The sequence below is a fragment of the Trachinotus anak genome, unplaced genomic scaffold, assembly GCF_046630095.1.
Source record: "Trachinotus anak isolate AG129_WGS33_773 ecotype Australia unplaced genomic scaffold, CSIRO_AGI_Tana_v1 ptg000015l, whole genome shotgun sequence".
In the NCBI taxonomy this organism is placed as follows: Eukaryota; Metazoa; Chordata; class Actinopteri; order Carangiformes; family Carangidae; genus Trachinotus; species Trachinotus anak.
Genome location: NW_027273866.1, coordinates 7,894,114 through 8,038,292, shown reverse-complemented (window position 1 = coordinate 8,038,292; position 144,179 = coordinate 7,894,114). Strand labels below are relative to the sequence as shown.

Below are 144,179 nucleotides of genomic sequence, written 5' to 3'. Positions count from 1 at the left end.
CATTTTGTGTTTTGGCGTCTTTTCCCGATAGAATCCATCATATGTCCCACAGACAGCTAAGGCCAGACAACTGCCAGATGGCATATCTATTTGCTCCTCTTTAGCTCTAGTCTGTACACCAGATAGATAGATGCAGGCCGGCGGAGAGAGGAGCTTTGGCACAGCACGGAAAGGGCTGTGCAGTGAATTTGCTCTCTGCGTTTTATGCACTTGAGAACAGAGGAAAGGGGGCTTGATTCAGGCCCATGCTGACAGGTGGGACCATGTCAAAGGTGATCTCAGGGCAGACTGACGTATGGTTCTCTCTCTTCCACTATTCTTTTCCCTGTTGGACTGTGCTGCTGTTCTCTCCCTCCCATCTTGCTCTCTTGTTTCTTCTTCTGTGTGCCAGTGCACCTGTGCTCAGCGGGGGGAGGTTCAGAAACGAAAGGCATTAACACAGACTTCCAGAAAGTCTGCTTTCATGATTGATCTTTCAACCAAGTCATTTGTAAAACTTGTACAGAGTACGGTGTGTAAGTGTGTGTGTGTGTGTGTGTGTGTGTGTGTGTGTGTGTGTATCAGGGTGTACAAATATGCACTCTTGGTGTTTATTTGCTCCTGTGTGTGTGTGTGTGTGAATGTGTGCACCTGTGTAAGTGTATAAGACAGAGTTGCTCTGTGGATGAGTGTGTGTCTTCTTGGCAGTGCATGTGCAAGAAGCTGGGTGCTGGAATCCATCCACTGCCAACTACCCAAACACAATAAATCAAAACAGGTGTTTCAATATGTCGACTGCTGTAACATGAAGTCCAGACACTCGCCAGGCAATTTCTTTCCTCTTCTGCCTCTAAATCAAAAAACAGAAGACCAGGATGAAGTTAAGATTTCAAAGACGATGCCTTAAATGGCAGCCTCCAGCTCTCATTCTCTCTTAAGTTTTAAATACAGAGTACAGATGCAAATATTGAATTTATAAATCAAGAGTACTCTTTGAACAAAGTAGCTACAACAAGATCTGACAATTGGCTACCCTTCTGCAAAGGCTTGAATCTCTGCAAATCTCCTCACCGCCTCCTCACCAAACTCATCGAGCAACAAAATCTGTTTGTATTTTTGTGGTCGAATGATGCACATGCGATGACTCATATGACTTTTTTCAGACCCAAAAAGCAACACTATTTTAACTGTGGACTGAGACCAATGAATAAAGGACACAAAGGTTGACCTGAAAAAGTTCGCCTCGTGGGATGACCATGGTTGTGAACTGTGACCTCCCAGCTGTGGTGTTTGGAAGTTTACTTCTTGTGTTGGATGAATAAGTATGACGCAGTCTTTTATATGGATTCATTCTGGAGTTTGGAACAAGTCCGCAGTGGGGCATGTCCATTGTGCCTCCTCTAAATCGCCTTTGATTCTGAAAATAGCACTTCCTAACTAGTCCCTTTGTCTACCTATAGCTTTCTGTACATTACCAACTCATCTCACTTATCACCTCAGAGGTATTATGATCTTAAGTCTTTGTAGAATAACAGTTTCTGTAGCTTAGTTTTAGCAATTTCAGTGCAGACAGATAGAGTTAGCAACTAGTTGGTGAACATAATGGAGCATTTAGCAGATTAAGAGCCAGATATTTACCTCAGGAGTTGGTAGAGACCAGAAACAGAGCAAAAACAGAGTGAATGTCAATGTTGTCTTCACAACTTCTGCTGCCCCAAATTAGCCCAGAAAAAAAATAAATAAATGAAAATCAGGTATTGCAGATTTAACACCTCAACTACCTGCACCCATAGGACTTTTTATACTAAGTCCACCCATAAGCCCACAGTCGGAGCCTTATCATCACATTTCAGCAAATAATTTTTCAGTGATGATTCTGGGAGGCTCAATCTCTGATATAACGTCTTATTGCAATGTAGACATGACAAGCTGTGATTTAGAAAGTGCTGCCAAACAGCTATTTGGTGCAAATGTGGCACGCTATGGCAGACTAAGAGAGGGCTATCCAGTCTGCACTATATGATCACGCATTACAGCGTGTCTGCCCACAGCCGTGGAAAAATTCAAACCTGACTGCCAGCATGCACTGCAGGTCAGTCCTGTGGATATATTTACTGGTTGTCTTGTGGAGTACTGTTATTTGCAATTCTGAACGGCGCACAACAGTTTATCAGCTTAGCCACAAGGATCCGCTCGCTCACCGTTAAACGAGACTTTCTGTTAAAACTATTTTGAGGTACCTTCCAACAAAGCCAGCAATATGTACTTCTGTTTATGTCAGCCAAACTGTGTCACTCAGGTCTTCCTTCCTCATGTCTGTCATTACTTTTACTTAATCTCAACAGTCTTTAGCCTGTATGGTACATCATGCATCTTTCTCTTCTCTTTTCCTTTTTTCCCATCCAGCTGATGAAAGCTACACAGAACCACTGCAAACACTAATTTGACATAAAGTACCGAAACCTGTCAAACTGTTGAGAGCTGGAGTCAAAACTCCAGCTGTGGCTAACATCACGGCGCTGATTCATCCTTGGTACAGTCTCACTATCCTTTTGCCGAAGCAACATCCTATCATCCATCCACCCATCTGTACATCCATCACTCCCCATCTATTCATCCATGTGCCCCCCTTCTTTTGAGATATCTGTCTTATGTTGGCCTCTCTGCTCTGCAGCTTTCCTCACTTTTTCCTAAGTCTCCCATTAACTCTCCATCCATTACATTCTTTTCCTCCCATTTTCCTTGCTGCCACATGCAACTCTTAAAATGTGTTTCATCCTGGTTTGAGTACCTGCAGCAGGGCAGTTTTTCCAAACTGATATTCAAATACTTTTCTATAAATCTGTAAAAAAAAAAAGTGCTTTTTTTTTTTTTTTTTTTTTTTTTTTTACATATAACAAGTGAGCTAAAGGAAGCTGTTACAGTTACCTGTATATATTATCTGACACAGGTATGATCATTTTTTCCCCAGTCTTTCTCTCTTAATCTTTCATTCCCTCTTTCTTCCACTCATCCCTGGTTTGATAGCAGCCTGTGCTTGTAAGAGTTACAGTACCCAGCCCATAATGCACTCCAGACGGCCTGACTTCCTAATGACTGGTTGTGCTCCAAGCCTTTCCGGGCACGGCTGTGGCCGCGAGCCTCACACAAACACACACACACATACACAGACACACAGACAGACACACAGACAGACACACTCACACACCACGTGTTGACCAGTCAAACAGAGTGCTTTAGTCAGTGTCTGTCTTTATACTGTCATTATCCCGTCCCCATGTTTTGTACCTGTCCCTTTCAGAACAAAATCACCATATCACCAAAAACCTCCATCTGTCCTCTCCACCTTCTCTTTCATATTATCAAAACATTGTGGATGGCAGGCAGGTAGCATGGAGGCTAACATGTGGCAGGGAGCTCCTGTGAATCCCAGGCAACATGTGCAGTGTGTGCATCCTCTCCCAAAAGTAAAGGACAAATTCATGCGAGTGTTTCGGAAACCCCCTCACTGTATCTTGCCTGATCTTAATTAGGGCGATATTCTTCTACCTTTTCCTCAGAATTTTGCAGGACACAGGAACCAAAACAAGACAAAAAAAAGTTTACCTCTCAGTAAAGCTCATGTCTGTCAAGTATTCCAACTCTTTTCTCTAGTGGTCCACTCTGATACCTTCTTCCAACCGTGCATGCACCACCTCAGCAGGGGCTTTGTCCATTACCAAGGCAACAGGTCTGTTTGTTTGCTGTGACTCTTCCTCTCCTCTTTTATTGCTGGCTGAAATGTTTAATTGAACATTTTCACAGTTTTTCCTCCCTTCCGTGTCTTTACCGGGGCCCAGCCAGTCACTCATGGACTAAATGGTACAAAAGAGGATCTGTGCAGGTCTGTAGAGGGCATACTTGCAAAGTTTCATGATATTGCATTGATAAGATTCATGAGTTTATGATCAAAGACAGATAGACCCAGAAAAAAAGGTTTGGATAAAGGTCATTATTGTCAAAGTCTTACATATCAGCAGAAATCCAGGCAATGGAATCTAATCATTAAAGCAACAATCAAAAGATTTGGTCGTTGGGATAGAGCCCGAAAATCCTTCTATTCTCAGGAAAAACTCCTAATAATACAAATGCGTGCTGCCTGGTTTGTTTGCCTGTCTATCGCCAGCTCAGTTTCTGGTTTAAATACTTAGTGAACAAGATTTTTCCACACAGGGAGAGGTAATAATATCTGAAGTATATGATCAGTATCCACTTACACAGCCAGGCTGTCCCCCAGGGCTCATGGCTGCAGGCTTTAACTGCCTCGGCCATATGTTAATGATCTCACTCTTGAATGCCCCGACGTCCACAGCTAAACGTATACAGTTGTGTATGTTCGTGCCAAGAGCAACAAACAGCCTCTTGACAATCACTGGCAAAGGAGGGAGTGTCAGAGTTTATTCATGCTTCGACCTAAATCTGGAGGAAAGAGCTGGCTTGTTTTCTTTCTACGCCAGCTTGGATGTGCAAATACACACAGATACACCAGTGACTGAAACAATGCCGCCCGGTTGTTTGAAAATCAGCACAGGGTTTGAAAACACCAGGTGATAATAATAGCCTCACCATCACATGTGGATCAATCTGTTCTAATGGTGACATTTTGTCTCTGACGTTAATGCTGTTATTCTTTTCTCTGCTTTCCACTCGCCTCCGCCCTCCTCCATCTCCAGGTGGCTCTGGACCCAGTGAGGGCCCTGCTCTTTCACTGAAATGAACAATGTTACTTTTGGCTGTAGCAAAAACCTCTAATTGTAATCCAGGTCTCCTATCTTAGTCAGGATATGCGAGTGATGCTGGGTGGCCCCCCACACAAACGTACAGTATTGTGCTCTCACCTGAGGAAGCATGTCGCTTTACGTCTCCAGATTAACATGTAGTCGCACAAACACCCTTTGTGTGCACATGGACACACACACAAAGGGCAGGTTGTGCTGTTGCATCCTGCCACCAGAGGGTGCAGACAATGTGCCCCCATCACCCCTGGCTTCAGCCCGAGATTCCTTTAGGGACCAAAGAAAGAGCCTCCGGATGTTGGATCGGCAAAATGAGCCAACCAGACAACAATGAGCTGTGTTAGGATACACACGTACATTTTCAACTCATACACAGTCACAAGCTCAAAGGTATGACTACGGACATCTGTTTGAAGATATGCTTTAAGATAGGAGCCTTTTCAAACAAGCCCTCCCTGTTTCTTTCTCTTTCTAATTTCCGTCTATTTTGTTCTCTTGCTATCTCACACACATGTTCACCCACCAATAACACACACACACACACACACACACACACACACACACACCTTCCCGTTGGAGATCTGGGCAAGCAAAAGCTTCACATTTTTGACAATCCTGAAGCAGCCATCCTCCAGTCACCCCAAATGAAACCCAAAAAGTCTGGCCTGGACTCCCTCTGCCTAGTTTTGCCACTTCATTCCACTTGTGTTTTATTTACATTTAATCTCGGTACATTTATCTGATTCCAATTGTACCGACGAACTAAAATGCAGCAGTGGAATAAGATGAACTTCTACCTTTAAAATAAATGTGTACTGCACAAATGAAAACAAATTTACAGAGAGGGGAATTCTCACAGTGAAGTGTGTATGACTCCAGTATGTAAATGTTAAGTATAATGTACGAGTGTTTTACCTTTTATGAGAATTGCAAGTTGTGCATCAACCTCATCAGTGCTGTTCTGTACAATTCACAACCAACTATACAACATAATTTGAAAGAATTTGTCTACACTTCTGTTCACCCCAGTATAATGTTCCTATTATCCCCCCCCCCCCCCCCCCCCCCGCGCGCCCTCCCCCCACTTGTTACTGCCCTCTCTTGTCTTCTATTCCGTGCACTGTGCACTCTTTTGCAGTATTTCTAAATTTCTAAATTACATCCTATGCTCAAACTGCTATAGCAGAAACTGCACTGTGTAAAAAAGTGACAAGAAGAATTGTGCCTTTAACTTTTTCACGCAATATCACAATTAAGACTTTTCCATTAAATCTCTACTTTCAATAAGAATTTGGATAAATCCCACTGAGCTGAACTGTTACAGGTCACTTTAAATAAATATGGAAAATTCATTACTATAGTGAATGCAGGGTCAAATGGAGGTAGGGAGGCCAGAGATATTGCACCCACTGTTCCTGATAGATCAGACCACAGGCCACTCTAGCTTGTCTTTTGTTGAATTATTTAAAGCTGCGTATAAATATCATCACTGCAGTGAATATGTTCAGGGCAAACTGGAGGTGGGGAGGCAGCAGTGTTCCCTTTGGAGAACTGAACAGTGTTTTGTCTTGTTTTTTTTCTCAACTTTATGTTCTCACTGCTCTTCACTGAAATATACTGTACAGTAATTAAAGAAAGTTAAGAGTGGCGTTAACTCAAGGCTGATGCTAACATTGGTACATAGTAATGCTGACCCTGTCTGAGTTCTTTCAGTGTTGAAATGAACTTATATAGCGACTTTTTGACATCAGTACAAGATGTATTTCATCTCCTGGGCCAACAGGCTTTATTGTTCATTGCCCACATCAGTGTTGAATCCTGTCAGGACCAAAAGACCAATAGAAAGATTGGAGTGCCCAAAGAATAGGTAGAAATATGTAACTCATGCCCATTTTCATAACATAAATAACAGAAACTTCCAAAATTTCCCAGACTCAGTTGCACTAACTAGTCAGTGATACCCAGGGGCTTTCTTGATTTTCCCCATGTCTCTGTTTTGATGTTTTTCATACTTTGTGCCCTCCTCCTGTGATAATTCCAACATTTGTTTCACATTTGACTGTCTGTGAACCATGCAAACATCTGCTGGTAGCCCGAGAGAAAGTTTGTGAGGTTGACGTGTCATCAGCTCAGGATTTTACCTCGGGTAGAGTCATACAAACACACAAACACACACACACACACACACACACACACACACACACACACACACACACACACACACACACACACAGATTCTTACACACATAGGAACACGCACACAAATGCATGCAATGACACACACACACCCTTTCTCTTTGCATCTAACATTTTAAAGCCACAAGTGGCATAGAGCACCACCACCACCAACCCTTTCCAGTGGTCTCCTCCACCATCGAATCTTGATAACCTCTGAGGCCCTTGTTAGCTCAGAGCAGAACCAGACAGCCACTTTAAAACACACACACACACACACACACACACACATGTATGCACACACCACAAATATCCCACCCCCAGCGTCCCTAACTGTGGCTGACACATCAAAGGGCCGTGTCCGAGGAGGGAAGTCAGGGAGGGTCTGGGGAATCATGGGAGACAAAGGAAGCGATTAAGAGATAAGGATCAGTCTAAGATATGACATTTCATCCTGGGCAGATCCGGTAGACACACTCCATTCAGGCAAGGGTATATAGCAACGGGAGGGAGGAGGGAGAGAAGAAGGAGGGAAGGAGCTGCAGGGTCTTGCTGCTCCAGCCCTCCTTGCACCTTTTTCCCGCTTCTGTCTCCAAATGTTGGAAAGGGTCTGCCTTTCTGAAACTGCCCCAAAATGGAGTCCATTAGCTTTTCATCCTCCAGTCTAATCCACCCCACCCAAATCCCCTCCCTGCTTATGCCCTCACTTCAAAAAAAAAAAAAAATGCAGGACAACAAGGTAGGGCAACTTCAAAGGGGAGGGCATGTGTTAGAGCAACTCCCTCAACTAATGTACAACAAGCAGCTATCATTCAGCCACAATAACTTGTACTGTTGCTTATTTGCTACCTTGTCGTAAATTTTCCTCAGTCTCTCTGCCAAAGCACCTAAGGTTCCTCATTTTATTTGCTCTTAAATAGTATTTAGCTCCACAAAAGGAGCGAATGCAAAAAAAAAAAAACGCCCTCATTGTGGGCCTAATTGCCTCAGGGTCGTGTTACATCTCCGGTTTCACGTTGTTGCTTTCAAACTGTAGCCCGCAACCCCGAGGCACAATCCACCTGCCTCTCAGAGAGCCACACAAAGGGTCAGCGTATGAACACAGAGGGAGTCTGTTAGCAAATAAACACTGAGATCTAACTTCGGCCACTCTCCAGCCAAACACCAGTTCTCCTCTCAGATAAATATGCACCTGAAAGGGAGACGCCGCCAGTAGCTGAAACTGGCTTCTGTAACTAACCAGGGCAAAACAATGAGCTTTCACCAGATGACACCATACTGTATATCAACTATTATTGTGCTGAAAGGCAAATTAGTGTTTCATAGGGGAGGGAATGAGGGAGATGGGATGGAGAAGTTGTGCATAAACAGCTTTGTCTAATTACAGGAGGCTTTTTTTTTTTTTTTTTTTTTTTTTTTTTTACAATGTCTCAGTTTGCCAGAAGCTTCAGAGCGGTGGAGATTGTTAAGTGAACTGAGTGATACTCACTCCACTCGCTGTCTCTAATTTCCTGCCATATGTGTAAATAAAGACAAGGATGTGAGAAGAATATGTGACACTTAATGTTGCCACTTGTTTTTACAGCAGGCAAGAAAACAAACTGTCTGCGGGGCAATAAGGGTTCATACGAAAAACAACAGTTCAACAATTTCAAGTTATTCTCAAATTTGTATTTTTAAGTAGGTCGCGAATGTGAACGTCACGGAAAAGCGCTTACGCAATTACACACTGACTTCAAAACAACAAATTTAATTAAATAAGATAACACTTTGACCTCAGAGGGACCTTTATCAGGTCAAAGTGTTTAAAAATAGTTACAGCATCCATGTTAATACCAGTGTGCTGAGTGTTGGTGAATCATCCAACCAGCTCAGAGTGATAAACATCTTAAAAATGGTTAACAATTCAAGTGGTATACAGTCTCTCAGAGTGGGGGCGCAAACTATAATACATCAGAAATAGCAAAAGAAATAGAAACTGAATAAATACATTTGCAACCTCCCTGAACGGTAACATTAGAATATAGTGCATGACAAAAAAAAAAGAAAAGTTAAGTGTGTAAAAGACAAAAAGTAAAAAGAAAACTAGAAAACCTCCACATATATGAATCATATTTTTCTGAGACATACACTGACATAAGTATGTTATCAACAAGAAGCTATACCATAAACATTTATTTCATATTCTTGGTTGAGACTTTCCTTCAATCTAAGAGGAAACAGAAGGAGGCACCTGTGTTGTGTAAACAAAGTTATAAAGAGAATAAAGTTTAACAGGAGTAAAGAAGTTGCTCTGTAATAAAACTAATGCTGTAAAATTAACTTGTGAAAATAATGCTCTGTAGCCTGTTAAAGAGAGGATGAGGATGAAAAGTATTTTCAGTGACTTGGAGTAGTGCTGGAGGGCCAGCCGGCACACCTGTTCAGTGGGAGATGCGAGGCAGGGGCTCTAAATACAGGCCAGAGGGGCGTCGGGGGGGCAGGGCCGTCCAGCAGCCATCTTTTCATTAGCCGTATCTAATGAAACTGCACAGGGCCTGAGGAAGAAAGGACTACTGCAGGGACACCCTGCCCTGCCCGAAATTACACCAGAGACTCGCCCACAAAAGAAGCATTCCGTCCACACAGCGACACTGGCACTTGACACCAAATTTTAAACCCGCGGGTTGTTTCTCCGACAAGTGGAAATTTCCACTGCGATCCCGTCCCAGTCGGAGAGGCTTGGTGAGAGAAACGACTGTCGAGGGGGTTTAATCACATAGTCAGTGTGTAACCCCCACTACACACACACTCACACGCTCCATGCCCCCGACCCTCCATTCCTGTACGCTTTGTTTGGGAACAGTTGTCAAGATGGAAATATCTGATACTCTTTCTAATCACTCAGGCAGCAATTACTGTTATTAAGCTTTCTTTGCGAGGCCTTCATTGTTTTTCTTCTAACACCACTGACAGACACCAGGGGTGTTAACAGCCTGAACGGAGCGAGCAACTGCAGATTTGTGACTGAGCGCATGTACTTAAATGTGCATGTGAGGGCGCACACACACACACACACACACACACACACACACACACACACACACACACACACACACATTCACACTTACACTTTAAGTTAAAGAAAGCCAAGAGAGGGTGAGAATGACCAAATCCCTAACAACTGTCACTCAAAATCACAGTTTACTTGTTTTGGCTAGCAACAACAGTGGCTTTTTTTTTCAGTCACCTGAAGAAGCAACAGAGGGCTGCAACTAAAACTTTTTTCATTATCAAAAAATCTGTTGATTATTTGTTCAATTAACTGATTAGTGACCTAGGCTATGTAAAGTCAGAAAACACTAAAAAAAAAAAAAAAAAACTCACAGTTTTGATGTCTTTAGACATATCTAAAGTCTTAAACTCACTTGTTTTGTTCGGCCAACAGTCCAACAACTAAAGATTTTCGACTCAGTTTTTTTTATACAAGTGCAAAAATGACCTGTCTAAAATAAAATGGTTTTTGTTTTCAGACCCATGTAATTACAGTCACTGTCCTGGTGTCTTCTCAATTTTCTATCTTCAGAATTTACTCTCAAAAGACTAATTAATACTGAACTAAATTTAAAGTGTCACAAACATGAAAAATGTTTGTTTGATTTGTTTTTTAAAAATGTATTTTAGTGTTGTGTTTCATCTGTTGCTGCATAGATTTCAGAATCTTAAAATGGTTTACTCCCTCAAAACCATACTGAAACACAACTGTTTCAGCACCAAAGCAACGCACTGGCTTTTCATGTTGAGTTCACCTGTGCCTGAACCCTCAAAATTAACATTCTCCTGTTCTCCGTTCTACTGTTACCTACGGCTGCCTGCACTGTAAACAGCTTTGTGTCAGTGACCCGGGGTCAAAGTGTTCCATCGATGACAGCCTTATCCCCTTAAATGCACCGTGGAGCGTCCCGGCTGCCATGTGCCGGTGCGGAGGTGTGTGTGATGAGTGGAGATGAGTCACAGACAGGGGTGAGAGGAGGTGTCACACAGATAACCCCTACAGATGGACAGCAGGAAGGGTCTAAAGTTTCAGACCTGTGTGTGAATGTGTGTGTGTGTGTGTGTGTGTGTGTGTAAAAATTATATACCCTGAAAAAAAGAGTATAAGAAAGAATGTGTGCGTGTGTCTGTGCGTGTGTGTGTGATACTATGAGTGGGAGAGTGAAACGAGAGGCCCTGACCTGGAGCAGCACTGACATGAGCCATCATCACGATAGCCCCGACTCATTCTCTACCAAAGAGAGGGGACGGAACAAGAGAGCATCGACTCACTCGTTCCACTTTGGGACTGTACGACAGCACAATTTGACACATCCTGTCCTCAAGAATTGGATCACCCAAACCACACACACAAAAAAAAATGTCTTTACCTCACCCTTTAGATAGTTTTTCTTTTATTTTCAGAGGTTTTGAGAGCTTCATTACTCAAACTTTTGCCGGCACCCCACTAAAATGAATGAAGGGATTTCGTTTGTGGTGTTTGATACTTTTAATAGTGACATTTGGAAAATTAAAGAGCAGCATGTGTTTGCAGAAACAATGCCCCAGTTACTCAGGATAATCCCAAGACCCTGCTCTGGACTTTGGAACTTCTTCTCAAAACTTTGGCAACCAACAAAGTTGTGCATTAATACCATTATCTGCCCTGAATCTGCAGTGAACGGCTAGAATAAAAAACATGCAGGATATTCAGCAGGTCTCAGCAGAGTAAACCTCCGTGCTGTTGCTTCATTTAACCTCCGTGCTTTTGTTTGTGATCGCTTCATTTTGGTTTTAATTTAGCAAAACACACGACGGGGGTTTTGCCATTTAGATATCTTTTGGCTTGTGTCGTCAGATGCGAGTATAAAATCTAATTCATGAGGTGCTGTTCAGGCAAATGACAAAAAACAAAATTATGTCAGGTAAGTACCTTTTCTAAAAAAAATTTGAAAACGTCCACAGACTACAGCATGATAGCTGTTTTATTCTAATTTAGCCACTGTTCAGCAACAAACAGGTTTTTCTAGCTCCATTTTAAAGGTCAAAAAAGATTGGAAGATGGTTTTGTTGGAATGGGAGGCCCAACTGAAGAGAAATAGAAACATTTTCCAATAAAGCTGCATTAGTCATGGAGTAATAGAAAAGTAATAGGCTGCAATGCTGATTATCGATGAATTGTTTTAAATAAGCAAATATGCCAAACATTTGCAGCTTCTCAAATGAGAGTATTTGTTGCTTGTTTTCTTCTTATATCATTTTAAAATGAATGTCTTTTGAGTGTCAGACTGCCGGTCGCACAAAATACGCTATTTAAACACTATTTAAACACCTTGGCTTTAAGAACTTTTTTCACTATTTTTTTTAACCTTTATTAAACTAAATTATTAATCAGTTGGAGTCAAAGTACAGACTGTTAACTGGTATGCAATAATGAAGCACCTTTATTACTTACCACTCTTGGCTGCTGTAGTAAAAACATGACAATGTGAACGACAAGGACTAAAGGAAGAGACGCCTGGAAGTGATGTAGCAAAACACTGTTTTTTTTCTCTGCTGTTCCGGAAAACTTGGAACTTATTTGTTGCCCAGTCGTTTATCATGCCACCGGTGAGCTCTCCAAAAAGGGAACATTCAGCCATACACCACAACACCACCTGTAACTCTGTGAAAAACTGTGAACCATCCCTTTACTGGGCCACAAAAACATGATTTTCATCGATAAATGTGATGTTGCTGAGGGTTTTTGTGTCACATGACTTCCCCAAAAACCTGAAAATACCTTCAGATCTCTAACATCTGGTAACTCTGAGGTAAAAAGGAAGATTTCAGCGACTAGGGGCAAAGAGTGCACCCACTCACACACACACATACACACACAGCAACGCGAGCGAGGATCATCTTCCTTTGTTCCTGCGGGGAGTTTTACTGTCTATAAACACTCTGCTTTTACGGTGGAGCGTCCAAATAAAAAGCTTTTTGAAGACTTCACCCAGTCAATTAGTCGAGCAGCGTCAATAGACCTGCTGCATAATGACTCACCTGTAATTGCGTGAGAACGAGCACTTACAGGAGACTGAGTGGCACGTCACATAGGCATGACAAAGCCCTCAATCTGTTTTTAAGGACTCATTCTGTAATTGACCCCCCACCCTCCCTCCCTCCCTCCCTCCTTTCACACACACTCACATTTATCTATCTGTGTCCTAAAGGTCTTAACAATCACATGGCTGCTGACACTGGTTGGAGAGTTTGAAGCATGATGCTGCTGAAGGCTCGAGCTTGTCCTCCTCCAAACGGTTCAAGGGTTCAACTTGAAGCAGGCCGGTGGTAAACTTAAATGACAGGCTCACTGGGTGTGCTGAGCTTTCATAAACGTCCCTCTCCGGGCCTTTTAATAAACATGCATCATTTCTTTCTGTAGGTTAGTGGGATAATGAACAGACAATTACCATAACTGGCTGATGTTATCTCAACTTCAGGGGGAGATCAGTAGAAATGTTGTAACTGCGCTGTCAGGCTGCTGAAAAGACATCCCCTCCCACCCCCCATTTCTTCCCCGGACACACATGCATGTGTACCTCCGACCCTCCTGCAGCTCCTTCTCCTCTGCCTTCAGCCACTTCAAAATGAAATTCTTCTCTGTCTTCTCCTCCTTTAGCAGTCACCCTTGTTTTTGACGCTGATATGCAGGCATCAAAGAGAAGCCCGAGGGCCCGCACACGCTCTAGTAGGAAAAACTAACAAACCTCACTTGTCATTAGAGGAAATCGCCTAATGTCATCACTAATTTATTTCACTCAACATACTAGTTAAATATCTTTCTACTTAAACTGACTAAAAAAGTTGTCTGTCTTTTTTCAGAGACAGACTCCAATTAAAAGTTAAGTGTATGCATAAAAAACTAGAGCATTAAACATGCTTTTAAGAGATTATATTATCATCTTTATATTTAAATAATGTCCAGTGGTCCACCCCTGAGACATGATGATGTACAGAGTGCTCTCTGTGAAACAATGCACAGCAAACGTCCCCCAGCAGTTCAAAGGAGCCGCTCTCTCCAAACATTATCATATAATTTGGGGCAGCCGTCAGCTTGTAAATAAGTGATGTAGAAGCCTTTTGTGTGATGGGGCACAGGTTGGAGACAGGCGTCTTTGCTCTGCCGGCATGAGCCGCTGAAGACAAAGGCAGGAGACAGAGCGTCTAACCTTTGATTCTTCTGAGGACTCAGCCGCCTTGTGTCAGGGCAGGACGCATCGGCCACAATCATGCCCCCAATGTGGGGACGTCAAGAACAATAGAGTCACTCTCCCACAGTCGGGCTCAACAACCCGCCCCAACTGCAATTGGATTAGTGAGTGTACAACCACCACATGTTCACCAAATTGACATAAAAGTGAAATTTGAGAACAATAAGACCTTAACCCACAGGCCTACTAGCTTTGAAATGGCATAGCATTTCTGTAACAGCTTCTGTTACTGAAAACTGAGAAAATTCCACTATTTGTCTGTCTTTGATGAAATCATTCAAAGCTGCTGAGATGTCAGATAATAAACCAAACATTCTTTTTATTTGGAAAAGCATCAGAAAGATTCCTCTGCTTTTATCTTTTAGTGAAAAGCTGATTTGAACACATTAAAAGGCCAAAAGGATAAATATCAGGTTTAGAATTTTGATCCAAATTCATCTTAAAACCATAACACAATTTACTTAGTACTTACTTATTTTTACACCCCCCTTATAGTAGATAGTTATTACATATATTCTATAGGACGGTAAAAGGAATTTTGTTTGAAGGCACTTTTTAAAATCATCAGCTTAATATTAAGATATAGTGGTTAATTGGAGTCAGTGTTTATTTCTGATTATTTCAATTGATTCCTTAAGAAAAATATGAGTTGTGACAAATTCACGCAGTGCTCTGATTTACGCAAATACACAAAGCGTGTGTCTTGTGATATGCTTGAATGTATTATTGGAAGCAATTCATGTTTTTATTTTTTTTCTCCAAAATGAATATAATATGAAAGCAATAAATATTACAAGTAAATAAACTTTACTTTTTAGATTGTTTTTACTATTTTCTCAATAAAAAAAACTTATACAATCTAATGTACATTATGAAAAGTTGTACAGCTTTTTATGTTTAAAATAAGGACTCAATTTATTTTTAATATGTAGATATAAATATATATATATTTTGTCAAAATATATGATCATATTGTCAAAGAAACAAAAAAAGTGAGACAAACATACACCTCAACATAAAAGTTATAAATAAGGGTCCAAGTGAACATTTTTGGGAGTAAAGACCTTCTGATTTGTTTGAGCGTCCATGTTGCTTTTTTCAAGTCGCCAGTCCAAGTCCAAGTTCTAGTTAGTTTGTGTGTTAGCGGCAGCCGCAGCCCTCCACTACCATTTCCTGGTAGTTTTTTAGGACCACCTTGTCATGTTCGTCTAGGTAGAGCATGGAGATGGCGCTGAGCTCTGTTGGCACGCAGCAGGCCTTGGGAATGTTGTTGTTCACAGAGTTCACCAGTGTCTGAACAATGGCATGGTTGGTTGAGTTCAGATGATCCGCCAGAGGAAAGGGGCATTCCCCGTGGCAGTAATAAGCCTGGTAACCAGGGGGCGCCACTATCCAGTCATTCCAGCCTACATCACTGAAGTCTACGTACAGTGCGTGGCGCCGGCAGTTGCGGTTGCGTTTACGGCCCCGTTGCTTGGGGCTGCGCTTGGTCCGGCGGGTCAGCGGGTGACCCTTTCCGTCATGGCCAAAGGTAACCAGGAGGGGGCGTAGCTGTTCCCAGTCCTCACCAGGCTCCTGGTGTAGTGAACGACTGATGCGGACGTGTCGGCCCTGGTGACGCGGCGTCTGGTTAAGGTGCAGAACCTCCACAGCCAGCCCATAATTCGGGAGGCGCTCTCGAGTCCAGCGCAGCACGGCAGGGCTGACGTCGAAGCTCTCCCAGCGCGACGTATTGTGGCGCACGAGCCGCGTATCCAAGAGCTGTGTGATCAGCTGCCCGGGCCGCGGGGGCTTCAACACCTCGTACACGTTTATCCGGTGAAGTCCCTGCTCACCTGAGAGGGAGTCAGCAATGGCCTCATCGATCTGATGACGGTAGAGCCTAAGTTCGGCGGAAGAGAGCAGCTCGTCCTCTGGGATGCTGCTGAGGTTGAACAGGAAGCGAAGGGGCATGGTCTCTCCATCCTCCAGCTCATGCACCCTCTCCATGTGCTCTGAAAATGAGCGAGAGGACAAATGTTTGCTCAAGTGCATAATTCCATAATGTTCAGTGTGTCTAATATCAACGAATACAATGTGTCGAAGATAAACTCACAACTTTCTCACAGCTTCAGATTTTCATCTTATAAATTTAAAAATATTCAGATAATGAGGTTTCCATGAATCTCCTGTTGATCTGTATTACAGCATTTTTTTTTTTTTCCCTCCATAGTTCTGATGGTACCAGGCAGCAGCTTTGAGTTGTGCTAACCTCACACTTTCACACTTCAATTGACACAAACGAATGGACATGCACACTTTTCAAGGCCTCTGGTGTATTCAAGAATATAAATATACATCGTCCACGCTTCCTTATCTATCTATAAGGATTACCCAGCCCTTCTCTCAATGCCTTTCTCTGAGCACTTTGCTGAAACACGCATTACAAGGAGGGTGGTGATTAACGTACCACAGCTACAGTATAAACACAGTGGAGGCTCCCTGTTCCACGCTCAGTCTGCAGATTTCTGGCAAGATCACCATTGTTGGGGAAAGGAATGTTGTGTCTACTATTTTCCTGCTCAATCCACCCCTGTTATTTCACACCCAGGCCCTAATCTTACCCAGGTGGTTCTCATTATTAAAACCTGCTGTGTTTTTGATTAGCTCTGCAGTTTGTTCACTTAAGACATTTATCATTTTCATCATGAATAATCATTAAGGAGTCAGACAGTACAGTAGAATCTCATTTATCTGAAGCCCATGGGAACGGACGTCTTGCGAGGGAACGTGGTGCATTCAAATCTTCACCCGAAGCTTATTCAAAATGTGCATTCACACACCTTCTCCTGCGCCGCCTGCTTTGTGGTTTAATTTGCAATCGGAATGATGGAAAAGCAAGGACATGTCACCTGTTACACCCAGGAAATAAAAAAAAACACATAGTTCTTGCTGAATTAATGAGGTATGGTGACATGGTTTACCTTCCTCATAAACATGCCTCCTCACCTCACCGTCCATCTGCTGCAGACTGATACCGCACCGTGTTTTGGACAGATCAGTCAACTGAATCACACTATCGCACAATGGTGCTTCCATGAAAGCAAGCACTCCCACTCAAAAGACCTCAAAGCGTATCATTAACATAGTTTAGCAGACGAGAAGGAGGGTAAATGCCTGTAGAGAGCAATAGAAACCTACACACACACACACACGCACACATGCATGCACATACACATTGCATCACAGGCAGAAGTTCCTCCTCCAGCGGCGGTGCTCTTTCTTCCCTACTAGCCTTGGTACGTTGCCGTGTTAGTGTGTGTTGGCGTGTGTTACCACTAGCAGTGTGTTTGACAAGCCCCATTAAGGCTGACTCATCCCTCCTTCCTCACTCCTCCCCCTAAGGGCGGACATGTTCTGCAGCCCTAAAGCTCCCCGGTTTTCTCAGTTCACTATCCTACGAGGTCACTCGCTAACTCTCATATATTAGCTCAGAGTCCTACTACCGATCCAGAGGACGGTTTTCAAGCATTTACCCGACACGTTTCGTTCGATCTTTCCGACCCCAACTTACATTTAACAGATCAGTCAACCTGCAGTTTCTCTGAGCCTAATTGAAACCTCTGCAGCTGTCGCTAAAACCAAGCAGGTCCAAGTCACAATAAACAGAAACCCTTCTAACGTTCCAGTCTTTCTATCACACCAGCTTCTGAGACTGTTTTTCCATCTCTCCGGAGAGCTGCAGCGTCTGCTTTCAGCACCCACATTGTTGGCAGTAGGGGCTTTATTTAGAAGGCTGCAGAGTAGCATTAAAGATAATTGCACGTTGAGGAAGGTCCTTCTAAAAGAGCCCTCCATATAAACTGGAGACATGAGAGAGGAGCACACTTCAATTCCAGGCCAAGACCGAGCTTTTTTAAGCCATGTTCTGCTGGGTGGGGTGAGAAGTGCAAGTCAGTAATATGAAGGTATGCTTTTTCTTCAGCTGCTAACCAAACACGCAGAGTTTTGTCAAACGAGGCTCTTGAGAGCTTGTCTAGCAGATTTTTTTTTTTTTGCCCCTCTTTAGACAGTGTTCGGTGACCACATCCTTGGATTCCTTGGTTATGGTGAGATGGGTGGAGCTGCCTTACAATCGTGTTTCAAGGGATGTAGGAAATGTTTTTTTCTAAATCCTGAAAATTTCACAGTCCTCAACCAAGCTAATGAAATATACGACAAAAATTATTAGAATGTCTGGCAACCGTGACCTTGATCATGGTGTAATGTTTCTGTGCTGCCCTGATGCATGTATCATCTCTTATTTCTTATTTTGTCCTTTTTTATTTCTGCCATATGACGGCAGCATTTCCTTACCTTCATGGTGGAAGCCCCTCACAGTGTTCGCTCGGCTGGCTGACCTCTCTGGGTACTCAAAAGCAATGTCATGACCTCCAGCCTCCTCAGCCTCCCCCGACTGTAGCCGATAGAGGTCCAGCAGGTAGCGGGGCACGGTGGTGGAGCGGCTGGGCCGCGGCCGCCTCTTGAGGCCGAACATGTGCAGCAGCGTGGCCTCGAAGTCCCGCAGCAGTTCATGGCTCTGAGCGGCCGAACGACCCTGCAGGCCCGGTACTTTCTTTTTCCCTTCTTCAGGTATCAGACTAGCATGGTTACTCTCTCCCAGCAGGACTTGGCATATTAAAATGACCATCAGCATTCGATTACCAGGAATCATGATGTCTCTGGGGGAACAGCAGATGGCACAGGGAGATAAAAGATTAGGAGAGAACTGGAAAGAGCAGAGGGGAAGAAAACACAAAAAAAGGAGGATAAGGAAGGGAGAGAAAGGCCTCCATTTTAACTGACATAAAAGATTTGATTTTGATTTTTCTTCCATGTCTTCACCAAAACACCTTCTTCACCCTCTTCTCTAACTGTTCCCACTGAGCGCAGCTCTAATTGGTGTTAATAGTCCAGTCTGCCTTGTTTACAGTAAAGCAGTCGCTGATCAGATAGACCACTTATAGTTTATCTTTGGCGACGTCCTCCAAAGGTAAACAGCTGGTTCAAGAAACCAACTTTTTTGAATGGAATCTGAGGGCCATTCCTCTTCGCTCCCTCCCTTCCCCCTTGTCTCCTCCCTTCTCCACTATGATTAGACAAATAAAAGAGGCAGCCCCGGGGTCAGAGCAAATTCTTAACTTGATAAGAAGCTACGGTCCCTCACAGTCTGCTCCAACAAGCCATGGGGCAAACCAAGACTATGTGCCACATATTTAACTGAAAAAGCGCTTCCTCATACAAATACATTGTCCAACACGCTACAGGGACTTTCAATTCAAGTCTGGTTGAGCCACATAAATCAGTGACTGATTAGGCAGAGAGGGAATGATGCGAGATGCGGCTATGTGTCACATGGCACAAATTGAAATGGCATGGTCCACTTACTTACCGACAGAAAATAAAGCATGGGAAAACAGTCCATGTTTGTTGGGAGGAGGCAATGGACACGTTTTTCCAGGAAATGTTAGGTGGTGTTGGGCGGCTGCAGGAGAACGTTGGAGTGACCCTGTTCCTGAAAGATACAGATAAAAACACAGGGAAATTATAAACTGAATGCACTTGCAAACACTTCAGGCTACTACCTGGTATTTACTTAAAGAGTGGTCGAGGGAGTGTGTCTGTATATCTGTGTCAGTGTGTGTGGGTAAGAGAGACCCGGTGTCTCTTTAAGGCTTATCATTTTGGCTCATGGGCTAAGCTAGCTATTTACTGTAACTGGAATGTAAGGAGGTATGTGCCACAACACAGAGAGCGGATCCCTAATGCCTTTACACTCACCTAAGACAGAAAACACATCTCATAAAATAATTACAACTGTTCCAAAAACTAAGCAGAAACCTTCAATGAGCATAAAACATTAGATAACCACCAGATTCAACTGAAAAAAAAAACAACAAACTTCCCTATCATGTTCACACACAGACCAAAGAGCTGATAACACCACTTTGATCAGGACTGGTAAAAATCTATATCCAAGAGGGCTTTCACAAGCCGTCTCCAAGTGAACTCACTCAACCTTTATCCCTCCAAACAAGTGAGATCAGCCATTTCAGACAAGGAACTAAACAGATCCAACTTAAAAGGGCCTCATCTCTTAGTAACGCTCCCCCACTTGAGGGATCAAACAGGTTGTAGTGACGCTGATGACAGGCCTTCTGCTCTTTGACATCGTCATCAGCAGGAGAGCCGTACCTTCACCACTAGAGGATAAAAATGGTGTTTTGCAGGGTATATTTGGCTCTTAAACTTAATGAAATCACACCAGTCAGGATATTTTCTTGGCTCCAGGAGACTACTTCAATTAAAAGCTTTTATGAGTAGCATCTCCAAATAAAACCTTTAAAATACTCAATTAAAAGGAAAAACAAAAAAAAACAAAAAAAAAGATTATTCACAACTTTAACAGTCTGCTTTTCCTCTGTCAGGTTTAACAAGCATAGCAGTGTAGCTCTAATGATTCAATTCTTTTACACGTCATTTAAATGTGTTAAATGCTGCTGACTCACACTAATAAAATTACTGAATTTTTGACAGAGTGACCACAACAACAACAGCACCATGGAGCAGACATTTCAACTCTGTAGCAACGTACTGTAGGTCTTTGGTCATCATTTGGAGCCTGTTCTGCTGGAGAGTACCCAAGCATTACTACACAGTGAGGATGCACATTAACAGGAACACTGTGTGTATGTTTGTGCGTGTGTAATATACAGTTTGTGTGTTTGTGCGTGTGCGACTATGCCTGGCTTCGTATCTGTGCGATTAATCTCGGCCCCTGCATGGCTCACTGTACATGCAATCAAGGATCTTTTTCCTAACAGCATTAGACTTTGACCTCCGATTGACCCCCCCTTTCTCGGTCATGACACTAGATCCAGTGTGCACGCAGAAAGGGTGATGTGCAGAGTGTGTGTGTGTGTGTGTGCATGAGCTAAATGGTGTGCGTGTCTGCACGCGTGCACGAGTGTGTGCCACTGTTTGCATGTTCGTGAGAACTGTGGCAAAGAGAGAGGAGGGTTCAGAACATGATCAGCTCTATTACCCAAGGGGTGGGGGGATAACGTGTGTGTGTGTGTGCGTGTGTGTGTGTGTATGAGTGAGTGAGTGTGTGTGTGCACATCTCTGACAACAAACGTTCATTGTACAGAGAGGGCCTCTCCCATGATTACAGGGATTCATAGTACTCAAAAACACTGACCATACAGAACATCTTGTAACTGTAACCAGCCACTGACAAAGCTGCAGGCTAAAACAGACAGACACTCAAAGTGGTGCGATGATGATGAAAGAAGATGTAAGGCAGACAGGGAGTGACTTTCAACTCTGGAAAAAGTCACCGCGTTCATGTTTGCTGGCCTGTTTTCACCAGTGGTGATTAAAAAAAAAAAAAAAAGCCAAACAAGGTTTTAAACCAAACTCTGTTCATTTTTTCAGTGACTTTCCAGCACATTTATCAGCAGTGTGGACATTTACTCCTCAAACAGCGAGAGCAAAACAAAACTTGAGGATTATACATTGTTTTAAGAAGTTTCCCACTCTGAAGACATCTGAACTGTGCGACAGACGGAGAAAGATTTTGAAACAACAAATGCAGACCAGGGAGCAATTAGGCCGGAGCAGTCAACTGCCCTTGGCTTTGCTCGGTCCCCCTTGGCCTCTCTCCCTCCCTGACAAGAGATAATGTGATCAGACTATGCACATGGCTCTTCAGATGTGTTTCCTGAGGAATTTGACAGTGATGGTGGGAGGGAGGGAAGATGAGAAATGAGGGAGGGAGGGAGGGAGGAGGGCAACAGGTTACCACGGGAACTGCCAAATGTATGGCCTGATTTTGTCATTTTAGATGCCAGAAATCGGTTTACCAACACGTTTATATAGTCATGGGAACAGTGTTTTGTAATAAGCTGCTATATTTCATGCTGGGTATCCTGGGTATACAGCTGGAGACCCTGTTTAGTTCATTGTGAGACGGTGTATTTGTGATTAAAAATAACATATCCTTCTTAACAAGGGAATTTTAATGGTTTGCTGACTCTCCTGATAACAGCTGGGTTGTGACTAAAGCTTGGAGGAGTTTAAATAATAACTAAGGCTTCCCTAGGATTCAGTGTGGCCAACAAAATGCAATATCCTCATTTCTGTTGAAAGAAATAAAACAGAGACCTGCAATGTCTGTTGTTGTTGAATAGTGGTTTGGGATTTTATTTGCTCCCAGTGAGCAGTTTAACAGTAAGAACATTCACAGTCAGTGAGATCACTGAAACCAGGTTAATGGTTTTGTTAAGCTGGAGTATACTCTGAAAGAAAACAAGTCCGATAGAAATGACGAGCTGCACGACTCTGTTCCCTTTAAGAAGAATTTAAAAAAAAAACAAAAAAAAAAAAACACTTTGGCGATGTCAGATGCTCTCAGCTGATTTGCATCACAGGTTTAAAGAGTGATAAATAACAAAAAAAAAAAAACAAAAACGTAAACCCCCCCCCCCGAAAACCTAAAATATCAAGAAGCACCAGCAACAAAAAGTCAACACCTGGACCAATATTTTCCTGAAGCAGCAAAAGAAACTGCTTCTCTTTGCCAGACGCGAAAAAAAATAAATAATATATATATATATATATATATATATATATATATATATATATATATATATATACATATATAAATATCCAAATATGAAAAGCTCTTGCATTCAAAGTTTGGCGAGTCTGTCTCCCTGCACCATGGCGGAGAAATTTGAGATGAAAAGTAAAGGTGTGTGCCAAGGACGCCATGCGCCCGCAGGCCGCAAAATGCTTTCTCTGCTGCTGCATGACTGGATTAAATGACACAATTTAACTGTATAATCGTTCGTTAAAAACAGGTGCAAACCTGTGGAACATGTGAGTCCTTGTAGGCCTATTACACTGTCGCTCGACAATTATAAACCGGATTCAAATCCACTGTAACTGAATGCCTCTGCAATGTGTTGGCACTGAGTGTTTTTGCAGAGACTTTTGTCATTGTTGGACAGAAATGGGCCGTTTTAAAACTGGCTCAATAACGCATGAGTTACTGTTGGCCTGAAGGAGAAGCGGAAGTGAATTGGAGTTTTATGAAAATAAGCTCAAGATATAAACAATGTCATTTTTTCCATCCTGGCTTCAAAGTCGGAGCTGTGTCATCTCTGTCTTCTACATTACGCACACCGGGATGACACGAAGCAGACACAGGTGTTTAATCAGGGGGGGGGGGGGGGATCTCTGCCAAACTTCGGGAAAGAGTCACAAATCTACATCGTGTAAATATTTGTACTTGTACTGGAGAAATGGGAGCGCAAAGAAACTGAAAGCTCTGTTTGGAAATGACCTCACGGTGTTGGTTTGTCACTGCTCCGCTCTCCGGCACAAAAGGCTTTAACCTGTTACGAGCTCCACCGGGATCACCGCGCTGTTCGCCCCCGAAATACACTTATCTCCGTTCATCTCAGCTCCTCCGTCCCCTTGAGGTCGACTTTTAGATTTTTAAGGGGGCTCGTACCCTTCTACATTTCTACAGGGGAAGACCGCACATGTCCCAGTGAAGTCTGTTAAACGCGCACAAACACCGAACAACCAAGACCCAAAGTCACAAACTGTCAGCGGGCTCCCTCCCTGTGTTTATTCAACAGATTCGCTCTCTGAAAGCTCCGGTTGTGTGCGAGTGTGTCAGGAGATGAGCGCTTACCATCAGTAGAGGTACAGGTATCCTCGAATGGAGTGAATGTGAAAGGGAAGGTGTCAGGGCAGTCCAGGCGTAAAGCCGAAAAACGCCGAAATGAGCCTTAAAGGAGAAGCTCGGTGCCTTCTTGGCTCATTAATCCTTTAGTGACACCTCTGAAACGGACAAGAGGGGAGTGCGTCGGAGTGAAGGCCGGCTCTCGGGCTCTGCAGCGGGGTTTCCTATCCGTCTCCAGTACGGTTCGTGAGGGCAGGCGGTGAGCGCAGGACGGGAAAACTTTCCAAATGATCCAGCATCTATGGCCCCTTGCAGTTTTTATCCCTCCCTGCCTCCTCCTCCCTCCCTCCCCGACTCCCACCTCCCTCATCTGTCTCGAACACCTTGGATAACCCCCCTTCTCTCCTCCTCCACTTAAAATAAAGAGCTCGTTGCGCGCTGCATTGTCTTTCTTTCTTTTTCTTTTTTTTTTTTTCATTATGTGAAACTTTGTCACTTTGCATTTAAATGCCGGGATCCAGACAACAAACCGCGAGGTAACGTCGCGATCCTCTGAGGGAAAAAAGTGCAGATGTAAACAGTTGGTTTCTGAAGAGTGGCATTTATTGGCCACAGAGGTAAACTACTTTTAGGAAGCCTAACTTTTAAGATTTATTGTTTGGATGAACAATCAAACCAGACCTATAAAAATGTAAAAAAAATTTTTAAAAAGGGAAAATATTTTCCCTGCTAATTATGCGCCTAAGCAATTTTTTTTTTTTTTGGGGGGGGGGGGGTCATGAATGGATTATTCTTCTGAAAAAATATTTTTTCCTTAAGCAGTTATGGGAACAGCTACTGAGAAGTCTGGCCCCTATAGAGGCCATCAGGAGAGTTAATGAGGCCCTTAATAGTTTGTCACTTGCTGTCACTGATATCAAGAGAGACACAAACTGAAGTTCTTTGTCCTTTACAACTCAACAGCTTCTTTTTTTAATTAAGTTTACATAGTTCTGATCATATATATATAGATATATCTATATATAAGATATATCTATCTATATATATATATAGAGAGAGAGAGAGAGAGAGCGAGAGAGCCGTTTTAGACTAGCTGACCTTTCAGAACATTAATGTGTAAAATAAAGGATAGAGAGGGATCCAGTGGGGGGCCCTCTTCAGGGACTCCTGGAGGTCTACCACTCAACTCTGTGAATCAGATCAAATGCTGCACACTGTCTGATGTATTCTCATATGAAGCTGTAATTTTCTTAATGGTCACTTTAAAAAATTTAAATGATTTTATCCATTATAATCCCACATATATTTACTCACTGCATTTACCAATAGTTTACCTGGAGCTGGCGACAGATGACAGACTTGGCTCGCTATTGTTTGAAGTAGAAGCAGCTTTTTGTTGTCATTGGGATGCAGTGTGGGGCAACCTTCATCGAGCTTCTATGCTCTGGGGAATTTCCGTCCTCACAGTGATCAATACTGAAGACAAAATACTGAGGTGGATTAATTATCTGATAGACTGCATATCTCTGTGATGTGTCATTGTCATAGCCCCAGGATCTACCCTCAGGTAATGACTAAATCAATCATTTGGCACAAACTTTGCCACACATTTTATGAACAGAGAGTACACCAAAAGGAAGTAAAACACAGAGTCACCCTGTATTGAAACTTGTCCAGAAAGTTTAATTTCCAAAGTAAAGTGAATTTAATCCAAACATCTGCTGCTCAAATAAGGGTTGTAGGTCTGAGATGCTGTTATTTACAACTTCTGCACAGAGATAAATTGGTCTCAGTTATTCTTTCATGTTTCGAATCTGCTCTGGATCTCTGCTTCTATTCCTGGGGTCATGTACATGCCTTGAGAAAAACTTTCCTTGTGTTGATTGGGACTCAACAGTGGTTTATACAGAACAGGAGATCTGGGAAGCAAATAAACTGGCAGAGAATCAGAGAATTTATTTTGTTAATCATTATTGATCTCCTCAGTCACCCTGACAGGCTTTGGTTGGAAAGTCTTATGCCCCATTGAGCTCTTGACTGCCGGGCCTTAAGATAAATCCCCATGCAAAAGCTGCAGATCTTTGGCATGTTGTGTGTGTGTGTGTGTGTGTGTGTGTGTGTGTGCATATGCGTGTGCATCTGTGCATTCATGTGCATGTGTGTGGCTTTATGACTCAGGCCACTTAGTATTCCTCACCTTCTAGCACATACCATCTGCATGACTCTTGAAGCTGGATCTCAAGCTGTGATTGTCTCATTTCAACACCATTACTAAAACCATTTGTGTTTTGTCTCTTTGATGGGGACCTTGTCATGCACAATTTATTTTTGGTCAGACTTGCAGCCTTTTTTGTGGGATCCATATTTCATGTTTTCACTTTCAAGTTGTAATGACTGGGACTAATCATGCTGATGACCTGATAGTGCACCAGAATATTAAAAATGGATCAAACATTTGTTTCCGCCTCGCTGTATGATTTGATATTCTAAGATTATTGGAACTATATTTTATACTGAATGCAGCTGAAGGTTGTGCAACTGCAACAAGTGCTCACTTCCACTTGATACTAGAAACTCCTGTAGATAGACAGATCCTATAAGACATTTATGCAACATTTTTATAATATAGCAGCTCTGAATAGCTGCTTAGATTGATGAACTAGGATCCAAACTGCAACTCTTTTCAAGGTTGCTTCACTTTAGGCCATTTAAATTCACTTTCTTCAACTTCTTCACTGATCTGCAACTTTGTTAACATCACAAATCATGTACTTTGATTAGAACATCATTGAGATGTTGTAATGTAAAATTTTTATTTGTTAGTTGTAAGACAGGTGATGCCATATTACTGCCCTTCATTTTATTGCACTATAACCATGCATAAAATGTGCAACATGACATTAGTGCAATGCTTTTATAATATCACATCAGTTTCAAGTAAAGTAACAATGACCAAATGACTTTGCAACACAATGTTTCTGTGACATTGTATGTGCGATATTGAGATGCCACGTCAGTAGACGTGTCACAAACAACCAGACAAGACCGTACCAGTATTACCTTAGACCACAAGATGCAAACCACAGATAAGCCACAGTAACAGTCACGTATAAAAAAAAACAAAAAAAAACAACAGAGTTATGGAGCAATTTGTTACACTCAGATAAGATCAACATGTGCAGTACATGCACCGCTGATGGAAAAAAAGAAAAGCTTGTAGGCTGGTAACAAAGCAATAGCTTGCGCATCCTGTGCGTCACTTATCAAACACCATGGAGGACGTGTGGCTCGGTAGGAGTGGGTTGTTTTAGGGCGGCCTTTCATACATCTTGTACTTCTGTTCGTACGTTTCAATGTGTCACGTACGAAGGGTTTAACAGGGTAATACAAATTCCTCCTAACCCATAATTTAGTGTAGGTATAATCTTATTTTGAAAACGATTTGAACCTTGCGAGACAAAACATTTTTGAGAAATGTTAATGTTCATACACACATAACTGAAAATAAATTGTATATATTACAAAAAAATTGCATGATTCTTACGGGTTTTCTTTGTGTTTCTATGTCATTGTTTCTTTGGGTGAAGCAGAAGTATCACATTTTGTGGTTGACGTGTGTTTAGCAGGAAAAGGAGAAAAATTTCTTCTACAAGAAATAAATCTTTTCCTTATTATTATTATCTTTTCAATTCTACTTTGATGAATATTTATTCCCGTTTTGATTCAGTACTTAATTTGGCTTTCTTTTTCTCACAAGAACACACTGACCTAAATTTACCAGTTTGTGTAAAATCATGTTTTTCATGTCATGCAAGATATGATACACATTGCAGCTGTTGGACAGAAAATAGATTTTTATTTCACTGATTGATGATTAGTCTTGGATTACTCCAAAACACAACTGATTTTGAATAACTGTGCAGCATAGCGTTTGCTTAATGTAAATCAGAGGTTTCCAGTGTAATATTTTGAACATATTTGGATGAATTTACGTGAATTTTCAAGTTTTTTCATTATTTAACTGTTTGAGAGAGAAGTCGCACACAATGCTGTTCTCATTATGAATTTGTGAATTATTATTTCTTTCATTACTAGTGTAGTATCCAGAACTGTGTGGCCTATAGTGGCCTGTGAGCCTTGTTGTGTTCCCTGACCACAGGAAGGCCGAGCTGTGGCTACTGCTGGAGCACTTGAAGATATGCTGTGGATGTCCCTTCCTAGGTGTTGACCGGGCTTAGCCCCTTTGAGCCCCTCCAGTTCCGAAGGAGATTACCAACTGTGGGTGGCTTAGACCCACAGGCAGCAACTGACTGACTGACTTATTTCACTACTTACGATATGAACCTCTGATCCCACAGTCTGAGTCTTTGTGTAGACAGGAAAAGAATCTGATTTAAAACTATAAAAAGGCAAGTATTTAATGCCTCTAATCATCTATCAAATCCCTTTTCCCTTTCGTCTTTTTTGTGTACATAACATGTTTGAAAAGTGACTGTACAAACTTGTGGAAAGTTCACCTGACATCACTTTTCTTTGAGTAGGCTGAGGCACAGTCACAGAGCTCACTTATCTTCTGACATTTGCCTTTGGCCATTCAGGGGAGAGGTCAGCAGTGCTTTGCTGCTTTGACGCTAGCTAGGAGAATGGGGTGATTTCACCTCTGTGTGCCCAAGTCACTAAATCCTGCTTGGAGCCGCTCACCTGTGAACACTGGCCCTTAATCAGCAGTAGCTCAAAGGCGACCCGGCCGCAGAGACCCCGAGCCCAATGTAATAACACACCTTCATTTTCTCTTTCTTCTCTTTCAGACACTCCGTGAAGTGTTCACTAGTGCAGACACGCGCCCCGGCCATTGATCAAACCTCAGCTTTCACTAATGCGCAGACTTCTCGTTGGAACATTCTTCAACGCAGCCGCCTCGTGTTTCTTTGGGTGCTCGGGCTGCTTGTCCTGTAATCCCCCTAACCCAGCCCCGGGTCCTGAAAGCCTGTAAGTGGTGTGAGGGGTTAAGGGAGGGAGAAGGACAAGGGAAACAGAGTTTGAGGATGATTGGACAAACTATTTTAATCCCTGTAATGGAATTGGCATGTAAACTCATGAACCTAGAAGTAAACAGAAAGAAAATGGAGAGGGATGGATGTTGAATTGGTCTGAGCCTTTCCGGGGGAGCTGTGTTGAAACTCACATCTTGCCCCCCTTCACCAGAACAAAGAAAGGTCGAAGTCTTCTCTGGCCCATCTCCTTCAACCGACATCACTGTTTAGATAAACACTATAAGTTCCCCTCTACGAAGAATGTTTAAGTTTAAAGTCGTAGATTTTCTGCAGGCTTTGGTCTTGTTCTTTCTGTGTTCTGATATGTTTTGGCCCGAATCAGCCGCCTAAGTTACTTTAATGATAAGATGAAAGGATCTGTGTTCAGAATAAAAAGTGGCCATGCCAAGCCATCATCTCATATGACACTCTTACTGGAGAATATCATCAGACCCATTAGAAAGAGAGATCACCAGTGACACTCCGGCGTATGCGATTAAGGTTCGGGTCCGCGGATGCTGTGGAGTTGCTGTCTGCCTTCCTGCCAAGTGAGTGGCAGGACTTTAATGTCCCTCCATCTCCTGCTGTCGCTGCTGCAAACCTGCCCCTGCCAGATGTTATCAAAGGCAGCTGGTCAAGTGAGTGGTGGAGGGGGCCTTTTTTAGGCCTTTCTCTCCCTCTGTCAGGGCGCAAGGAGACACACTCGGGCTTCAACACTGTCCAGACGCAGCCTGAGTGGGGCAACGCTTGATGCCGGGACTCTGGGGGGTTAGACTGGGAAACTTTCTCAATGGATTAAAAAGCTTTTTTATCACCATTTGGATTGGCACTTGAAGATACTCCTTTAATCTGAGAGGGGAATTGACTTTGCCCACACCACAATCCCTAAGAGGCCGAGCTAAGAGACAGCCAAATGAATTCTACAGCGGTGGCACTGCTTGATGATAGAGAACCTCACAAGTGTTATGTTCTGGAGCTCTGGAGAAAAATAGATTAGACATGAATAAATGGAAATTGACCATAATAGAACATAATTAAATTACATGCAACACAGTAGACTGATACAGTTCCCTGATGTGACCTGTGACTCAAAATTGAATATCTGAAATTCTTTGCGGGCCAAAATATGTAATATCATCAAAATTGGGTTTACTGTTCAAAGTTGCTGTTCAGCAAGGAAATGTTTCCATCTTACTTTCACTAGTCACAGCAAAAGAAAAGTAGATGTTTTCTAAAATGCCCCTAATGTGATTCTCAGAAACTCACACATCACCTTAACTGACCCTGACTGAAAGCAGAAAGGCAAACGTATCAAAATTATTGCTACACATCAAACTGAATGTCAACTACAGCTTTTAATTCTATCACTGGCAAAAGGTCTAAACTCATAAATCACAGATGGACCAGAGACCAGCCACAGCCACCCCAACCAATCAGTGTGAGGTAAGAAATCAGCAGAAGACTTTACAAAAGTGGAGTGCAGTCAAAGCCCTCATTTCCAAACTTACCCACCCCCCTTTGTTATAGTTTCAGTGCATCTCCATCGCCCAAAGCTGCCCTAGCATTTGAGGCTATGAAGAGAAGCTCTCTTAAAGGTTGAGTGTCAACAGCGTCTTTTCGAACCATGACATTTAATACAGCATGTAAATCACTCCAGGGACCTGTTATTCCTTCAAGAATGTAATTACATACTTTCAAATAAAACATGAAAGGGCCCAACAAGTTTTAAAACGCAGTGTGTGCTCTCAAGACGGCAGGAAGGAATTCCAAGCAGTCGGAAAATGCTAACATCCCTGTGTGGGCAAACCATGGGCAAGAGGAGAGGAGAGTGTTGAAACAGGAAAAAGGACAAAATACTTAATACATATGAAATTAAAAGCAATGAAGTGCTGAGTTCAATGATACTATTCTCAACCTGGGTTCTTTTTTTTATTAGAGTTTTGCCATCACAGTAATCACAGGCCTTCTGTTCTCACACCGCACTCGTGCAGTTCGCAGTGACAACACTGACAGATTGACCGTCATTTTTTTAAACAATGGGTCAATTTCTACTTCAATGTCAGAAAAAACATGGAGAAAAGCACCCTTCCCATTTTTCGCCAAACAAATGTCACTGGAAGATTTTGCTGTAACTAGCTAGCAATTAAACTAACATTGGCTCAGCGTGTCGTTTTAAAACACAGTTTTAAGCTTGATTTTTAATCTGCTGACTTGTTTTAAAATTAGAATCTTGTGAGGGTGGATTTAATGTGCACCTGCTTGGAACATACATGATGTGGTGCTAAAAAGCTAAAGCTGCATGCCTCAGGCAGAAATCAGCAGCCCCGCCAACCGAAGATCCGTACCGAAGAGAAACAAGAAGCTCTCGTTCTTGTATTGCAGTGTAGAGCTTTTAATCCTAGTGTTGTTAGTATAAAAGGGACACATAAAAAATCTGACTGTTTCAGCATAACCCTGTTTGGCTAGTTAGCTCACACATTTGTTCTTATTTTTGAACAGTATGTCTCGCATTTACCATCACAACTAACTGATGTGTTTGGCAAATGTAACAATACGTCAGAAAGCGTTGTAAAGGTTTGCTTAACTATAAACTTTCCTAAATCTAATAAAGAAATGACAGAGCCACTAACCTTTGCTAAAGGTTACATGGTCTTCACCTCAGATAACGATTTTTGCACCAGTTAACACCAGTTAATTAAACACATGATTCTGATTGCATCTTATACATAGGAGTACTGGTCAATAGCCATGGTCTTTGTGAGCAATCTACACATGCTGTGCAATCAACTTACTGACTGATTATGTGCTTGACTCATATGTCAAAACACTAATAAAAGCAACATGAATTGATTTATTAGGAGAGGCCGATTTGTTTATGAAACTCGGGGTCTCCAGCTTGGATATTTGTCAAACTGAATTTGTTTGTAATGTCAACACTGCACAACAGCTGGGTGCAGAATAGAGAGGAGACTTTTGTCACAGCGCAGCTTGCCAAAGAAATATAAGCCCACTTTACTTTTGATTGACTTGAGAGTGTCAGTATGGGTGTTTGCTTCTGCATACAGCAAGTGACACTAATTTTGAATTGCTTTGCATCAGTGCAATGATACTTTGCTGCATTCGAACCCGGTCAGTGTGATTTTACATAGCCCTGAACCTCTGTATTGAAGAGGTTGTGGATTACGCTTTTTTCCTTATGTGAGAAAGAACATCTCCGCGGTAGGTTTTTAGTCTTCAACAGTGTCCATTAAATGTACTGTAACAGGATAAACTGAATTATATGACTGCCAGAAATGACAAGTTTCCTCTCAGTGAGTCGGTTTATTCACCGGCTTAATCCGGTCTGAGTAAAGCTCCTGTGTTTGTGAGTATGTAAAGCTGTTCTAACTAAGGCTCAGTATTTAGTGACTCACTCCTGACGTAATATTTCATGGTGCAGTCGGATGTTACTCTCAGGGGTGTCTGGCCTGCTGCTTGGGATTTGGCACGGAGCAGTAGGTGGTCAGGCGATTAGGTCACCACACTGCTCAGGGATCCAGGAATGCTGTAACCCAGGTTCTGGGATCTGCCGTGCTTCCGATCTCTCTGTGGGAACCAATATGTTGCATGCTTATGCCATGGAAAATGCACTTATGTTGGAGCAGAGCGGAGAGACTAACCTCCAGGTTCCACCCAGCACCACATAATTAAACTAGGAGGGAATTTTACACACTTTAAAGAGAGAACCTCTCCACTTTGCTTTCGGGGCAGCAGCATGTAATTGCTTCTGCTGGAACGGCTGACGTTTTAGGAGTGGTCGGAATATCTTGGCGATGCTGGTAGTAACAAAGCTCTCGTGCTTGGAAGTATGGGCCTGTTGTGGTTGTTTTGGCAGGAAATTCTACAAAAATGGCCATGATGTGACATATACACACTCATCCACCATTTGTCAGTGTGCTTGGAAGTTATATTATATAAACTGAGGAAGATATTTAAAAAGCAAGTCACTTCAACAGCCATAACAGTAGATATGGTGTTTTAGGAAAAAGGTACTGAGAGAACTGGACGACTACTGAAGAATTCCCTTATGCAGGATATCCTATGATCTTTTTCTGGATGGCTGACTGAAAACTTAATTTCTAGCTGGGCTTGTAATTGTAGGTCATTTTGCTCTATGAGTGCAATTGCAGATTTGATAAACAAGGTCCTCTGGCAGTGCACTGTTTACTTTCAGGGCCTTGATTTGAGAGCTGAAGCTCAGGGGTGGGATACAGTTTACCCCACATGCACTCACGCAGACACGCTAACACAACATACTGTATGTGTGCGTGCGCAGTCATGCACAAATGCACACCTTGAACCAGGGCTTGCTGTACCATGTTGTCCAGACAAAAGGTTGAAAAGAATAAGAAGAATAAGGCTGGGGTTATTGTATATTTTTGTGTTATTGTTATCAAATCCCATGAAAATGTCAAAAACAACAAACTGTTATTTCGTCTTTCAATACTTTCTGACCTCCCCAGCCTGTCTGTGTCTCTTAGCCCAAGGCACATTTGCTCTTACTGAAGATTTCCTACTGAAATCTCTAAAAACAGGTCACAAATATATTTCCATTTATAAAAAAAAAAAAAAACTCAAGATAATTTCCCAAAACAACTGGGCACTGTACATTTTAGCACATTACTCCCAACAGGAATAAAGAGGACATTTGATACTATTTCCATCCACAGATTTTATGCTACTGAGTATTTATGGCAGCAGGACAATTGACTCAAAGCAAAGTGCCGTGCTCGAGTTCATTATACAGGAGTAATATGCCACCCAGCACAACAGTGTGTGACTCACTTGTGGTTTTAATAGCTTTTGGACTAAAATGGAGCTCTATGGCGCAGAGACTTGATAATAGCATCAGTTTATTGTCTGTTCTTTTAATGGGATTAAAAGAAAAATATACATTATCACAAGAACTGTCCTTTAATTTCATGTCAGGGCTGAACTGAATCACATTTGTAAATAATCTTTCAGGCGCATTTCAATTGTCTCTAGTTAAAGTTATAGTCTGCACGTGTGGTGGGATAAGTGCAGATCCTAGGTCAGATAGTTACGAGGCCGGATGTAACTCAAGTTGTTGACTGCTGGGAAGCTCTTAAAAGCATGCTTAGTCATATTATCTGCAGTTCCACGTCAAATCGAGCTTCTCGGTGAAAGCATGCTTCAGAGAAGAGAGCTCGTAATGCCAGCACAATGGACTACGAGAGGGAGCTGGGTTGTGTCGTAAAAAAGATGCTTCAGCCTCTACAAACAAACACAGTTTCAACACAAATAAAGCTAAAGAGGGGAGGAAAAAGCAGTCAGACTTATCCGCTGTAGTTTTGGAGACATGGTAATGAATGCAGCTAACTGAAGCCACATTTTTCTCCTCTCTGCGCTCTACCACTGGTCCCCGGGGCCGGTTGACATGACAGAAATTTTCCGCTGACGATAAAATAAATAAATAAATAAACAAAAGGTTGGTGATTCTAAAATGAGTCATTAAGCATTAAGACTGGTTGTGCTTTTTTTTTTCTTTTTTTTTTTTTTTTTACTTTAAGCGCTTACTTGATTGCTGCAGCTGGAGATCACACACATACATACATATATACACACACACACACACACACACACACACACACACGCCGACATAAGCGAGGACAGGGCGAGGGCCTCGAAGGTGCCTGCTGGGTTACAGCACCGAATAACACAGAAAAGTAAGCGTTCGTATATTTATTTCCAAGGTCTCAAAGTAAAAACTCAAAGCCCTTCTCTCCATCGGAAAATCTAATTTATAATGAATGTATGTTTATATGCACATCAATATCCCTTTATCATTTAGGAAACACAAATACGCAGTTTCTGTGTTGACGCATGCAAACATCGTATCCTTTTCACAGAAACCCAAATAATCTCTGAACCAAGTCATGGAATAAAAGCTTACTGGAAAAAAAAGTTAAATAAAAATACCACAGTTTTAGTGATATTAGCCAGAATAATGATGCATGTGTTGTGATGTGATGTTATTCCAGTTATGGTTGTCTTTTGTGGTTTGGCTCACTTTAAATTGTATCTGAGGGCTCATTTGAAATGTTTTGTTTATTTATATGAGCGGGGATATCCGGGAGCAGGATCTAAAAAAGAAATGCATAAACATATTATTCAGAATTTGATTTTAACCAGAGCACAACTAAAAATCCCAAAAAAAACCAGTGCATGTGAGTAAACGCTCACGCCCTCGCTCCATCCTCTTTGTTCCTGTAACCAACACCTTCCAACCCAAGCTGCTTCCTCTCCTCAGGAGCTGTAGGTGTGAAAAACGGGAAGCCCAGTCCCTGCTGCGGGAGCCTGCTGGTTGCCATGGCAGCTGCTCAAACACGCCAGCGGTTGGTGCTGGGTTAACTGCCAAATTTGTTGCGTTACTCCACCGGTTTCCCTTCCAGTACTTTACCCCACCCACAGGGAGCCTGGGTCGCAGCGGGGGAGAGGAGGTGAGAACACGGAGTAGAGAGGGAGGAGAGGAAAAGAAGAAGAGGGGAAAGAGGGCAGCCCACTGACTTCTCAGAGTTCCCCATCCCTCCTCACGCTGCTTTGGGTAAAATCACACCACACTGCTCCGTGGTTTCTCTCCTCCTATCACAGAACTTCTAGCTGGCTGTTATTTATTTATCACACGTGATACACAAGCAGTAGGCAATGAGAGTGTGTGCACATAACTTCATGACAAAAAGATACCACAACGCAATATCCATGCTGTTTTTTTCCCCAAACTTTGAGGTCATGTTCAGACCAACTGCAGCCTCCTCATTAATTTCAGTAAGAAAAAAAATTATTTAACTTGGAGCACAATGCAACCTCATCTATATTGGCCAATCAAATACACACAAGCACATGTTCCTGGTAGCGGGGCCATAGCCAGGACTTTGGAAATACTGAGGTAATGAGTCCAAATTCCTCCAGCAGAACCGCCTCCACCCTGAGGAATTTTTGACCAACCACCAACCAAAATAATCACCAAAATTTTCTGGGTGTTAAAAAAAACCCTCTAAATTTCACATTTTATTTGTTCATATAATTATTCAGTAATATTTTCTTGATGTTTCAAGCCTTATCACCCAAGAATATCAAATCCCTTTGAGTTTCTTTGCCACCAAAACACTCAAGTTATGTATAAGTACAAAACATATCAATATCCTGTCCCAATAAAACCATATTTAATAGGTTTGTAACTGGAGAATATAAACTTCTCTTCAAGTTATTAACCCCCCCCCCAAATATTCCCGAGATCATGACCTTAGTGTCCTCGATGGGAGCTACAGCTGTGCGTGGTAGAGTGCTTTGTAATCCTAATAACATGATTCTACTTCATGAACATGGTAGCCACTGTCACAGTGATCATTTTCCATAGTGGTTGGATCCTGTCCTGTGGGATTATATACAACGTGCAGTGTCTCAGCAACTGATACGCCTCCAAACCTGTGCATGCATTTATCAAACTAGACTCCCTGCATCATATTTCAGTTTTCTAACTGGCACCTTTGTCAACACACCCACACACACATGCAAACTGTTTGTGTTTTATTTTAAAACCTTCAGTCTGAGCCGTGACCTTTTGCTGTAATTGCTTGCTTACACTCCTGCAGCTGGAGGCATTCACACTTGAAGGTTTTGTGTACAACCGGAGTTTTTTTGGGGTTTTTTTGCCAGCCACTGAGCAATTATTAGTTAGTGCCGTGCTCAAAGGCACTTCAACCGCGTTCACCAGAGGATGGGTGGGAGAAACGAAAATGACCCCATTTTCCTAGTAAGGATTCAGTGTAATCAGTATTACATACCCTCAGCTGAGGTGACTCACAGTCAGATTTAGCTCATCCACCTTTGTGTCATTTCGGCGTGATACCAAATTAGCAAACATGTTTGAATGAAGGCTCCTCAAGAGGGGTTGTTGACAAAAGGACAACAAACATTTACAGAAGCCGCTGCACCCTTCTTGGCAGGGCGAGCAGGAGATGACATCAGAGGAAATCACAGTAATTCACTGTTTACGCGGTTTATTTTGGGGCTTGATTATGTGTAACTCCACAGCGTTTCAGGGGCTTTAAGAACACTTCTAACCATCGGGGCCTCAGCCGTTGTTATTATTGCCTGCATCTGTTGAAAACCAAATAATGGCGGGTGGTCACCTTTCATCATGGAATGATGGGAATGGGTTCTGTAAGGTGAAACCGTACAACGCAGGCACGACTGTGACATCATTGCTTTTAAATTAGTTTTCTGTCCATTCACTAGCAGTGACAGGAACCATCTGGGCTGGTCGGAGAAGGCTGGATGATCAAGGGAATAGCAGTGTGTGTGTGCGTGTGTGTGTGTGTGTGTGTGTGTATCTGTGCTTGTGATAGCACATGTAGTACAGTATGTGTGAATTTGTTAAGCCTGCTTGGGTTTCACATGTTTCACATTTTGGCTTTCACTGTCGTTTTTTCCTGATGACCGCTCTGTGACAAAGCTGTTTAACCCACTTTTAGCTTTGAGCGTCGAGGTGCTTGCCTGAGAACGATGTGCGAGATCGAAAGGAATGTGAGGTTTCTGGGTGAACGTCGAGTTCACCCAGAAACACGGAGGTAACGCAGGTCTAGAGTCACTGAGCGCTGATCCACCTTTAAACTCTTTGACACTCTTCCGGTCTATTCCACTAAGCTTATGCTATTTGTGCAATCCTGTCTGCATTAAATACAAGTATGACTGCACACACACACACACACACACAACCACAGAGGCACAGAGACACACACACTGCTACCCACTACCGCCACCCTGCCCACACTCTATTTCAGTCTGGACTTTACCGTTCCAGGGACCGCAGGCCCCACCACATAGAGAGGACTGTGTTGGGCTCTCTAACCCGAGTCAGACCAGGCTATTTGCTGGGGTGGAGCGGGGCGGTGGTGGTGAGGAGGTGGGGTGAAGGTGGTGGTGGTGGTGGTGGTGGTGGTGGTGGGTGGCGGGGTGTAGTGCTATCTCGCAGCTGTTTTGCTAAGGACGGCGAGGTCTCTCAGCATAAATTTCACTGATATCACCTCCATCAGAGGGCCATAAAGCTGATTTATTATAAATACAGCTCGCATGTGTTTACTGCGCGCATTCTTGGGTCTGCAACATCTTTCAAAGTGAGCACTTGCAGGTGCTCTGGCTCAGTCTCCGTGGGGCAGACTGCAGGAAATCAAGGAAAAAAGAGGAGAGGAAAAAAACAACGACAGGGAGACACAGAGAGAAGGGGGGGGGGGGGGGGGGGTTGATGGACAGGGAAGGAGGAGAGAGAGGGATAACTGATGAAGGTGGCCAACTAGGAAAACATGGCAGCTATTATAGCGGTGATGTAACTGTGTCTTGGGTGATAAAGATAATGTGCAAAGGTATTGAGTTACTTTCTCTCATTCCACTTTCAGCTCGCAGACTCTGTGTCTGACTCTGCAGGTGAGCTTCCAGCTGCAGACGACACAGTCTCACATCAGCAGAGACGCTCACATTCAACACCTTCAGCAGGTAGCGGCTAATGGCACACGACAGGCCACAGTAGCAGGATTTGATTGTTGATTAAGTCGTAGCAACAACAACTGTAGGAAATCACAAATGAAGGACAATCAAGCGCAAGGTTTATTGCAATTTGGACCATTCAGTCATGATCCACTTACACGATTGGTCTGTAGTTTCCTACTGTATCACATGGTTCTCATCAGCAGATGGAGGTTGTACAATGTAAATGTTCAGACTTACCATTCTGATTCTGAGCACTTGGACTTATCATTCAATTTGACGTAAAACTTGAGCTTAAAGGGTTGAGTGTGCGTCAAACAAACACATACACATTTCTTTTTGCATGACATTTGTTTTTCTACAGTATTGGAATTTTTTATTTTACGGTTACTGTCATAACCAAAAGAAATTATGGCTAAAACTACAAAAAAAAAATATTCCGTACAGTGATAAAATCATCAGTAAATCATTCCTGAGGCTTGAATGGTTGAATTAACATCCCACAAATCCTGTGAAATTTTCAGTCGTTCCACGTTAGTATACATTCGTGGAAAACCGACATTTCATGAACTCATTTAATGTTTTTTACTCCAGAAATAAACTACAATGTCAACTTTAATGACTAAAACAAAAAAAGAAGGTTCCACACATTTTAGCTATTTTTCCTCTCCTGCTGTTCTCAGACAAGCAGTGGGATAGATCTCTCCAGTTTCTGGACATTAATCTGTTTTTGTATACCAGCGCTGCTGTCAGAGGGCATGGGAAAAACATGTTTCAGCGATGACATCAAGGGGTATTTAATCTTGTTTATGAAATAAAGACTTGGCACCGGTGATGTAGTGTTGAGAAAATTAACAGTTCTCATCTTACGACTCCTGTTTATTTTAAACACTTTAATCCACTCGCATAACAGGGGTTCTTTCCCTTAATCTTGCCACTTTATTGTTTGATTGCAAAGCAGTATGACAAAAAGATAACATCTAGAGGAAACAAAATGGAGTCCAGATGGACTGAGAAGGGAGTATTCCTCACCGCAGCTCGGTGGATTCGCTTTCTCTTGATCTCACCTCTGTTTCCGACAGTGACACGGCAGAAAGGACGAGTCAGGGAGGAGGAAGGGAAAGTGGTGGGTGGGTGGGTGGGTGGGGGGGACATCTTGGCTTTGCTTTTGGAACCTGTAAGTAGATCAGCAATAATTTAAAAAGAAGACGGAAGGAGAGAGCGAGACAGAGAGAGAGGAGAAATGCAAGTCATTCCAGAAATGCGAGGGAGCTGCTTGCTTTGTGGATACAACAGGAGACTGACTAAACCTAACACCGGGAACTGTGAACACACACCACTGAGCTGCATCATTGTGTCTGTCTGACCTCACACACACACAGACACACACACACACACACACACACACTCATATTTTCTTTCACAATCATATCTGATGCAAAGATGACACTGGAAGTGAAAGAGAAATAAGAGATTTACACATAAAAAAAAAAAAAAATTTTTAAATACTCGAGAGCTGAGGTTACTTTGAGGATCTGCAGATATTAGACAAAAAAAAGTCAAAGAACAGAGGGAGCTGCGGATTTTATTGGCATGTGAAGAGACGGGGAAGATGATGAAGAAATATTTCACTTTGATGGAAGCCTTTTAGCAAAAACCTGTCAGTGATGAATGTGTTCATTTCAGGCTCAAACCATCCACGCCAACTCTTCACTTCTAATCAATCTTCTCCTCTGCTTCTTATTTGTTAAACACTTCACAGTAAAAGCAGGGGAAGCAGCTTTAGTAAACAGTAACATTAAGCTACCATTGTTTTAGAAGCACCTGCTATGCCATGGAGTGCGGTTAGGCTTGGTATTTATTTGCGAAGGCACACACACGCACGCACACACACACACACACACACACACACACACACACACACAGCAGTGACATGTAAACAAATACCCACAATCGTCCTACCACTGGTCCACAATCTGGCTTGTGTTTGCTTTCCGGCATTTTTCACAGGGTGGAAATATTTAGCCCTGATGAAACATGCATTTATCTAGCTTTTTTTCTCCCCAACCACAACCTCTAAAATCAAATAAACGAGGGAGCTCTATTCTTTTTTTTCCCTCCATAAAACCCCATCAAGAGGAATGCTGGTAATCCATGTCTACTCCTCCATCGTGCCTTGTTCCTCTCATTACCAGCCATGTTGTTCCTATTACGCCTCAACATCCTCTGCTCTTATCAAGATAAATGCGCTGAGATATCATTTCATGTTCCCCCATCTTGCTTATTGCCTGCCCAAACACAGAACACAGGTTCACTGCACTGAACCAATTTGCTGCATGGTTGTGGTGTGGGAGTTTCTGTTTTTTTCCATCCTTCCTTTCTCTTTTTCTTTCTCTTTGTGAAAGCTTTTCCACTGACTTTCCCGGCTGCTGCAGGCGTGTTTTTTTTTTTTTTTTTTTTTTCTTTTCTTTAACATAAGGAGTTGTTTACTTGGCTCTGGTTAAAGATGGAACACAATCCTCAGAGACTTGAGTTAGTTAAAATGATGCAGAGAACGAATGGCAACAAGATGTATGTGACAGATATCATAACGAAGAGGACAGGCAGTGCGCACAGAGGGGATTGCAATAAGATTTGACAGGTTCCACATCAGAGGAAACGTATGGGGAATTTCAGAAACCATATTTTGGAATTCTGTGTTGTTTACAGGCTTTGATACTGTACACTAATTGGAAATGTTGAGTTCACAGCAACAGAAAACCCCATGCAGTAAAAGTCCAGCATCCCAAGGGTAAATCTTGAACAAGTCAACACCTCACAGTTGCCAATATTCAATGCCAGTCCATGGAGAAGTGTGTCCTTCATGTCGCGAGGTGGGCAGTAGATGCATAGGTGTGGTGGTTGGGGTGGGGGGTCTGTAGCGTGTCAGAGTTTCGTGCAGTCACATCACAGACCTGAAGTTAACATCTGCCTTTTTATTAACTGTTACCTTAAGAGAGCTCTCAATCGATTTGGCATTGCACTTCAGTAAGAGGATCGGACTCACAATGGACAGTTCAATAAAAAATCTGACCTCATCAGACTTTGTGCACCTCCCTCTGGAGCCAAAGAAGGCTTTACACAACTTCTTTCATGTATGCAGTGGTACTCCCTAAAACCTGTAAACTGACTTTGATGAGGGACATCAGTAGAGTTTCTTTTTAACCATATCATAGTTTCCAAGAGCAGGTATTGTAGAAAGGAAGGTATTTTAAATGCGTTGGCATTGAATTTGGGTTTTGCAGAATTGTCCCACATTGACATTTTTCTCTAGGTTTGGAGGGAAAGACAGTCTCTATTGTGGAGAACAGAAATCCCGGCACCGTTTTCAGCTTCCCCACAGTTCCACCAGCTCCTGAAAATCAATGTGATCTCTTGTTAAGGGCCTCTGTCATCTGTCTTTCTCAGACCCGAAGACCTAATCCTGAGGTTTACTGTCCACATTCTAAGAAAAATGAGTATGTGCCAGCACAAATAAAAAGATAGCTGTTTATTTGTTTTATCCAACACTGCAGAGCAGTTAACAGTTAATGTTATCATAACTTTTTTTTTCTTTATCTATGCTATTCCCCTTCATCATTTTCAATATCACTTATAGCTACATTTTAGCCATAATCTCTGCTGATACTGGACTATGATGCTCAAACCCAGATTACATTCAGTAACAACGTAAAGTTTTTTAAATGACTTCTCTCTACAATATCTGCGCATGGCAACTATAGGGTGTTCCTAAGGTCAGGGAAAGTTTGTGGTTATAGCAGATAAACTATGATTGAGGTATGGTTAAGGTTAGGCAACTAAAAGACTTGGTTCTGGTAAAGAAAAGATCATAGTTATGGTTTAAGAGAAAAAAAAACTAATTGCAGGTCTGTCACATGATGTATTACATGCCCATCCGCCACACCCATGCTTTCTACTTAGCTACATAGAGGGGACTCTACGTCCTGCGCTGTCACCAATGAGACACAAACATAACATGGAAATTCATCCAATATGAAAATAATTCCTGGGAATACTGGGCTGTAGTGAAGGGATTGGCTGTTTGTTTTGTGAATACAACAAGAGATTGACTAAACTCAACTCCAGGAACTGTGAACACATCACTGATGATCAAAACCTGCCTCACTCTCACTCATGCAGGGAAACCCAGGCACTCCTATTTCCTTTTACAAACCATATCTGGTGCAAACTTTATGAACAGTTTATGAATAGAAAATGAATCGTACAGTGAGTCAGTGTGGTGATGTTTAAACTGTGATGGTGTTGTGACTGTGGGAAATACGTGCAGAGAAAGGACGAGAGAGAGGGGGAGGCTGAGAGAGAGAGAGAGAGAGAGGACAAGAACAAGCACAATTAGCCAGTGTGTGAACAAGCTCTTGTTTATTGACTTTCAGGGGGAAATTTTATTAACCTGCCCAGCCTTGAATGGAAGACACCTGCTGTTGGCACTTAGGCTGTCATTACTGCTGTAGAGAGCCGCAGGGAGGGCCCTCGCCATGCCCAGCGCTGCCTGCTGTTCCATTGTCCAGCACCCCATCATCCAGCAATTGAGTGCTACAACGTTTACAATGAGATCGCCCTTTGTTGGGTATCGTCGCTAAGCTGACAGACCTTTTTCCCCTCACTTGTCAGCAATCAAATTATGGTGGACAAACCCACCGACTCCGGTTTTGTTCCTTTTGTCTGTCGGTAAAAATAGGCGCTGCCCGTGATTGACTTTTTTTGTCAAGGTTGCCATTGGTGAAGTGGGTGATTGCAAAAGAATTGAAATCACTACAATGCCAACAAAAAACAACCAGTTTGGATGGATAAAGAGCCCAAATGGGAGACACTGAGTCTTTGTCGGCCATAAGTGAGCAAGTGTGGACGCCATAGATAAGACTGGCCGTTCTGATTTCACACACTTACCTGTCAGGGAGGAATTCGACCTCGCTACACTCACTGTATGGAGCTAATTTATTATAACCTGGGTCTTATTTTAAATTTTGTTTTCCTGTTGGTAGTACTCACCAAAGTAATCGCTATGATATGGGAACACCTTGACATTTCTACAACGAAGTCACACACACACACATCATAAGCAGTCAGGGCATCTAAGAGGTTGTAAACAAGCCAGTTTCTCTAAGCCACTGTATTTGAAGGTAAAACCAAAAGCGAGTGCTCCCAAAATGTTGGTACTAATCCCTCATTGCACAGAAAAACTGTGCAAAAACAGCCTCAACACTGTTGAACCAGAAAGGCAAAGTACAATCTTATTACCAACAATAATGAGGTTGTATGAAACTAGAAATTACCTTTAGTATTGGTTTGACAGAAACAGGAAAGCAGTTGCTGACCAATTCCAAAAAAAATCCATAATCCATTTTGATGCTGAATATTGAATTTTGTAGCGATAACGATGTATTTGATAAAGCTAACCATCAATATGACTCTACCTCTCTCTGTATATACGTGGTGAGTGAGTTCGATTCCAATCTTGCCCCAGAAAGGGCAACTAGCTGCCACTGAGGAGATGAGAGGATAGATGGGTCCTCCTACTGAGTGACACTTCCTCTAAAGTGCATAGTGTCAATGGCTGACTTTCAGCAGAGCAGATAAAACCCAGCTATCCTGGCTTTTATCGTCCTTCCCGGGCTCAGGGAGCACTGATACCAACCATTACAAGGACAGCACTGAGGCGAGCCTGGATGCGTGGGCTTCGGCATGTCTGCAGCTAAAAGGAGTATCCATGTGTATACTTGAGTGTGTGTGTGTGCTCGTCCTCGCACTGATGTGTGTTCACTAAAAAAAGAGGTAGGGGAGGGAGGATTATGGCGATAAAACCTGAGTGTGCTTAGCCGTCTAAAGTCTCTTTATTCAAGTGTGTATTTATTTATTTGTTCTCATTCAGGAAATTAGGTAACTGGAAACCAAGAGCAGTTTACAACCAAACATCCACAAATATACAAGCTGTGCACATCCAACTTTTAACCTTACTGGGGCCAACATGTACTCTGTGGACCCCTCAGGCAAACATTATGTTGATGATCACAGCTCAACAAAAATAATGTTGCAAAGTCAGCTATTGGCTTGTCCTTCCGTCCTCCCAGTGCCCAGCAACAAACTATTCATTTGTTTATACACTGTTGGAAAAGATTTGATAGCAGACACTGAATTTCCTGCTTTTGCTTCTTTGTGTGCAATTTTTTTGCTCTCATTCCTGTCAAACTTCCCCGCAGTTCTGAGCACGTATGAGAGCTGAGGTGATTAGCTGTAGCAAAGTCCCAAGGATTACCAGTCAACTAACAGTTACAGGTCAGCCCTGCCTGCCTTCAGAAATACCACACTGTAAACAAGTCAAAGCCTGACATAAGCACATGTTTTGCTTCAAACCTGCATTCTACTGTACCTTCCAACAAGCTGCTATATGATTTTATTTAGAGAAAATGCATATGGTGTAAATGAGGTGTCAGCGTGTGTGTGTGTGTGTGTGTGTGGAGTGAGGAAAGTGTTAATTAGGTGTGGAATGATGACCTTTGCCTGGCCTGAAAGGACCTTTATGCATAGCAGCCACAGAGAGATTAATAGCTATTGCTAGGCAACATGAACGAGTGGTCTGCAAATTCTGTCTCATGTCGTTAAAAACACTTCATTTGGTCATGCCAACACCAAAACTACATGCAATATTTAGACGTGGACTGTAAAGCTACGATTTAAACCGTATCAATTATCCACATGAATTTATGAAATGCCTGCTTTCCTAAAATATCTGACATGTGAGGCTCCAATAAGTGATAGTTTGTATACTTGCTTGCTCGTGGCTTCTTAGTGATAAAAAGTTATAACATGTCAAACAATGCAAAGATAAAAGAGGCTATTTGTGCAAATGAGGAATGGACAGTATTCTTAAAGCTTTTGTTCATTGTTCTCTCTCTCGGCCTCACGCTAACATTATATATCTCCCAAGCAGAGACCATGTTGGATTGATGTCTGTATAAATATAAATGTATTGTCGTTTTCTAAAGGCATTCATTTTGCAACTCCCAAAACCTCCCTTCCACCCTTCGTCTGCTGCTTGTTGGCCAGACTCTGCTAACCAGCCTGCTCAAGAGAATAAAGCAAAGAAGCTAGTGTGGTGCATAGACCTGTATAAATAGATATTATAACATAGAGGCCCTGCCACTCTCTCTCTTTCCCCCTCCGTCTTTCGCTGTATCTTTTCTGTCTTGAATCGTTCTATCTGTTCCCTTATGTGTTCGAGCGCTGCTGAAGCCACTTTTGTGGTGCTTTTCAAGAGGAACCCCTTTGAGAGGCAGCTCCTCAGGGACTGGGGACAGGCAGTCGGCCAGCTTCCAGAGTAAACATATAATCATCCCTCGGATGGCTATAATTATATCTGGGACGTGAAGGAACAGAAGCAAGCGAGAGCCCGGCAGATACACAGTAGCAGAGGTAAAGCAGGGAGCTGTGCACTTAATATTTGTTTGTCTACTGTGAAATAAAGCTCAGGTTGTGTTCGGACAAAACAGTGAGGAGAGGAGCTGGTGGAAAAGCAAGTCAGCTCGCAGCCTGTTGCAGCGGGTTCGGAGCTTCGTTCTGGGCAGTGGCAGTTTTGCGCAAGCGTGCGTGCACCTATGCAGACGTTTAACATGAAGACACGTCTGCGCCCATGCACGTACACACACATGGGCACACACACCTTGCATGCACATTTCCACCCACATACAGTTGAACCACACAAGAAACAGTGGGTGGTTTCAGGGCCAAAATGGGGAGCTCCCCTAAGGCCTGTTCTTTAATTCAACATCTCTCAACAGAGCAACTTTAATGCGGTTAACTAACTAGCAGGCTTCGTGGTCAGCTGCCATTCCAGCAGGCCACGCTGAAGAGAAATTGATTACAGCGCCTGGCTGGAAAATCAAATGACTTCCAGGATGTTTTTTCTGTAATTAAAAATGAATTTGTCGCTAGTGAGCAGCAGAAATGAACCTGGCCCAGTGAGTACCTGTTTTCCTTTGCATCACCTGACTCGGTTTGAAATCAGCCCAGCCTTCGTCTTTTATGTGAAAGTTCCCCTCTAATTTTCATTGTCTATGGTGCCCCGAGGCGGGTTGTGTGGGGGTGGGGAAGGGTGACATCACACCATTTAGGCAAATTCCATATGAAAGAGAAAAAAAAAAAAACGGCTAAAGCGATTCTCTATAAAACAGTGGAAACACTATAAAGTTATAGGAAGCGATTAGCTGATAATTAAGCAACCTAAACAAACCCCCCCACCGCTCTCACACATCATTACTGCCTTCCAAACATACAAAGAAGTGCACATGTGTGTACAAACACACACATACACACACACACACAGTAGGCTGAGCGAGGCTGTCTCCAGGGCCGCGGGTTCAGGCATCAGGAGCAGCAGGGACCGAGGAGGGAGGGCTGAGGGAACAGGCTGCAGCTGGGGTCAGGAGAAGGCACGTTAATCACCGCTATCCTGTCAACAACAAAGGGTGGGCCTCACCCAAATGCTCTGCCCAGTAGCCATAATAACACCACATAGGTATCACTGTGAGTCAGGCAGAGGTGTCACTAGAGGACCGAGAAGAAGGAAGTGAAGACATGGTGTGATGATGCAATTACCGGAGTAAAACAGGAGAGAGAAGGGGGGGGGGGGGGCAGAGAGTAAGACAGAAGAAAGCAATCTCAAGTGGTTCCTTTTCTCGTTGAAGTATCACTTAATTACAACCGCAGGGTTTTTTTTTTTTTTTTTTTTGGAGAGAGATCCCACACACCCTCTCACCCCTCAATGAACATGCTATAAATTATCATCACTAGCCGGTGTCTGACGTGACTTATTGCTTGTTTGCCCCACCCATCCCCATAAACACGGCTACTCTTTTCACCTGCACCAGACACACTGGAACTGAATGTCAGACACTGAACTTGGACAAACGCGCTTTTTTGTTTTCTGTACTGTATATCTCCCTGACCTCTGCTCGAATCTTTTTTTTTTTTTTTTTAGGTCGTCTACATCTTGAAGTTGTCCTCACCTCTCTGCCCTCACACTCATGTGCGCACACTCTCCAGCAAACGTGTTGTTTCAAGCTTCAGTAATTGAAACTCAAGCCTCTCCTGCGTTGACCAGGCTGCGACCCTTCATTGGGTCACATTACTGAGCAATGGATGTGTTTAGATTTTTCACTCCAAAAGAAAACATCATTAGGATCTGAGAGTGGATTTCACTTTTCCCTCATGTCCGCAACTCGGAGGTAATGACCCCATCCCCCTCCCTCCCCCCCTGCAAGGACCATGGCCTTAGACCTGACCTTCAACCTACTGGCCTTCCACAGTACACACACACACACACAAACACACAGACTGCACATTTCTGCATTTAAAATTTAAAACAGCATTACCATTTACACAAGTGCAAAGTGTCTCCAAGCAGTGATCCCCCCCCCCCCCCCCCTTCCATCTGGACTGTCTCTGCTCCAGCAGTTGTCTGATCTGACACTCAGCCTGATAATAGGGTCGGGCCCAAGTGAAACCAGAAACAATTTGTTTTGGTCTGAGCTATCATTCCATTTCCCATAAGCCATGCCTCTCCCTTCTCTCCTCTCAGCCCCTCTTTGTATCTCGTGCCAAGAATTAAAAGGCATGACTTTAGACACAGTTACAAAAAGCAGCTGCTGAGTAGCTTTCCTCCTAGAAACATACTAAAGGCCATTCCAGATTTACATATCTTATTCCAAATCACAAACTGCATGCCTCTTAGAGAGCCCCAAGGCTGAAACAAGGCCCGCTCCTCGCTCAGATGGAGCAGCATGTCAGAGCCCTCCTCTGGAATGAATAAGGGAGGAAGTGGAGAGGCCACACTCACCCTAAGGCAGGAAGTGACATACACTCAATGACGCTAGGCAGCAGTTGTTTTGAATCTTGTAAGACAAAAAGAAAGCTCCTAAGAGCAACGACAGAGTGAAGGGGAGAGGATGAGGAAAGGAAAAAAGTAATTTGATTAAAGTCGTTGCCTACAGCAGCATTTCCAAATCTAAACATGTCCGTCCTAAACCCCATGATGTAAACACAGCGTGCTCTCTGACCTTTGTGGTAAACATCTGTTCAGGGATAGGCTTTCACCCTCATTCGAGCACAGCCTGACATTACATTGATGAATACGCTTTTAATCACCAAAAGCAACACATAAAATGAATCTTCATTATCTACTTAAGCAAATAAGTAAACATTGCTGTCTTATTCCAGAGCCACAAGTAAAGCTGTACAAGCAAGCTTTATTGACACAAATAAAATGGAAGTTTCAAGCTTAATCCATCAGGGTTTACACAAGTTTTTAAACTGTGAGTCTTAAATATTGAATCACTTTGGGCTTAAGACTGAAACTGAAACTGAGACTAACTCCTCTTCATCCCGTCTGACCACATCAGCAATTATCTTCTATCTAGCTCAATCTTGCCACCAAACATGGTTCACTTGTTTGTACAGTTCCATTAGTATCATCTGAAAATGCACACAATTGCAGTACTGGTGCCTCAGGAGACAGAAAGGACATGCCTTGGGAGAGAAGGAAGACCCTTGAAGGGGTGAGCAGCAGCCGGTGGGTCCGGGGCCTGGGCCTCGTAAAAGAGCTGCAGCCGGCTAGGCCGGGGGGGAGGAAGGAGGCAATTAAAAGACCCGCAAGTGGCTTGAGCGCTGGGCACCAGCTGACTTTTATCGTGTCATGAAATAACTAGATGCAAGGGTGATGGCAAAGAGAGATGGAGTGAACGAGAGAGAGAGAGAGAGAGAGAGAGGGATGGAAGAAGTTGAGATAGAGGTAGATGTGTGGTGTGACTGTATGCTGGACCAGGGCTAGACCTGGTCGGACCACCGCTGAGAAAAGGGGCAGGCTATCAAGACAGACGACTTCCTACTGGAGTCTGATTATCCCCTGGAGGCCCAGGGAGAGCCCTATAAAAGCCTCCTCATTAAGACCGGACCATTTATAGATGGCTTAATGAGTCTAGGCCACTAAAAGAAGAGAGGGAACGAGGGACTGATAAAGAGAGTGTCCACTTACTACTTTGGGGTTCCTGTCTCTGCACCTCCCTGCCCTCAGAGGTCTAGTCACAACAACCACCTCTGAAGGTAAAGAAAAATCACCCACAACCGAGGAGACAAACCTAACCCCCCCCCCCCCCCCTCATGACCTTTGATACGATTAAGGAATAAGATAAACATGCTACTTGGGTAACACTGGTCCCTGAAGCTGTGCAACAGGTCCTGCAATTTTGACATCTTGTGTGAAGTCATCACTCATTAATTTTTAATTAATCATTCTCCACGGAGCAGCCACAACAACTCACACTTTTTCGCCTGAGAGGCAAAAACTGCGCTCAACCAAGTGACTGGATGGGCCTTCAGCATCTGATAAGTCCTGCAGTACAAACAGAGCGATAAGCTCCTATAGGTCATTCGACATACCGCTCCCCCTCAAGCACCATGCATCCTGGTCACCGCCCACCATGACTGATAACCCACACTGATCCTATCTGTCCCTCTGAGAACAACAAACGCTACATCTTGACACCAGCTCTTTTCAAGTCACCCTAAACACACACGCACACACATGCATGTCCACGTGCATGCGTACCCACCTGTGGTAAGTATTTAGATGCACAAACACACATAATTAAAAGCACACACCACTATAATCTTAATTAAAACCAAATGCTCCTTAGTGAAATATTTTGAGAATAATTTGACTTCATTCAACAAGTAGAAAAGGAGAAAAAAAAAAAGAGCACGGAAAGCGCTCCTCATTTACACTTTATCCAACACTATACTCAAGACCACATTGTAAAATCCCTGTCAGACTAATCATGCAATACTTATAATAATGCAATGCCCATAAATAGTGCAATAAAAGTTCTGGCAGTAGTCCTGGAATCCTTTCACAGGGCACTTCTAATGACTGCAGATGGATTGGTCTCTCTACTTCTTCACTTGCTTGGTGGCACACTGGGTGTTATTCTCCCCCTTGAAAATAAAGGGGCGTTTTGTTCTGTCAGAGAAGGGCTTTGGGGTGGTATCAGTGCGCCACTTTGTGCCAAGGCGGAGAAAGAGAAAGTGAGAGCAAGTGGGACAGTTTGAGGAAGAAGGTTGAGGCGAGTGAACAATTAATGTCCTGCAAGCAGAAGGTCGTCAGACAGGGATGGGACGCCACAATAAGACAGGATGATTAGAATCTTACACATTAAATTAGATAGTTCGCCTCCCGCAGATCCCTTTAGCATTTGAATCCAGGTCACAGCGTAATGCTGCGACACCCCAACGAGACAGGGATATCATAAAGAAAAATAGTGCCCGACAATCAAAGAATAGCTGAACCCGAGGGAACTTTTTTTTCCTTTCAGCCAAACCGGGAAGCACCTTGGAGCATGAAATGTGGCTCCAATTGTTTCTCTGTGTGTGTATCCACCCATAGCACTGGAGACGGGTTATTGGCAGGCAGGAGGAGGGGAGTTTCGGGAGGGGATGCTGAGCTGAGAATGCCAGGAATGTCCAGCCCTGTTTACAGCCCGGGCCGGTTCACACCTGCAGGTCAGGGTGCTATCACCAGCCCCGGCCCCTCCTCTCCCTTCTGCCCCCCTCATTACAAGAGGGTCAAGCTCAGAGGTGACCTAATTAGAAGCTCATTACATCACAGACAATCTCCATTAGCATGCCAAGCTGGCCTGTTAATCCATTAGCACCACAGAGGCCCCCAGTGCAGCCTTTACATTCCTGCCCCTGTGGCCCTCACTCTGGGCCCCCGCCACACACAAACATACAGTCACACACACACACCTATACCTGTTTTGATGGGAGACACTAAAACAACGTGAATGTTGCAATAATACTAATGTACAATAATACAATGTTACCCATAGCCCATATATAAAGAGAATATCGTGATGGTTGCTTCAAGTTGAACTACAGCATCAAGCATTAGTTATTATTTTAATAGTTAAATCAAACAGTCTTTTTTAATAATAGTTTTTGAATTTTCATTTTGGTATAAGCTGATGTCAGGTATCAGTTATCTTTCTCAACCCAATACATCATCATTTGATAAAAAGGTCAAACTGCCACCACTGGCATATAGAAAAATACAGCTGAGAAAATCCAAATATGTCATGCAGCAACTTTAATTTTCTAAAGTACTTTTGGTTCCATGAAAGCTACCATTCAGAGTGAAATCACTTTTCGTTTTTGGTGGGCCCCTGCCAACATGAAAGTTAGCCATTTCGATGAGGCGGTGATGTCCTGACACTTCAAGGTCTTTAGGCACAGTGGGACAGGCAGGGGAAGGGGGGAAGTGTCAGCTACTTCTGGGCTTTTATACGACTGTGGGCTCTAAGCAGGACTCCACCTGAGTGTTTTGGCTGGAGAACAGGCTGGAGACAAACTCAAAACATGTTAGCCCTGCTCTGTCTTTCTACATCTGCTGAAGAGCATGTGCAGCTCCAAGATAAATCCTTTCCTCCCCCTTTTGACCATTAGAGAGACATGAAAAAAAAACACAAAACTCAAAGTCATATTTCAGCAAGCTGTTTTTTGGCACTGGAATTGCCAAAGTTACAACCCTCTAAATACTTTTGTGTATTTGTTCTAGGTCTGCTTGTCATTATCATACGCTTCCAACTGAAGTTTTAAAAAAAGTGAAAAATTACAGATCCTCTCACAGTAAGGTGCTGAGGTGGAGTCAAGCATGTGTCAACAAATTTCCCTGTTCCCTTTTCCACTGTTTACCCCCATAAATGAGCTTCCCTCACTGTGTCTTTGTTGGATGAGGCCTCTAAAGTGCTGGGTGCAGCTGTGGGGTTGTGGCCCAGTGCTGGGGACTGAAAGAGTCCGTATCTATCTCCTCACTGGGGACCTGGGAGACACTGAGCCCCACTACCTTCCCTTTGAAACCTTTCCCCTCTGGTGACTGGCAGACCATACAACGCTCAGAGCTTTGTAAGTGACTCCATTGTCGGGGGCAGATTGAGAGGAAAAAAGGGGGCTAGCCCTAGGGATAGAAAAGCAAGGTGAAACAAAAAGGTCTGGCTCTGTGGTCTGAAGAGGGCAGGAATGGATCAAAGGGCTGGGTGCTGACCTGCGGCCTTTGTCCGTCAGACAGCCCTGGCTTCATTTAACCTTTCTCTGGAGGCCGGCAAAGCCCGCTGGGATATCGAGCTACACAGAAGCCATGCCCTATGGGGACATCTCAGTGCCTCCTCTGCAACCCCTCCACCTTTCCCTCTGTCTCCTCCTCCACCCCTCCACCTGGGACAATATCACAGGTGAAAGTGGATGGGAGGGGTTCGTCTGTGCATCGCCCCGACCTGTCAGGGATCCACCACAAAGGGAGCTGAGCCCTCTCTCCGGATGCCCGGCGGCCAAGTCTTACCTTACTATACAGCATTCACATGGCCTTGCTGCCTCCCTACCCCGGCTCCACTGGGAGAGCCACAGCACGGAGGGAATCAGAACAGAGAGGAGCTCTCAGTCGCTCACCTGGGGATGGTAAACCTCAGCTATGTGGCAAACAAAGGTGAACTTAGTGGATCTCTGCTGCATTGTTTAGTTGTGGAAACTTAAATCTTCAAGCCTTAATGAACTGTTGAATAGGGAGGATTTTCTATGGTTCAAGGGGCCATGTGTGACTTTTAAAAACCTGTCCATCATGCTTTCTATAGGGGCAGGCCTAACAAACAGGCCATGCACAATACATCCTAGGATCTGTTCTGAGACCGTCAAATAAAATTTTCAGCATGTGCACTGTTACACTTTTAGGCCTGTTATCACATGAGCAAGTCATTCACACAATGAACATGTAAACTGCTGGTTTTAAGTGAAGACTCTGCTCATCCAATGCATCATGAAATTCAGTCTATTAAAGGCTACAAGTAAGTGCCCTTAGAACAACAGGTTGTAGTGGCATTAGAACAGTAGGTGAGCTTTTCCAAACAAAAGCAATTTGCAGTATTCTCTTCCCCAAAAGGGAGCCAGAGGTCATGTTGAGGAGCAGTTGAAGAGGAAGAAGGAAGCTGAGGATGGGAGGGAAATGGAAGCAGAAGGAGTACCTGCGCTGTGATGGGGATGGGGGGTCTGACTATGTTGGGAATGAAAGCGGCCAAATTGTCCTGCTTTCATTAGTGCGCTGAGTGAAGCCTCTGCCGAGGCCTCGATTCCCAAGACTCTCAGATAACAAGTGGCTTCCCACACTGAGGCTTTCTGTTTTCTGTTTCCTCTCCAATAAAACCAGCCAGAGAGCGGGAGAGGGAGAGAGACGGGGGAGCAAGAGTGATAGACGGGTGGGGAAAGGGGAGAGGGGACCCCCGTGGTCTGCTGTTATCTGTCTAATTCAGTCATTTGGGTGGTGGTGGTGGGGGAGTGCAGTTTGGTTTATTTTCCCCAAGCCCAATGAATGGCTGCCGACAAGGCATTTCTGATGGCCATGATAAGATATCCCACCCCCGGTGTCCAACCCTTCTAGGCCCAACCAGACCTCAAGCTCCAGCCTTTCAAGTAACCAGGTTAACTGTCCCTCCAAGAGCTGGTACTGAAAGACAAAGTAAGGTGGTCTCGTGCTGAAATGCACAAATGTAGCTAGACTGAGTGAAAGCGGAAGGCAACGAGTGGAGGTCACTTATATGACCTCCCGCACACAGTAATGCACAAACCAAGACAAAGGCATTCCATAGGCAATACCAGCCATCCTGTTAGTGATAGGCTCTAGATAGGGTCTGTGTAGGTCTCTGCCTTATGCAGCTGGCTGGTGTATGCAGAGAATGTTGTGTTTGTCTGAGGCCCAGTCATGGTCATATGGATGCAGACATTTTGAACGTACAGAGGTCAGTGCTGTTGACTGTTTAACCAGCTGCCAGCTGCTATCACACTGTATAATCAATGTGTGTTTTGGATATACAACAGGAACAGTAACAAAAAGTTTCCTCATAATTCAAGTTCAAGAGAACTGGTAAGACACACTCATCTGAGACTCATCTAAGCTTTTGAAAACTCTACATATATGGTACAGGTGCTATCATATAAGCCCCCTGTGTGACAGCATGGATGGACCGTCTCTTCCACTCTGTACAGAGGGCCTGTTTAACGCCACATAAAAAAGAAGTTAGGAGGAGGCCAAGTAAGGAAGGTAGAGAGGAAATCCACTGGGGTAGCCTTACTACTTCCTGTCATATGCCCTATTCGAACTTAGTCATATATATTTCAGTTCAATTCAATATTTGTTAAGGACACAGGTGGGGGGTCCATAGGAAATACACACAAATGTGCATTGATATGAATTTAAGTGCACACAAACCACATCTAAACTGCCAATATAACGGGCTGCAAGCAAGAACTTATTATGCTTTCTTGTCAACACTGAGAAACATTCAAACTGAGAGAGACAGTGAGATTACAGGCAGCATGGGCACAGAAGCTAAACACATGTACACTAATATACACAAACACACAACCACAGCATACTGAGTCAAGCTGCTTCTCATTTAGACGTTCCATTACAGAGCGCTCACACACGCACGCCACCAAATGGTCCTAATCGAACCTCCCTGCTCTGCCCTGTCCGCTCACCTCTGCTGATAGCAACTGGAGGACGCTCAACCAGCCAGCTTTACCCGAGGGCAAGAGGTGGAGGGAGGGACGGAGAGGAGAGGGGAGCAAGCGGGTGTTTGTGTTGGAGAGGTAGGGTGGCAGGGGTGATAAACTGTGACCTTCTCCTCATACTGCAACGTGCCTAATGGCTGCTCTGAGTGCTCCAGCTCAAGGTGTCTGAGCCTCTAAATGGAGGGGTATTTTTATCCTCCTCACTCACACACACACTCACATATTAACAAACACTGCGAATGGTGTGTACAGCCGTAGCTGACGTCCGGGTGCACCACAGCGTGAGCAAGGGCTGGCGAGTTGGCACGCAGCGCTGGCAGTACTCAAGTTCCTGATAGCTTTCAGGGGCCTTTGATGTTCTTTGCATCCCCCAGCCCCCTCACCGCTCCATCCCCCCTGGCCTCCCCCTCGCAGGAAATTGCATTCTGTCCGCTGCCATAGCAGATAAATGAGGCAGGAGAGGGGCTGCACACTGTCACCAGCCGACCTGGCCTGTCTCATACTGCAACCTGCGGTGTGTTAGCCGCGTGTGCTCCTATCCGGCACCCACCGCTGGCCTCGGGGAGAGAGAATGCATGTGCATGCACACATAAACACACACAAACTGTAGACAAGCTTGCTGTTGTTTAATCTCTCACACACACACTCAGACCTGGGAGCACAGATGTTTAGTTACCAAGTGATACTTATTAAATAATGACATTATTCGGGCAGTTGTAGGTGTCGTACAAACTCACAACAGCAGTGCAAACATAGTACATATATACTCTCTTTATCTCTTTGATATTAGATGTAGCTTTAGCATTAGACAAGGATAACAAAACTCTTCACGCTCACAGCTAGCGTGTCGCATCCGATTACATCATGGTGGGATTCCTGCGATCCCTCCATAGACATTGTCTGGGAATGTCGAGAAATAATACAGCTAAAAAGGACTGCTCACGCTATGGGGACCCCAGTGGTACTTATGGGCATGGAGGCGACTAGAAATTTACGGGAAGTAGCCTATGAGCATGTGTGTATGTGTGTGTGTGTGTGAGATCATGCTTTGTGATGTTTGAGATTGTGTGTAAGTGTGCAGATGTGTGACTATAGGTACATGTCTGAGATCATGGGCGTATGTGCAAGCGACTAGCCTCAGCCAACAAGTATGTTTGATTAGTGTTGCACTACATGCAACAGGGTCCGCTGTAGAAAAATGAGTTACAGCTACAAGGTGATGTCATACAACCCCACCCTCCATGCTAAGGGCTTGGAGCCCCTACACTTGGGGGCCACTATGTCACAATGCTAAAAACTAAAACCGGTGTTCTCCAGAAAAATTGCATTTCACATAGTAAACTCATCACATATTTCCATGTTCAAGTAAGATAGACACCCCACTGACCTTGACTCTTATCTTCCTTGTCACTCTCCACTTGATGTTCCACATTAAGACAAATGCATTTGAAGAAATTTACATGTCAAGATGACCTCCCTCCACAAGTGTGGTTGTAAATCGTTTTTAAATCTCTTCTTCTTGCCCCTAATTCAGGAGCAAACAAATATAATTGCATTATTGCCTCCGTTTGATAAAGCCTAGGTTTGTATGATGGACATTTTTTGAAGAACCCAACTGGATACTGTCAACCTCTCACCCCTTTCATCACTTATGTGGGCTTTCATTATCACCGAACTCACAGTATAAATGTTCTCACTAACTGACTTTTCTCTGTCGGATCACAGGTTATAAATGCAACCTGAACGCATCACATACATGACCATTCACATACACTGGGCATGTGCAAGCCAGTGTAAACAGGAAAAACACTCTCAGTTGTACTCAGCTGATTAGTTGCAGAAAATATTACCACTTTTACTTTGTTGTTTGTGTCACTTTCACCACGAGTAGTCGGGGCTGATAAGACCCAATCAGGGAGCGACTGTCTATGTTTTTGCTCGTACAGACTATAATGTGACCCCAGAGCTTTCAAACTAAAACGGGGCCTGTGTCTCTTTCATTGTATCTTCTCACCAACTTCTCTACAAAATTTCATCTATTTCTTCCAGTTTCAGGCATTTCCACTCAGATTGTATGTGCAGAGGGGGTTTGCTTGTGTTACAGCGTTAACCATGCTGACGTAACCTACAGTACAATTACAGAGAGAGTTGTTGGTGACAGAATGTGGGTTTCACAACAATCCTGACAAAGGAATTTAACCATGTCAGCGAAGATTAACTTGAGTTTACAAACATCCACTTTGTGCCGTTTTTTGAAAAGGCCTTGCTTTGAAAGTCGAAATGCACAGAAGAAGAAGCATTTTCAAAAGCAAGCCAGGCCTAACTCCGTCACCCCCCCCTGCCCCCGTCACCCTCTCCTCTGTGTAACCAGCAACACTCCCCTCCCAGCAACACTCTTCTGTTGATGGGAGTGATCCTGCATGTGGTGAGTGAGGAGAGCAAGGACACCATGTGGTTCTCTCCTGTGTAATACACACACCACATGCACACACACACACACACACACATTTATGTACACGCCGACCCCATTACCCACCACAACCACCACCTTCGCAACTGCCCCACATGACCCTTCATCCTCTCCTGAGCTGTAGCAGAGCCCCCCTACACATCAGCGGGCTTCTGATTGACAGGCCGTGAAGATACACCAACATGGTCTCCATTTAACTCAAGTACCACACCACCATCACCTCAGACACCCCCACCCGCCCTCCTCTCCATGTCCCAGGAGAAAACACACTTGAGCCAAAGTGTTTCAGAGCAGGATGTTTCCTGGGGAGAAAAGGTTTCGTCTCGGGTCAGCGTGCACTGCTGTGATAGAGGGTGCTTTTTCACGAGGGTGTGGGAGGGGGCGGACAGCTTATGGTGAGAGGATAAGAGGGAAAACGATGAAGAGGAGGGGTAGTGAGAAATGGAAACAAGGCATGTGCATATTTGAAGAAGCAAACCATGGATAGGTATGGTGGCAGGGCTGTGTGTGTGTGTGTGTGTGTGTGTGTGTGTCTGTGTGTTTGTTTAGAGGGGGCTTGAAAGTGGAAGTTGGGTGAGTGGGTGGTGGGGTAGCGGGTGTCTGGGGGTTAGAGAGTTTGGAGAGGTGAGGTGGCGGAGGGGGTGCTGAGGGTGTTCAGTCCTGAGAGGAAACATTAGCAAAGCGAGGAGGAAAAGCTGCCAAATTAACTTCTCACCCTTTCAATCACACCCCTGAGAGTTCCTGCCCCACTTTACTTCTGCCGATCTGGCTCCACTTTTTGGATGAAGGACTTGTTTCTTTTTTTATCCTTTTTTTTGGCCCCGCACCGTAGAGAAACATTGCACCCTCACACCAACCCAAGCACAACCTTATGACCCTCTACACCCCTTACCATGCATCTGCCCCCCCCCCCCCCCCCCCCCCCAAACAAGAGTTCCACAGCCAATCAGCTTGCAGGACCTCATTCTGCCTCCGCTCCTGATTGTGTGGCAGTGGGAGGGCTTCAAACATGTCCGTCCAAAATAATAGCCATATATCACAAATCAAACTCATACCTTGTTAAATATATCCTCTTTAAAACACTGGCCAACAGAAAGAACCAATCCCCAGAGAATGGAGAAAATCGCTCAATGTATCACATCATTCCAGGAAGAGAAAAAACTGCATTAATGTGGGTTTAAAAGATCACCAGAGGAGTGGAGCAGATGGTCTTTCATGACTGGTGCTTTTGTAAAGCCAGCCATGTGCATTCAGCTCAACCCGCTCCAGCCTGAGCAGCATGGTCTGGAGTGTGGTAATACAGCTCCGACCTCTCTCCTCCTCTCTGTCGTTCCCTCCCGCCCTCCCTGACATTCCTACACAGAGCCATTCTGGCCTAATTTGTTTGTACTTGTGCAGTTTTTCAGCTTTCCCTGCTTTCTGCTTTGCCTCTTTTCTTTTCTCGCTCCCTCTCTGTCATGCACCAGATTAGGTGGTTGGTTCCTCCTCTTTAGGTCCCTTCAATCTAAAATAGATGATTAGAGTCATTCTGCAAGACAAATGTAACTTTTCTGGACGCTCTAAATCTGTTTAGGCACATTTAATAGTGTCAATTATTGTGGGGCCAGACGGGGGACTTGGGCCTTTCTGTAGTCAGGGCCCTTAATAACATTGGCTACAATGAGAAGCAGATGCTGACCCGCATGGTCCCTTTGAAAAAAGACATTTGAGTAGCTCTGCTTCTAATTTATGAGCCCCCCTCCACATCTGGAATTCTTTATAATTAAAACATAAACCCCAAAGTTCTACTTCCACCTGTCAAACGTTGAGAAGATGAACATAGTAATGGGCTTCTCCTGCATTGGTGGAGAGATGGAGAGACTGCTTTTGGTTGTTCTTTTTCTAAAAGAAGGGAAAAGGGGCAATAAGTGGGTGCAAATAGAGGCCTTCTTTTGTGATTGTCTTGCTTTACGGCAAGGTCTGGTGCAATGCTCAATTCTCTGCTCTGCAAGTTCAACCCAAGCTACTACAGCTACATCCAGAAAAGTGAGATACGAGTTAAAAATCGCTCTTTGGTTGTGGAAGTGTTCAATTCCTATTGAGTCAAATCCTCTTTGGGTCAATTAAAGGTGAGAAAAAACAAGAACAAATCTTAAGCTATTTTTCTTTTGAAGTCTTTTTTTCCTTGAATCAGATTCAAAGTGATGTGAGACAAAAGCATTACACAGAGACGGAAAGAAAGATTTCCGATCTCACACTCAGTGCTAACAGGAAGCATCACGCTCAAGCTTAATAGATTTCCTCTCCTTGTATTAGCGAGTAATGAAAGCAAAGAAATGGATTTGCCATGGCTGGTGAATAACATAATTGCCCATAATAGGGTTTGTTCCAACAGATCAATAGGACCTACACGAGTGAGTGCTGAGTGTGTGTGCGTGTGTACGTGTCTGCGGAGGTGTGCGACTGCAAAGCCTCTCAGACTTCAAACTCCCTTCATTAAATCGAATTAAGATCCTGCACCCTGCAGATTCATTTTCTTTGTCTTTTTCCTCCTCTTTTCTTCCTCTCCTCCCTCCTCCTCCTCACACCCTCCTGCTTTCGAGCGCAAGACAAAAGCAGCTGTGAGAGGGGTCGTCAAGCTTGTGGAGGTTGGAGAGTGCAGCTCGTGCAGTTAATCCTGCTGTGAGCATGGCCATGAGGACAGCATTCCTTCCATCCTTCCATTTCTCTCCGCTATTACCAGATCACCATAATTAAGCCCTCACCGCTAACGGGGCAACCAGGCCCGAACAGCGAGCTGATCCTCTCCAGCTTCCTGTGGCTACTGGTAGAAATGAAAGGGGGGGGGGGGGGTCCACAAACTGAGTGCAGGAGGTGTCTGAGAATGTACTCCCAAATGTCCACCTGCAACACCTGCAATAAGACTCATGGACATGTGAGCCTACACAGATGAACACATGCTGCACCACATGAAAACGCAGCCAGACGCATAGTTCTTATTCCCGAAGTGAAGGTCAGCATCCTGTAGGTATCACGCTCCTGATGGGGTCCTCACAAATCTTCCTCAGCACTCCCCTGAAGACAACTGCCCTCTGTTGGTACTGTTAACTCATACTGTCAGCTGTGATGAAGAGAGGCAACAATGTCTGCAGGTGTGAGGCAGTTAAAACCAGACCAAAGTGGTTCCCAACAACGACATAAAACGCACCGCCTCAAAGGAGATGGAGGCGGGTGTTTTTAAAAGGAAGGAGGCTACACTGTTGTCCTGAGGGAAAGAAATGAGCACAGTGTGTGACAGGTTTGGGGGGAAAAAAAGAGCGGAGCAGCAGGGAGGAGAAAATGAGCTAAACAAGGTGGATGGAGAACGAGGGAGCTGTGCACAAGAAAAAGGGGGGAAAGTGACAGAAAAATAGGGTGAGAGGTGGGGAAGGGGAGAGCAAGAGGGGTGAGGGCGAGCTACTACTCAGGGAGGCAGAGGGAGAGGGAGTGAGAGAGAGGAGGGCCTCTTTGTGGATCATTGGCAGATAATGGGCTCATTAGGCCAAACGTAGCTTAAAAAGGCTCTGGCTCTCTAAACAAACAGAACGGGCGCTGAGGAGACGGACTTAAGGGCCCGACATGGAAAGAGATATAATGAGGCCCTCCACCCCCGTCCTGCAGAGCAAAGGGAAGCCAACCAACTGGCTGCCCGCTCAAATTCCCCAACGATCAGCCAACCTGCTTCAACCCCAGCTGCCCTCAGCTCCCGCACAAACGAACCTCCTCTGAGTCTCTGTTACATCTTGTCTTTTTCTTACTTCTGTCTTTTTGTAAATGTTGACTTTCCCTCCACACTAAGCTTTTCAACAATAGTCTCTGCAATGATTAATTTTATTAAAAAAAAGGTTTCATGCAGCATTGCCCTTTGTGGTTGGGGTAGGGCATCGCAGAGGTAACTGGTTGGAGTTAGAGCAGGGTTGCGTTGGGTTGAAGTTAGGCATCACAGAAAAAGACTAGTTGGGGTTAGGGATAAATCTGAGATCTGGACAGAAGTTTTATTGTGCGTAAGAAAAACTGTTCATCTGGTTCACAGGTACTGAGCCATGATCAAAAAAAAGAACAACTAAATTAAATAAATTACTTTGGCGGTATTTTTCTTTAAGTTATTTTTTCCCGGCTTTTATGCCTTTATTTTAGCTGCAGTGAGCGAGAGATAGGAAAGTTTAGTAGAGAGAGGGGATGGCACGCAGGAAAGGGCCAGGGATTGGATTCAAACCTGGAAATAAGCCTAAATGGTATGCGCTCTACCAGGTGAGCCACCGAGGCACCCCACTATGGCTGTATTTGAACACCTGTAGGGTACAGAGCAGAAGCTGAGAGTCAGAAAAATAAACTCTCCCGCTCCATACCAGATGTTGGTTGTGATGCTCAGTTTTGTTGTTGCCAAAAGAATGAGGACGAAGAAGAAAAGCCCATGTTGTTTTCCTGTTGTTTTGGAATTTTAGAAATTTAGAGATTTTTCCAAAAAAACCTGAAAACACAAGTGCAGATGCACAATGTTTTCACATGTCAGTGCTGTTTCTCGGACATAGCCTAATTCGAACACATCTCAACTCCCCTTGCTCCACTTAGTGGCTTGGCCCACACATCAACCCATTCCCAGTCTCAGGCCTACTCACTGTAGTACTCACTGAAACACTCATATTGACTCATGCATTAGATTTGTTCTCCTTCACAAAACACCTGGACTTATTTAATTTCCATCACCTTATAAAATGTAGTCAACATCATCTTGTACACCAGCATGCTGTATTAGTCACTCATTAGGCTCAGCAGCCCAGCACTGTCCTCATCTCTAGCTCTCCCCAAGGAGCAATATTGCAAAGAAAAACCCTCGAGTGATACAAATAAAATGTTATAGTGAAGGCAGAAGAAATGTGAGCTGCTGTGTTTAATGCTTGTGGTAAAAGGATGCTGTTCCAGCAGAGACATTTGTGGGAAACTTGAATTCCTATTAAGCAATTGGGATGTGAGCTGCATTGCCAGAAGGGGATAGGCCTTCAGTTGTGTTCACTCAGATGCAGCTTACAGTAAAGAACCATCTCTATGCAGCAACTGCTTTGGTGAACAACAGATTCCTCCAGAGGTCCAAATTGATATTGTATGACAGCGCGTGCGATTGAAGTGCTCCACTGTAGCATACTATTAGGTACCATGGCAGTAAGCAATAACAGAGCAATTTCCCTTGAACTCCTTTGTAATCAAGTGAGGGAAACGTTAACACAGAGCATGGCCATCCAGCCATTGAAACTGCCATGAGATTTATAGTGAGAACGAGTAAAGAGGCTGCTGTCTGGTTCTCCAGGAAACCAAAATATCTTCCTCTCCTCTCCCATTACAGAGTGTTTGCCTTTGTTTGCCTTTATTAATACCAATATATTACACTGGGAAAAGCAGGAGAGCATTACTTGGAAAGACAGAAGTGGGGATAAAAAATGGAGGTATTGTAAAGGGGGGCTGGGGCAGTTTCTGTTCATCTCCAGCTGCTTCCCTGCTCATCACACTGAGAACTAACATGAAACACACTCACGCTACGGTCTCCTCTCACAAACATCTGACATCCATTAAGGATACTGATGGAGGACCAAGCCTCTGAGGGGACTTGCGGTCCCATCTCTCAGCTCCTCTGCTAGAAAAGAAAGGAAGGGAAGGGGGAGGACGAAAGAAATTGAAAGAAGGGGATATTTCTGACAACTATAAATAGGTCCAAACTTGGGCCACAATGCAGGCTTTTTCTCTTCTAGGTGAGCAACCAACCATTTCAGCATGTGCGTTCTTTTTTTTAACCAAGCTTGTGGAACAAAATGTAAAATTTGGTAGACACATTCGTGCAAACCAATTTATTTTACCAAGAGTACCTGCATTTGTAGCATGTTTGACTCCAATACTATTTGTCTCTGGTAATACCACAGTTGTATGAGTTTAACAATGTATACATACAATTTCAGAGCAGAGGACAAATCATAAACAGTGGAAGTAGTGAAAAAGAAATGTGAGCTGGGTCACTAGAGCAGGAACATAAAATGACCAAAGGGTTTTGTGGTATGTCTTTCTACATTACCATCCTAACATGTAACCAGACATCACTTGGAGGCCTTATTCTTACTGAGAGTATCAGGTGAAATACTTAAATAGACAATAATCTGAATAGACTAATAGAAAACAATAATTGTAACACTGAAACTGCTCATAATTTCTAAGTTTCCACAGTGGCAGTTTAGCACAGTCTGGAGTATGCCCGTCTTTGGGCTATTTTGTAAAAACATTCCAAAGCTGTCTGTGGGATATGTCTATTCCCCGGGAACTTTTCCCCACTCAGATAAGTCAACCCTGACAGTGTGAAACATCATCTGAAAACACTGAAGATCAGCCCAACACATGTAGGTCTCCGCAGAGGTCCTAAGGGCAGAGCCCTCACCTTGTAAATGACAGGCAGATCTAAAAGCGTTTACTCGCAGACAATGCATTGGCCAGCGCCTTCGTGCTTGTATAGGGATTGTCATCCTTCCTGGAAGAGAGAACAAAAGGCAGACGGTCTGATAACAGTGCAGCACAAACAAGCAGGTACAGATAGTGACAAAGAAATCATGTGTGCGTGCTGAGACATACACTACAGTGCATATCACGTTCATAGTTTGGCGTTTTGGGAAATATGTTTATCCACTATTTCGCAGAGAGTTAGACAGTTTAACAGACAGTACACATGAGTGTGGCATCGATCGTCACATCTAACTCTTTGCAAAAAGGCAAATAAGTGTATTTCCCAAAATGTCAAGCAATTGCTTTAATATGTCCCATTAGGCAAGAATTCTTGTCAAGTTAGAAAGTGAGAAAAAAGTGAAGAGGCTTACAGGAGAAACGTGAGGCGAAAATGAGCCATAGAAGGTGTTTGTCTAAACAAGGCAACACTAGCTCCCTGTTTGATCTGTATAAAGCCGAGTGAGAGGAACATCACCCTGCTGTCTCCTCTACATGTTTATTTCAGCATGTTACCCCATTGGGCCACCCTACCTGGACCCCCACACACATCGACCCACAGCCAGCACAGACAAACAGAGGGATAAAGAGAAGGATAGTGTGAAAGAGAGGAAAGACACACCTCATTAATCTTCCTGGCACTTTCCACTCCGCGGCTGTCTGTTTTACCAGCAAGTTTACTTTTCTGTGGAGGTGAAAGTGACTGATACCCAAATGGCCGGCTTAAAATGCAAAATGTTCAACGTCACCGTCAAGTAATAATTTACACAGTTTGTAATTTACCCGCTGCCCTGTTTTCTGAACTCCTCCATGCCCTCTGCGTTGATCTTGTCTCTTAAAATGGAATTCCCAAAATGTTTGGACACATACTCTTTCTTCTCCCAGCTGGCATGTAAAGGAGAGGGGCTAGTCTATTATGACGTGCTGAAGAGAACACGTCAAAACTTACATGTACAGTTACTGAGTGAGTTCTCTGATATGTTTAGTTGACTAGAGATGGCATTCCTGAAGCGCTCTGACTCATTCAAGCCAAGTGATTTTACTTTAAGCGAAAGACTTCTGTCTGCGGACACAAACCAGGGAGGCAGACGTGTACACGTTATAAAAAGATACAGCGTGTCCTGTTATTCTGATGGACAGGAGAAAAGCACATCTCTCAAGAAGCAGTGGTCTGGTGGTGTGTTAAAGGAGTGGTGTGACAACTTGGGAAATTCACTTTCTTTGTAAAGAGTTAGATGAGAAGATTCCTGGAAGTCTGGTCCTCACCTGGAGGTTCCTAAGTGAGGACCACACAGTCAGGATTTGTTGGTTTTAGACTTATTTTTAAAAATAAATTGAACAAACAAGATACACCATGTTAATTAATGAGAGTCAGAGGTGCTTTAATGATATGGTAATGAAACCATTAGAGCCTGGCTCACTGTTTTCCCCTGTTTCCAGACTTAATGCTGAGCAAATCCAAATTCTTGGCAAGAAAGTAAATAAGTGTTCCGTATTTCTCAAAATGTTGCACTATTCCTTTAACCTTGTTTGTGTGCAACTCTTAGCCACTTCAGTTTTGTTTTAAATCTTTTTCTGTTTGTTTTTCAGGTCAGATAACAGAAGAGACAGCAACACAGATACCAAAACAAAGGGTAAACTTGATTATTAAGATGTTCTTCCCCTAAGAACACATTATAATTAAGAAACCACCACATATAGAGGCTTATTATTCTTGACAAGCTCACATTCTCCCACACAAACAAACACTGTGACAGCGGTCAGGCAGCCCATCCCAAGCCAGGCTCCAGTGCGGAGGGATATCAGACTTGTGAATTGGAGGGGGAGCCTGAATGACAATGGGTCTGGCAGCCCTGGAGGAGATCGTTATGGGCAACAGGGCCAGGCAGCGGCTGCCGTGTGCTGAAGTCAACAGCCCCAATCACCCACCTGGAACCTGGAGCCCAGACAGCCGGGGGAAGGTGGAGCCGCTGGGCTGACTTCGACTACAGGCTGCAGGGACGGAGGAGCCCCAGCCCAGACAGATCGACCATGACTGGGATGTCTCTGCTTTCAGTCCCACCTTGCTGGTGACCTGCATGCGCCCCTCATTTCCATCATATTTGCCCAAAACCAGCCTTGTTAAACTCTCCTCCATTTGAACTCATCTATTACCAGCTCCTCCTCTTCTTCAGGACCCTGGTGACCACACCCACCTATCCCCACCTAAAACTGCTGTGCTCCAGTGTAATCACCACTGGACGTGGGTGGAGGTGGGTGGGAGGCAAAAACCACGTATTACATCATGTATTTACTTATCCAGGGTAGCTCGTGAGCGACATGGAGAGTGGAGCTAGGGGTGAAAGGTGAAGGATTCAGGAGTAAATGACTCATGACCAAAACCAAAGGGTTGGATTCTGCGGATAAGGTTGCTTGAACACGTAAAGGTACACCACACCTCCACAAAGACACTACATGTTAGTGTCTGTGGTTGGAGCATAAAAATCCTAAAACGTTTCACCTGGAGTTCGTGTGATTGCAACAGACAAATTTCCAAACTAATCCTCAGAGACTTCCCAGATGTACATGTCTTGAATATAACACCATAATGTTTCCCAGAATACAGAGTAAGCACTTTGAGATTATTTGCTATTAATGAAAACAATTAGGGGCTCAGGCTTTTGGTAGCCTGCCAACTACTGTTTCAACATTTTTTCCTTCCTTGCAAGTGGAATTTGAACTCTCTAAATTGCTTCCCTTTAGTAACAATGCAGTAAACACCCTCCAATCCCCTCTCAACCATCTGCCCATGGTCAACATCACCACTTTAACTGCTAGTGACATGTGCCGCAGATCGGCCTTGTAGTGCGTCCAACCACCCCACCTTAGAGAGGTGGTGCAGCTCAGAGAGACCAAACAGACGCTGTGAAGTCAATTGGCAGACTGTTACATTTACCATGAGTGCGGGGTTGCTTTATTTTAATGGGGAGATCCTCTATCCTGAGAAAATAGGTGGCTGAGAGGGGTTGAAACAGAGAACAAAAAAGAAAGAAATAAGAAAAAATTACAAGGAAAGCAAAAGACAAGAGCGAGGACAAGAGTAAAGAAGGGTGAATGGATTTCCACTCATTCATCTCCCATGTCCCAGCAACCCTTGCCTGTCTGTTGGAGCAGCAATGGCCCGAGCGGAGACATCAAGCACATTCCAAGAGTCGGCCCAATTACGGGCAGATGAGGGGCAGTTCTCTTTGTTTAAGAACAAAGCCAGAAGTGACACAACTGGTCTTTAAAGGGAGCTCTCACAGCCGTGGCTGAGGAGAGGGGGGCCCAGTGGGTGGGGGAGGTGACCAGCTGGTTATAAATATCTATTTGGTCAGTTACTGGAAGGAAAATTTGCAGTTTGTTTGTCATCCACTCATCCAGGTGGTGGGCCTGGTGGTTGCAAAACATCAGGGCAGAGAGAGAGAAAGGCCAACCTGTTTGAGTATGACTGCCAGAAATGAGGAATTTGACTAATTCGTATATAAAAGCCACATGTCATCCTCTAGTGTAAACCTGCAATGAGAAAACGCTCTTGGCAAGATCTCATTGCATGTTTAACCCAGTAATTATTTTATATTTAGATATTGCTGCAATGTGAATTAGTCTTGCACTCATAATTATACAATGTTAAAGAATTTTTTAATGACTATCATCTGGAAAATAACAATATTGGTACATTCGTGTTGAGTCAAATGGGATCACGGAATAATTTATATTCCACAAATAAACTTTAAACTAATCAAGAATAATGGGGAAAAAATTAAGTTTAACATCTTGAAAATTCTGTTTTCTACTATCAAAACTAAGAAATGCATTTATAATCTTGTGCGGGCAATGGATTGTGAATAATTGTTAGGATAACTCAAATTATCCAGATTTTTATTTATCTTAGTATCAAACACACACCCACAATGGGCTAGAAAAGTCCCTGCAAAAGGTGCCATTGTTGATACTGAACGGCGGCAGTGTACAGCTTGAATTCAGTCAATTAAAATGAAGTTTTCAGGGTAGGCACAAACTATCAAAACACCCACAGAAGCATCTCAAACCACTTGTGCAGAATAATGCGCCTCAATCATTTTGCCAAAATAGAGCTACACACCCTGCTTCCATACTGTACTATTGCCCTAAAAAAAAAATTGAAATCTGCCCCAGGAGCTTTGTCTCTGTCCAAGATAACATTTTTTACAGGTGCCTTTCAAGCTTACAGGGGGTGTGATTTGATACTAAAAAGTTCGATTCTTCATGGAGTAACACTTTAATAACACACATTGTGCAAGTGGTTGTTGATGGCCAGAAGCATGCAGTATTGGACTGCAGAGGGGCGGGACGAGTTTAAAGTTTAATTCCCACTCTGCAGTAAATTAGAACACAGCAGGGTAATGTCTGTTTATTCCAAATACAGCTGCCTGGGCCTCTCTCCTATCCCTCTCTCTCTCTCTCTCTCCCTCTCCCCACAGACCACACCACGGCCCCCAGGATCACCTGGACCAGCAGTACACACGCAAATAGCACTACACAAAACACACGTTATGCAAACACATGCACTTGCATAAACAAACAAATGGGCACACGCATACATGCTCGCATACGCACACGGATACAGACACAAACTCACACTGTACTCATGAACTCACACACAAAGATGTAAACACACTGGTTAGCACTAGAACAGATACATTACAAATAGATTTTGGAGTTCAATGACACCAGTGACTTGAAGGCTGAACGTAAACAGAGAGGCAAGTACTTTCGGCCACTTGATTCATTTTGACTTTCATTTTATCTATATTTAATCTCATTCTTCTTTCTCACTCTATTCGTCATAATATATCAGGTATGCTCTCGTGGAAAATTGTCTGTATGAAGGAATTTACATTGAGACTGAGTCTCTAAGGTGTTTGTTTTGCGCTATTTAAACATTTGTGGTTGTATCAAAGTTTGCAGTGATGTTGTGTTGGATTGTTCCTGTTATTTTGTCCACCCTTGTGACTAAAAACTTTGCAGCAGTCTACAATAGTGTTTCAAGGAGCAGACCAGATGGGACATTGGCGTTAGCTCCACAATGAGCGGGTCTTTGCTGCGCTCTAGTGGCAGGTCAAGTCATTACACAACTCGAAAGCTGCCTCCTGCATAAGCTGAAGCCAAACTGTGCTGCTGGCTTGAATTTGTGTGAAGAAGCAGTTGAAGCAGTGTTAGGAGATGGAAAAGGGATGGAGAACGCAAACTGTAGTGAAAGCAGTGAAGAAAGTTTAGATGCGAGTCAGAGACAGCCTTGTACAATACCAGATCTCATCTATAAAATATCGAAATTGGGTTTCAGAAAAAAAAAAAAAAAGGGGGGAGGCAGCCAGCTTGACCCCCTTACTGCCCGATGATATGATGATATGATGATATTTTAACGTATAACCATGAGAAACAACAGAGAAAATGCCCTGTGTCTAGCCTCTTCCTGTTGATCCTCCGCTGGGACGGGGAAATGAGAAAAGTTGAGAAACTTTGATGTAGTTTGTACAGTTGTGTGAGTGTGCATCTTTGTGTGTCACTGTGTATCTGTTTATCTGTGTATTTATGTGCTTATGTGTGTATGGAAGTGTAATCAGCTCATCTGAATCAGTTTTGTGTGGCCAGCTCAGGTTAATGGTTTCCATAGTGATGGTAACTGCTTCCTTACACACGAGACGCACCTCTAAATCTCTGGCTTGTCATTTAAAGAAGATTAACTCCTATCAGCTAAAACCTTGAATGCAGTAATATTAAATATTTGTTCATGGTGTCAGAAATGCAGGAGGTTCAATGATTTTTTTTGTTGTCCTCTGTATTTTCCTGGTGTCAGTTAACATTGGAGTCTATGGGGCAATTGGACGGTACTCCTGTCGCTCACAGGCTTATAGCTCCAGTTCTGCAAGTCACTGTACTTTGGTACGCATCGAGTGAAAGAAGACAAATTTGCCTACATTCAGACAAAAAATGTGTGCAGAGTGAAATTTGTCACTGTGAGGATGAGTTAAAACAATTTTTTCAGACCAGGTGAACAGCTTCTCCCCACTGTGTGTGATGTCCCTCTTTGCTACCTCCAGTCAATCATGTTGATCACCCGTTACCTCCTCGTCAACCTTCTCGTCAACCTTCTCGCTAGTGACATCTGCAGTAACTTTATTTTACCAGTTCTCATCAATTAACCCAGCAATGTCACAGCTATTAATAAATAATAGAAATAATGTTACACTTAGTTTAGTTTTACTAGAAAGCAAAAATAAAGGTATATTGATGGCAGAGGGAGCTAGGTTTGAAACATTTTGACTGAATTTCCTCTAAGGGATGATTAAAGTCTATCTATCTATTATCTATTTGTTTCTTCAGTACAATTGATACAGGCAGAAAACAGAAACAGGTCGTTTCTCTGTTCTTTCTGACAAAACAAATGGATGATGATAGTTGAATAATAATTTATTTTTACTGAGAGGTGCTGCACATCATTTTGTTTCATGAGCTGCAATGACTTTTTCATAACAAAGGAACACACTTTCTTTCATTTTCAAATGATCTGTTGGTGCAGAGATTATAAAGTCATGCAACAGCCATGTGTTGCCTGTAGTTACAACTACAAACTTTGAAATTATTTGTAAACATTACTCTACAAGCTCAAAATCATTTGGGCCATAATTTGAGCCTATATAGGGTCAGGAGAGGAAGTCGGGAGATCCAAGCTCCATGGCTGGGTGCATGGCCCCCTGGGGGTTGAGCTCCCTCCAAGCTAATGCTAATGTTAGCTCATGCTAATGCTAGCTAATTCTTGCAAATGCTAACAGCTAACAAGCTACACCTCTTGAATCCAGCTTAATGGCTGGGCACATGTCCCACTGGGGTCAAGCTGGCCCCTCCTGAACTAACTATGCTATGCTATGCTATGCTATGCTATGCTAACCCATGTTGTTGTTTTTTTTTCTCAAACCCAAATTTGATATTTTTGAGGTGAAAGCATTAACAGCCAACAATGTGTGGCAGTTATTACATTCTTATATAAGTCATTTCAGTGTTGTAAATTGTTGAAGTGAACGGTTTTTAACGTGCAATAAAGTTTTTAACAAAGCTCTTGCTTTAAGTTTAAGGTGTTTTTTTCAGATTAATGTGACATAAGATAATTATTTCTATGGTAAAAATTAAGGATATTTCTTTATTAGTCCCACACTGGGGAAATATTCAGTATTACAGCAGCAAAGTGGACAGTGCAAAGAAGACAAAATGCAGAATGTTAGTATCAAATACTCAAAAAAGGATAAATGATAGAAAATTTACAAAGGTAGCAGCAGAGAAGGGATATTGCACAATTGGTGTGTGTTCAGTTATTGCACATGGTGAATTGTAAGTTCTTGGTGTGTGATCTACAGAGTGCAGTGTCTGCTGTACACTCTGACAGCAGCTGGAAGGACAGACCTGCGGTATCTTTCCCTCATTCACCGTGGGTGCAGCAGTCTGTCACTGAAGGAGCTGCTCATTACTGTCAGCGTCTCTTGCATGGGGTGGGAAATGTTCTCCAAGAAGGATGATAACTTCCATCATTCTCCTGTCACCCATTTTAGATGGAGAGTTTAGATGCTCCTGCTCCAGCTGCGCCGCCTCTTGAGGCGTCCATCCCAATGGCTGGACGCAGGGCCCACTGGGGTTGAGCCAGCTGCCTCCCCTTGCACTAAATATGCTCTGCTATGATAGCTAACCCATTTTGTGTTTTTTTGTGTTTTTCTCGAGCCTAAATTTGATTATTTCTGAGGTGAGATCCTGTGCTATATATGGCTCTAAAAGCCGATTATAAATGACATATAAATCATATATCATATAAATGACTTTATGATTTCAAATAAGTCAGGTAAAGTGTTGCACATTCATTTATTGTTTTACTAATTTTTCTTACGGCACTCAAACACTCAAACTTACATACATGGAATGACAATGTTTTTGTGTTTATTCTTTTCTTCATCACCCGCAGTGTCTGTGTTCTTCCTTGATCTTGTGGCTGATTTTTCAAATCCACAAGCGTAAAGTACATCCTTCAGGTGTTTGTGTTCCCTCTCTTGGGCCTGGACACTTGTTGGCAGTTACTGCTCTTTGCGGCTGCGTTTCCTGTATTTTCGAATGTGGAGGTTCCTGCCATTTTAGTGTGTAAGGCACAGTTTAAAAAAAGCAAGATGTCGATTGTGATATCTTCTCTTGTAAACTTGATGTATCTAAATCACTGAGTTGATGTGTTCGACGAAGGCTTGGGAAGTATGAAATAACTGAATACATCCAGTAATAATCCTAATTGAGATGAACATGTTAAAGTTGTATGGATTTTCTAATGTTGAAGCATCTAGAGGGAGATACGGATCAAGAAATGGTGGAATAATAAAGAATTTTTGAACCTGGGAGGAACATTTGGTTCTCCCAGAATTAAAGCAGGGTCTATAACCATTAATATGCGTTTGTCTCCATCTAGTGGACAATAAGAGGAATTAATTTATGATGGGAAGACTCGTCATCTTCGCGTAATTTCTACGTGCGCGTCCACGAAGGAATCCTGTGATCTGTGCGTCAGCTGTCAAGCCACACACGCACACTACAGCGTTGTCTCTATGCGAGGTTTGTTTGGACAACGAATGAATCTGAAATTCCACCGAGACCCGGAACACTCAAAGTATGGTGACTACAGTATTACTCCAATCGAGCCGGACTAAAGTGACCCAGGGAAAGTAAAGTGGCGGTTGACACAGGTTTGTGTTGGTTAAACGAGGAGGAGGACGGTTGGACTTGCTTTCCGATTTTACCGTTGCAGACTTTGCTAGTAGTGAGCTAGTTGTTCAGCCAGCTACATTAGCTTAGCCGGCTAGCAAGCTAACAAGCCGATGTAGCGGCGGTAAACTCGCGGAAATGCGGCGGGAGCTTGTCTGGAGGTCTTTAATTTTGTTGAGATTTTCCTTTTAGCGCTGTCCACTATGAAATGCCGCGATAGCTTTTGCGAAGCAGCGAGCGCTTTGACAAGGTGAAGTGACCGACGGGGAGGCAACAGTGAGGCTGGGCTGCTCGGATAGTTATGAGCAGTTTCAACGTTAACACCAAAACCTCCACGTTTAGCTCTTCCTTGAGCACCGACAGTAAAGGCTCAACGGTCAGCGTTAACAGCACCAACAACAACAGGGAGTGGGATCTGGGAAGCGATGTGTTCTCGTTTTGTCACCAGATGAGTCCCATGGACGGCACGATGCAGGCGGGGATGTCCTCGGTGCAGTCGGGACTGGATGGACACCTGCCGCTTCTGCACGCCAATCACCACAGCGCCCAGTCCGGGTTGTTGTTGGACCTGAGTTCCCCGGGAGGCTACCTCGACAGCGGCTCCCTGGAGTACAGCGACAACGACGGGAACATCGCTGGTCCGTTGTTCGACAGGAGGAAGAGGTCGCGGTCCAACAGCTCCAGGCACCGCTTCAACGAGGTGGTCACGGAGCTCGGACCTGAGGAGGTGCGGTGGTTTTACAAAGAGGACAAGAAAACTTGGAAGCCCTTTGTCGGGCACGACTCGCTTAATATCGAGCTCATGTTTCGGAAATACTGCGAGCTGAACCCGGGTGCGGCGGGCTCCCGGGTCGGCGGAGGGGAGGAAGAGTGCAGTATTAACCGTGTGGAGAGCAGAGGGCTGAACGGTGCAGTGCCGGTGGAGACGAGGACCAGCAGTGTGCACGGAGGCCGGGGGTCCCTGGACACGTCCACCGTGTCCTCAGATGAGAGGGACCCTGACAGCATTGAAATCAATGTTGAGCCTGTGTGTGTTCGTGGAGGGCTCTATGAGGTGGATGTTAAAGAGAGAGAATGCTACCCTGTTTATTGGAAACGTAAGTATCATGAAAACTATCCCTGATCAAAGTCTAAGTTTAAAATCATATTATTGCTCTGCGTCTGTCACAAGTTATGCAGCTCCTGGTGGCAGCTGTCAGCAGCATCACTAACTGAGTGCATGTCCATAGGAACTAATTCCTCTTGCACTCATATCTCATTAATATACCATGTATTCTGCAGTGTAATGACTGCCAGCATACAGATTAATGACCCACAGCCACTCAGAAGTCTGGTGTATATTCAGAGACTCATTGCAAGCAACATCCATCCCTGCTCCCCTAAAAGATCTCCCATGAAATATACAAACTAGCACGTGATTATTCATGCCGCTCAGTTAATTGCATAGTTTACAGTATTTTCACTGGCTAAGTAATTACTTGTCCTGGTCTTTTGGGAACATCAACCCAGGAAGTCAGTCTATTGGGCTCAGCTGATCTGTACTAACTAATTCATGGATATTTCCAGGAAAAGGCAGGGAACAAATGAACACAGTCACTATAGAGCCTTGGAAAACCTGACCTTGATGAAAGGGTTCACGGGTAGCTGGTTCTTCTGAAGGTTAATGCTAAGTGACATTTAGAGAAGCCGTTATTTTCTTGAATGTTCATACTGTGGATATAAGTCCTTTATAGTCAGTTCAGGCCCTCGCTGTGCTGTTTCAGCTTGGCCTGTAACACAGCAGTATTATGTTAGTATTTAAGAACCCAATGCACTGCATTTGAGATAGAAACAAATACTGGAGACTGGAGAGGAAGCATCGCTGATGTACTGTCATCCAAGAAGTTAAATATTAAGATATTCCTATATAAACATACAAAACAAAAAAGGTTTAAAAAAGGTTTTGGTAGTAGCTTCATGTTCTAACATGTAAATGTAGCAAACAAGACGAAAAGGTCACTTTTCATTTCATGGGAACTTGAAACATTGCATGTTGTGTGAACATTTTAAAGACTTATCTCCTCTGACCAGATATGAACCACCTTAAGAAATGAGTGACTAGAATCCACTGTGAGCCTCTATCAGTGTGTTTTTCTTGTGTGTCTATTTTAGCCTTACCATTGCAGTGGGCTTCTCTGTCTATAAGTAAGAGTATGTTGACAGTCAGTCTCACTCTTTGATATATTTTTGCAAAATGTGCCTACATTCAGTTCTGCTTTTACACTTGTACTCATCACCAGAGAATCGGTTAATAATGTCACTCAAGACTGTAATCAAAGCTGGCCTCGCTTCACAAGCCACTGAGACTTGGCCCTTCTGGAATTACCAGACTTGTTGAGTTAAATGGAAATCAGTTTACGTCATCCAAAACACATACTGAAAAGGAGTCAGTTCCTAGAAAGGGACTGTGGTAACAGTATCACTTTGGAAGATTTCTGCTCAGCATGTACAGGGCAAAACAAAATGAAAGTGTACCTTATTTATTGTTGCATTTCACCCCAACCAAAAAAGTCAAAGGTCCTCAGGCTCCTGGATTCAGAAGATTGGCTCCAAAACACCTGTCTTTATGATTAACTTACTGTTTTTTATCTGACACTAAATCTGTGCTATTTTTACTATCTTGCAGAGCAAGACCATATTTCGGTGATGAGAGGCCAGTGGTTTATTGACGGTACCTGGCTCCCGTTGGAGGAAGAGGAGAGTGACCTCATCGAGCAGGAGCACCTGAACCATTTCCGAGGGCAACAGATGCAGGACACGCTTGAGACAGATTTGGTGGTCAGGACAGTCGATAGCAAAGATGGTGAGAGAATGGGAAGGGCATGGGTAGAAGAATAAGGATAATATATTAAATTTCTTGTGTAGCAGATTGTGCTAGACCTAGAAACCTACAAACTGTGTCATTTTAAACAACGCAGCACAGAAGCATCCATTTTGGTAACTAAGATTTGAATGAACAAAAGAGTATGGCCAAAACACCTTATTGCAAACTAGTAAGATAAAGACTGTACTCCTCTTTACTGGTGGCCTCACTGACTGTGCAGTATTTTTATTCCAGGCAGGCAGTAACTTGTAAAATAACACGTACACTGTGCTGTGTTAGGGCAGTGAAGAGATTAAATGCTCCCTTAGGCGTGATTAGTTATAAACTCCATTAAAAAGTGAAGTCTTCATCTTCAAAATTAACGCCCGAGGAAAAGGATTGTGAGTCATAAATGGTAAATTATGTTACAGCCCTGTCTGCAGTAGTATCAATGCGCAGTCAAGAGAAATGAATGGAGCAGGTGCCTCCATTCACGTGTGTGTAGATTTTTGTCATGTCATCGTCCCAGTGTAAAGCAGGTGCTGTTCGTTGTGCCATTCTTCACTCTGGCACGTCCCTGTCGCAGGGCTGGCTCAGGCGAAATGTAGCAGGCTTTAGCTGTGAAACGCAATAAGAAAGAGGTCCTTTGATTCAGCAGTCTTCTCAAGGCAGCCAGATCTACAGGACCCTCTGTGGTAATCAATGTGTGGGTGTGTGAATGTGGCAGATAAATAGAGGGAAGCAGAGAAAAAGATGCAGCAACTGTTGAAGAGTGTGAGAAAATGTTCAGTCTGCGTTAAAAGTATAATTGAGCAAAACAGAAACATGCATCAGTGTATGGCAGCTTAATTAGAATATATAATTATATCCAGTTACCCTTAGTTTCCTGTAACACTGACTGGTTGGTTCACTGTTAAATTGTTCTGGTTTTTTGCTTGCCTTGTATCTTTAGTACACTGCACCATTGCAGACATGTCAGGACACTGTCACTGCCCCCTACTCAGAATAGATAAATTCCCGTAGATGAGACTATCAACAGAGCAGAGGAAAGTCATTTGCATCGTCACCCTATGGGTCATGTATTCACTGCTACTACCTCTTCCAAAGAAACTGGGAGGTCACTCCTGTTCCACAAGCAATAGTGTACATGTATACAGATACTAAAAGATCTGTATATGCACACTGACATGTAAACAGTCACAGAGGACAGAGGGATCATAGCCAGATTATCTGCAAGGTGTGTGAAGTATTGTGCAAGACTATACAGACACTTGAAGGGCCCTCCAGTGCACAACACATAGATCATATGGCCTTAGCAACTTTAGCAAGGTGAAATGTTGTAGTTTATTTCTATCACTATATTATGCAGTTATAATTGGGTGCCTAAATTACACAATTTCTACTGTCTTATTTTGACACAACTTTACAATTTAATTTAACACCTAGAAGTGAGACCGACCTGCTGCCTTTGCCTGTCACTCCTATATTTAGCGGAAAGTGAAAATAACGTGACGGATAGATCTTGTGAATTCACCTTGTTTGGGCCTCTGTCACAGGGAGCCTTTTACAGGAGAGTATTTGTTTTTTGAATTATTCAATTCGAAGCACTTGGAGCCATAAGGAAGCTACCTTGAACCACATCACGATAGATAAATGGATCATAAAGCGAGCCAGCCCGGCTCTGACATTACTGCAGTATATACATTGCCTTGTTGTACACTCCCCGTCTCTATATCTCCTCTCTCATTTTTCTTCCCTTCTCCTTGTGCCTCAGTAGCTAGCTGAGACTAAAGGTTAGTGAAGCAGAAGACATACAGTATGATCAGCATACCAGTGTGCTATGCAGGCATAACATCAGAATGTGGGCAGGACTACTGCACGGTACAGAAAGTGCAAAAATGTCCTGTTCTGTCATGATACAAATGTATTTTTCTGCTTAGTCTTTGAAGAACAGCTTTTGCCCTAGAAAAGTTAACAGTGGTCACAAATGCTGAGTTTGTGGCATCAGAGAGAAAGCCACAGGTCGTATTTCAGTTATTGAAGCCAAAAATTGCTGCAGGGGCATTACAGTCGATAGGATTTATTAATCGTCTTTTAATGTTTTAATTCCCATTTGCCCAACTTTAATCAGCAGAATGTTTTTTTTCTCAGCTTAATGGTGCCAGTGTTATTTTCCAAGTCCAACTGAGGAAAATGTTACTTGTAATTTTTTTTAGAGAGCTTAACATGATATAGAAAAAGAAAGAATCAGAAAACAGTATTTAATCAGGAGAGGATCCCATCCATTCTCCTCAAGTTTTTCCTATTTGCGTGTATGTGGGTACTGAAGAGTAAGCCTATGGTGAAAACTATAGGGTGTGCCCCAGGCTGTTTGGCTTCTCAGACGTCAAGGAAAAATAAAGCCAGCATGCAGTGGGCTGAGCACAGGGTCATCTAGCAGCATAATACTTTTGGATATTTTCGATCTAGGCAAGGCTCACAAGTTTGTTTATGAACACTATGTATTCAGACACATATTTTAACCAGCGCATGAGACTAGGAATGTACTGCATGACTAATGTCTGATGACATGTTGATGACAAGAACCAGAAATGATACACACCTAATAAAAAGCTCTTGTGATTTTTATGGTTTTATTTATTTATCCATTGTGTTGTGTAGTAGAGATGCCCACATTTGGCACAAATCAGTCATTTTTGGTCATAACTTGTGCTCAAGATATCAAATATGTTTGAAATCATCATGTGGCAAGAGAAAAAGAAGTCTATGGGATTGCCCGAGTCTTCTGCTGATTGTAGCAACAATAGATAGCTTTGTTTGATCTGATCTGGAAATTATTGTTCATTGTCCAGTAATGCCTTCAGATGAAGTCATGTGTGTCCTGTCACATACCACACAAACAAAGGTTATCTGTTCCTTATGACGAGGATGCTGTGCATAGTGAAGATCCCAGTCATTAGGGAGCACCTATTTATGGATGGATCCATCAGTGCTATAATGCCCAAATGGATTTCACTGATAGCTTTTACAGCAAATAAACATCCTGTGCACTCAGCAGGTCTCTTCTCCTCCTCAGCCTTTCACCTCTGCCGAGGGAGACACTGCTGACATTTGCAAGTCTGATTCACAGAATGAAGGATGTAGTCAGATCTGAGACCTGTGGACTTTGCTGATTTGCTTAACAAATGCTGAGGAGAGCTTTTTTAAATATCAGATCAAGTCATTGACTGATTCAGTGATTTTAACATATCTATATATATATATGACAGTAGAGAGTGACAATTTTACATACGAGCACATGAATTTTACTAATTGTCAGGAGGAAAATAAAAAATAAAACTGGATTTGGTAGTTACCACACCATATATCAATAAAACTCCTGTTTTAACTACCAGTATCACTGAAGGATTTTAATTACTTAAAGAAAATGTTACTCAGTCATACTATGTAGCTGCCATATGATTAATTCAGTCTTTATATAAAAGTCAGTTGTGTTGGTGGAAAAAGTCTTTACCAGGTATAGCTAACATTTCTGACTCCAATTACAGTAACATTACAGCACAATTACAGGTTCTGCACTTGTGTTTTTTATGGTTATGAGAAATAACAAAATAACAATAAAGCACTGCCAGGCACATCCTAACTTGGATAATTTTTTACTAATTTCCACAAAACCCTACAATGCAGCCGTTGTTCTCTCGACAGAAAGATTGTGTTGAGCCACATGTCGAATTATTTGCTCATTTGTACAGCTCCAACTGAAAGCAGTATTACAGAATAGTCTCACAGAAGCTCATGCAGTGAAGTCTGTATGTTTCTCGCTCTGAGCGGGATTCAGAATCAGTTCCCTAAACAATTCTAATATGCAGTATAAAGTATTCATTAACCCAAATAGAAGCAAATGCTGCTAGATGCCATCTAGAAAGCATGCTCTTATTTATGTCTCACTTTTTTTTTTTTTTTACAAAATGTCTTGAAATGCTGGATAACTTGATTTACAATACAGTTCTGTTTTATTTCCTATATTATGTGGAAAATCGTTGTTGTTCCCCAAAGGATATTTGTCCCACCTCTAATGTTTAAGTATCTAACAAACAAAATGTTTTCCAATAATGCTGTCTTTTCCAGAAGCTTACCAGTGTATTACACACACAAGTTAAAGATTATTAAAAAAAATGATACATTTTATGACATGTTTAGTTTTCACAGTGAAGACAGCAGATTTCTGTAATAAGTGTAATTCAGAGTCTACCTCAGTCATCTTGGGCGTATGTCAAGAAGCGCTGCATTTTGGGCTGTAGACTGACTTACACCACAGCCTATTACTAACACGTTGTGTCATCTTATTGTCACTTATCTACCTGCAGCCACCAGGCCCTATCAGTAACCACCACAGGTTCTGTATCTAGGGCCTTGAAGTGTTAACCTGATAGCAGCGCTACTTGATAGATTGGCCTATTAAAGAGGGATGACAGTGGTAGCATGTGTGACTGACGCCAGGGTAATGGCCATTACTCACTCTCTGTCGGTTGTTAGTTCTCTCCCACCTGCCCCCTTTCTACCTCCCTTTTCTGTTCAAATGGAGTGGATATCAGACGAGTGCTAAAACCGCAGGTCACAAGCGCAAACGCTGCCAAGGTACTGTGAAATACCAAGTTTTTGTTCTTTGTTTTGTTTTTGATTTTACTTCTGCTGTATTAGATTTCCTAGTTTGTACCCTCTCTCCTACTAGAACTTAGGTCTCTGTGGAGCTAGTTTCCTTTTGTTTGTGGTTCAGCCCTTTGAGATCTAATACTTAGAGCTAGACCTAGGCTCAGTTAGAAATTGATGTGTTAAAATGGATTTAGGCTGCTCTCCCAGTTCTCCATTGCAGCCTTAACTGGGCCTAGTTGCTAGAACTTCTCCCTTTGTGCCATGACTCTGGGTCTGGTACAACTGCTGTAGCTGTTGCTTCTTTTTGGGGAAACCTGTCGATCTGTCTCTCATCTCCTTGCTGGGATAGTGAGTAGACAACATGGTTCAGTCAACTACTAGGGCAAGACCCCTTAAACCAGTGGATCTGGGATGAATAAGCTGGTCCTCAAAAAAGCCACCCTTCCTTACCCCCTTTTATCTCTCCAATCCTGTCTCTCACTTTCTCTTTCATTGGTTCCTCTCTCTCATCCCTTCTGGCAGTAGGGCCGTCATTAATGAACCACCATCAGTAGCTCCCGCACTAAGGGCAATGAACAAAGCACTCTGTTGAGAGCCGAGCACAAGTGATGAACTGAACAGAGGCGCCATTGTGGCCATTTACTATAGCCCCCAAACAAGTTGTGTCGAGTTGGCCTCTTAGAGGTCCATCACTGTCCTAGTTCTGGGTGCACTGACCCTCATCAAAAATGCTGAACACAGAGGTCTCTGGGTCTCTGTCCCTATCTCATAGTAAATCCAAGCAGCCATTGACCTATAGCTTAGTGTTAAGTGCTAGCCTCTTTTAAGTAGACCTTAACAGAGACCTGTAACTTTCTTGCATAGCACACCACCTGGGTTAAGAGTATTACAGTATTGCAAGTAGTACATATTTTACTAATATTACATTAACATTGCACTCTTCTGTCTTGTCCTTCCCTACTTGAGGTGGGAAAACCCTATGAAGGGGTTGTAGCTGATATGTTGAATGCCATAGTCAAGAAAAAGTTGTAACTAGAATCTTTCCTAAGAAAACAAACTACTGTCATAGCACATCGTATTAGGGATTAATTTGAGGAGACCCGTGTTTTCATCCCTTTCAACCCTCCTTTCTCTGCTCTGTGCTTCCTGAATCTTTCCCAAACTCTCTCAAAAACACTGTTTCTCTTTTACTTGAAGATCTTATCCAACCCCTTCCCACTGTTTGTCACATTCTTAGCCCCTCACCCCTTACTCTTTAACCCTCTCTCTCACCCCATGCACACTCCATGGCCGTTAGAGAACTAGTTCAGTAAACTCTTTAACCTTTCTTCGTTGACTGCCAGCTCCTCTGTACACTTTGCTCCCCATCCTCCTTCCCCTTCCTTTCACAATGCACTGCTTTTCATTGTAAAACAGGAAGTGTCCTTGTACAAACCCCAAACCATCACTCCATCTTACTGGCTACATTTTACCCTTCAAGTCCCATCAGACTAACATTTGATATCAATAAAGCCAGCTGACTGGAGAAGTTCTACTTGGTCTCTGATACCTCCTGTCTTACAGTGGACTCAGCTACCAATAAAGTCTGAAGTGGCCCTCCTTATATAATAGTTGTAGGTCTCATCTCACACAGCAGCTTACTTTTCTTCTGTATCTTCACCTGTGAGTGCATGAGGTAGATGAGAACAGGAGGCCACTTTAAACTGTGTAGTGGTAGAGGTTAAGCGTTTTCTTCCTTCGCTGTTGAGTGGTTTCATTTGAGGATCTACAAGGATAAATGGAGTCGTGTGAGAGAAGAAACTATGTATGCTACCAAATCTCTCATCTCAGGTTTCTTAGGACATTAACTTTATTATTTTAACTGGATAAAACAATGTTATTCCATTTGTCATTCCAAATTTGGTTAGTGCCCTTTAGTCCAAACTTCTTTTCCTTGTCTTCTTCTTCCAGACCCTGCTTGTCCTTCTCCTTTTTAGAGGCAGTCATTCATTTTCACACTGGTTGCACTCAGAGTGAGCAGGTCTCAGATAAGGTGCAATAACTGTTTGGCCTTGGAATACCCACCAGTCATGCTCGTCCAATGAAGAAATTCCCTGCCAGGCTACAGAGGTCTAGCTTAACCCCATCATGTGACACACAAACACGTGGGCTCTGTTGATGTGCAGTATCTCTTGTTTTTTTATTTACATGTATTTAGGAATTTTTTTATATAAATCTCAAAATACAAAACAATGAATGAGAAGAAGAAAAAACCTCATGCACAGGTCTGACACATGACACAAGTGATTCCATGGTCATTTTCCCACTCTTCTATCAAAGGTACATACAGTATGTACAGAAGACATTCAGTTTGGTGTCAGGCTGTCAGTGCTCTTCTTGAAACAACATATTAATACAGTCATAATATTTCTGCTATACTTGCACCATTGGAATTTTTCATTGTTTGTGGGGCAATATTGTTTCAAGTTTGCAAAAAACTCATCTGGAACATTGTGTTTCTCCCACTGCTGCACCCTGGTCCGAAGGGTTTTAATCCCCAGATTGGTTCTCAACAGCACAAAGAGCCATGACTGTGCACTGGGCCTGTGCCAGATTCTTCCACCAATCTCATTCATGTGAACTTGAGAACACAGGACATCTAAAGGACATGCTGCAGGGACATAAATAACGCTCTCAAGTCAACCAGTCACATTTATTGCTCTTATCTTCTCTAGAAAATGGTGTTGCTCCCCTAGCCATACCCCTGCTCTTGCTTGCTCTAGTCACTGCATTTGCACTTTGGCAACCTGGAGACACACTTATCCTCATGTGTAAATGAATTTACGTATTATTACGTCACAAGCACATAATTATATATGAAAAGAATTATATATCTCCACTCTACATAGAATGATGATGCACAAGCAGGACGGACAAGCAAGAGCTGAAATATGCAATCATGGCGTGTGATAGTTTGATGTGTTTTTCTTTTTACCTGCAGATCAATGCTCCAGACTGCATTTGATTGAGCTGTTCAAATAGATAGATCCTAGACTCTTGGGTTTTTTTTTTTTTGTACTGCATTTAAGATGATATAACTTGGTGTAACTCTAACGATGTATTCAATCTCTCTCCCTCTGCACTCTCCCTAAAATTTGTAATCACAACACTTTGTATTGGTGAACCTTTTTCCTACACCCGTTTCCCTGATTTTCCCTTCTCTTTGCCCAATTTCCCACACCATCTGCCAACGCCGTCCTCTTTTTTTCCTCCATCCATTCATTCGCTCACTCCTCTCTCACTGCCCCCTCCTACAGCCATCCACAGTCTGAAGCTGAGTCGGACCCATGTGGATTGGCACAGCGTGGATGAGGTCTACCTCTACAGCGATGCCACCACTTCCAAAATTGCACGCACCGTCACTCAGAAACTGGGCTTCTCCAAAGGTTTGTAATCACCCACTGTCATCGTCTTTCCAAATAATGTGGATAAATGTTTCCTAATCATACTACACACACCTGTGTTTGTGTTTTTGTCAGCATGAGGTAGTTTGAAATTTTTTTTGTGAGAACATTATGCAGCTTAAGAGATCAGCTTTACTTCGATTGTCATCAAACTGTTTTATTCTCACTATTATGGACTGCATTACTCTATTAATACAAGCATATTGACTGTGAAACCAGCAATTGTAAAATGAATATACTAAATTGATGTCAATAAACTGTAATAGAAGATGTTTATTTTCGTCATGGTTAAGTGACACATTTTAGCCATGCTAACAGCAGGACTGTGATTCCAGTGTTGTTGGGTTGGTCCACCTCTTTGGTCCCGATTGCAAAGTCTCAACAACTATTGGATTGTTCGCCATAAGATTTTGTGCAGACGTTCATGGTTCCCAGACATTGTATCCTAATGACTTTAATGGGGCCCTAATTATTCCTCTGGCATCACCATGGGATTGGTATTAGCATTTATCTCAAAGTACTGCTGTACAGTGCAGCCTTACAGAACTACTAGCATGGCTTCAGACTCTCAAACATAAACCATTTGTTATCACCACCTAAAGCTCTGGTTATAAATTGTTTGAAACTAAACCATTTAATGCACAAATGACATCAATATTAATGCATTTGCAATGCACAATCATTTGCTAGTATTAACAGTCATTTGTTGTAACAGTTATTTAAACATGGCTGGGTACAGTTCAGTCTCTTAAATGGATTAGCCCAGAAAATCACGCAGTGGCCATCTGCTATTTTCAGATGCAAGGTTTGATCAAATGGCCCAAGAGTAACTGAGAAGATGGCAATTGCAGTTTAACCCAGTGTCTGATGTTTGATCTGTATGGATGACTCTAATCTGGTCTAAGAGTCTCCTAGCTCTTACAGTACATTTTCATCTCCTGCTCTCAGATTATAAGAGGAGGAGCTGGCGCTGGTTATCTCAATCTACCCTGACACAAATGCATAGTGAGGGGAAATCTCCTTAGTGCTATCCAGACAGCAGCAAATCCCATTGGCTCCTATCACCTTGCTGCACAACACATGACTGGACCAGACTATAGATTCTAAATAAGGACACACACTCAGCCCTCTGGAAACCTTACAAGGGCCACGGTCCCAGCAGGACTCTGTGTCTCACCTACTGGCCTCTTTGGACTCAGAACAGCACATTACTCAAACACCACAACATCGCCTATATATTTTTAGCCTTCTAGTGCAACACACTGTAAACTTATTGAGTAATGGTGGACAGAAAATGTTTTTTTTGTTTACTGTTGTAGCTTTAGTTTTGAATTAAAGCATTTGCCAAATGAATAAATGTACAAAAATGACAAATAAACAACTGATTACAATAATGATCCAGCCCTGTCCTCTCTCCTCCTCCAGCCTCCAGCAGTGGCACACGGCTCCATCGAGGTTATGTTGAGGAGGCCTCACCTGAGGACAGACCCCCTCAGACTACACATGTTGTCTTTGTGGTCCATGGCATTGGACAGAAGATGGACCAGGGACGCATTATTAAAAACACTGGAATGTGAGTTGCAGTATTGAATAAGATGATTTTATTGAGGATTTGCATGTTTTCTTTTTGTCAGTGAAAACACAGCATTTCCAATTATTCCATTTGAATCAGGATTAAAAAGGACAACTTCCACCTTTCTACCTATTTTATTTGCACACCATATATACCCAAGTTAATTCAAGTACAGGGTGAGAAGAAATCTCTCTGGGATGATGTGACGTTTGAATTTCTGTGAAGTTTGTTTGCTCTCTGTTTTGTTTCTCTTCTTTTTCAAACACTTTCTGTCTCTCATACTTCTCATTCTGTCATTTTGTGCTTCCTGTGGCTTTTCTGAAAACAGCTCACTTCTTCCCTCTCTTTACTGTGTTTCTCTGCCACAGCACAGGCACAAAAGCATGATAATATCTTGTTCCTTTAAATGGCTATAGTATTTTCTGTTTGTTCAGTTCCCTAAGCTTGTGCAGTACATTGTGTCTTTGGTGAACTAATTAGTGGTTTCAAATAGCAACATGTCAGGCAGGTTCTTGTGATTCCAGAAAACTTTTTTGTTCAGAACTTTGCCAACTATGTAACTAGTGCATTTGTTTTATTATTACTTATGCGCTGCTGATTACGTATTAACAGCTGCTTAAAAGCATATAATGAATAGAAGTAGCATATTACTGCATTAACTAAATCAGGAATGTCACTGGGTTTTACCTTCTGCTTCATTCATCTAAAGCTTATCAAAGTTACGGCAGTTGAAGTTATTTCAAGCATTTCTCTTGATGACACTGCACCTGCAGCCTTTGTATTTTTGTTCTCCTCCCTTCCTCTCTTCACCTTTCTCACTGTCTTTGTCCTCTCCTGCTATTCCCGTACATTTTCTTAGTATTGTTAATGTGCCTACCGTCTGGCCAACAAAACACGATGCACTGACACTTGAGAAAACACAACAGAACAGGGAAATGCTATCCAACACAAGCAAATGCAGAATCAGTACAATATTTGCGTGCACTGCAACAAACTCAGTTGCAGCATAACAAAAATGCTGCAGAAAACATTAAAGACTAGACACATGCTAATAGTGGACAGAAATCTAGATGAAATGTCTACATCCACTCAGCTCAGACCCATGATATATATCCCCGTGTTAAAACTTAGTTTATTTAACTTCTTACACCAACATCATCAATTCACATGCGATCCATCCGTGCCAAATGTAAGTTTTGGATGCTTTGAGCAGCACAATCAAAATCCTGTTTATTTCCATTTTATTAGGGTGGAGGCTCAACTTTCAGCAATCTCCTAAATTCGTAACTCTCACTGCGGTCTGATAATGCTGTCCAAGCCTTTAATCAGCCTGCTGAGCTTTCAAAGGCTTCATGTTTTTATGAGGAAATCTGTCGATAGTAGATATTCGTGTAGAGTTCACAAGCCTCCAGGAAACTACAATAACACCACTGTATTGGCCTTGGTCCATGGACTAAGCAGTAGTACAGAATGTGCCATGTGTGTCTCTGTGTCACAAAGTCAGCGTCGGGCCACTTCTCACAGCTTAGGCCAGCTAAGCAGGTAAAGTAGACCAAGTCCAGCTGCAAAGCACTTTAAGCCTCACTCCCAGCTCCGTGTGGATTACAGCATACACGTTTTCCTCAGCCAAGAGGAAAGATCAGCCTGACATGTCTAGCCTGTTCCTTGTTTTGTCTTTTATTTTGTGCCTGAATTAATGTCAGGTTTGGGCCTCTCTAAGTTTCAGTGAGAGAGGAAATAGTGGGGGCTTGGGGTATTACTTGCTCTAAAACAAAATCAGGGAGTGTCTCTCTAAAATGTTTTTTTGCTAAACCTAAAATGTCACTGCGCAGCAATTAATGCCAACCTAAAAGCTAGGCAATCCTTGTGGGTGCAGCAGAGAAAGCATTAATGCAGCGCTCAACCCTCTGAGTATTTAAGTTCCACTGCAGACACACTAGATAGTCCTGTCAAAACCTGCATTAGGTTCATTCATTTGGAGACCAGTCTTCTAAAAGCCTCTTTCAGCCTCCATTTACCCACGTCAACACCCTACCTCACCCTCTCCCTCTCTTTGTGTATCCTGCAAGCTAATGCTGCCCCATATAGAACTAGCAGTGTGTGTACTGCATGAGGGAAGCTCGAGGGGAGCAGTAAAATGGTCGTCATTCTTCTCTTCCTGACAGTAATTAAAGTCTGTGAGAGAACGAGTGCGAACACTGACTCCCTAGTCAGTCTGTGACAGAGCCGGATAAACTGTTAGTCATCCACTCATAACCTGTCATTATAATACACTGCTGCCAAAACAATGTGATGGTGACGTTGTTTCTAAATCACACACTTTTACTGCATTTTGTATCTGAATGTTTCAGCATATAAGCTAAAATATATCCAAACACACTCCGAAGACACAAAATGTTCATTGTTGTCCTAATCTGCTGTTTGTTCTGTATTGTCATGCCTGTTCAGGCTGAGGGAGGGCGTAAGGAAGATGGAGGAGAAGCACTTTTCAGAGAACAATGAGGAGCATGTGGAGTTCCTGCCTGTTGAATGGCGCTCCAAGCTCGCACTGGATGGAGGTTAGTGTGTGTTTTCGAGAGTGAGCATGTAAGTGACTGTATGCATGTGTTTATTTCCCTTTGTTTGTCTCATGTGTCCTTCCTGTCCTAATAAGGAAAGCTAATGAAACAGAGTTGCTGTTCTTCCTCTAATACAGTTGATCAACAAAAAATTGTCAATTGTTTTGGTAATACATTAATTATTTCAGTCATTTATTTGAGAGAAAATCTAAAACTTTCTCAGGTTCCATCTCCTTAAAAGTAAGTTGTTTTTTTTTGTTTTGTTTTGTTTTTTTTTTTGTTTTTTGCTTTTCTATGTTTCTTGAATAAATTAATATAAATGTATTTAATACATTTGTAAATTAATTATCTTTAGATTTCAACTCTTGGTTGAACAAACAAACAACGAGAATAAGTTCCCTTGTGAGAACTTTGGTTATGGTTGTTTTTTACTATTTCTGACATTATGTAAATGTTTAATTGATTCATTGTGAACTAACTAATCAAAAATGAAAATAATGATTTTGGCAGTAGGCGTCAGTAACCTCATAACCTGTTCCACACAGATAGACATTGGCCAAGATGTGTAATTTGCTGACTGCTGTCATTCAGTTAAGCTATGGCATTGTTGTTAGATTGAAGCTCATCAACTCTACACTAAATTTTAAAAAAAAATAATAAGTTTGAGAAAAGTTGACTGTAATATAAATACAGGTAGTATCATATGGCATTAAATCTCTTAATGTTTATGACATTTAATATATATTTTGAACTGTGTTGTTGGTTGTATGTTTCTATAGATACGGTAGACTCAATCACACCAGACAAAGTGAGGGGACTGAGAGATCTCCTCAACAGCAGTGCTATGGACATCATGTACTACAACAGCCCCCTTTACAGGGACGAGGTGAGGGTCACGCACTGTCAGAAACTCTCAAACATCAGTGTTACACACCCTTCTTCCATTAAACATCTCTACTTCCTGTCTCTGCAGATCACCAAGGGCCTAACGCAGGAGCTCAACAGACTGTACTCACTCTTCTGCTCCCGGAATCCTGAGTTTGAGGAAAGGGGAGGAAAAGTTTCCATCGTGTCTCACTCCCTCGGCTGTGTCATCACCTACGACATCATGACAGGGTGGGATCCTGTGCGCTTCTGCCTGCAGGAGCATCATGCTGTAGAAGAGGATCTGGACCTGCGCTGGATGTCCTATGAAGAGAGACACCTTTTAGACCAGCTACGACACACAAGGAATAGGTAGGGCTTGCTCATATAGATATCAGGGACTGTGTGTATAGCTGCATGTCCCTATATATAGCTGCAGGATTCACAAGAGATTATCATAGGCCTTGATATATAAATTTTGAAATGTTTCGATATTGTAGGTTTACTTAGCAGCATAATACAGTGAGCTAGCTGGATGTTAAAACTGGATGTCATATTTCAAATTTAGCTTCAGTTTTCATTATAGGAACAAATAACCCATGCTGCTCATATCTTTTCAACCACTCTCTCCTGTAAATTCAACGATAAACAGACCATTTGTCTGTTTTTTTTTGTTTTGTTTTTTTTGGAGCACACAATACAGCGTATGCTGTGAACGGCTCCTCTCATGCTCCATTGTAAAACAGACAGGTGGCAAGCTGTGTTTCCTGTTTGCTTTTGTCAGACAGCAGGGTATTGTGATGTCTCATGATCAAATGGAAGGGAAGAGACTTTTGATATACTTCCTCTGCACCACTCAGTGTGTGCAATATCATTTAGTGTGTGCACCACTACCTTAGTGCGGCAACAATCCACTGGAGAAAAGGTTGTTGATCTGAGTGGTAGAAAACTGACTTGAGGACAAAGGTTGTCTGCAGATGATGAGTGAGAGTGTGTGTGTTTAGATAACTGGAGGTAATAGTAATGCATGCAGGGGGTTAATATTACAGTTGATTGTCAACCTAGGGTTTTAGAGAAGGTTTACATTTTTGCAGTTTATCTCACTGTGATTTTGGATTCTAACAGGTTGCGAGAGCTGGAAAATCAACTCCTCACACTGGAGGCCTCTAAACCAACAGCTCCCCCAGCTCTCAAATTTAAGGTAAGATGCTCAGTTATCTTACTGCATGTGTACCATTACATTATAACATTACTCTAAAATGATAAATAATTGTGATTTCTTACAAGGATACATTAGAAAGTCTAAACAACTCAGATCAATGGCACTTCACCAAATACCATGACTTAACTTCCTCATGTGAATATTTCTCATAGTAATGTAATTATTTGGTTGTGTATGTTGTTTTCACAAGTCTGCTATTACAGGAAAAGTAGATAGGAATGATAAAACCCCTTATTTAGGACATTTATGACATTAATGAATATTTTCTGACAGGTGGAGAACTTTTTCTGCATGGGTTCACCTCTCGCTGTGTTCTTGGCCCTGAGAGGCATCCGCCCTGGTACCAGCTGTCACCAAGACCACATCCTGCCCAGCTCCATCTGCAGCAGGCTCTTCAATGTCTTCCATCCCACAGACCCTGTGGTCAGTCTCCCTTTTGCCCTACCCCATACAGATGCCCTCTCAATTCTTTTTGACATAACCCTCACACATTTAGGGTATTTATTAGAAGGAATTTGCTGTTCTTACTGGACTTCACTTTTCACTGAATTGTACAAATTAAAAAACTGCACTGCATGCATTTAAAAATAGTTAAGTAACTAACTGAAGTTGTATTGCTCTCTGCAGGCCTACAGGCTGGAGCCCCTCATCCTCAAACATTATAGCAATATCGCACCTGTTCAGATACACTGGTAAGTGCTTGAATCTCACGTCTAATAACACTTGATGTTATCCCTTGAACACACAAACAATAGTTTTTAGGGTGTGAAAGCTCTGAATACTCATAATTTGTTTTCTTGATCAGGTGCAGCGCCACAAACCCCACACCCTACAATGAGATCCGGCCAACCTTCCTCAACCCAGTCAAAGACCCAACATCTGACACTGAGAGCATCCCCAGTCCGAGCACTTCTCCTGTCCTCCCCCGCAGGCACTATGGAGAATCCATCACCAGTCTGGGCAAGGCCAGCATACTGGGTATGATACTACAGTCACTTTTCTAACTCTGGTTCAAACTTAGCTGTAATGGTGTACATGACCGGAACAGTCTTTTATAGCCTACCACATGATGGAGAATACACTACCGAACGGTATTTAGGACTCTAAACCTGTTTTCTGTACATGATTGATATGGATATAATGATTACTGGTGTTAAATACCAGTTCTGAAGAGTTGTAAAATTGTTGAACAAAACCAAAAAAATATATATTTAACTGCTCACAATTGTGTGAGAATAGACTACTGTAGTTAAAAGTGTCTGGTGTGGAGAAGTAAGGGGAAAATATTTTCTTCTGGAGACGGTCCTTATATATCACATGTAAAATCCATTTTCTCTGGTGAGGTTTAATATTTGAAGTAATGTGAGATGTCCACTTTGGAATACAGTGCTATATCAACAGTGCCATCAAGTGGAGAGATTGAGAATGGGTTCATAGACCTTGTTTCCCCTGTACTTTGAAATGGTAGAATAGAAAACAGCCTCAAGAAGCATTACTCCCATTTTATGTCTCTGAATCACATCTCACCCAGCATGTCTTTCTTCTCTCTATGTCCTTTCCACACTGACTCAACGTAGGAGCGGCGAGCATCGGGAAAGGTATCGGAGGCATCCTCTTCTCGCGTTTCTCCCGCTCCAACAGCCAGCCTTCAGTGTCTTTGGGTCTTGAGGGAGGGGCAAACACTGAGGAAGAAGAGCAGAAGCGGGCGGAAAGCCAGTCGGCGTACGGCCTCTCCACCATGGTTCGGCCCACCTCACCCATTACTGACACATCGTGTAAGTTCACTCACCTGTCCACACCGAACAATCATAAAGAAAGTTTGCTTACAGAAGTTAGAACTTCATTTTTACACTTTAAGTGTGATGGGAGGGTATTAGTCACTAACTCACATCTGTACCACTCTGTTTGTCCAACAGTGGAGCTGGAGCGGCGCATCGACTTTGAGCTGCGAGAAGGTCTGGTAGAGAGTCGCTATTGGTCAGCAGTCACTTCACACACAGGCTACTGGTGCTCACATGATATAGCGCTCTTCTTGTTGACCTTCATATACAAGCAGAAGACAACCTCTGACCCAGCAGAAGACACTCCGGAGCCAGATTGAAACAGCACATTCATTATGACACACACTTGAATATAACTTGACCCTGAAAGGGTGCGTCATCTTTTTGTCAAGACTCAAAAATAGACTTTATACATTTATTTTTAATGCACACAAACTGATTGAATACACTAATCTCTTTCATTTATCTCCCTCTGCTCCAGCTTCTTTAGCACTTGGGAATCCTTACTGACAAACTGATGTCATCCCAAGATGTGCATTTTTGTCTCTTTGTGTTTCGTTTGTAAACAATTGTGCACCCTAAGGGTGACCATGTTGGACCAGGAACCCCTAAGGAGGTGCACCCTTTGCCAGTATGACCACAAGTTACATATAAACATGGGATAAGAGTCTAATGAGTTTTGCACAGGAGTTTGTTACACCCAGAGGAAGAGAGTTCTAACTTCGTCCCCAAGTCTTCAACCTTAAGCAACAGCTGCAGCCTGTTGGTAAAGTGTCCATACGTTTCCTGTTAATGCTTCTATCCAGCCTCCATCCCAGTCACTCAGTCTGGAGCCTTGTGACACACTTGCCTGACCCTCGGTGACGGAGGCTTTCAGTCCTGTGATGTCTTTCTTTGACATGAAGGAGAGAGAAATATAATTGTCAAAAATAGTAGTTTTATCTTTAAAATAAACTTTATGCGAACAAGAGAGTGCATTGCCTTTCAACATTAGCCAAACAATGTTACACATGAAGAATATTTCTGTTTAGTTTTACTAAACAAAAACTGAGGGCATTATCCCTTTAAAAATGTTGTGGAATTATGAAGAAAGACATGACAAACTTGCTATTTTTAGTTTTTTTTTTTCTTCCTCTATGATATATAACATCTGACTCTTGAAATAGATGTGCACTAAATAAGGCACAAGTTAATCGCCACTTTTATATACTACACAGTCAATTAAAACAGAATTAGCTTTTATGTTTAGTTTTCAGTAATTGAAGTGTTAAGGGATAAAAGGTGTGGGCATGTATAGCTATTTTCTTACACACAGTTTATGAATCCAGATCATGGTCTGAAAATCTCTTGATGATGTCATTTACTAGACGAGATCTCGCTCGAAACGATCACACTCGAACTAATTTCCATGCTTCTATATTAAGGATGAAGTATGGAGAGAGTTTTCTGTGCTCATATCTTTATTTTGATATCCAGATGAAATCAGTGGTACTAGATTTATTTTTTTCTTAATAAAGAAAACAAAAGAAAAATATTTTCAGGCTCAACCCAGATCTCATATTGGGAAAACGGGATCCAATCTTGTGGCCAAATCACAGTTATACGTCTAGCTTGTTAGCTGCTCGACTTCAGTAATGCTAAGGCTAATTGTTATTCCATTAAAATGTAATTGGCCTAGGGTGAAGGAAGATTCTTTTTTCTTTTTTTTCTTTTGTGGCTTTTGTGATACATAGCACACAAAAAGTAATTGTATCTTGTTCGCCTTTTTTGTGAATTGGTGACTAATTCACACTTTCCCTTGTTGAGTAATAGATATCTTGGCTTGGCTTGGCTTATTTGTGTAAAAAAAAAAAAAAAACTTCTTCAGTCTTGAAAACCTGTGTGTTTTCCAGTCACTAAATGTGTAAGATTGCCTAATTGACACTACTTGCAAATTTACTCCAAAAAGAAAAAAATATGGACAACCAGAAACTGCAAATCACCTTTTGTTCTAAAGTGGTCCTTTAAAAACACCCCCTTTAGTAATTCTGCAGAAATTAGAAAGCTTGCTCACTCTGCATGGTGTAATATTAACACTAAATAGATGTTGGAACAAGAAGACATTGCAGAGAGTGCCAACACACATCCAAGAAACTGTTTTGTGGTCTTTATTGAGTAGAAAACCATTTATTGTTTATGGATGTCTCATGAAATCATTTCTAAGACAACAGCAATAGATGAAGAAATGAAATTACCCTCAGATTAATGTTTTATGTAATTACATGTGACAGATAAGATGACTGTCAGTGTCAAATTAGCTTTGGGCTCTGCTTGTTGCATTAGTTATCAAAACTTGTTTTAATTTGCTATGGTGTAAGCCGCTGCGTTTCTGTTCCACACAATCAAGGGCTGTTTAGAATCAATTTATTGGTGTTAAATGTCTGTGTTATGTGTGCAAAGGCCTACTGATTGAAACCAGGCTGCCTTTCAGATGACCAGATCGGTGAACAGGAAGTAGTATGGAAGCAAGGACAAATAAGAGAGAGTGATGTGAAAGTATTTCTACATTTGACCTGGTGGATCTTGCACATTCATCAGCTATGAATTGCACAGAAATTGTGTAGAAACCAGCCCATTGTTGATTATATTTATTCGTTTTTTTTTTTTTGCATGTGTTAACATAGCAGCAATAGAAAGCAACTTTAACATTTTACTGGCACAGCAGGAATGCTATTTACCTTGGAAACCTTAGACATGCAATGCAAAAGACAAAAACTGTTCCATTGTTGCCTCTGCATCTTTAAATCACTGTGGACTCAGACACAGCAGATACGTGTTGTCAGAGAGTGGACAGACCCTCATAACAGTAACAACAATGTTCCTGCCGGTGTTTGTGATTTGGCTGCGAGTTTCCAAAATGTATAAGAACTTTGCACATTTTCCATTGGGGCAATTCTTGATTCATGCACACTAACTTTCAACTGTGTTCACTTTGCATGCTTTAAAAAAAGCAACTAAACTGGAAAGAATTAAAGAGAATCTTGTCATTGTAGTTTTGACTACATGAGCATTTTAAAAGAGGACATTATATATATATATATTTTTTTTTTTGTTAAGGGCACCTCAAGCATCAGGGAAATGTGTACTGTACATTTTTTTTGTAGATTAAACAATCTAGTTTGAAGCCATTATTAAATCAAAGGATCAAGTGCTGTTACAGGTGTGTCATCAGTCTTTAAAATGTTCAGAAGTTAATAAAGAAGACCCTACAGCCATATGTAATCACACAGAAATGCGCATTGAAATTTATTGTGGGTGTTTTGAATGAATTGTGTTAGTTTGTGACAGGTACCACTGTTGCACTAACTTTGAATGGATGTCTGGCAAAGTGTTTTTTTTTTTAATCTGTCCCTTGAGCTGTGCAATAACCCATGCCTGTAATGGATTCTAACTGCCATCCAAAGCACTGTATTTATTTCCTTTTATTAAAGCATTTCTTTTTTCGATACAGTGACTTCCTTCTCTTATTCTAGCATATCTCACAACAAATGTTGGGGAAAAATACTGAATATCGTCGCGTGGGAGGAGGTTGAAATCGTCAGAGGAAGATGGTCCCACTGCTCACATCCAGACTGATTTATGGAGAACAATAGAACTATTTGTTCATCCGAAGCTCAGATCAGATTCTTTCCAGGGCACCCCCTCATGTGAGAAACAAAGCTGACTTATAGATCATAAATAGGCCTCATTGTAATCCACAAGCAGTCATGGCTTCCATATGAGTTACTAAGGGTTATAATGCAGTTTAGCAACATCTGCAGAGGCAAGGCTCACAGATGGGACCAGTTACCACAGGGGTTGCTCTCATAAATAATGGATTAAGCCCTGCTGTTCTGTGTTTGGCCAGAAGAGGTCAGTCATCTATTGGTAAAACTGGAACAAAGCCCTCTATTGACCATCTGTTGCCTAGTGCACTCTCCCTTATCCTGTTTCCATTCATTGCCCTCGACTAATTGAACTATTTTGACAATTGTTAATGCTCTAATTTGTAATTGTGCAGCTTGATCAATTTTGTTTTTAGGTTGGTAACATATGATGTTGAATTGGCATGAGATACATTAAAAAAAAAAAGTTGTACCAATATCGCACAAACTACAAGCCAATTGCTGAGAAACTGATTTTTTTTTTTTTTTTTTTTCCAAAGGTGACTCATGCAAACAGTGAAGCCCTGTTAAAGGCCTCCCCCTCCCTCCCCCCTCACCTCCTCCCCCCTCATCCACATCATCACTAGCCCAAGCCAGCTCTTCATCTGACTATACTGCTCTGCATCTGACTGACTCAAATGTTTACTCTGCAATTAAAACACAGCCTATAAAAGGCAATGGGTCGGCCGCCAGACACTGACGAGGGGGTCAGACCTACAGGGAGAGAGGTTATAAATCCCTTTGATGCCGACCGTAGTCTGAAAGCCCAGATTCCTGAGCTGGAGGACTGCAGCTGAGCGAGTTCACCGGGGGACCGAGCCAGAAACACTGATGATTCATGTGTCTTTACTGCAGACCACTTTGAGAGTGTGTGTGTGTGTTGGAGAGTGCATTCTGCTGCTGCTGCTGCTGCTGCTTTGGAAAGAAAGGACACAGCAGAACCCCCCCCCTCCAAACTTGTCATCTGTGTGATCATTTAATTCAATGCCTATATATAAAATGCTATATTTCATCCAAAGCAGCGATGATGTGAGCAACAGCTTGCAGACAATCCCATCTTTAGTTTCCTGTGATCCCCCACGCATATGGTCCTCATGGACACTTATGATCTGTCAGCACAGATTATTTTCTCAGGAGGCTATAGTTGGAAACCTCTGCAGGTTTCTGAAGTCTATCAGGAAATCAGAGTCAACTGTTATTGAGTTTCTGTAATTTAATGAGTTTCTGATACAGTGTAATGACTGACCATGTGCGAGAGTTAAATATAGTTTGTACATGCAGGAGAGAATTTAAATGTGAGTTTCATATTAAGTTACGTTTTCCACGAAAGGGAAGCAGCTAAGTATTTTTACTGATTTACTGTACTTTTGTAAAAGCTCCGAGCACAGACTCTATCCTGTGAGAAGTTATATTTCTATTCCATTATACTATATGTCAGCATTAAGTACTGCGCTTTTTCTGCAGCTGCACGTACTTCTTGTGCTCCAGAGTGTGATTTTATACCAGATAAAATTATGAAATATTACTGATTTCTTCACTTTAAAGCTCCAAAGAGTGTTGAAGTAGTCCAACACACTGCACCTCTACCTGGTCCAGCAACAAGGTTACAGTAAAATGCTGCTTGATATATGTGTCAGGCACAAAAGTAAGCCCCACTTATCCACTTGGGTGTTCAAGGGGGATTTTGGAGAAACTTTTCTTTCGGTTATTAAAATTGTAAAAGTGACAAAACCAAAAACGTTTTGTTATTTTGTGCTGTTACTCCTGAGACTAAAGACCCAAAGGTCCCTGAATGCTGCTGCAAGACTCAGCAGTATTATTGCCATAAAAGGCAGCTTCAGATTTTAAGGTCATGTCCATTATCCCTGTCTCAGTTTTTTTTTTTTTGATGTTGTTGTTTTGTACTGTGGAATCTGTAATAAAACACATATACAAACACACACCTGCCTTTATCTGTTCACGTTTACACATAGCTGAGAATAATTATTATTATTTCCATTGTTATTTTACCAAACCAAAAGTGATTTTGACACCAAGCATCACATTAACACCCACATGAGCTGTTTTTCTTGTCTTTGTCTTTGTATTTTCTGTGGAAAAATTAGCCAGTTTATAAAGTTACGAGTTAAATATTATCGTTTGTATTATTTATTACTGCACCTGTACTTCTGCTCCAGGATAAGTTATAATTAGATCGAATTATTTTAAAAAAAAAAAAAAAAAGATGTGAAACTAAAAAAAAAAAAGATGTCCAAACAGTGTGTGAAGTGGTTAAACGTCTAAATAGAAAGTACAAATAAACAGAAACAGAACATTTAAAGAATAAAATTTCATGAACACCCTTGTATTGTTTGACAACATGTCAACAAAAAAAACAAAATGATGCATACAACAGGTCAAAGGGGAGGATTAACCTTCAGTTTACAGTGTGTGTGTGTGTGTGTGTGTGTGTGTGTGTGTGTGTGTGTGTGTGTGTGTGTGTGAGGTGACAGGGGGGACCAGTGGGCGACCAGTGAGGCTCCCAGTTTGAAAGGAAAAGTAGGACTGGAGAAGTGACGTTATCTGCTGCTGGAAAAGAGGGAGGGAGGAAGAGGGACGGCTGGACTCCATTAAGCCGAAGCCTGCAGGAAAACTGTGTGGGATACTTCACTTCTTCGGCGAGTTCTTCGCGGATTTATTTCTGGTTTCATCTCCCGAAAAGACTTCATACATGATTTAAAGAGGGGGGGGGACTTGTTCTGTACCTCGTAGTCGACTGTTTTAGTGGGGGTTTTTTTCCGTCTTTGTGAAGGTGAGTGCACAGATTTAAATGTTCGTCCTCGGAGCTTTGCTCGGTCGCCGCTATGAAATATGAAAACGCTTTTTGTGTGTGAGTGTGTGTGTGTGTGTGTGTGTCTCATACCGCCTCTGCTACACTCAACACACACTTCCGTTCCTAACTTTTCGCAAATTTTAGCGCCTATTTTGCCTTTAGACGCTTTTTTTGTTGTTGTTGTTGGTAATGAAGGTAATGACCGACCGAGTGTGCGCATGTAGCCGGGGAGTTGTTGTACGAGCCCCGCTTACATAACGAACCCCTCGGTCTATTTGTGAGAGAGCCTTTACCGTTACTTTTAACAGGTGAACCGCCACATTTGCGGAGATAGTAGCTGCCGGGGGTCTTTGTTGAACTTGTAGCCGGGGGCCTGTGGCCTTTGTTCTGTCGTGCTTATTGACCGGACGGCTCTTAGGATCGTCGGGCTACTGTCTGTTGGACGCCCTCGGACCGAAGAATGACAGATTGGCTACAATGTAACTTTTTTTTTTACCAGACACTTCACACAGCAGGGCCCGTCTTATTCCCAGTAAGGGCGAGAGGAGAGACAGAGAAATGGGCAGACAATAGATTTATTTTCAGATGTCGTCCCCCTTATTCATTCCTAAATCATCCTTTTGTGGGTCGTTAATGAGCTGAGCTACCTTATTAGATGTCTTTGGAGTATTGCCATTACAGTGCCAGTGCTAGAAGATAGTACTTGGAAGATACTTTGCCACCTTCACACATTGAAAATGATATTGTCAGCGTTTAAAATGGTGTTGTATCAGTAGCAGATTCTAAGTATCAAAAGGAAAAGTTCTCTGAAGTAAGGTTGAGCCTCGTCAGGAATGGAGAAATTCAATAAATTCAATGTATATGTTAATATTTGTATATATCAGAATCAGAATCAGTTTTATTGCCAAGTATGTTTTCATATCAATGGAAAATCAATTAAAAATGGTTTATGGATACAGTAACCAGATGGTTATGTCTGTTTGCACTGCACTGAATGCCCGAAACATCAAGAAACTGCATCACATTCATTGATAGTACATTTCCAGTATTGTCTACAATGACTTGCAGCCTTTCTTACAGTGACCAGTACCTGTGAAGTATGGTGATATTAAAGGGCCACTCTAGAGATTTAGTGTTGTATTCCATAAACTTAGGGGACTTACAAGAAACAGATTTGAGAAATAATTGAGAAATATGGGATCCTACCTTTCATTCCTGCTGAATGCCTATGTTGTTAGGCTTTCTAAAGTCTGTAGTCCAAGCCGAGATAAGCATTATGACATCACTATAATACCATCAGGGTTACTTCTTCAGACTTTGGTAAGCTTTTCCAGAGCAGCAGAAGATATTTCACAACTCTTTTCCCAGGCTGAGTAGTATCAACCATTATTATTAAACTGTCTTTGATATATGAAATTGCTGTAGTGCCCCTTTAAAAAAAGATAGCTTCTACAGTATGGTATAATGGTATGGGAAATCTCTGATGCTAGACAAATCTGTTTCTGTTGCCACCTTTTTCAGCCCAAGACCCTGTCATAGTGTTTCACAGTATTGATGCTTTTATGTATAAGCTCTAATTTAATGGCATAGCACACATAGGTGGTGCCCAGTCCAATTCCCTTTTATACTATTGGTTTGTTTAATCTAAATCAATGCGTCATTTTATGTAGTAATCTCATTTTTAATGTAAATGCTTAATCTACAAAGTAACTGGCAACTACAGCTGACCATATACTGTAAAGGCAGTGGAGTGTAAATGTACAGTTTCCCACAAATGTACTAGAGTAGATGGATACATGCCCAGAGACATCAACTTAGTGTCAGTTTGAAATATCTATAGTACTGTTTCTTTGAAAAAAGGCCTTGCATGCTTGAGCTCTGCACCACATTTATTCCTTCCCATAGGGTCAGAAGGTTTCTTTTCACCCCAGTGTGACAGAAGTTTAACTGGACCTTTTCCCGTCTGGTGGTCTGTTTGGCAGGATGGCGCTGGATGGGATCCGGATGCCCGATGGCTGCTACGCTGATGGGACATGGGAACTGAAGATGCATGTCACCGACCTCCACAGGGACGTGTCGCTGAGGGTCACTGGGGAAATCCACATCGGCGGTGTCATGCTCAAACTCGTGGAGAAACTAGGTATGCTTACATGCTGCTGTCACACGGGCCAGAGCAGCTTGTGGTGGCTTTTTAAAGCTATTTATCTTAAGCGTAGAAAACAGTCTACAGTCTGCAGATTCATTGTGCATTTCATTTGTAATAAAGTAGAAACGGTTCTGATGATAGCTCCTTCTTTTGATCCTGCACCATTCTGCCACAGCACAGATGTGTCAGTAGCTGACTTGTGTTATCTGTTCATATTTCTTGGGCAAAAAATACCTCCCCCTTTTTTTTTTTTTTTTTAAACAGTTACCATTCTGAGAAGTGAGATCCCACTAAGCAAACAGCAAAAGTACAAACTGTTTCTGAATACTGGCCAAAGTTAAGAACAGACATTTTCCAGTTTTGTCATAGCTGGGAACTCAAAAGTATGCATTTTGCCAAAGACACTGAGAGAAAATGTATGAAATCAGAGGTTGGGAATCTGTTTAAGGACAAGTTATGTTACTGTCTTAGAGGAAGAAAGGGAATCTCTTTTCTACTACTCTACTTTTGAAACTACAGAATATTTAATGAGAATGAACGTTGGATATTGTTGTCTTTTGATATTTGTTGCTTGGAACCAGCTCAAACACATGTAATTTTCTTCCCAGTTAGCTATATGGTCTGTTAGAAGTGTATATGGGTCAGTAACCCAAGGTATAAAGAAACCATAGAGAGTGCCCTCCCCCCACTGTATCATGCACTGTTCTGGAACTGCAGTTATGCACTTGACAAGTTTGGGGCAAGTAAGCATAAGAGTCCTCTGTTCCAGTCACTTGAACACTGTTCTGTTTCATGCAGGCTGGAGAAAGGTCAGCCGTGGTGGCAGTGCGATTTGGGAGTGACAGTGTGTTGTGTGTCAATGGTGCTTGAATGCTCAGCATTCCTGCAGCGCTCCAAGGTTTTATTCCCTGCCCATGGTCCCGTTTTTAGCTCTCCTGTGAGAGCTCCACATAATTGAGGTCTTTGTTCTCTGTGGTCGTCTGTGCTGAGCAGCATCTATGCTCGGCGAGTGCAGTGTTGCTGCCACGAGTGGGACATGAATTCATTGGTCCTCCCACCCCAACTCCACTCAAGACCTGGCCTTATCCATTGTTTGAGTTATGTTTGCGCTTTTTGTAGAGGTCTGCTTGAAGGGTATGACTTTACTTAACATGACACCTTCACTGTGGTGTAGTGTGGGTGAAGTCTTTGTTTCTTTGGTTGGTCATAACAGTCAGACACATAAGGGATAACAGTGTAGTAACTTTATAACAGCTTTTGTTTGAACTAGTATGAATTGTATTCCACTTATATCAAGTCGTACTGGGGACATACAACCCTCACTGATGTGTGATGGGAGTTGACTGTGTGTCTTTCGTTTTCACCAACCCTAATTTCTAGTTTTCCTTTTTATAAAGATGCGGATATTTTGCTGGTGGCTTGCTCTTTTGTAACTTCTCAGGATTCAGGTGGCTTCACTTCTTCACATCCCTAGTTGACAATAATTTGTTTGATTTGTCGATCAATGAAGTCACAAGACTTGGGTTTGCCTGGTTGTTTGTTTGCTTGTCTTATCAAAAAAATACTGTAATTCCAAACATATTTAAATCTGCATGATCATACTTCCTCCACCATTACTGCTGTTAATTTAGCTTACTGAAGTATGCTTGAAGGTAATAGACCCCCTTACTGAGAAGCAGAGCTCTTGCAGTGACATTAAACTGCTCTGTGAATGTTTAAGAGTGTATCTGTGCCACTTGAATGGTTTCACAAAGTGAGTCTGGGGACATTTCATTTGACTGCCACCTCCCTCCTACCTTGAGTCAACAGGTTGTTTTTGCATTGTAATCATTAACCCACCCACAACATGGGTTTTCCACATGGCCACACACTGCAGGGGACTGTACAGTGTTCGCGTGAGACAAAAATATTTTGTGCTCGAAACAGGCAGTGTGCATATGTTTTCAATAGTCAGAAAGAAATAACATCTTAAACATGATTTCCCAATGGAAATCTCAAAATGAAAACACCACACTATTTATTAATGTGTTAGTATACAGGCGTGTTGAGAGAAAACATTCAGTGCAGGTTCCAATATAACAAAATGCTAAGCAAATTGTTCTCATGTGATGTCCCTTACCCAGCTCTCACTGGTGCTGCACACTGCTCACTGAACACCTCTTAAGTACTGTCACATACCCACTGTTGGATTTGCTGATTGCTTGAATGTGGTGGTTATACATAGATGGTGTACATGTGCAAATGCACCTACACACATATACATGTTGCTGTGAGAAGGGACACGTAGACTCCACTGAGTTTTGACAGGCACTGCGTCAGTCTCGTATCAAAAGGACATCCTTGTGCAAAGGCAAATCTCTGTGTCCTTCCTCTATTTCTGTCTCATATACACCAAAATGAAGGACCTCTTGTGTTTGCTCTCTGCAAAGCTGATGGCATCATTTTTTTTCCTATCATGAACATTTGTTGCTGTATACGGTTCTTTTCCAGTACAGCTTTGTATCTGCATGCAGTAGCTTGCAGAAGCAATATGCGTTTGTGTGGAAATGTGTTGACGTCAGGTGACTTCTGCACGATGTATTTATATTTGTGCATGTGTTTCCACACGTGAGCATGCCTGTGTGGGCCGGTGGGTGTGTCTCGTCCACATGTATCCTGCCTCCATCATTCATCTCTTCCTGTGAGCTGCAGGTCTCCCGTCCACATCGCAGACTCAGATGGCCTTCGATAATGGATTAAATAGACAAATGCCAGGAAGGCACTTAGCTATTGATCACAGCTGCCAGCGATGCTTCCATTTCCCCTGCAACCCTGCAGGAGGGTAGTATTTAAAGCCAGCTGATCGAGCACCCTCAGGTCCCCCGCTCCTGTAATGCTTTCATCCGTCAGTTGGCTTTCCATCATTGCTGCTTTCTCTGACTTTGTTGATGTTTTCCAAAAGTGGTGTCCTCTCTAAAAGCAAACATTGTTCCATTTAGAAGGAAAACAAATATTTCACAAACAACATTAGCGTGCGGGAGTTTTATTGGATTTGGAGGGATTGTTCCCAAGTTACAAGCTTTTAGGAGTATGGCTTACAGTAAATGCTTAGATTATCCATGTTTACATCTGCTAAAGGTATAAAAGGCAGATTTTTTTAGTGTAGTTTGGCCTGTATGTCAAGGCCTCACACTGTTAAGCCTATGGATAGGAATATAAAATTTTAGCTAATTGTGAAAACCACATGACAGGCAAGTCCTGGAGTGAATTGCACGTGTTTGCAAACATAAATTATGGCTGAGAACCATGTTGCACTTACACTCCTGGAGGCACCCTGGTTGTATAGGCTCTGCTTAGCCTCACGAAGACAGCTGAGGGTAGAGGGACTGGATGGAGGAGAAAATGGGAGGGAAATCTTTTTTGGGGAGAGGGCTGAGGAGGAGGAGGGGCCTGAGCTTTCTCTCTGTCCCTCTTTTCGTGGTGACGTTAGCCACGCTGCTAGAATTCCATAAAAGTCTTCGATGGAGCAGGAAATGACTTCCAGGGTTTGGCATGATGTTCTCTGGTCACTGCCGTCATTGCTGGATTCTCTGCTGCCTGCTTTACCCACTCCCCCCCTCTCTCTGTCTACCCTCCCTCCTTTTCCTTTTTCTCTCTTTCGTCTTTTTTACTCCTTCCTCATCTAAATATATTTTGTGGAAACTATTTTTATGATTTTATTTTTTTGTCTCACTTCTTTGAAGAATTGGCAGCCATTTCTTAGCATTTGACACCATCCTCTCCCCCAGCCACGTAGCAAGGCCCTACAATCAATAGGAAACATTAAAGTACCCATTGTTCACTTTCCCATGGTTTCTGAACCAGATTCATGACTGTTAATTGTTCTATAAATAGAACTTGAGAAAACTAATTGGTCTGCTGTGACTCTTGATCGTTCATGTGGTTGTTTCCAGTGAGCGGCCCGCAGATTTTGGCTGCAGTACCACCAGCCGGCCGCAGAGAACTTTCCCTGCATGTCAGAGAAAATGTGTGTTTCGTATTTGCAATGACCTACATACTCACTTCGCGAGAGATTTGGTGAATGTCATCAGCCCACATTCATTTCATTGTTACAGCCAGTCATGTAGTTAACCTTAACTTTTATTTTTTCCATTTCTACCCTTTGCTTAGATGCACCTATAACAAAACTAATTATTGTTATTATATTTAATCAGAATTGACTAAGACGTGACTTTGACTTTTGTGTCCTCTTTGAGAACCAAGTTGCTCTTTGCTGGAGGTTGTGGTGACCAGAGGGAGATGGCTTCATTTTGACAATGGAGTGCAGATTTCATTAGGAAACAGACATGATTTAACACAGGATGCTGAACTTCCCCTGGGCTTTTTTTGTACGCCTTCTCCCTTCTGCCTTCCGTTCATTCCCGTCTTCCTGCCCTCTTAGTGTTTATAGCTTTTTCTTTTTTTTTTTTTTTTTTTGGGAAGGATATGATTTTCTATGCCTGCGGGGAAGGGAGGGTCATCAGACCCTGCAGAGAACAAGATGAAGAGTTTTGATATCATATCGATGACAGCCCTCACACATCTTTACCTTCTAAATCACACATCAGGAGAGTAGTACATTTCTTTGATAGATGGCTGTGACCATTTTCCCTCTGCTCATATCATCTTGCCATGATCTTGCCATGATACACAGTTGAGATACGTCACCATGTGTAACGAGAGTCATTGATTTGGACTGCGGAGCCATCCTGGAGGGCTGGCATTACGAAGTGTGAAATGGCCTGGCAGCTTGTGTGATCTTCCTGCTCTCTAATCTCTCTGACAGGAAGTAGTTAGCCTAAGTAGTGGTCCTGCCCAATCCAGAGCTTTCCTGTTTCACCAGCAAGATGCTGCAGTGATTGTTCTGTTCTGTACTCAGGCTTGAACATGTAATCATACATAGACCTTTGGCCTATATATTTACATACATCCACACCTTTTCATATATATAGTTGTAGTAGTAGTTGTAGTAGTTTGGCATCTTGCCCGAGTAGATCTGCTCTGGATCTTTTTTTTTTTTTCTTTCAATATTGTGATTGGCCATGCTGCTAAAACTGCAGCTTAAATTAAAAAAATACAGAACAACAAACAGTTGATTAACAGAAAACAAGTTATTGGAAGACATAAATGTTGGTTTACAAAACTGTCTAACATTTTATATCCTAGATGATTAATCGCTAAAATAATCTGCAGTTCATCTATAATGGAAATACTTGTTAGTTGCAGCCATAGCTACCATAAAGATGAGATAAAGATATCATATGTCCAGACCTTGACTTATGGGTTTAGCCCTGTTATGTTGATTTTCATTCTGAACATGACATTCTAATAGATCATGTAAAGGAGAAGGTGTGAAGTAAGGAAACCAGCTGTGGTTGTGAATTTGTGCAGTGCTACCGAGTTAATTACTTACACATGATACATGGAAGAGTTTCTGCTTAAACTGAACAAAGCTCAGACAGCTGTCAGTTGTGATGCACTCCCTTGATGAAGAGTCATGTGGGAACAGTATCGGCTGCTTAATTCTCCAAATATCAAATGATGCATGATTCTGAACAGGGTGGTTGGCTCTAGAGATTCTTGCCACTTTACAAATGTATATATGGAAAGTACAGCATGATCAGATTTTCATGTTTGAAATATTTTAGTTTTTCATAGCTTTCATTGTTTGTCCACTTTCATGGCAGATCACTGTGCTTGTTAAGGACGATTACATTTGCAATGTTTGGCATTTTAAACATGCAGCGGAACAAACTTTCATGGCTCCTCTGGGAATCTGAAGCCTGTTGCTTTTCGTCCCTCTTGCCTTCCTGTAGTGGCAGGCAGCACAGTGGATCCAGTGGAAGGAAATGTTAGAGCAGCACATTGTTGTTGTAACACCACACACACACACACACACACACACACACACACACACACACACACACACACACACACCTGTGTGTCAATAGAGTAAGCTGATCCGGAGTTTTTGTTTAGGTTCTCAGCCCACATTTCATTCATTTCAACCTGTCCCCACCTCTCTGTCCTTTCCCTTTTTACAGTGCAAAACAGCAAGTTTGTTTTCACACCCAGGAGTTTTATTTGGGCAGTTCTGACAGAGCATAAGTTGTGGAAATAATTTAATTACAGCTCTGTCACTTTTAACATGTATACATGTTTAACATACCAGCTTATGTAACTGTTTGCCAATCATATCAATTTCTCATTTGCTCCATTATAGGGTCATTTGTCTGAACAATGTCTCAATGAAAAAAGATAAGAAAATTGACTGTCACATGTCATCAGAAGCGCACATGTCTTCAAATTGCTTAGTTTGTTTGACCAACAATCAAACAAAATGCTAAGTATCCAATTTATAATAAAATGAACCAGAAAAGACAGCAATTTTTTTGCAATTAAAAGGCTTTAACTTGGAATCATATAATATTTTTTATGTGAAAATGGTAAATTGATTAGAATAGTCTGTTCATTCATTACTTGATAAATTGGCTAATTGTTTCAGCAGTGCTGTAGACTGTAAAAATATTTTCACCTGGAAGCAATCATGCTCATTTGCCTCAAGTATTCAGAAGTGTCACTTTAACTTGCAGGCTCTGCTCAGGGTTTCTAGAGAAATGCAGCCACAAGCTTCAGAGCAACTGAGCTTCCTGTGGAACTCACAGATGCATCACTGGGATGGCTTATCACGGTCCTGAGGGGACATCTGGCAGGATGCATACATGGATAGAAGGACAGATGAATATTGTCTAACTGCTCCATTGATCTCAGACCCAGAGTTTGTAATGTCATTATCCCACCGGGTCCCTTAACACTTAATTGTATAAAGCTGTGTCAGGGTGGAGGGGGAGTACCCCCTCTGTTTTGCTGTGTTTGGCTTATGACACAAATGGATACAAACTCTGTGTCTCTAAGGAGGTTTCCTCTAATAGCCCTCCTGGCCTCTCCTAATGCATCAAAGCCAGCACTGTTGCACTCTCTTCTGGCTCTAACAGGCTGGATGCTCCTAAATTTCCTTTTAAGATTTTTTGATTCACTACACTCAGAGGAAAAGTGCCTGTTGTCTTACACTGGTGTAGCTTCTGTCAGCCTCCACAGCTGTGCCTGTAGGCCTCAGCCCTCCTGTCGACCTCACCAAAGATCTGGCCTGAAGCCTGAGTGTTACCAGCACTTATCCTGAAGCATACCCCAGGCTCATCCTAAATCCTTGAGGCTATAGATGAATGAGCATGTTCTGTGTGTGTGTGTTGTGTGTAAGCAGAAAGCACCTTACTTTATAAAAATATTAGTTATCCAGTTTTCAGCTGGTTTATGTCTGTGTGTAAGAAACGGTGGCAGTACACTCAATAAAATCAATAACACATCACAATGTCCCCTGACTCCTTTTAGGCCTGCCATGACCGTAAAGGTCATGAATGACTGACACAGTGTGATGAATTTGCTTGATGAATCTTTGTTTCATATTTCTGCAGCCTAAGAATCTTTACTGGCAGCATGTGTCTGTTTGTCATGTAAAGCTCAACGACTTGAAATTTCCAGGATTTGCCTGTTAGCAGAATCTGAGCCTAATGGCAATGTGTCTTGCATATTTAATGCCTGTGATGAATGGCCTGTTTGAGTTTGATGGGCTGTTGGCAGGAAGCTGAGCTGTTGTATAATAACTGACTAAAATGAGCTCTGCTAACCTTTCCATTGACTTAGCCTGTCAATGGAAAGCACTTGAGTTTAAATGGTAATGGTTAGCAGACACCTAAGGGACACAGCTGGAATAGATCAACACATTAGTTAATGATTTCACCTTTGCTGGTCTCAGAATTGGGCAACGAGATGTGTTGCCAGTATCACAAAATCTTAGTCGTGTATCGATAGATGTAACAGATGCATTGCAAGTATGACTTCTGGATTTAACTGATTATCTGTGTCACGAGTCCAGAAACATGTTTGTCTCTGACGTGTTTGAATGTTTTGTGCACAAGCCAGGGGTTGTTGAATGCACCATATCATTTCAATCTTCCACTGTAAACCTGTGTGACGGCCTCCTGTCTGCTATCATCAGGTGATGATGACATCTCTATAGAGACGTCTCTATCGAACCTGTTGTATACATGTTGGGTATCTGATGTCGATACTATCTGGCAGGACTACACGAGCAAGACAGTGCCTAAAGGCCATTTACAGTTGCAGATCTAATTTAAGGACAGTGCTTGCTTCCTGTATCTTTCCTTGTCAATATCGACCTTCACCCTGAATCAGAAGTGGAATATATTTAGAAAGAGAAAGGCTTTGACATTGTAGAGGGGGATAAACTGTGTGTGTGTGTGTGTGTGTGTGTGTGTGTGTGAGAGAGAGAGAGAGAGAGAATAAGACTGACAAACCTGCCACTCTGTGTCTTTGTTGTGTATGAAAACAAGTTGTCACCTTGCACCACTGCCCCTGCGGCGTCAGCCAGGAGTCACCAAGGAAACGGCATGACCAGCCTCACCCGGCTGTAATGTTTTTATCAGTTGATGGCGTAAAATAACAAAGCCTTGCACTGCATGGCCGTGGTTATCACTGATAGCAACAGCTTGGCTCCGACAGCTTATGAAAAACCTTATTAGAAAAAAGGTTCACTGTACAAACACAGTGAGGAAGTCCTAACCTATAACTGTGCCCTCTCTTAAATCTCTTCCATCACTGATGCCAGAGATGAGTCTGAATTTTGCTTAAGGCATCAGCTGACTGTCACAGACTTGCTAGTTAAAGCCGTGTAAGGAGAAAATATCAGGCACTGAGTGCACGCGGAACAGCAAAGATTTTTTTTTTTTCCTCCTAGTGCAAAAGCTCAGTGTCACATTTTTACTTCATGACTCTCCAGTTTTTTCACTCAGAATTGATTATTAGCATTTATATTATCAGCAAATCAACACACACAAATCCATGTGACTTGTACTTGAACTTATCTTTCCACTTTCCGTCTCTTTGTTTGTCATTAAACTCAAATTAAACTGAGAAGCTGTTTTGATTTTACTGATATGGCTAAAGCTAGTGGTACATTGCCAAAATCACAAAGTATAATATTGTTCATTAGCAAATGGAAACATATTGATCAACAAAATCGAATGTGAAACCGCAGAAACAACAGCTTTCTGATGGGAAAAATAACAAGTAGTGTTTACTTATGTTACATCAGGTACCAAATCTGTGTGTGTGTGTATGTGTTCAAATGTGTTAGCAACAAGTGGATCGATACAAGGTTGCTGAAATCTCTACTTTCTGTCTTTGTTCTCTTAGATGTAAATGAAGTTTTTCATTTTAATGGAGTAAAAAATTAAAAATGGCAGATGCCATGCATCTACAAATGTTTGCATGCAGACTTTACTTTGAATTTCTTCCTTTGGCTTGCTCTGGCTCACTCTCATATTATCATGTCCCCAGTCACAGCTCCTCCCCGTCCTCTGCTCATCCTCCTCTTCTCTCCTTTTCATGCCCTTTCTCTTATTCCTTCTGTCTCATCCTTCCCTCAGTCATCCTGTCCCCTCCCCCTCACAGAAAGACCTCCATAAACATAGCTGTCTCCTAATGTAAACAGCACAGATACTCTGACTGGGGAGGGAGGGATGGAGAGAGTAAAGAGGAGTGATGGGGAGGAGAGGGAAGGAGGGACAGTTTAGTTTCCTGTATTATTCTAATTAAAGCAAGCTGCATATTTTTGTGGCTGCAATACAACATTTTAAGTCCAGCTTACATGTTTGGTCTCAGCAATTGCCTCTCAGAATATTGCTGTATTAATCCTTGTGTTTTAAAAGCAGTATTTCTATTTGTGGTATCTGGTGCTTAAAGCAGAGGAAGCGGTCTTGGTCGAAAGCTACTGTGGTGATGGTGGTGAATGAAAAGAACTGGGTTTGACAGAATTTATAGATTAATTTACCTTGCTAAAGCGCACACACGCACAAACACACAGAACTAATGTAGTTAATGGATGGATAAGAACACCCTCCCCTCTGATATGTCCCCAAACCCCCACACATACACACAGCACACACAATCTCTGTATCATCTTTCACGTCCTGCAGAGGTCATAAAACATGGTTTTCACATTCTGTTTCCCCTCCCCTTGTCTTTCAGACCCTTCTTGCGCACACACACACACACACACACACACACTCACACACACACACACACACACACATGCATCACTCCGCTAAGGGGCTGTGGGTCCACATTTAATGCACCCAATTACTTAGGCCCCCACTTCTCATGCTGCTGCATTACGTCAGGCTTGGCAGGCTGTATTTTTAGCTGGGAGATGCCATTGGCCCTCTCTCCCTGCTTCTCTGTGGATTGAGTTACCACCTTATTGCTGAAAGAACCCAATGGACTCCTACGCGAGCTCCCTTTATCCAATCATAACACATCGAACCACTGTGTAATGACACAAGCAAGCAGAAGGAAAGACTACGTCCAGTAAGGTTTTGGCTGTGGGCGGTGACAAGGAAACAGTGGACCAGGGGCCACTGAGAGCGTGCTGAGGGTAACTGAGACAAGCCAAGACGAGCATTCATGCCTTGCCACAGACTGTATGGTGGTCATGCATGCTGAGTATGAAGACGTTGCTATAGATCGTGGTCTGTGGTGAAGATATGAGTGCCAAATGTTAATGCTAGCTGTTGAGCATTGCTCCCAGACACCAGAAATTACAAGTTTGTAAAAGGAAAAACTGTGAGCAGAGTTATGAAAATACATTCAGGTCTATTTTCAATTTTCCTCTCCTTACTCCTTCTCATTATTTCAGCCTTTAATAGCTGCAGTACACTTAAGGGAGCAGTTTCTCTGATGGTAGCAATGAAGTTGTGTCCTGCACAGCTGAGGCATGAGAATGGAGCGATGACAGTTAGACCCCATGCTGATAAAGTAACTCACAAGGGGTCTCAGACAGAAAGCTTGGAATGTTTTCACTCAAGTACCAAGTGTTTGCCTGTCGGAGTAAACAGTATAAAACCCAACAGCTTGACAAACAATCCCGCCCCAGTTCAATTCACACAGTCCTAGGCCTTCACAGTGGCATCTGTATTGAGATGCTGGTGGCCACTCTTCTTGTCAAACTTTCCTCCCCATCCTAATCACAAGTGTAATCTCTTCCTCATCCTAGTGTGCTTTACAGCACTTTTGTTTCCTGGTTCAAAGCAGCCAATCTGTTGTTTCACCCACTCAACCGCTAATCCCATTCATTCAGCTTTTGGACAGCATCAACAGGAGAGTGTCAACAATGCATATGAATGACCTTACCCTATGTAAAGTTAAGGTCAGGGAAAACAATAGCAGCGCATGGAAACACGAGGCCTCTCAAGGTTTAGGTTGCCTTGGCACCAAGCGGTTTGATTGACAGACAGAGGAGATCACCATAGGGTAACATTCAAGATCATTCCACTGTTTTTTTTACCATCTTTCTCTCAGAGAGAGCAAAAGCATTGAGCATCAGTCAGTGTTGGATTATGATGTAAAAACCAAACTGCTGCTGTAACTAATGTTTGCTCACCATTTATCAGAACATAATTGTAGTCCATTATGGCTTCAGTTTGTCCATTAGTGGCTGTGTCCTTCTTTGTGTAATACATTGATGTAATGTGTTGATGTCATATTTAGCTAATGTGTTACCAGCCTTGAATACAAAGTATGTGTTTCCCTAATGGGGGTCAAAATGTAGCCCCTACCTGTTTTTAACCACAGGAACGTTCAGCATGAATTTGCACAAAATACAGTGATTCCTAGACCTAAAGCGTAGATATTTTTCTTTTTATATAAGAGAGAGAGACCACTCCTTTTTGAGTTGGCACATGTAAACAGCACCTTGTCCAAATTCTAAATACTTGTCATGTGGCTGACTGGTTTCTTAGCTGTTTGGGATATTTAACATCGGGCTATGACAATACATTTTCTCCTTAATCAGTGTATATGCCTTTAGTTAAAACACTGACACAGCAGTGTGAAGAGTTGAGACAGTTCAGATTGAATGCTTTGATTAAAGTATGACTGAGCAAACCAACGTCTGTGTCTGGACACTGACTCAGTGAGAGGAGAGACAGAGAGACAGAGGATAGGCTGGAGAAGCAATGAAGTGGTATGTGGGTGGAGGAAATGAGAGACCGCTCTGGGAAGTGCCTTCCTGGACTAATGCTAGAGTAATGACATCACTATTCAGGGGGGACATCTGGAAATATAAACTATAGGCCTGTTCCCTCCATGTCAACTATCATACTCTGCTAAATAGGCAATTATATTTTACACTTGAACATAAGGCAACATATGCACAGCATGGGGTGCTTGTAAACAGTCAAGAAGTCTGTTCTCCAGCCAGCTGGCCTGCCATTCATGTTGACTTACTGCAGTTTAACATACTTGGCTATTTTGTGAATGTTTGCCATTTAAGGGATAAAGACATGACATGGATACAGAAGAACTAGCTTAGCTTTAGCTTTAAAGTGTCTTACAGCTCAGATACACAACTTCAACCCCTGACAATGCTGTTGGTATAGAAACCAGTGCAAGGTGATCTGCAAAACAGCTGCTTTGAGTTCCCCGAAATCCCTGCAGTTTTCACCTTCCCCTTGAAGTCAGACACACACACTATGAGACCACAGGTCTGTCCCCATTGTGCCAAGCTCCTGCGGAGCGAAAGCCTGGGAGCTATGTGGGGTTTTGGGTGGCTTCTGTCTGCTTTACAGGGATCACAGTGAGACTTTGGAACAAAGAGGGAGGTATGAACCTGATATCCCCACAGTGTCATACAAACAGCCATATCTTTCACACACTCAGTTGTCTCCTCCTTCTCACTTTGACTTCACCGCCCTTATGCAAACTTTTTCTGGACTCCTCCTTCACCCTAAATGTGACCCCCCCTGCCCTGGAGGGACACATGTGGTAAGCTTAGGTCAGAATAGTGAGATGGATACAGACTGAGTGCTATAGTTACACTTTCCCTTTGCCAACAATATCTGATACAAATGGCCATAAATTGTGCAATTGAGCAAAGAGAATGCTTGTAAAAAAAATTCCATAATGTTTTTCTGTGTTTTCATTTACATCTCTGCAGTTCTTACTAAAACTCATTCACTCTACTCTTTCGTTTCCCTCCACAGATGTGAAGAAGGACTGGTCGGACCATGCTTTGTGGTGGGAGAAGAAGAAGACATGGCTGCTGAAAACCCACTGGACGTTGGACAAGTATGGCATCCAAGCTGACGCCAGGCTGCTCTTCACACCGCAGCACAAGCTGCTGCGCCTCCAGCTGCCCAACATGAAGCACATGAAGGTCAAGGTCAACTTCTCGGACCGCGTCTTCAAGGCTGTGTCCGACATCTGCAAAACTTTCAGTAAGTGGAGCTAAGGCCTCATTTACAGGACAGCAGGCAGAGCAGTGCTCATACTTTTAGTGGTAATGTGGAAAACGGTCATAAAGCAAATGTGAGATGAGGTGTGACTGATTGGCGATGAGTTACGGGAATAAAAATCCTTTTGCATGTAGAACAGGGAGTCCAGTCCTACTGAAGTAGCCCTGTCTGCTCAACCAAAAAACTTCCAAATACTATTTTTGGAAAGGTTCTGGAAATGTTGTTCATCAGACTGAGCTAATCATGTCCTTCCTCTCACTTTGTTTTTATCCCTGGCAATTTGTTGTGTTTATTAAACACACTCTGAGCTCTGCGTACCAGAGTCACGTCTCCTGACCAGTGGTCCACTGTTAGCTCCGGAGTCATGTCCTTGGAACATGGGCTCCATCGGTATCTTACAGTAATGTTTAGTAAACAGAGATTATCAATCTGTCTCAGGCTTCCAACACAGGCACACACCAAAGTACAAATTCATGTACATGTAAATAACTCTTGCTCACTGTCTAGCTTACCTACCATCTCTGCTACTAATAACAGTTCCAAATTTAACTGTCACCCATGGTGTAAGTAATACCCATGACACACACACAAACACACACACACACACAAACACACACAAACACATACACACTATTGATATCTTCCATCACTGGCACCACACTGTCCTGTCAGAGACGTGTCAGAGGTCACAAACTGGACCCCGGTGACCCTGACCTGCTAACAACCACTTTTCCTAGGCTCAGAACTCGCCACTTGCCCCTGACTCATAGTCACTGTCTGCAGTGCAGTTTGCAGGTTTGGAGAACCCCCATCAATATAAATCCTTCCATTAGGCAGGGTCACAGCACACCTGTTGTGACTTTGTCACTGGACTGTGCAGGAAGGATCACTGGCATCTCTACTCTTTTTATTGGTAGCACTCAACCTTGATTTTAATTTGACAGCAATGAAGCATTTTATTTATTTAAAAGGCTAAGGCGTCTTAATGAATGAACAAGAACAAATAGCACATTTTATTGAGTGTAAATATATAAAAAGATGTTTTTGAAAGCAGAGGCAGGGAGACGGGGAGAAACAGGCGTGTAGCCTTTCACTCAGTCAGTCCTGGTTCAGAGTACGTCTGCTGCTTCTCTAATAAATCTATTTCAGCTTAGAAGAAATTCAGGACAAATTGCTTTTGGCTCACATAGTGCGTGCCAGGATGTTGCAAGATGTTGTACGGTGGCTGTAAAGGGCCCCTTAGTATGATGTGCTTCGATTGTTACATTTGAATTGCTGTTTATAATAGTTTGTAAAAAGCAGAACTTAAGGAAACAGACGGTGGGGAAACTCTAAACTGTAATTGTGGGTATGACAGCTGACTTAGCTGACTTACAGCTGGTCTGACCTGGAACCATTTTATTTTTTGTTATCTGGACAACTTTGAGTTTTACAGTTTCCTGTACATATTTTCTGCTGACTGCATGTGAGCTGTACTGCACAGAGAACCAGAGGGGACAGGAAGAGACGACCTTATCCAACCGGCCTTCGCTCCAGACAGCAGAAAGGGAGGGGCAGATATCGTGGAATGACAGTCGAGATTTTTTTCAATGATGAGCACTGGCTCCAGTTCTTGATATTATAGTAATTTACTAGAAGGCTTTTTTTGTTCTGGCACCTCTTGTCAGTTGGTCACACAGAAGCTATTTCCTGTTCCAAAACAAGTTCTGGGTTCAGGCCTTCAATGTAGTATTTGGCTGTTTTTATCCCCACCCACATAGTTTGTTTTTCTTATTATGCAGTTTTAGAGTGACATTATGCTGTCAGCAGTGTTATTTTGTAATATTAACATACAGTATGTTTTTGCCTCAAACTTTCTGTTTGTCTGCTTTTCATTGTCTTTAGCCCCACAAATTCTGACAGTGAGTGTCTCATACAGGGGCAAAGCATAGAAAATCAACATTACACTCCAAAGTTAAAAGTATAAAACCAATTATCTCCGCTGTACTTCTCCCATGTCCATGGCAGCTGTGTCCTGACACAGTCACAGTCCAACTGGGCTGGCTGGGAAAGAGGAGGACTCAGCAAAAGGTCGATGTACTGTAGTAGATGAAAACCACTCAGTTTCACTCCTGTTTTGACCTCTGATTCCATTTGGCAGCGCTTACATCCTGTAATGCACTGCTTACTTGATAGCAAAGTCAAGGCATTAGGGATTTTCCACTTTTAGTTGCAAGATAACATTTTTGAACTCGGTCAACATGTCAGAGAATTCTCTGAACTCAAGTTTGTGTGCTTTTCAATTGCTGAAGCTTGCTGAAGATTTTCTCAGATATGGAGTTTGTTGTGTTGTCTTTCCAGTTCTTACACTGTAGAAATGCTGTAGGGTTGCAATCAACAATTATTTTCTTTATTAATCTAGACTTTTCTTTACAGTTTATAGTGATATAAATTATGGGATTTTCTCTTGTCTCATCACGTGATCAGTGCTGTAAAGGCTAGAAAAGCGGCAGCAGTTAAAACAGAAACACTCAAACACTTATGATTCTCTGTAATTTACAGGTCATAGGTCCAGGTCTGGACAGGACAGAATCTGGGTGTGGACCCAGACCACGGTCCGCCTATTAGTGACCTCAGCCAATGGCTAAAGTTATGCTATTTACCACGAATCAATTCTTCGCCTCTCTGTAACATAAGTTGCCAGTGGCTCAGCGCAACTTCCTGTTTAGGCTACTGTTTTAGAGTGGCGAAGAAGATTTGATTTCCAGGAAGACTGTTGTTTTATCTGGGTGTGAAACTATAAAGTTAACAATAAATCATGTGGTATCAGATCAGTGCATAAACTTGCACACTCCCTGATTCCCGATCCAGTATTTTAGGCAGTATCTGAGACGTTTCTAATACGAGTATTGGAATAGGAACAACTCTAATTTCAGGCTAGGTTCTTTTGGGTTTGTAAAGAGTAATTTTACCAGTGAAGAGTCTTAGTCTCAGACATGAGCTTGTCCTAGACAACCTGGACTCACTAACAACACACTAAACACACACATACACCTCCTCCCACTAACAGGAGGCTGGTTTACTCTTCCTGTGAACCAGCACACAAAATGTACTCTGCACAACTGCCTAACACATGACTATGGACCTGGGGGCCTGAGGCAGTACAAAATGAGGCTGCTGCTCTCAGTAAAGCACCACATCAGGGTAACAAGTATCAGGCTGCTCCACTTATGTGTGTGTGTGTGTGTGTTTTTTTTTTTTTGTAAGCACTCCCTTGCTACCATATGTGGGAAGAAACACACTGCTATTGTCTGGAAAACACAAGAGGCTGCAACAATACTGTAACTTTCATCAGCACTTCTCTGAAACTTTAGAATGAGTCAAATGAATGAATGGAGGTAGACCTTGATGACCAGGCAGGAAAGGAAAGTGACTGAGAGGATGGATGCCAGTGTCGGCGGATGCAAAGGGCACAGGAGAATGGGTCTGAAGTAGACCCAGTTGAGAAGACATATATTGACAGTTGAGAAGACATATTTCAGTGTAGTGTTTGGTCAGGGCGCTTTGTCCTCTGGAAACCCTTCTGAATTTGTGAGGGACTGTTGCTTCATCGTTTTGGTCCAACAGATTTATGGCCCATCAACCCATGGTCTGCTTGAATGGCCTGTGTTGTCATAACACAGGAGGAGTGCAGTGTGGCCTCAGCTCCATCTCTAAATTAAAGGGCTTTATTATCCTTTTTCAGCAGTCTTTTAGCACCTTTTTAGCTTCCTGTCTGATTTGAAGAAAACCTCTGACACTACTCCCAAGCCATTAACATCAATTGGCATAGTTTGTCCTTGAAGTTGCTATTTTAAGTATTTGTTATTGCCACAAACTTCATTCCTTTACTTACCTCAATTGTTATTTCATGTGTCTTCTTTTCTCTTGAGGTACAAAATGGTATTACCAGACGAGATATTATGGGTCAGGGCTAGCTGGTTAGCATTCTAGCTTCAGTAGACAATCTCTGCAACACAATACATAGACATCGTTGACGTAATGTCAAAACTGTTATTTCTTCATATTCTGTTGATAAGTTTCGTAGATTTTCTAATGTTGTAAACTAAAATACTTACACGTAGGACCTTTAAAGTAAGTGAAAAGTGAAGTGAAGAGTGAAAAATTAGTAAAATGTGTAAAAGAGAGCTATTTGTGTTCCTTATGTTACTGTCTTGAGTCACAGCATCATTTGACTCACTTCAGATACCTAAAATCTAACTTGACTGCACTTATCATGAGCTAAATTCCTAAAGCATTCACAGCATGTGGGTCCTTTGAACTCCATCTGTTTGTGAGTAATCTCTTACCCCTGGTTAAATTATTCTTCCCTCGAACAAATGCTTTATTTATCGTTCCAGAGTATTGATCAATTCATTGAGTACCTCTTCATAACAGTGATTGCAAAATGGAGGAAAACAGAAGGTGAGATCACTCCTCTTTAATTTTTTTGTCCATGTAGGGTCTCCATCTGTTTGTACTGTAAACTTTAGTGCTGTAAAATTAGACTGTGACGGTGTTTGTGATTCTTCTGTGGCTGGTCTTACTCACTTCAGTGAATCATGTGTTCCAAGGAGTAGGACTTCAAGCCCAGCTGGCTCTCAGTCAACTCCTCTGGCTCCAGGCCTGCTTACTGCCACAAGTCTGCACGATAGAGGATTGGGGGTCTTATTGTCTAAGGTGTCATTTCTGCTAATGGAACTCAACCAAGCTTTAGTAAGCACTCACCCTTCATCTTGACAGTAGCCACAAGTATGTGCTGAGTGTAGGAGCAAACTTTCCCACCAGATCATGATTCTTAAATTATCTCTATAAACATACAATTCAACACTCAAGTAAGGATGTCAGCAGAAATGGACTGTAAAGCCTGCCTGTCTGAAAAACGGTAGTGGAGCATTTTCTTTCTGTATTTTCCTCTTAGCCTGCTTTCGTCCTATTTATCAGTATATTTTTGATGGTATTTATACTGTAGCAGCATATCTGCTACACCTCCACTCCCTTCACAGGAGTGATGGAAAAAAGCATATCTGTCAGTTTATTTATCCCACCCACCCATTTCTCACGCACGCAAGCATAGCAATTCAGTAACAGGGTCTAAAATACTGCCTTTACAGGAACATTTGTATTTTTATTTTCCCTTCTTATAATGAACCCTAAACCTGTCAAAGAAAACAGATTTTTACCACATTGCGTAATGAACCAAAATCTCTGCTTTTGAGCCACACATTTGATATATGGAGGGTTATAATATTCATCTATTTTAGAAAGTAACAGTGCCATATTTGTTATTGCAGATCAGATTGGTTTTGTCTAGTAGATGACTAATAATTCCCCTATGGATAAGTTTCCAGTGATGACAATGAGGTCAGAAGGATGAACAGTTAAAGCGACTTCGTAGTAAAATGCCACATGCCTCTGCAATGCCTCTCCAAGAGACACAGTCCTGCGTGCGTACGTACACAGTTTGATACACATTTTACTGTGTGTATTGGCCCTCTTGCACAGCTCAGTGGGGCTAAAGCTCGGCAGCACGCCTGCAACTCACATGGCTGTATAAGGGCACAGGGATTGTGCTCCACCACTGCAGCAAAGCGAGGATGAGGGAGGAGGGAGGCGGCCAGAGAGAAAGAGAGGGTGAGCTCCCCATCTGGTAGTTCTTAAAACTCCTGGAATGCTTTTGCTTTAGTTACACAAACCAAACAAGCTTTCTCACCAAGCCAAGACATTCTCTCTCCCCTTATACTCGTGCTTTCCCGTGCGTCCTCAGCAATCTCTTCAATCAGTCTGCAACACCTTTTCAATCCCTCGTCCTTAAAAATTATGAGACTTATTTCAACAGATATGAGAAAACGAATATTTTCACAACATTTCTGCACAAAACAAAGTGAAAATAATGAAATAAGTCTTTCAAATATCAACTCGCTGCTTAATTTATATGGAATCCTGAACAAAACCAAATCCAGCTGAGGATCCAGATGTGCTTGCTTCTGCACTAGCTCCATCTATTCTAGTCCTGACACATTCTGGCTGTCTCACCCACTGGATCAGAAGACCCAAAGCCCATCTTAAAACATCATTGCTGCTGCTGAGTGATGGCTCCCTGGCCTCCAAGCCCAAGGGAAGAAGGGAAAAGAGCGGAGGGGGGGGGGGGGACGGGGGCTGCTCTGTTTTAGTCATTAAACTCAGTGTGGTGTCTTACTGTCTGATTGGGATCTTCGCACACAGCTTTACACACACAGATAAGATGTGGTTGTTTATTTCATGTATAGTTACTTCGGGGATAAAGCTTTTCTGTTTTGTGAAAGCTGTGCTGTCCTGCTGCTCACCAACAGCAACTGAAATCTGGTTTCATCTGCATGAAGGGAACAGTTAGAGGAAGGAGGGTAAGAAAGAGACAGAGGTTGTGTCATCCCTGTCTGAGTCGGGGATTGGATACAGTTCAGCAAGATTTGTTGGGGTCCCTAGAAAAGGGATTTGCAATTTTCCACCCATCTTGAGTACAGCTGTTTACAGTTCTTCCCCTTCTCATCCATCCCTTTGCTTTCTTTTACTCCTTCTCACTTTTTGCTTCTCACCTTTTTTTTCAGTTTAACTTGCCTTAGCATCCCGGTATTCACTTATAGTACACATTCTACACATTGTTTGTGTCCTATAAAAGAGGTAATGTGATTTTATTTGAAGCCTGCAATTAAAAAAGGAAAGTTACAGTATGTTTGTAGTAACTTTGTGAGATCAAATGCTGGCCAACTTGGAGTCCAGATTGTCTTGGGTTTGCTGGTAATCAAGTTTATGTTTATGTGACATCAAATGAACCTCTCTCCCTCCAGATATCCGCCACCCAGAGGAGCTATCTCTACTGCGTAAGCCCCGTGATCCCAAGAAGAAGAAGAAAAAGTTGGAGGAGGCAGAGGAGGATGATCTTGAACTAGAGGGTCCACTGTTAACCCCTGGATCAGGTGAGCTGATGGACAGTAACTATGTGGAAATAGTTAGTTTACATGTAAAGCATTTTTGGCTTCAAAACAGACTTATTCATGTTTAGTAAAATGAACAGAATTTATAGCTAATTTATGAAATAGGCTAAAAGATAAAATAAAAATGTGAGACAAGTGTTACTTCTGCACTTCACATGTTTAACTGACAAGATGAGATGAATGGGTTTATACAAAGCTAAGTGCATTCAGTTTTTTAGGTTCAGATTGACTTTGAGGTAATTACAGTGCTTTGGGTTTTACTTTTGTATTTCATTTTGAAACATCATAATTCCTTCCTTTCCCACAAGCAGCAGGTTGAATAACAGGTTCCACTGACTGCTATGGAGTGTCTTCCCATTCTTTTTTTGTGTCTGGTTGCACTTGTGGTTCAGAAACTAAGATAACTCCATTGCTGCACCCTGCTTCTAATGACCAAATATGAATGTGTGAGTTTGAGGCCTGCTTGGGATCTACAGGCCTGACTCCCAGTTCCTTGGCAGGGAGGACGAAGAATGATTCAGATTCCACACATAGTTGGTCACGCTGCCATTTTAAACCCAAACCAGGCTACACAACTGCAGCTATACTGGCCCTCCTCCCTCCTTCCACCAGGGATGGGAGAGTTACAACCATGTGAGCAGGGAGGAGCAGAACAAAACAGGGTATGCCGCTGTCACAGAGTTAGCATTAAGCAAAACTGCTAACACTATGAGACAGGGTGAATGGGAGCCTTTGTGCGGTTTGAGTCTCTTCTGCTCTGGCCTTGAGTCTGTCTGCTTTCTCCTTATACTCAGCTCAACATGCTTATAAACACTCACGTGGAAAGAGGCCTGAACAATTATTGTGAACTTAGTGAACCATCACAATTCCTGCAGTCCAGAAAGACGAATTCTGCTGACATGCAGATTTGGTTTGCTGCGTATGCCCATGTATAGAAATATAAGTGGTAGAAAATGCAAAACACAAAAAAACAGGTCTGTTTCAATCAGAGCTCAGTTTTCGTGACCACAGCACATGATACTCCCACCCAAAGTTGCATCATTTCATTTTAAGGATGTGCAACATTGATGCCTCTGGTATAGATACATTTTGTTCCCACTGTGCGACTGGGCAACTGTGGTCACACGAATAGGTGGTGCAGAAAAACAAAGTTTCAACAGGAATGTGCATAATCTGTTTACTGTCACCACTGTCCCTCACTTGTGAGTGCACACAAACACACACACACACACACACACTCACACACACACAGGCTTCCTGTCCTCCTCCCCACCAGATCACATGCTACAGTCAGAGAGTGTACTTCATGGCCAAGTTGTAAGGCGTTATTTTGTCCCTTGTGGGGAAGGGCTGGTCTCTCAGCCCAGTTCTCCTGATAGGAATCACAAGGCTTTGCAGAGAGGCAGCGATGCAATCAGAATCACAGCCGTCCCCTGTGAAGCCAAATGCTCCTGTATGGTCCACACCACCTTAGGGACAAAGAGAGGAGGACACACTGCAGCTCACCATGATCTTTACTTCAAAATACTTTCAGAATTGTTTGTTATTTTTAGAGCTGCAGTGATTAATTGATTAATCAGTTGAACAACGGAATATTAATATGAAGAATCTTGATAATGAATTGTTGAATATTTTTCCAAGTAAAAAAAAATTGTTAAACTGAATATCTCCGGGGCTTAGACAAATTGGTCTGACAAAACAAGTTGTGAATTTTTTTGCACTTTCCTGACATTTTATAGACCAAATCACTAATCAGGGAAATAATCAATCAAGATTAATTGATAATGAAAATAATCATTAGTTGCAGCTGTAATTATATTTTCTGCCAAATCTTCTCGCAAGTACCTAAGCTTTGAATGATGGCCTTTTGCTTTACCATGTTTTTAATAACTTGACAGGGCAGGTAAAACAAATAAATAACAGAAAAAGAAATTCAATATAATTATACAGAAGTCCGATACATACAGTGTAGAGTATATATACTGTACAGTGAGGTGACGCCGACCTCAGGGGCAAATGATAGGGGTGGTTGATGAACACTAAGGCCATAAGCTGCACATGTACAATTATTTCCACTTAAAGACTTGCAATCCTTTTCCAAAACCTCAATGTCCATCTTTAAATGTAGGAAACTCTATGTCCCCTGTCTGTCTGCACACTCAGGCCCCAAGAACTGGTAATTTCGGTAGAAAAACCAAGTTACTAATCCTCAGCTGTTGTTCTGACTCAGACTGGAAGCCATGATGTTGCCCATGAAACCAGTTCTTCGGGTTCCTCTGGGCCCACCTCCTGACGTGCCTGTTGTATCTAATTATCTTTGCTGTCAGCGTGGAGAATGACATCCCTCCAAGAGTCAGTACTTTATATTTGTGCTGCAGTTTATACATGTTGGGCAGGGTCACGCTGACCAACGCCTTGCCTGGGTTTTCAATCAGTGGTGCTGTGTTGGATGGCTGTGAATGGGTGGATGGAAACGACAGATCGTCACTAGTCATGCCAGGGTGATCACCCTCTGCAAAGAGGGTAAACTGAGTCATCCACTCTGAGGCTAGCGGTTGGCAGTTCCTGTGGAAACGCCATGGATCTCCTCATTCTTGTATTTCTCTATTTTTGTCTTTTCTCCTCTGTTTCCTCCTGTCCTTGTAGAGTTTTCAGCATCTTAAATCTGTCCTCTTGATGTTGTTTCCCATTACGCTTCTTCCCTCCACTCCATTCCTGTCTTTTCTTTCTCTTACTCTTTCTCTTTTCATCCTAGCCTCTGAGGTAATTTACATCGGACCTGTCAAAGGTAAGCTTTCCTCTTCCTCTGTCCTTTACTCTTCAGCACTGCTTCCTCACCCTTGCCTTCCCCTTCCTCCCAACCCTCCACCTCCCTCACAGCTGGAGTGTTGAGGTCACATGACATCTGTAACCTTTGGGACTAGCAGCCGAGCCACCTGACTGCTCCTCTAGAGAGAGTCAGCTGATTTGAATGGTCACATGATGTAAAGGCTTTGCCTCTCAGTAGAAATTAGCTCAAAGCTCACTTTTTCTTCCAGCTACTCCAGGACTGCTCACTGTGACTGCTGACTGGTTTGCAACCATTTTTTCGCTATAGATTTTTGTAGACTTTCAGAAATCAGAGCAGTGATAATGGTTATGGCCCTTAATGCTACATGCACACCACAGTCACTAGCCCACACAGGACCTTTGTGTAAAAATTAAATTCACCAGAGACACTTTCATCAATTGTCAACCCTCTCATGGTTTACATCTAGTCTTAACAGCCCATGGTGGTCCAGCTCCTTCTACCTAAGCCTTCTACGAATCCCCAGTGTGGGAGCATTAGGGAGTCAAGTCATGTTAACATTCTTTGTGCCTTTTCGCCTGTATTGGGGAGTCAGTAAACAGGATGGAGGAGGCCTAGTTGTGTTTCTAATGGGCTGCCAGCTTTCATCCTATACACGATCTCTCTGGATATTTGGGATTCCTGAAGAGAGCCTACGGGAGATGGGAGTACTCTCCCTGACCTGATGAACTCAGCATTAGGGAAAAGAAAGAATCATTGAATAAAACCCTCCCCCACAAGGCGCGGGTGGCCATACCCTTCACCCTGTTCTCATGACCTCAGTTCGCAAACACAAACATACACGTGCACACTCGCAAACACAAACCAAGCCCACTTCCTGGTTTCAGAAGGGATTTAGTGGTTTAGCCAGTGTTGCTTCTTGACCCAGGCCCTACAGAGGGAGAGAGGGAATGGAGGGGTGTGGGGCCAAATATACTTCACAAGGCAAGTCAACAGGAAATGCAAACAGCTTCACTTTGGTGCCTCGCTTATGTTTGTAGCCAAAACCCAAAATTGGAAAAGTAATGGAAAAACTAAACCATAAATATACAGATAAATCAACATTTAAAATATTTAGACAGATTTGAATTCACAGTTATGTTTTAGATTTGTTTTTCCAACCAGATACATTTTTGTAATCCATGCACCCCCTCCCTCCCCATATCTCTATGCTCCCCATCTCCTCTCTGTGGCAAGTTGTGCAGTAGTTTGCTGTGTGCAGTGCATTCCTGCAGGTTTTTGACTGTGAATAAGTAGGTGACCCTGATCATGTAGTGCATCATCTGCATGCTGATCCACATCAATCCTGCCATCAGCAGGAGGACTCATCTGCAAAGTGTGGGCTGGTAGTCACATGGTGTTGTTGACCGCTAGCTGGCCTGGCTAGGCTGCAAGTGTGTGTGCTTTTTGAAAAGTGTTCACCCTTTTTCCCTTGATGCTGTTTTTAATGATCAATTTGTGAATGTGCACTAATTAGAATGTCTAAAGCAAAATGTGTATAAAAAGGAAATGATTTTTCATTTGATAAATACTTGTGTTTACCATATCCTGTCTCTTTGGACTTTTGCACTATGAGAACTAACTGATGACTTTGTGTTTCCAGGGAGCATCTACTCCAGTCCAGGTTTGTACAGTAAGACTATGACCCCAACCTACGACTCCAGGGACGGCAGCCCACTGTCTCCCACCTCCGCCTGGTTCGGGGACAGCCCCTTGTCTGAGGGCAATCCCAGCATCCTCGCTGTCAGCCAGCCAATCTCCTCACCAGACAACCTGGTGAAACTCTACAAGCCCCAGTCCCTGCTGGACAAAGCCAAAATCAACCAGGGGTGAGATGAACTTTGCTTAGTGGTTTGGTGGTTTGGTTAAACTGCTCGTAGTCAGAAATGCTGTGGTGGATTGTAGAATATTTTAGAGCTGTGCAATTGCAAACAGTTGCTAGAGGCTGCATTTCATCCAGAGAGAGATTGCTTTAAAAGACATTATATTCTAACCAGCCACATTCACTGTCTGTACAGGTGGTTGGACTCATCCAGGTCTCTGATGGAGCAGGATGTAAAGGAGAATGAGGTGCTGCTGCTGAGGTTTAAATACCACAGTTTCTTCGATCTCAACCCTAAGGTACATCCCACAGACAAAGCAGTACAACAGCTTTACCCTACAGTAACTTGAGACATTTGTTGAGATCAGATGACTCTGTATCATCCTTTTTGAAGGAGCTGTGTAGTTGTGATCTTTACTAAGTGCGTCCCCTGAGCACAACCAGCAAAGTTTCTGAAACTGGCAGAGTAGTTAGTGTGATTTGGGTTAAACACTTTAGTGTTTTGTAATAATATTATGGTAAGTATCAGATTTTTTATAATATATGATATCATATATCGTATCAGCTAAGTGACACATTTGAAATTCAACTTAATGCATGTTTTTGTGACAGCACAATCAAGGTGTCATACAACACAAGCAAGTTTTAATTATTGCTTTACAAGATCTAGTGATGTCCTGTGTGTATCAGACTGTGAGACAGTGTTTGTTTATTTACTGTTTGTTTGTATGTGTCCACAGTATGATGCCATCCGAGTGAACCAGCTCTATGAACAGGCCAAGTGGGCTATCCTGTTGGAGGAAATTGAGTGCACAGAGGAGGAAATGATGATGTTTGCTGCCCTGCAGGTAAGAAAACTCTGCGTGTTTGTGTTTGTGCCTGATCTTAATTTTCCTGTTTCAGCACTGTTTTGTCAGGGTCTGCAACTTGAAGACCACATTTTTCTTTTCATTGGGCAATGGGCACATTTCCTTCTTAACTGCAAGCTAATAAATTGGATGGGCTTCCAGCCCGGAGCTGAGCCATATGGCTGCCAGTTCTGCTGCAGCATGCTTACTAAAACTCAGCTATGGTGCATTGTTGCAGAATGAGTAAATGGGGGCATTATCACACAGATTCCCAAAAGGCTTCTCAATATGCTTCAATATCAATCAGTTCACTTAATGTCTGGCTCATAGTCAGTATTTGAAAAAAGGGAGTCATTAAGCTTTTAAACAAAAAAAATCCATTACGAATAATTAATTAGAATTAATGTTTAAGACATTAATGGACTTACCTTACTTAGTTAAACAGAGTGAAGTGTCACTTTGATTGTCTGGAAACAAACCTTAGTGAATCACTGTGAATAAGAATATGATGTTGAAATATTATATTCTCATTTTCATAAATGGTCTTGTTGACATTAGTCACCTATAAAAAAAAATCCCAACACTGTAAATTTCCTCTGTAATAAAAAGGAATTTATAGCATGTTTGTATATAAGGTCAATGTGACCGAGTAATTTCTGCTAACCGTGGGGCACCTTGCTGCTCATACAGAGCTGTTTTGGGCTGGACTTTAAAAGACACTGGTGGCATCAGAGACAATATCTCTTTTGAGATGAGTTTAAATGAAGATCAAAAGAAAGAGAGATGGCAAAAGTGGATTTAAAGGGGAACAGTGGAAGGGATATACAGATGTGAGCCCCTTTTGGCCCTTCAGGTTGCCCCTTCAGTCTGGGGGTGGTGGCCCAGCTATTTCTAACCCTCATAAACTGTGGGTGCCAAGACCTGAGGACGCCACCCTGTCTTCACCCCCAGGGTAATTATAGAGCATCTTGGGCCACAGGTCCCAGTGCTACAGCCCAGACCACCCAGCCCAACAAGATACTGTCTCAAAGACCTGCTCACATTCCTTACACTCTGAGGTGTTTGGTGTGTTTCATCTGGCCAGTTATAATTACGCTTAACTGGTTTCTTGTTACCCTTCCTGAGAGGGATGCTTATCTGAGTTGGGTGTTTAGACTGGCAGCTACTCTGTCGCTACCTGTCTGTTAGCACTTTGGTAGCTACTATGTTTCAGCTGGGTGGTATTAGCTCAGCGTTTTTGGCTAAGGTTTCACTGCTTAGAGTGGATAAACAGTGTCTAAATAAAGAGCAATGATTGTCCACTTCCAGTATGTTGCTGGCTTGTGTGAGTATGCGATCACCTGGAAGTTTCTCTTCAGCAGTACATAGAGATGAGGTAATCAGGACTCAAGAACAGCAATTGACCTCATAGTCCTGCTGCCCAGAGGAAAGACTTGGGGCACAGATTGTACTTTGTATCTCAACAAGTAAACATATGTGCTCAGCCACTCACATACACATACACACACAAACAGGAAACAAGCCAATCATTGCTGTGAGTTTTAAAAGACAGAGTGGTAGAGGCAGAGGAATGGAGTGTCATCGAGAGCCCTTTGTCCCACATTCTGTAACCATAGCTGGCTAAAGCCTCACATATCTCTCTCAAACTCTCCCTCTGTATCTCTCACTCTCCCGACAGCTGTTCATTCATACATTGGTGGGGGGTTGGTGATGGGTTGACATTATAAATACCATTTGTCAACAGGTTGTATTTAGTGTCTGTGACTCACACTAAGAGGAAACCATGGTCAGGTTTTCAGTAATGGTCCCATCTTGATGAATTGGTGTCTCCTTTGTAGCAAGAATGCAACAATCATCACTAACCACTTCCTATTGTTCCAGTTGCACATATGTTCCCTGTAAAAACTATTTTATAGGCCGTTACAGTTCAGAGACGTGCTGAGAACACATTGTCTAAACCGTACCACTTATTTCTCTCAGTGAATCATCGTCACCAATCACTTTATTCTCCTCTCATTCTGAAACTAGTCCCAAGTCTTCAAAGACATTGTTCCATCACTGGAAAACTCAATGGTGGATATTGGCACCACTTGCTAACATAATTGCCAACAAGTCTTAAAGTATTTATATGGCAATTATCACAGACCAGTTCCCATTTATAATACCAGGTTATGAGGTTTATGCACCAGTAGCACACAGGAAATCAGCAAAACTGTTGTCGAAGGTGTTGAGTAGCTAACAATTGCTATCTCCATCTTCCTCTTCCTTTATTTTGTTAAGGCAGTGTCTGAGACTGGTTTGTTTTTCACCTGGAAGGCTTCAAGGAATCTGGTGGATAGAAATATTCTGTAGCTGGAAGATTGTAGGTTAACAGCACTGTGAGGATAAGACATTAAAACCTTTTCCACAGCACTGAAAACTTTGTTTCCCACCAGCCAAAGTTCTCAAAAATCTCTAAAGTATATACAGTACATGTGTGTCTGAAAAGAAGGTGCTGGAAGACTTTCTTAAATCTCTTTGAATGGGACAGCCAATAATTTGATCAACAATACAGTCACTATCCAACATATTTCATCTAGTTGTGGACCTGGTATCATTTACCACACTGTGATATTTTTGGAAAGTATCATAGTATGTCAATATAAAACATGTGTACAATGTCTGATTTAATAGAAAATGAAGTACTTAAATATTATTAAAAATTAGCCTAATTGGTGGATCTTTTTTTCCTCAGTACCATATCAACAAGTTGTCAATCATGGCCTCGGACAACCACATGAATAACAGTGAGAAGGAGGTGGATGAGGTGGATGCAGCCCTGTCAGACCTGGAGATTACTTTGGAGGGAGGGAAGACGTCCAACACACTGGTATGACAACACTGCCACATCATCACATTCACTGTAGGAATACCATGGGGTTATGAATATCATGCACTGGGTTTGTCCAAGTGTGTGTTTTTTCTTTTTTTTTCTCTATTCATTATGTGAATTCGTTCACCCAGCTGTGAAGGTCTGGCATTATTTGGTCCTTTGTTTCTCTACTGTGTTCTGATGAAGTCTCCTTTCATCAGTGGTGTTAAACAGGAGCGGAAATCTACATAGACACTGCATATTGACCCAGGGGAGGGGAAATAACATTGAAATCACTAGAAGTGCAAAATTTCACACTGTTATTTATGAGAGCTATGTCTGACAAAGACCTGGTGCTGTGAGATATTTGACACCTACACAAACTCCACAAAGGCTGCATTTCATATAGTTACACTGAAAATATATATATCTCTATTGTTACAATAGCCCCGCCTTGAAAAGTTTATACAGCTTATCAGAGGAAATTGAGCTTTGTGATATTACGTAACAAGTGTTGCCTTAAGAATACTCGACTGACATTGAATGACCATGAAAATGTAAAAAGTTGATCCTGAAGTCATTGTTATTTTTAACCATGTTCTTATTCTTTCATATTAAAATCTGTAGGGTTTATACTAACAATGGTTTTTCCCCTTCCTCCTAGGGTGACATCACATCTATTCCTGAGCTAGCTGACTACGTCAAAGTCTTCAAGTGAGTCTACATCCAGAACTGCCTGCTCCCACATTCATTTTAAATGTTATCAAAAACAGTGTGTAAGAACTGTGTATGAGTGCGTGCAAAAATGTCATTTTTCTAAAATATGTTGAATCTATCAGCAAACCAGCAAATATTTTCTGGCTAAATAAGAGAGCTGTTGCCTGTTTTGCATCAGTGTAATAGGGCAAGTTGTTTGCCAAAGGACATTTGGAGGCTGAGTTAGCAGTTTTTTACAGTTGGATCAAGCACAATTTGAACCATATTTGTTTTTGGCTTGAAGCCTTTGCTGACAGGCAGGTGGCCCCTGGGGTGATTGTCTCATAAAATGTATAAACCTTCAGGGGGGTATGATATCAAGAGGCATTTCCTCTTTAATGGTTTTCCTTTAATGTTCTTGTCCAATACTGGCTCTTTTCCTATTCACCTCGCTGACTTTGCACTCGAGGACCCCCCCCCCCCCCCCCCCCCCCCTTTGTACTCACTTATGATCTCCCCTCCCCCACTCTTCCTCTTGACCACTAATAAAGAAAATGGGTGGTTTTTCAATCTGAAGTATGACTTGTCTCCTTCTGTCTGTTATATGTTTTCCAGACCCAAGAAACTGACGCTGAAGGGTTATAAGCAGTACTGGTGCACATTTAAGGATATCACAATTTCCTGTTACAAGAGTAAAGAGGAGGCACATGGGACACCTGCTCACCAAATGAATCTCAGAGGTGCACATGCTCATACATTTACATAGAAACACAAAAAAAGTAATTTCATGCCCATGCAACAATGAAATCCTTTATTTTTCTGCTGCAAGTATGTTATCTTTGGTGGTGTGTCTGAAGAATGGGTGTGACCTTTGACCTCTTTTCCGCTCTGCTCTGTGGCGTCACATGTGTAGGTTGTGAGGTAACTCCAGATGTTAACATCTCGGGCCAGAAATTCAACATCAAGTTGCTAATCCCTGTGGCTGATGGCATGAATGAGATCTGGCTTCGGTGTGACACGGTAAGACTGAAGTTATTGCACCATTTACAATAATTTCTTTTGCTCTGACACGTTTAATTACCAGCTTTTGACTTCCTCTTCCAGGAGAAACAGTATGCCCACTGGATGGCAGCATGTCGCTTGGCCTCCAAAGGAAAGACCATGGCTGACAGCTCTTACAACCTGGAGGTCCAGAACATTCTGTCCTTCCTTAAGATGCAGCACATGAACCCAGACCCTCAGTTCATTGAGCCGATCACCACTGATATCAACCCAGAATGCCTGGTGTCCCCGCGCTATCTGAAGAAGTACAAGAACAAGCAGGTAAGCCATGCAGGCCAGGTTTCTGTATGGAGCTTTAACACATGTACTATGAGTTTATCAGTATCTGTTTAGAGCAGTATGGAAGGTCAGGTGTGCAGTTGGAAAGAAATAGAAAGAAGATGGTAACTGTCTGGCCTGATGTTTGTTTTGGAGGAGGTTGTTTACTTGTTTGATGAGTCGGTTGTGGAGTTAGATGGAGCCGCATTTGATGCTTCCCAGATGGGCGCCTCCTGGCATCAGGGTTGTCTTGCATTGGAATGCAGCCTCCCTGTACTCCCCCCTCTTTTACTTTTCCTCCTCCACCCTCTGTTCCTTCTCCCCACCCCACTCTGTCCGAGGGGAAACCAGGACAGCAGACGTCCAAATCACTCAACATGCTGCTTACAGTAGAGTAGAGCTCATGTCAGACTGTAACAGATACTTTACCACAGCCCAAGGTCTTTGTTTTTGTAGACAAAAGGGCTGGAAGGGTAGAGATCTCAGTCACTCAACCTGTAGGTACTCATCCTACATGGAGGTGAAGTGGGAACAGAGGCAAGAAATCTGAGTTTCTTTGTCTAAACACAACATCATGGGATTGGCCACAACTGAGCAACTGGAGCAAACATCTAAATGTCCATGTGTAACATTCAAACACTGAAGAAGAATGAATGAATGAACTTTTGTGTAAGTGTTAGGAAAATTTCACAATGCTCCCAGTGGATTTGCATGTAAGCAACAGGCTGGTGTGTGCACACTGGAACAGCTGAGTACACGACTGCCGTGGCTGTGTTAGCTGCAGATGGATGACGAAGGGAGGGAGGGGTAGCCTTCACCATAGCTTACTCACTCAGTCTGGTTTTGTTTAATTTGTAGTAGAAAAGTAGGATGTTGCTAGGGGGTTAGGGAGATGTTTGGAGGGATGTTGGTACAGGAAGTGATGACTCAGAAATAGTCTCGGAAATAGCTTGAAATATAATGGTTGTCTAGAAAAAGAGGAAGGATTGGAGGAGAATGGATGTTAAACAGAAAGTGATGATGATGTTGATGATGATGATGATGACATGACTTATGGTACAAGAGAAAGAAGATTCACATTCACTCAGTCAACCAACAATCAGTTGGGTGTGGGCATTGCTAGTTGAATTTGTATGCTGCAGGCACTTCTGATTGTACAAATCCATCTTCATCTCTTTGATACTTAAATCTGCACTGGAAAGGAAGGAAAGGAAACATGCATATGAGCTGATCCTACTGAACTCACAGCGAAAACTTAGAATGATCCAGATTTACAGAAGTACCATTGTATGTCTCACTTTGTCCCTTTTTGGACTAGTCAGGAAATCCCCTCAATGTAGCCGTGGTCAATAATGACCACCAATGGTGTCTTTCACCATTTCTAATAGAAAGGTCTGTTCACTAAATTCAACTCTACTCAGTGACCTTTTCAGGTTCAAGTCAAGTTGCAAAGAGGTTCACAAACCCAGGTCACATGATGCACTTTGACCCATTAAGACCAGCCACTGCGTTGGTCTGAAAGAGAGACCTGATCCTAGTCCACTTCTTGGTTAGCCTTTCTTTTACTAGGCTCTGGTTCTGTGTCTTTTGTACTATATTTTCCCATAGAGAGTTCCTGTCATTCATTTTCCTGAAAAGCTGAATCATAATATTTATATATTAGGAAATCATCATTTTAAACAAGATAAAGCAATAATAATTTTGGTAGTATTTCCGAACTACACCTCCATGAATCATACTGTATGAGTGCTATCAAAACCTCATGGGAGCTGTTTTGAAATACTGGCTGAATGATAGTTGTCTTATCTTGGTTACAATGATCAACCGCTCAGATGTCACAGTGCACTGTACCCTGACCCATTTTCCTTACAGTATGAAGAGAAGACTCCAGTATCATGTTTCAGTGTTTCTTTAGAAAGACAAATAAAAAAAACCCTCCATGGTATAATGCTTTGCCTGGAACAGAGTCTAGCTGTAACCCCAGTAGAGAGAGAGTGTGTGTGTGTGTGTGTGTGTGTGTGTGTGTGTGTGTGTGTGTGTGTGTGTGTGTGTGTGTGTGTGTGTGTGTGTGTGTGTGTGTGTGTGTGTGTGTGTGTGTGTGCGCGTGTGCGTGTGCGTGTGCGTGTGCGTGTGCGTGTCTGTGTCTGTGTCTGTGTCTGTGTCTGTGTCTGTGTCTGTGTCTGTGTCTGTGTCTGTGTCCGTGTGCGTGTGTGTGCGTGTCTGTGTCCGTGTCCGTCTGTCTGGAGCTGTGGCTCCTTCTGGCTCAGGTCCAATCTCACCCTCAAAGTCAGTCTGATAGAGGGTGTCCCCAGGCACAACATGAAAGAGTAGTGGCATTTATGTACAGTATGTGTATGTGCCTGTGCACTCACACACATGTGTACTCATGTAGTGGGTGTGGGGCACCAGGAAATGAGCCATGCCTGGGAATGCTGCGCGGGAAAACTGTCTGGGAAAAGCCCGTAAGCTTTCAGTCAGCTGCGACCCCTCCCCATCTCCCTTAAACTGGACTTCCTGTGGCAAGATTTGTCTGAGGAGACTTCCGTGTTGCAGCTCCCAGCGGAAACACGCACGCAGGAATTTTTTGATTATGTGGACTGGAGTGGTCACTGGCCAAATCTGTACATTTACATAAGAAAAAACAAACGATAAAGACAACATAATAAACTCCTGGAGCTTGGAGACATGGCACTCCTACATTTTGGTGCTTCCTAACTGTGCTGCTTGTTATGTATCACTATCTAGTGGATGAAAGAGGAATTACAGGGAAGCAGTGTGATTCCTATAATGGCCCATTGTGAAAGTCTGTTGACCTGAACTGTATACATTAAACACTGTCTGATTGCTGCTGTACTGTCCCTCCTGTGGCCAAGCACTGCATGACACCCTCTTCCAACTTTGTCCCTTTTATTACAGTTATGGTCTCCTGCTTGTTATTTTGTCTCTCTCTTCCCTCAACTCTGATCTTACTTGCTTGTTCTTTTTATCCAATATTTATTTCTCTCTCTTTGTATGCATCTCCTTCATTACTCTGTGTCCTCCTCCCATCCCCCACCTCCCCTCTTCAGCCAGGCTATATCAGGGACTTGGTAAGTTGAGTTATGTGAACACTGGGTGCCTAAAAAAACCTTAGATTTCTGCATGACTGTCGCAACTCTGAACACTTAACCTAACTCTAAGTAGCTGTACGACATAGTCATCATAGAGGCTGATAGTCACAGTAGCATAGATAGTTTCAGTATGTTTTCTGATTGCTCTCATGTTTTCAGCAGGCCGTAATACAAGCAAATGACACACAACTCTATTGTGTTTGTATTTTTGTTTATATTACTGTTAGGGACACAGTACATGCAGTAAAGTAGATATTCAGTTCCATATACTTATCACTGCTGACTTAATGAAACCAAGCCATAGGTTTTTTGATTGATGATCACACCCTTCAGACAGATACTGATTTCAGTTCAGTGTAACACAGTTAAACAACTGCTGAATCTCCTGTATTGATGCTTTTTAGAAGCTGCAACAAGTCTTTAATGTTTTCACAAGAGTGTTGCTTCTAAACGGCGACGAAATGATCAGCTTCTGATATCCATATTAGCTCCATTTCTTTTGTCTCACCAGTAGCCATGGAAGACAAAATGTTCACTGAGATGGATCACTCAAGTCTCTCTCAGCAGATTTTTATACCACACTCACATAAGCTGAAATCAGTGCTGATCTAGAGGGTTGGAAATGTGCTTTCATAACTCTTTAACATACTTTAGAAAGTGGTCAGCAGTAAAAGAGATGCCTCAGCTGAGACAGCTGCAGTTAATCTGGATGTCTCTGTTACCCTGCTCTTCCACTTGAATTAGTTGGTAAAATGTTGCTTTCCAGCCCTAAAAAGGTTTTAAGGACAGTAGGGAAATGCACACATGCATGCACACTCACACAGAGTGAACGCTTCCCTTGGCTTATTAACAGTAGTTCGGCTCCCCAGGGTGCTCATAGGTTCATTATTTGTTTGTCTGTCTGTTGTCTAGCTGTGTGAAGTAGACTTTTAATGTGACAGCTCTATGGTTATTGGCTGACACTGTGTGTGCGCTGATGGCTTTATGGAGTTAGCCACAGCTTATTTATGCATTGGGTGCGTGTTTGGATCTGGGTGCATTGGGTGGTTTAAGTGTGGTGATGGGATACATTTGTTCACTATGGGGAATGTTTGGTGACTCAAACAGTCGGAGCATACTGAAATGTTATGTGTGTAATGTTTGTGATTGTGTATTTGTCAGATTTCAGCCCGGATCCTTGAAGCCCACCAGAATGTGGCCCAGATGAGTCTCATCGAGGCCAAGATGCGTTTCATCCAGGCATGGCAGTCCCTGCCCGAGTTTGGAATCACTCATTTCCTTGCCAAGTAAGTTTTGTCACAGCTGACTGAAGTTCATTAAATTGCTGATGTGTCTTTATGCCTTTATATCACCATCGCGCACACTCTTAGTTGTATGCGCTGACAGTGATTCATTTGATCTACGTTTCATTTCACAGTGGGTTCTCCTCTTCTTCTCTGCAGGTTCCAGGGTGTGAAGCGGGAGGAGCTGATCGGCATCACTTATAACCGTTTGATCCGGATGGATCCCAACAATGGAGATGCCATTAAGACTTGGCGCTTTAGCAACATGAAACAGTGGAACGTCAACTGGGAGATCAAGATGGTGGGGAACATTTGGTTTATTAGCTTTCCCTTAAATATCACCTTTTCTTGTTTATGTCTGATAGTTTCTCAGAGTGTTGGAAGTTAATGTGTTTTCTAGAGCTGAAACAAATAGTCAACTAAGGGGGAGCTTCACCGATTTACAGGTATTACAGGTCTTAATAACAAAAGTATTGTGTAATGGAAGTTTTGGGGGGGGGGGGGGCATCTCTACCTCATCTTGCACTTGTTTTCTGGGCACTGTCAAATGTAATACAGCGAAACACTGGACATCAGCACCAAACTGAATTGCAGTGCTGTGCATCTTATTGTCCGCAGTACGAAACATGATCATATTTCGCCAGTTATCATCAAACCATGACTGATATGTTCTGCTCTGTGTGCTCAGGTGACGGTGGAATTTGCAGACGAGCCCAGTCTGTCTTTCACCTGTGCCGAGGTGGACTGTAAGGTGGTCCACGAGTTCATTGGTGGCTACATCTTCCTGTCCACGCGTGCCAAGGACCAGAACGAGTCTCTAGATGAGGAGATGTTCTATAAGCTGACCAGCGGCTGGGTCTGAGCTGCCCCGAAAAACCAGGGGTCAACGATTGTAGGTCAGGGGGCCAGGAGGGGAGCGGTGGGGGTGGAACCACATTGTATGGGTTTATTTTATTCTACTATTTCTCAGTCTTTTTAATTGTTTGGAGCTGTGCTGAAGAGTCCAGAACAGCACAACTGTTGCCATGCTGATACAGTTTTTATTGTTATAGTTGTTTTGCATTAACGCCGACAAGGTCATTTGTTACAACACTAATTTGTGGTGAATGCAGTCCAGATGAACTCTGAACTTTAACTCCTGTGGTTAAGCAGAAGCCTTACACAAACCTGAACCGGGATGTTTGCCTGTTTTCCTACGACCACCTGCCTCCTCTCCTCCTGGACTGATGGCCATCAACTTACGTCCATGACTACCCTTTGAAAATCAATCAAACACCAGATTTAATCCCAAAGATCCTTTATTTCCTCTTCACTCTCTGTCTTGCTGTGTTTTTCTCTCTCTTCTAGAACTGGACTGAAGGAACTGACATCAAACTGTCATTAAAACATGTTGTGATATAGTGCCGCAGATACCCACAGTTATATCTAATTATTTATCCGAAAAGATGGGCTTCATCAAAGAGCCCAATCAAAAAGGTATCTGTAAACAGCAGTGTACATCCTATCCACTCTATGAAGGGTTTAATCTCTTTGAAGTCACATGTAAGCACTTCCACAGTATATAGTCCTGTTTATGAATAAGCTGTTTTTAAATTTCCTTTTTGCTTTTGATGTCTCTTGTCTTTGTTTCAGAGCTGGAGAGTCTATTCTCTCCTTTGAATTCTCATTGTATTAGCTGACAGGTGTGACATGGGGAGCTTGAGCTTTGTTTTGTCTGTAATAGACTGCTAAGCATGTCTGAAAACACACTACAGTTCAGTGTACTTTGGATGAATGTCCTGTGTGTTTCCAGCTGACCTAAATGTCCTTGCTGCAAAAATGTTCATCCCAGAAAGTCATTTAGTCTAGTGTTGTGTCTATGTACTGTTTCTTAAAAACAAGTTTTAAAAACTTTGGCTGGTGGGGATGTTGAACCAAGGTATATCACTAATGCCACAAGGTATTCATCACACTAGCTGTTTTTACGGTTGTTTTTTAAAAATATTTAAAGAATCAGCAAGAAGCTAAATGATTTTTCAAAATGTTCATTATCTTTTCCAAACTTTAAGCAGCTTAGGCAGTCTAGGTTTTTTTCCATCTTCTGACCTGGAAGTGCACATTGAGAAATTATGTGCCAAAGTGCATTAACATTTTGCCAGATGTGTCTGGTTTTTGGCTGCTGCTCTTACCACAGTTAAAAGTAGCAAAATCCTAACGGCATGCTTTGAATTGCCTCCAGATCTGAATCTCCTGACATCTCATTGCTTAGTGCATGTACACTACATAACAAGGGATCATTACTTCCTTGTACCAACTTTTAGTTTATTGCCATTCTGTTTCTCACACCGTATAGTATTAATATTGTTATTATTATCATTTTTATCATTACACACCAGCAAAAGGTCACTGAGTTTGAAGAATGAATATGCAAACTTTTTTTTTTCTTCTGTCCTCAGTATGAAGGATCAGTAAATAAAGTATTATTTTTTTGTAACTAATGTAAAAACACAAACGTTTTATAGAATTGTACAGTTTTTTTTCTGCTTTTTGGGGGTGTGGAAGTTTTTCTGTTCAGAAAATAAGGGGGGAAGCCATCTGTCAACATGTGTAGTATTCAGAATTGTGCCTGCTTATGTTGTGGTCTTACTGAATTTTCAGATGAATATATATGAATATATATGAAGATAACACTAGTCTCAAACTCCAGGTTTGATTAAGATGTTTGTCGAGTACATATTATAATTTTTTTTTCTAAAATACGGATACTTATGCCTTTTAAATGTGTTCTTTTTTTTCTTGCATTACTGCTTAATTTTATTGATTTTCTGCCTGCTTACCACTTGTGGCTGACCATCTGTGGCCTTGAGTTGCATTTTTAGCTCATTCTTTAGACTGACATTGATACTATATGAGCATTTTTGGCTGCAAATTGAATTTGCTCAGCGTCTTTTTAAAATACTTCACTTAATTGTCTGGTTTTGTCACGACCGAAGTGTGCCATTTAATAATGTCCATATGAAGGAGACCCACATTGTGTAGACCCTGGAGTTTGAGACAAATCAGCAAAAATGAACAGAGGTAAGAGAAAATCAAGTCTGTTTTTTTTCTCTGATGTTGTTTTTATTTGCCTCTAGTGTCAGGAGCAGCAGTGCATGTCCTGCTGCTCTGCTTTCTGACTGTAAAAAATGCATTTATTTTAAAAAATAAAGTAATTTTTATTTAAACAAAGTGTACTCTGTCCTTGTTTCTACATCATTTGCTATAAGGCAGAATGTAATGTCAACCACGTCAAGGTGTATGCAGAAGTACTTCAGAGGTGATTGTTGTCATATGCACCTTTTTACCCCTCTTCTCAGAGGCTAAAAAAAGCCTGTTACATTTCAATGCAAAGCAACCAATAAACCCTTTGGAAAAGAACATTTTCTAGATATTTCCACTGCTCGCAAAAACTTATCAAAAGATGCTGACCCCTTCTCAACTGGTCTGGTGTTCACCAACAGCTCTTGCTGCTTCCTGGGTTCATTCAGTCTTTTGTCCAGAGTTTAGTGTTAAACAGTTTGTGGTGAGTATCAATCGCTCCTGACTTGAAAACTCAGGCAGAATGTTTTTGTAGCCCAGCCAGATAAGGGAGTCCTCTAGTGGCTGCTGCTAAAATGGGCGAGGATTTTCATTCACTCTTAATATTTACTGGCCATGGCCGCCCCTCAGAGTTGCTGCACCTGTGTTTATCTGTCCTCCTCATGGTGGGATTGCTCTGAAAACAGGAGGAAACATTCTCCTGCAAGCCAGAGTTTGAGAGGTGTGTCTCACCGTGACCCCTGTTTTAACCAGGTGTAACTAAGGAGTTACCATCACGATGGAAACCATTAACTGCAGCTGGGCACACACAACAGATTCAGATCAGGTGATTAGACTTGCACACAGACACAAATAAACAGATATACAGAGATGCACAAAGACACAGTAGTCATCCAGTAACCATTGGGGTTTAGCTCCAGCTATTCCTGAATCAATGCAGTTTGAAAGAAACTTTCAAACCCAGTCTTATTCAGCCTCTTCCAACACATTCTTACTTTCCCTTAAAAATCTTAATTCAAACTTTAAACAGGTCACAGTTGTAGAAATCTTTGAATGTTAATCCAGTTTTTCACAATTTTCATACATTGCAATATATACATATCCAATCTATCGGTCACACAAAAGCCTCTTGTAAAGTCCACAAATTTGGGCTTTAATTTAATTGTTCTAGCCCCATAAGAATCCACCTGAGGTTAGTACCAGACCTTACAGTTCCCCACAACCAACAAGAAATGGTAAATCATGGGTATGACTACTAAACAACCAAACTGCATGAGAATTTCAAGTTTGTGCATGTGAAAAAAACTGTGCATGTGTAGAAGAGATTTGTATTTGTGAATTCCATTAATTATGCAACATTACATTAGGTCAACATCAGTGAGCTTTTGTTTAATTGTATCATAGTAAAAGATGCATGAATACAGAATCAAGAAAATGAAAACACAGTGGTTCATGGACAAATTATAACAATATATTATAACAAACTTGTGTAAACAGGCTGAAAGGTTTGTCTCACGATTATATCTAAATACGACAAACTGAAAATCTTCTTTAGTCAGCTACTGTAACATGCATATCCACAGTCACAGTGACCCTGCACTGTACACACATCAGGTGCACTGGTTATGTTTCTCCATCAGAGGGCAGTGTACGACAATCTGTACTCCCCTGCTTTCCCCTCTAGTCTCATCTTCACCGCATTCCAAACTTTTCCACAGGTTTCTTTGCCCAAATCTGACATATTTACCTGGCATCCCAACAGAAACCAAGTGCCAGATTGAGGAGGAGATTAGATCAGAGAACGCCTGCAGACATTCTGTCTATTTGCAGGCTTTTGCCCATTCCCCTGCAGTGGACATGGCACATTTTTTTCCTGTCACCTGCTGAGCAGCTGGGATATGGAGGTGTTAGTGGCTGTGATAACCGGGGAGCTGCTCACGCCCCCTGATGTCCATTGTGGTGTCATGTAGAATGGCAGCCCATGCAGTGTGGGTTAAATGAAAAAGGTTTTAAAGATGATGACTGAGAGTACAGGTGACAGTTTACACAGGTCGGACGATAGCTAATGTGAGATTAGATGAGGTCAGATAAACAGCCTGGAAGGGAGGACAATTAACTGTGAAAAAAAAAAAAGTTATTATAGGCGTATCATCAAACAAAACTGAAAATAACATCTACCCTTTTCTTCTTCACGTCATCTAATAATTTGACTGCTACAATCAGTTTTAAAATATTGTATGATTAATAGTTGACGCCACATTTCAGCAGCCTGTGAGCTTGTATCCACCTTCTAGTCAGTTGTGTGATAAAATGAGGTGTGGAGCATCACAGTGGGAACAATGAACAGAGTTCTGCAAGAACATCATGTTCTTGTTGAAGATGGGTCCCAATCCGGCACTTAAACCATCATGTTAGACAGCAGTAATTTCCAAGTAAGCTTTTGAAGCACACAATAAGTCAAGACTCTCTTTTAGATGGGCTCTAGATGTGGAAGAACATTTTTTGTGTGTGGCGGCATATTCTCTTGCCTTTCTCCGCGGCTTCTGATATTCCCTATATAGCCCATATTCCAGCGGGATCTGGTCCATTGTGTTCACAGTGTGTATGGGAAGTAAAGACGCATCAACCGTGGCTCCACCTAGTGACGTGGAATTCCTCAGACCCCTTGGGAGGACGGGGGTGGATGACGGCCCTGATGTGACAGAAGAAAATGTGGGTGGAGACCTGAGGATGACATTTATAGATTGTGCTGCTCACAAACAGGATGTAAAAACATAAAAGATGTAGCACAATACAGGGGGGGCAAAGGTGCACCTGTTGCCATTCAACACTGCAGCTTCCTGGTTAAACAAAGTGCACAGTTCAGTTTCAAGGAAGCGTTCCTCTGCTCTCATCATCCCTGAAGTTCACAGCCAGTTAAAGTCATTGTTAATGTCATGGAGATCTCTCTCTAGGAAAGCGTTTCTGACTTTTACCCCTTTCGTCTGCAGTGAATGGAGAGCTATAGATAATGTCAGCCCTGACAGCAGATGTGCTGATAAGCTGGTTTCAGGTAAGCCCTGAAATTTCCTTTGATGAAAACTCGCTCTTTCTCTTCAGACCAGTGTTTTGACCTTGTCTTGATCAATTGATTTTTATTCTCTTTCTCTAACTACTGCTTTAAACTGTCAAGAGGTAATTGTCAGGCTACATTTCATGGTGGCTGGAGGTTAAAGTACTTGCTGCTAAGGATGGCAACACTGGTCTGTCAGTTGGTCCACCACTTTGGTCCCGACTGAAATATCCCAACAACCGTTTGATGGATTGGTACCGAATTTTGTACATATATTCATGGTCCCCAGATAATGAATCCTAATGACTTTGGCCCCCTGAACCCCTGACTTGTCCTCTAATGCCATGACATTTGATACAGAAATTCATGTCCCCCTCACAATGAAGTCGAATGACTTTGATGCTCCCTTAACCTTTTCTGGAAGTAACATTTTCTGGTCAAAGTTTCAATTTGTCCAATACTTAAATACCTGGAAAACTAATGACATTCCCATCAGCCTCAGCTGTACTTTGTATTTAGTGCTAATAAGCAAATGTTAGCATATTAACATGCTTAACCAAGATGTGACAATGGTAAACATTACACCCTACTTCACATCACCATGTTAGCATAGTCATTGTGAACATGTTTGCATGCTCATGTTTAGCTCAAAGCGCCAAAGCACTCAAAGCTGGCATGGATGTAGACTTCAAGACTTTTGCCAAGTTTTGCTTTGCCATTCCTCTATAATTTGCTTTGGATACAACTCTACATATATTTCCTTAATCAAAGCAATAATTTCACTTTTTAAAGTGAATGCTTTTCAGCATAATTGAGAGCCTTGGATATGTTGGTTTGTAATTAACAACAAATGGCATAAACTTTAATTACTATGTAGTCTCATGTGTTTCCAGTGTGTGTTCTGCATTAATTCCCTTTGAGAGCCTACAATGCACAGAAATACAATTTTTTTTCATTGTGCTGGAGAAATGTATCTAATAGTATATTTAGACTTTCTTATTCACCATAAACAGAAAAAAAGAGAGTTCTAATAATGTAGGATTCAAAATTTCCAGCCACTTCCATCAATGCTTGACCTCTTGTATTCACATATTAAAGCATAAAAATTCCACCTTAAAAAGAACTGACATATGTTATTCCCATTATCTTGGACAGTTCAGTCTAGATATGTTTCCATGGAAAAGGCTCAGTCTGGGCCAAACACTGAAGAGTGCCAAGACTCTTATCTTGATGTCATCCATTACACTCTGTAGCTGCTAAACTATGAGTTTAAAGGCTCTAGGAAAAACATATGTTCTCGTCAAAACTCTCTGTGGTTCAAAGCCTGGAGCCATAGTTCTGTGAGCCCACAGAATCCTTTTCCTTTTTGCCATCAATTAATTCATGTGAAGTTTGTCAGGCTGGTGTTGGTGCATTGTAGCTGTTAACAGATATCATAGGGCAAGGTCTCTTAGATACTGTATGGGGGATATTATTTGAAGAAGATTTTATAGAAAAAAGATTACATATAGGCCACTGTCACTGATTTGTCACTGACTCATACACTAGATGTTGTGTCATTTATGGCTATAAAAGGAAAAAAAACCTGAAAGAGTTTAGCTCATAAACAACATTTTACACCAGCGCATCTCATCTGTTGGATGAGTACTATGAAGCCTTAGGTCATCCACCTTGTTAGTCTTGCCTGAAAGTCCAGAACATCACGCATGCTGCCGCAGAAATTCTAAACATGTCATTATAGTCTCAGAGCTGACCCGGAGGGTGTCCTCTCAGCTGATGAGGTCATGTCACATGGTGTTTATAGAGATGAGATGGGCCTGTTGCGAGCCAAGATGCTTGCATCATCACTTTCTGCAGCACGCAACAATTGCATGGTCATGCATACATACACAAGTATAGGCAAACAGGCTTTTGTGTGTGTCAGAAATTACAGCTAAAGCTACAGATGCTGTGTATTCCAGCTCTCATAACATTTCAAGTTGAATCTTCTCTCTGGCTGTTTGCTGTGGGAGCCTTTTCTAAAGTAATCCACTTCACCCCCAGGGACCCTTTGACTTTAAGCACTGTTGCACAAAATTGGGTAATTTGCATCGCCTCACTCACTGAAACCTGTTTTGTTGGGCTAAATCTTGTTTTTCAGTCGAGTTAATGCAATTGAAAGGGCTCGTTGTTAGGGTCTACATTTGGAACAAGCAGACAAGTGTCAGGTTCCTTTGTGTTTTTTCTTTTTGTGGTGGTGGAAGAACCTGTTGCCGCCTGGGGCATGATGGGAGCATGAATCTGCTGACTTGTCTAACAAGGAGGAAAAAAGAATCCTGGGAGATATTTTGTCAGAATCGTAACCTGACAAGCGTCAACAGGGAATTCTGCTTTGAAAAAAAGGAAGATAATGCAAGGCACAATTTCAGAAGATAAGGTGCAAACGGAGGGTCAAATGGGACACCAGGGGCA

General features: G+C 42.4%; 3 protein-coding genes across 7 annotated transcripts; 2 read left to right on the top strand and 1 right to left on the bottom strand.

The window, feature by feature from the left end:
• Positions 1–15,000: 15,000 nt before the first annotated feature.
• Positions 15,001–24,203, bottom strand: bmp4 (bone morphogenetic protein 4). Its single transcript, XM_071498505.1, has 4 exons — positions 23,919–24,203; positions 19,605–19,727; positions 18,530–18,894; positions 15,001–16,188 (listed from the first exon to the last, which is right to left on the bottom strand). The coding sequence occupies exons 3-4, from the start codon at positions 18,885–18,887 to the stop codon at positions 15,335–15,337; spliced, it is 1,212 nt and encodes a 403-aa protein (XP_071354606.1). The 5' UTR covers positions 18,888–18,894; positions 19,605–19,727; positions 23,919–24,203; the 3' UTR covers positions 15,001–15,334.
• Positions 24,204–72,713: 48,510 nt separating this feature from the next.
• Positions 72,714–93,741, top strand: ddhd1a (DDHD domain containing 1a). Of its 2 annotated transcripts, XM_071497984.1 has the most exons (14): positions 73,056–74,002; positions 75,571–75,747; positions 80,284–80,385; positions 83,697–83,825; positions 85,269–85,416; positions 87,865–87,974; positions 88,754–88,860; positions 88,948–89,210; positions 89,964–90,039; positions 90,334–90,483; positions 90,688–90,752; positions 90,866–91,038; positions 91,638–91,835; positions 91,977–93,741. In XM_071497984.1, exons 1-14 carry the CDS (start codon positions 73,207–73,209, stop codon positions 92,159–92,161), a joined length of 2,679 nt encoding a protein of 892 aa, XP_071354085.1. In that variant the 5' UTR covers positions 73,056–73,206; the 3' UTR covers positions 92,162–93,741. The 2 variants fall into 2 exon arrangements, with proteins under 2 accessions (XP_071354086.1, XP_071354085.1); XM_071497985.1 differs by lacking the exon at positions 80,284–80,385 and having other exon boundaries at positions 72,714–74,002.
• Positions 93,742–98,132: 4,391 nt separating this feature from the next.
• fermt2 (FERM domain containing kindlin 2) lies at positions 98,133–138,831 on the top strand. Of its 4 annotated transcripts, XM_071497812.1 has the most exons (17): positions 98,133–98,315; positions 100,319–100,476; positions 113,619–113,852; positions 120,716–120,844; positions 123,618–123,650; positions 125,293–125,518; positions 125,708–125,810; positions 126,252–126,359; positions 129,094–129,228; positions 129,875–129,924; positions 130,522–130,646; positions 130,820–130,926; positions 131,011–131,229; positions 134,295–134,315; positions 135,498–135,622; positions 135,779–135,920; positions 136,308–138,831. In XM_071497812.1, the coding sequence occupies exons 2-17, from the start codon at positions 100,320–100,322 to the stop codon at positions 136,479–136,481; spliced, it is 2,088 nt and encodes a 695-aa protein (XP_071353913.1). In that variant the 5' UTR covers positions 98,133–98,315; position 100,319; the 3' UTR covers positions 136,482–138,831. The 4 variants fall into 4 exon arrangements, with proteins under 4 accessions (XP_071353913.1, XP_071353916.1, XP_071353915.1 ...); XM_071497814.1 differs by lacking the exon at positions 123,618–123,650 and having other exon boundaries at positions 98,175–98,315; XM_071497813.1 differs by lacking the exon at positions 134,295–134,315 and having other exon boundaries at positions 98,175–98,315.
• Positions 138,832–144,179: the final 5,348 nt, after the last annotated feature.

What these genes read in the sequence shown, in the direction of transcription:
- bmp4 (XM_071498505.1), bottom strand. Translation starts at nt 18,887, where the DNA reads ATGATTCCTGGTAATCGAATGCTGATGGTCATTTTAATATGCCAAGTC. An exon ending in GAGGGGCTTCCACCATGAAG is followed by an intron (nt 16,189 to 18,529) that starts GTAAGGAAATGC and finishes GCTCATTTTCAG; the next exon opens with AGCACATGGAGAGGGTGCAT.
- ddhd1a (XM_071497984.1), top strand. Translation starts at nt 73,207, where the DNA reads ATGAGCAGTTTCAACGTTAACACCAAAACCTCCACGTTTAGCTCTTCC. An exon ending in GACAGTCGATAGCAAAGATG is followed by an intron (nt 75,748 to 80,283) that starts GTGAGAGAATGG and finishes GTCGGTTGTTAG; the next exon opens with TTCTCTCCCACCTGCCCCCT. An exon ending in ACCCATTACTGACACATCGT is followed by an intron (nt 91,836 to 91,976) that starts GTAAGTTCACTC and finishes TTTGTCCAACAG; the next exon opens with TGGAGCTGGAGCGGCGCATC.
- fermt2 (XM_071497812.1), top strand. Translation starts at nt 100,320, where the DNA reads ATGGCGCTGGATGGGATCCGGATGCCCGATGGCTGCTACGCTGATGGG. An exon ending in GGAAGACGTCCAACACACTG is followed by an intron (nt 129,229 to 129,874) that starts GTATGACAACAC and finishes CCTTCCTCCTAG; the next exon opens with GGTGACATCACATCTATTCC. An exon ending in TCACCAAATGAATCTCAGAG is followed by an intron (nt 130,647 to 130,819) that starts GTGCACATGCTC and finishes TCACATGTGTAG; the next exon opens with GTTGTGAGGTAACTCCAGAT.